Source organism: Mus musculus, chromosome 2, assembly GCF_000001635.26.
Source record: "Mus musculus strain C57BL/6J chromosome 2, GRCm38.p6 C57BL/6J".
In the NCBI taxonomy this organism is placed as follows: domain Eukaryota; kingdom Metazoa; phylum Chordata; class Mammalia; order Rodentia; family Muridae; genus Mus; species Mus musculus.
Genome location: NC_000068.7, coordinates 123,414,803 through 123,558,981, shown reverse-complemented (window position 1 = coordinate 123,558,981; position 144,179 = coordinate 123,414,803).

The window sequence follows — 144,179 nt, the reverse complement described above, 5'->3', positions numbered from 1 at the left end:
TCAAGGCTAAGCAGAGAGAAAGTAGATACCAGGAGGAGCTGCACTTCAACAGGAGCTTAATAGCATTACTAATTCATTCAAGCCAAAGTCTGAGGAATATGTATGAGCATGCATTGTAAGGATGTGAGATAATGGTAGAAGGACCATAAAGCATACAGAAGGCTAAGGGGAGGAAAGGGAAGGGTAAATGATATAGTTATATTATTCTGTCAAAAATAAAATAAATAATTAAGAAAAATACTTTATCAGGTTAAGTTTATCAATAAAAGCCCTCTGAGTTGAGACTAAGTTTAATATGAAAGCTTGCACGGTTTAAAGAAAAAGAAAAGGTGTCAATGTTTGATTGATTGACTGAAGCATTTGTTAAAAGACAGCCTTCTAAAAAGGAGCTGGAGATGCTGATATCCCTTGGCTTAGTGTTGATAAAGGGATTTTAAAGCTCAGGGAGATTTCAAAGCTGGAGCTGTCTTAAACCTATTTTTCACAATGAGAGGGCCCAGAAGACAGGCCCTTCAATGGTCCAAATGGTGAGAGGGATACCAGTCCATCTGAAGGACTTGGCTATTGAAATCTCCTTGCCTCAGACCTTAGGGTTGAAAGTGCTGCTGCACAATTGGATTAATTAAATGTGAGGGGTTTAATTGGGCCCTGGAGTGCCAGGGACCAGGTGGCAGCACTGAATCATTAAAGACAAAGTGAGCAGTCACCATAATGGTCAGTACAAGCCAAGTGATTTCTATAATGGCCTGACCTGTAATGGGAAGCACAGGCTACATGATTTTTATGGTGGTGTGATTCATGTGGATGTTTTTTGTATTGGCTAATCAATCATGCCATTTCCAGGAATGAAATAGATGAGGGACCTACTACATTGTGGTTTGATCTGTACAAACAGAAAGATTTTTAGAACAATAATAATAATAATAAAAAGACTACCTTAGATCACAGCAATGGGAAATCATGGCCCATGTACCAATTTCCAGACTTGAGACAGTTTTGCCGACCTAGAATCTTCTAAGAGCAGGAAAGCTGGGTTCGCCTGAGAGAATACTTTGCTAACATACTTAAGAGTTTTGTTGTTATCCTTTTTCTCTCCCTTCCCCAGCGGGACCTATGGCCTTTTTACTAGACTAAATATATATTGGAGAAAAGAGAATTTTTAAAAATCAGACTTTGTGGAGTCTGTTTGATAATGGCTGTGAACTGATACTGATTTCAGGAGATCCCTAAAAGGATTTAGACTCTCTAATTAAAGTAGGGAGGGGCATATTGAGTTCCGATGATCATTAGAGTTTTCAGTGAAGTCCAGTGGTCCATTGGACTTTTTCTGTACTCATTCTGTGGATATTATTTAGTTCCAGAATGTATAATTCGAATAGGTATAACTAGAAATTGGCAGATTCCCACATTTGTTCCCTGACCTACGGTATGAGGGCTATTATAACAGTAAAGGCCAAATAGAAGTTATTAGTTACCTCTGCAAAACAAAATAGTAATTACAAAACAATATCTCATCCCTAGAAGAATTACAAAAATCAGAGCCGCTATCAATGACTTCAAATACACAGGAATAGTAAATCTTACAACATCTCCCTTTAATTCTCCTCTTTGGCCTGTAAAGAAGACAAATGGATCATGGAGGATGACAGTTGACTTTTTGCAAACTTAATCAAATAGCAACTCTGATTGAAGTCCCTGTATAAGAGGTAGTATCCTTAATTGAGAAGATTAACACAACCCCTGGTACATGGTATAGAGCTATTGATTCAGAAAATACTTTTTTTTGATATCTGTAAATAAGTATCACCAGAAGCAATTTGCTTTCAGTTGGCAAAGCCATCAGTATACAGTTTCACCACAAGAGTATATTAACCCTCCAGTCTTGTGTTATAACTTTGTTTAAAGGGATCTGGATCATCTGTCTCTTCCACAAAAATATCACACTGGTTTACTATATTAATGATATGCAGAAAGAACTAAGTCAGCAGGAGGCAGAAATGACTTTAGATTTATTGGTAACACAGATCTCCATCTAGGAATTGGAAATAAATCCAAAGGAAATTGAAGAACATCATATCTTGGTGACATTTCAGAGCCCTGTGGTATCTATGGGGCATACAGAGATTTTTCTTTCTAAGGATAAGTTACTGCACCTGTCTTCCCTCACCAGCAAAAATGAAGCACAATACTTAATGGGCTTATTTGAATTTTGGAGGGAAACACAGTTCTCACTTGGGTATTTTATTTTAGCACATAAACCAAGTAACCCAGAAAGCTGCTAGCTTTGAGTAGGGTCTGGAAGAAAAGGCTCTTGAATGCATTCAGGTTTCTGTGAAGGTTGCTCTGCTATTTGGAAATGATTCAGCAGACCTGATTTTACTTCAGGTATTAGTTATCAGATAGAGCTGTTGCCTGGAACCTTGGGCAACCTCTTATAGGTGAATCACAAGAGAAGACCCATGAAATTTTAAAACAAGTTTCTAGCATCAACTATCTGGAGACAATGTTTTTAGAATTGTCTTGTGGGTTGAAACTGCAAAGGGTGATCTGAAAGTTAGCCTAGAAATATTATTGGGACAGAAGCTGAGATCTGGCAAAATGTGACATTGACAATCTTATAAAAATCTATTCTGCATTATAATGTCCAAGAAGTTATAATTACATTTCTTCCAAATTGGATAATTATTTCCCTCAATATCTTCTTAATATAAATGTGATTAGTGTCTACATTCCAAGCATTCAAATTCCAAAGATGGTTCAAGAGGTTTGCCTGAGATCAAAGTATAGGAAAAGGCAGAGTTGATACATAAATCCATTAATCATGACTTGTTAGAATGTTCTAGAATGACAGAATGAAGATGATGAAGAATGGGATTATAGCATGTGGACTTTACTCACTTGCCTTTGTGGAATTTTGGTTTGACTAGTTGGCATTTTCTGTTTATATTTTTGAAATCATTTAATTTTTAAAGTTATGTTACATATTATATTTTATTAAGTTGTATGTAACCGTCTATGCATCTCAAGAATAAAGCCAATACAACCAAAGAGAATGATCTTTACAGTGTGCTCTTAAATCTGACTTCTAAGTATTTTGTTATCAGTACTTTTTTATCTATGTTCATTGTGGGGACTAGTCTTTACTCACTCTTAATTTTCTTTGAGGATTTAATTTTATTTGGTTTTAGTATGAGATAATGATGGCTTTGATAACAGAATTTAGTGCCATTCCTTCACTTCCTATCTTACAGAAGAGTTTGAAAAGCATTGGTGCTAATTCTTTCCTTCTTCCTTTTCTCTTTTCTTTTCTTTTTCTTTCCTTTTCTTTTCTCTTCTTTTCTTTTCTTTTCTTTTCTTTTCTTTTCTTTTCTTTTCTTTTCTGAAATCCTCGGAGAATTGATCAGTGAAGTCAATGTTGTCACAAAATCATTTTTATTTGGGGATTCTTGTATGTTTTATAGTTACTACGTCAATATTTTTGTTTGCTATAGACATATTTAGATTATTTGTCTTGACTTGGTAGATCATATGTATGTAAAAATAATCTATCCTTTAAAAACATCAATTTCATAGACTATAAGTTTTTAACATATGTTTAATACTGTTCTTAATTTCACTGCTATGTGTTACAATGTCTTTTATTTTGCATCTTTAACTTTTAAAACGGGTGTTTGCTCTCTTTCTTTTGATGTTTGATAGGCTTTGTTGGCCTTGCTTTTTTTTTTTAAGAAACAAATCTTTGTTTCATTAATTTATTTTGGTAAGGGTTTTTATTTGTATGTATCCATTTCTTCCTCAATCTTGATTATATTTTCTAATTACTAACTTAGAGATTAGTTTCTTCTTGCTTTATTTCAAAGCCCTATTGTTACTGTTTACTTATTTTAGATTTCTGTAAATTTTTAGATGTTCATTTTTATACTCATAGACTTCATCCTTAATTCTGTTTTATTTTATTGTACTACATGGGATTTGCTGTATTTTCATTGACATCCCATTGTAATGACCCATTCCTCATCCCACAGTGTGTTTTGCATTTCCATTATTTTGTATATGTTAGGTATCTTCTGATTTGTAAATAAGTTTATTTTGATTATTTTAAACATCCAAGTTAAATTGAAACTGCTATATAAATTTATTAAATGCTTGAAATAATTTAATATCACCACTTTTACCAGTTTCAGAAATAAAAATTTAAAAAAAACATTCATTTTATAATCAAACTGCAAAGAAGCTGAACCTCTTTCTCCCTTTTCAATTTTGTTTGTTTGTCTGTTTTGCTTTGTTTTTATAGGCACTAAAGTCTAACTAATCTCTTCGCAAGGCTAACCTTCAGTTGCCTGCTAGAGCCTAAAGACTAGTGCCTTGATGCGACTATTTTCAAAACAAAGAAAGTAAAATTATTTTGAAAATTCATCTCTCATTCATCTTCTCATTCCAGGAATGTTTGCATTCAACAATTTCCCCACAAGGTTAATATTTAAATCCATCTACATTTACCCAACATCCAATATGAAATATCAACACTAACTGGGTATCCTATAGGAGATAGAATATCTTTAAAATAATTTGGAGAATCTTGAGGGTTTAGCTTGACATAGACTTGATGAAGAAAAGATGAAGGAGGAAAGGAAGTTTAAAAAATCATCTTATACAGGTTTTCCAGGAAGAATCTTAAGATAGTGCTCATATGATGACTTTCACAATCAGCTTCTTTCTATTGAAGGAGAAAAACTCACAGTGCCATGCATAAGCAGTGGCAGGGCCATTCACATGTTTCATACTCCAACAACATACTAGAGACCTCCAGGATTGCATATTATATGATAAAAAATTAATTTATGCTCTTGGACTATCAGGATTTTAAATGATAGGAATAAGTAATAGTATCTTCTCTAGTGTGATTCAAGATAAGAAACACAAGCCTGGACATTATAGCCACACCAATAACCTTGAATCCTCAATAGCATGATATCACTAATAGCATTGGCTCTACCTTCAGAGGCTGTTGAAACTGATGTGAATTTTGATTGCATTGAATGTTGAAAAAATTCAACTCACTTTCTGGAAGACAAGCTCATTAGCCTGATAGTAGTTACTTTTTAGTAACTCAGTCTCACTCCCAAAGATACCTTTAAAAAAAAAACTTATTTAGTTTACATCCCCCTCAGTGCCCCTGCTCTAGGTCACTAACTCCCACAATCTTTCCTCCATCTTTTTCCCCTTCTCCTGTGAGCAAGAATGCCCCTGGATATCCTCCACCCTGGGACTTCCTTTCCCACGAAGGCCAGACAAGGCAGCCCAGCTAGAACATATTCCACAGACAGTCAACAGGGTTTGGGACAGCCTCTGCTCCAGTTGTTTTGGACATGAAGACAGAGATGGACATCTGCTACAAATGTGTAGAGAGGCCTAGGTCCATCCTGTCCATTTTCTTTGGATAGTAGGTCAGTCTCTGCGAACCCAAGGGTCCAGATTAGTTGAATTTGTTGGTTTTCCTGTGGAATTCCTATCCCCATAGGGGCTGTAATCCTTCTTCCTGTTCTTCCATAAGAGTCCCAAAGCTTCTTCCACTGTTTGGATGTGGGTGTCTGCATCTGTCTGTGTTTCTGAGTCTTCTACTAGGTGAAACCTCCCAGAGAACAGCCATGCTAAACTCCTGTTTGCAATCACAACAGAAAATCTGTAATAGATTCAGGGATTGGTGCTTGCCCATGGGATGAGATTCAAGTTGGGCTGGTTAGTGGTTAGCCATTCCTTCAGTCTCTGCTCCATCTCTAATCCCTGAATTTCTTGGTGATAGGATGAGGGTTAGGTCAAAAGTTTTGTGGGTGGGATGGCCACAGGAGGCAAACAAAGACCCAGAAATAAACCTATGGACACTTGATTTTTGCTAAAGAAGCAAAAATCATCAATGGAAAAAAGAAAGCATCTTCAAAAAATGGTGCTGGTATAACTGGATGTCTACATGTAGAAGAATGAAAATAGATCCATATTTATCTCCCTGCACAAAACTCAAGTCCAAGTAGATCAAAGACTTCAACATAAAACAAGATACACTAAGTCTCATAGAAGAGAAAGTGGGGAAAACCCTTGAAAGCATTGGTACCAGAGATAACTTTAAACCATTTAGCAGACTCCACTACAATGGCTGCTGTCCCTTCTTCATATGTCTCTTGTTAGATGAGCATTCCATCATTGTGCCATGACAGCTGAGGAAGCACATCCCTGTAGATGGTGTAGTGTTGTATTTTCTCATATTACATTATTACACTGGATAAGACACAAACTTTTCCTCATAGCACATGAATCTGATGTAAAGGTACCTGCAGTTGGCGTATATAGAAATGATTCACAGGTTGATCTAGCCATTTCAACTAATTTTATCTGTGGTCTATAATATGGGTACCATTTACCCTTGCTAGAGAAGTTTTATGAGAGGAAAATCATTATCCATACTAGTACAATAAAGCTTCAGATACAAGAAAAGCCTAGGGTGGTAGAATTGTGCCTCTTGCCAGCTCTACCCAGCTTTTCTGCGTAAGAGTAAAAGCCAGACCCTTCTATGGATGGTTCAGCAAAAGTTTCAACAATCACCCTCCAACCTTATAATGGCAGCACATGAAACAAAAACAGCCAAGTTTATCATGCTCATATCCATAGCTAAGGAACTAGTCATCTTAATTTTTCAGAGTTATTAGAGACATATTAAACTTTGGACCAGGCTTTATTGCCATGATCACTGGGCTAGTCTCATTTTCTATAAAAACTGATATGACTAGTTTGTAAAATAGCAACCCTAAGCCCTTAATTTTCACAAGATTTAAGACAGAAATAGTATCATCAGAGTTGAACCCATTATTCAAATTGTTGAAATGGAATAAAGTAAGATATTGTAGTATTATGGATAATTAGTTGAGAGTTCATCAAAATTCTTAGGCTGTTGCTCAGCTAAGTCTCCTGCTGCTTTACAGGATTATTGGCCTAGCATTTCCTGGTGCTCCTATTACCAAAAACAACAACAAAAATCAGACAGATGAGAAATGTGGAGTTTTATGTAAAATGAGATCATTTTTCAAAACAAATTCTCTTCTCATACTAATTCTAATTCTTGGATTATTAGTTCATAACCTCTATTAACATATAGCTGGTAATTAAGTCACTAAGAACCTAAAGGAGGAGAATAAGCAAGAAAAATGTAGGTCACAAATTGTTTCTGGACTTCTGTGTCTTAAGGGAATTCTCAGTGAAGTGCTCTGTGAGTCTCTGTGAGTAGCCCTCATCCTAAGCCTAATCAGCATCACTAACCCTGTAAACCCATCTGTCCCTGGGAGCAATGGCTTTATATCTACTTGGAAGACTGAGCACATTTTATTGGTGCCAAGTTTCCCCTATGATATTTCAAAGATATCATTTACCACCTTCTTGTTGCTTTTGCAGGATTTTTATGCTACCATAAACATGAACTTGGGACAAAAGAACTTGTTTAGATAAAGTTCAGCCCTCTGGAGCTAAATCTGGAGTGCTATTACAAAACACCATAAATAATGTCATTTCATCCTTGAGCTGCAAGAAGGGGGTGTGGTGGTAGGCGTGCTTGAGTGGCAGCTCAATCTCTTCTCATCAGTGTATCAGTTTCCTGTGGGTGATCTCAGGGGCAAGGCAGAAAAATCATTGTAGAGAAGAAATAGGTCTCAAATCTAACTGGAGGTTTTGAAGTATAGATAGAACTCACCCAATCAACACTTTAAAAAAAATAATTATGGTAAATAGAAAGAGAACTCAGGACAGAAGTATATATAACAGAAAAAAAGAAGAACACGCTGTCTTAAAGAAAACCTAGTAGAAAAGTGATCAAATCTAAGGAAAATAGGAATGTAAGGCTCATTACCTTGAGGCAGAAGATGTAATAAATTTAGGGATCATTACCTTAAAGAGGAGAAATGAATAAAGAAAGATGTGATTGGTTGCACCGAGACAATGATAAACTGTTCAATGAAACTATGCCCCATACACCTGCCAGATTTTACTAACATTAATTACAGATATGTGTAGAGGCTCAGGTTGGGTAAGGGGTTATGTTGACATTAATTTTCTTCTCTTCTGAAGCTTTGAGTTGATCAATAGTAGCCAATTGAAGTTACAATATATATTTCAAACCATCAGCTAGAATTTCTTGAGATCTTTTTTAAGTTCTAACTCATTCAAAGTTTAAAGACATAACAAATATCAGAGAATAAAAATATTGGGTATCTCCAATTAGTTGAGTTTGTAATCTAATACGGTAATTGTTCAAAGCATGTAATATTTATCTTAAGGTATAAGATAAGTTATGTGTCTATGTATCCATTCACATATACAAATATTGATAAGTCCTATACTTTCCCACATCAGACATAAGAGGATGGTGATGTATAAGTTACATTATAAAGAGGGAAATTATTATCTACAGAGAAGTGAACCAATTAGTACTCTCTCTTGTCAGTAACAAATGCTCCACAGTGCTATATGCTAGAGTAAGTATATAACTAATCCTGGTGTTATTTGGAAATGGGATACTCTATAAAAGTAAATTAGCATCAGAGACTGTCAAACTTCCAGCTTAATTTCTCCTTTCTCAAGATTTCTAAAGCATTTTTATTTTTTGGTGGGGAGATTCTGTTTTGTTAGATTTGTGTTTGTATCTGCTACATACCATAAACTATGCCAGTAATCAAAATAGTATAATATTGGCATTATGAACAGTGGAACATAAAAGAGAACTCAGAAAGAAATTCATGCTTATATGTAAAATCAACTTCAACAAGGGATGCCAAGTGAGAAAATAAAAGAAAGAAAAATCTCTTCAATAAACAGTGTGGGGAAAACTGTATGAACATATGAAAAAGAATAAACTTGAACAATTTTTATACCACATACAAAACTATAATCAAAACAGATTAGTAGGTAGAATCTACTAAGGTGCATGATTTTGTTCTCTACCAGCCATGAAAGAAAACAGAGGACATAGAATTCTGACCAACTGAGGGCTAAGTAAGAATCACCTGCTCTGATCCACTGTAAGTTCCTAAAAACCCAAATGGGAAGTTAGAGAATAAGAACTGCAACCATCTCCACTCACACACCTCCAGATTACTGCTAAATCATGGGAATTCTAACCAGCCATTTAAGAAGTCAAAGTCCCACAACTCACAACCCCATCATAGCAACTAGCCCAATCACACACAGACCGTCTTACTCAACCTAGGTATGCCATAAAGGCTCAACCAAGGAACTAACTTCAAATACACAGGTCTGATTTTAAAAAACCCAAGTACTGGGGAAAAAACAAACAAACAAGTTTAAATATTTCTTTACTAAGCTATCAACCCAAGAGTAATGGTCCCTAACTAGAAACATGTAGGAGAAATTCAAAATAATTCAAAAGAAAAATTACAAACATTCTCACAGACTTCAAAGACAGTAATATTCACATGAATGAAGTTATGGAAAATAGGGATAAACTCCTGAATAAATTTGAAGAGCACATAAGCACACAATTGAGTAAGATGAAGTTAAGTCAGGATATGAAAATAAAATTAATAAAGAAATAGGACTGGTAAAAAATGCAAAAGAAGAAGGAAATGAATGAGCAAATTAATAAGTCAACTGAAAAGTCCAGTTGAAGGTCATACCAATAGCATTGATCATGTGAAGGTCAAAGTAACAGGATTTGAAAATAGTAAGAAGGATCATTTAGTCAAAGAAAATGATAATTCTCTTTTTAAAAGAATGGAATGGACTAAGAATAACCCGGAGACTCCACGGAAAGTAGTCTGCACAGGTGAGAGTGTGCACACAGAAGTGAACAGCTTCTGGGACAGGCAGGAGCCACAGAGCTTCTGAGGCAGTGCCCTTTTCAGGCTCCAGACATCCAACCACCTTCTCGGCCAGAGGACAGGTGTCCGCCCGGCCCTGGAGGTGTTTGCTTCAGGATTGGCGGGAGCCATCTTGGTTCCAGGACTCCAACAAAAGTAGTCTGCACAGGTGAGAGTGTGGACTACAGAAGCTAACAGCTTTTGTGACAGGACAAAGCAACACAGCTTCTGGGAAAGGTCCTATTTTTGGGCCTTCATCTTCAGCCAGGAGGGAGGTCCAAACACCAAATATCTGTGCACCGTCCCTATAAGAGGAGAGCTTGCCTGCAGAAAGTGCTCTGACCACTGAAACTCAGAGGAGAGATCTAGTCTCCCAGGTCTGCTGATAGAGGATAACAGAATCACCAGAGGAACAATCTCTAAAGAGAGACAACTATAACAACTAACTCCAGAGATTACCAGATGGCGAAAGGTAAACATAAGAATCTTACTAACAGAAACCAAGACCACTCACCATCATCAGAACCTAGCACTCCCACTTCACCCAGTCCAGGGCACCCCAACACAACCGAAAAGCTAGACCCGGATTTAAAAGCATATCTCATGATGATGGTAGAGGATATCAAGAAGGACTTTAATAACTCACTTAAAGAAATACAGGAGAACACTGCTAAAAAGGTAAAAGACATTAAAGAGGAAGCACAAAAATCCCTTAAAGAATTGCAAGAAAACACAACCAAACAGGTGATGGAATTGAATAAAACCATCCAAAACCTAAAAAGAGAAGTATAAACAATAAAGAAAACCCAAAGTGAGGCAACGCTGGAAATAGAAACCTGAGGAAAGAAATCTGGAACCATGAATGCGAGCATCAGCAACAGAATACAAGAGATGGAAGAGAGAATCTCAAGTGCAGAAGATTCCATAGAGAATATCGGCACAACAATCAAAGAAAATGGAAAATGCAAAAAGATCCTAACTCAAAACATCCAGGAAATCCAGAACACAAAGAGAAGACCAAACCTACAGATAATAGGAGTAGATGAGAATGAAGATTTTCAACTCAAAGGACCGGCAAATATCTTCAACAAAATTATTAAAGAAAACTTCCCAAACCTAAAGAAGGAGATGCCCATGGACATACATGAAGCCTACAGAACTCCAAATAGACTAGACTAGAAAAGAAATTCCTCCTGATACATAATAATCAGAACAAGAAATGCACTAAATAAAGATAGAATACTAAAAGCAGTAAGGGAAAAAAGTCAAGTAATATATAAAGGCATGCCTATCAGAATTACACCAGATTTTTAACCAGAGACTATGAAAGCCAGAAGAGCCTGGACAGATGTTATACAGACGCTGAGAGAACACAAATTCCAGCCCAGGCTACTATACCCAGCCAAACTCTCAATTACCATAGATTGAGATAACAAAGTATTCCAAAACAAAACCAAATTCACACATTATCTTTCCACGAATCCAGCCCTTCAAAGGATAATAACAGAAAAAAAAAACAATACAAGGACAGAAACCACGTCCTAGAAAAAGCAAAAAGGTAATCCCTCAACAAACCTAAAAGAATACAGCCACAAGAACAGAATTTCAACTTTAACAAAAAAAAATAGGAAGCAACAATTACTTTTCCTTAATATCTCTTAATATCAATGGACTCAATTCCCCAATAAAAAGACATAGACTTTTTAAAGACACAGACTGGCTACACAAACAGGACACAACATTTTGCTGCTTACAGGAAACTCATCTCAGAGAAAAAGATAGATACTACCTCAGAATGAAAGGCTGGAAAACAATTTTCCAAGCAAATGGTATGAAGAAACAAGCTGGAGTAGCCATTCTAATATCTAAAAAAAAAATCGACTTCCAACCCAAAGTCATCAAAAAATACAAGGAGGGGCACTTCATACTAATCAAAGGTAAAATCCTCCAAGAGGAACTATCAATTCTGAGTATCTATGCTCCAAATACAAGGGCAGCCACATTCATTAAAGAAACTTTAGTAAAGCTCAAAGCCCACATTGCACCTCACACAATAATAGTGGGAGACTTTAACACAAGACTTTTACCAATGGACAGATCATGGAAACAGAAAATAAACAGGGACACAGTGAAACTAACAGAAGTTATGAAACAAATGGATCTAACAGATATCTACAGAACATTTTATCCTAAAACAAAAGGATATACCTTCTTCTCAGCACCTCATGGTACCTTCTCCAAAATTGACCGCATAATTGTTCACAAAACAAGCCTCAACATATACAAAAATATTGAAATTGTCCCATGCATCCTATCAGATCACCATGGACTAAGGCTGATCTTCAATAACAAAATAAATAATTGAAAGCCAACATTCATGTGGAAACTGAACAACACTCTTCTCAATGATACCTTGGTCAAGGAAGGAATAAAGAAAGAAATTAAAGACTTTTTAGTGTTTAATGAAAATGAAGCCACAACATACCCAAACTTATGGAACACAATGAATGAATTTGTAAGAGGAAAACTCATAGCTCTGAGTGACTCCAAAAAGAAACTAGAAAGAGCACACATTAGCAGCTTGACAACACACCGAAAAGCTCTAGAACAAAAGGAAGCAAATTCACCCAAGAGGAATAGATGGCAGGAAATAATCAAACTCAAGGGTGAAATCAACCAAGTGGAAACAAGAAGAACTATTCAAAGAATCAACCAATCAAGGAGCTGGTTCTTTGAGAAAATCAAAGAACAGAAAACAACAGACCCTGAAGTAATCCAAAACACCCTCAGATCCTTCTACAAAAGGCTATACTCAACAAAACTGGAGAACCTGGATGAAATGTACAAGTTTCTAGACAGATACCAGGTACCAAAATTAAATCAAGATCAGGTTAATAATCTAAACAGTCCTATATCCCATAAAGAAATAGAAGCAGTCATTAATAGTCTCCCAACCAAAAAAAGCCCAGGACCAGATGGGTTTAGTGCAGAGTTATATCAGACCTTCAAAGAAGATCTAATCCCAGTACTTCACAAACTATTCCACAAAATAGAAACAGAAGGTATTCTACCCAACTCAAATCTTTCTATGAAGCCACAATTATTCTGATACCTAAACCACAAAAAGACCCAACAAAGATAGAGAACTTCAGACCAATTTCCCTTATGAATATCAATGCAAAAATCCTCAATAAAGTTCTCGCTAACCAAATCGAAGAACACATCAAAACAATCATCCATCCTGACCAAGTAGGTTTCATCCAGGGATGCAGGGATATTTCAATATACAGAAATCCATCAACGTAATCCAGTACATGAACAAACTCAAAGACAAAAACCACATGATCATCTCATTAGATGCAGAGAAAGCATTTGACAAAATCCAACACCCATTCATGATAAAAGTCTTGGAAAGATCAGGAATTCAAGGCCCATACCTAACCATGGTAAAAGCAATCTACAGCAAAACAGTAGCCAACATCAAAGTAAATGGTTAGAAGCTGGAAGCAATCCCACTAAAATCAGGGACTAGACAAGGCTGCCCACTTTCTCCCTACCTATTCAACATTGTACTTGAAATTGTAGCCAGAGCAATTAGACAGCAAAAGGAGATCAAGGGAATACAAATTGGAAAGGAAGAAGTCAAAATATTACTTTTTGCAGATGATATGATAGTATATATAAGTGACCCTAAAAATTCCACCAGAGAACTCCTAAGCCTGATAAATAGCTTAAATGAAGTAGCTGGATATAAAATTAACTCAAACGAGTCAATGGCCTTTCTGTACACAAAGGATAAACAGGCTGAGAAAGAAATTAGGGAAACAACACCCTTCTCAATACTCACAAATAATATAAAATACCTTGGTGTGACTCTAACTAAGGAAGTGAGAGATCTGTATGATAAGAACTTCAAGTCTCTGAAGAAAGAAATTAAAGAAAATCTCAGAAGAAGGAAAGATCTCCCATGCTCATGGATTGGCAGGATCACTATAGTAAAAATGGCTATCTTGCCAAAAGCAATCTACAGATTCAATGCAATCCCCATCAAAATTCCAACTCAATTCTTCAATGAGTAGAAAGGGCAATCATCAGATTCATCTGGAATAACAAAAAACCTAGGATAGCAAAAACTCTTCTCAAGGATAAAAGAACCTCTGGTGGAATCACCATGCCTGACCTAAAGCTGTACTACAGAGCAATTGTGATAAAAATTGCATGGTACTGGTAAAGTGACAGACAAGTAGACCAATGGAACAGAATTGAAGACCCAGAGATGAACCCACACACCTAAGGTCACTTGATCTTTGACAAGGGAGCTAAAACCATCCAGTGGAAAAAAGACAGCATTTTCAACAAATGGTGCTGGCACAGCTGGCGGTTATCATGTAGAAGAATGCAAATTGATCCATTCCTATCTCCTTGTACTAAGGTCAAATCTAAGTGGATTAAGGAACTCCACATAAAACCAGAGACACTGAAACTTATAGAGGAGAAAGTCTGGAAAAGCCTTGAAGATTTCGGTATAGGGGAAACGTTCCTGAATAGAACAGCAATGACTTGTGCTGTAAGATCGAGAATTGACAAATTTGACCTCATAAAGTTGCAAAGCTTCTCCAAGGCAAAAGACAAGACAAAAGACCACAAACAGATTAGGAAAGGATCTTTACCTATCCTAAATCAGATAGAGGACTAATACCCAATATATATAAAGAACTCAAGAAGGTAGACTCCAGAAAATCCAATAACCCCATTAAAAATGGGGCTCAGAGCTGAACAAAGAATTCTCACCTGAGGAATACCGAATGGCAGAGAAGCACCTGAAAAAATGTTCAACATCCTTAATCATCAGGGAAATGCAAATCAAAATAACCCTGAGATTCCACCTCACACCACTCAGAATGCCTAAGATCAAATATTCAGGTGACAGCAGATGCTGGCAAGGATGTGGAGAAAGAGGAACACTCCTCCATTGTTGGTGGGATTGCAAGCTTGTACAACCACTCTGGAAATCAGTCTGGCGGTTCCTATGAAAATTGGACATAGTACTACCAGAGGATCCCGCAATACCTCTCCTGGGCATATATCCAGAAGATGTCCCAACTGGTAAGAAGGACACATGTTCCACTATGTTCATAGCAGCCTTATTTATAATAACCAGAAGCTGGAAAGAACCCAGATGCCCCTCAACAGAGGAATGGATACAGAAAATGTGGTACATTTACACAATGGAGTACTACTCAGCTATCAAAAAGAATGAATTTATGAAATTCCTAGGCAAATGGATGGACCTGGGGGGCATCATCCTGAGTGAGGTAACCCAATCACAAAGGAACTCACACAATATGTACTCACTGATAAGTGGATATTAGCTCAGAAACTTAGGATACCCAAGATATAAGATACAATTTGCTAAATGCATGAAACTGAAGAACGAAGGCCAAAGTGTGGACACTTTGCCCCTACTTAGAATTGGGAACAAAAAACCCATTGAAGGAGTTATAGAGACAACGTTTGGAGCTGTGACAAAAGGATGGATCATCTAGAGACTGCCATATCCAGGGATCCATCCCATAATCAGCTTCCAAACGCTGACACCATTGCACACACTAGCAACATTTTGCTGAAATGACCCAGATATAGCTCTCTCGTGAGACTATGCCGGGTCCTTGCAAACACAGAAGTGGATGCTCACAGTCAGCTATTGGATGGATCACAGGGCCCCCAATGTAGGAGCTAGTGAAAGTACCCATGGAGCTAAAGGGATCTGCAACCCTATAGGTGGAACAACATTATGAACTAAGCAGTATCCAGGAGCTCTTGACTCTAGCTGCATATGTATCAAAAGATGGCCTAGTTGGCCATCACTGGAAAGAGAGGCCCATTAGACTTGCGAACTTTATATGCCCCAGTACTGGGGAATGCCAGGGCCAAAAAGTGGGAGTGGTTGGGTAGGGGAGTGGGGGGGTTATGGGGGACTTTTGGGATAGCATTGGAATTGTAAATGAGGAAAATACCTAAGAAAAATCTTTTTTAAAAAATGAATGAATGGAATATGCAAGCTCTTTGAGATACTATAAATAGAAAAAAAAAATCTATGAACTGTGAGCATTGTAAACAGGGAAGAATTTCCAGTGAAAGGCATGATATGTATCTTCAGTAAAATTATAGAAGAAAATTTACCAGTCTTTGAAACAAGAAGCTTTTTTATGTATGAGCTACAAAAAACAAAAATAAAACAAAAACAAAAAACAAACAAAAAAAAAACAGCAAAGAGACATGAACATATAGGATTGGGCTTGCCATATGATGGTCAAAACACTTCATATTTAACACAACAACAAAAAAGCATACTAAATTATGCAAAAGAAAAAGTTGGTTTTCCAATGGAAAGTTTGAAAGTCAGAAGGACTTAGATATATTTTCAGTTCTGAAAGACCATTACTGCCAATGCATACTACTCTACTCAGCAATATCTGTTGCAATTCAAGGATTATGAAAGCTTTCTTTAATTAAAATAAAACAAAAATAAAAACAAGCTAAAGGAATGTATGACCACTAAGCCATTTCTACAGAAAATATTAGAAGGAATAATTAGAAGGAATACTATAGACTGAAAGTTGTTGTAAGGTCAGCTGTTGAGGAAAAATCATGAGGTAAGAGCATTCATTAAAATATTAAAATATCTCAAATTAATACATATTATATATTGTTCAATAACAACTCTGAATATTAAAGATCTCGTGTCCCCAGTAAAAAGACACAAACTAATAGTTTAGACCAGAAACAGGGCCACTCTTTTTATTGCTTCCAAGATACACATTTTACCATCACAAATGAATACTGATGGGCAAAGGTATTCCAAAAAAATGGAACCAGGAAGCAAACAGATGCTTCTACCCCAATCCTAACCTAAAACAAAATATTTTTGAAACTAAAACTTATTGAAAGAGACAAAGAAAGCCTCTTCATACTGACAAAGACCACAACCCATCAAGAGGACATTGCAGTTCTAAACAAATATGCACCAAATCCAGGCTTCCTAATTCTTTTAAACAAAGAGTATACAATATATAGTCACAGATTTGTACCAATACAATATTAGTGACAGTTCCCCACTTTCACCAGTATGATGGACCATCTAGACTAAAACTAGAGAAAAATAAGTTAACACCATAGAACAAATCGACTTAGATACTTATTCAAGTTTTTTTTTTCATTTTACATTTTTTAAAATTATTTTTTAATTGATATAACAAATGTCCCTCTTCTCTGTTCCCCACCCGGAGTTCTTCATCTCATTTCCCTCCCCTTTTCCTCTGAGAGGGTGCTCCCCCACCCACCCATCCCCATCACACACACATACACACACATCCTTAACATCCCCATGTACTGCTCCCTGCTTCCTCTTTTCCTGGGGTATCAACTCTCTACAGGATTAGGTGAATCCTTTCCCACTGAGGACAGACAAGACAGTCCTCTACTACATATGTGCTGGGAGCCATGGACCAGACCATGTATGCTCTTTGGTTGAAACATGATAAAATAAGCATTCTTCTCAGAAGCCCGTGTGACCTACTCTAAAATGTGTCACAAACTCAAAGCAAGAATCAGTTAATACAGGAAAATTTAAGTAACATCTTGTATTATTATTGGATCATAGAAAAGTGAATTGGCAAATAACAGTAACACATAAAATGAAAATGCATAAACTCATTAAGATTAATCAATACACTACAGAACAATGACTAGGTCCCCGAAGAAATCAATAAGAACTCTGTAAGTTCCTATAATTGAGTGAAAATGAGACAGTCAGAATGCATCCTTTTGAATATTGTGAAAGTAGCCTTAGGAGAAAAGTTTATAGCTGTAAGTGACTGCTAGCAAAATTGGAGCTATCTTACATAAATAATTTATAATGTGCAGCAAGCCTTTAGACAATCATAAACAAACACAAAACATAGTAGACAAAAAAAGCAATAATACAAACAACCAATCAAATAGGAGCAATGAAAACAATTTTAAAAAGAACGGAAAGTAAAATTTGTTTTTTAAAGGGATATAAAATTAATCACTTCTTTGTCACGTTAGTCTAAAGAATGAGAGTAAAAAACTAAATTGGTATGATTAGAGTCAAAAAAAAGGAAATATCACAACAGATAAAAATGAAATCCGTAAAATTAGAGATATGCCTTAAAAACCTATATGTCACCAGATAAGAAAGAAATGAATGAATTTAGCCAATACATTCAACAAACCCAAGACAAATCAAAATGCAGTGAGAGATTTACACTGATTTACAACAGTTAGTTTGCAGCAGTAATTAAAGATATTCTGACTTAAAAAACAAATCAAAACAAAACGCCTAAGTCTAGATGGATTCACAGCAGAATACTACCATGGATTTAAAGAACAATGAAGATGAATATTTCTTAAATTAGTCCACCAAACAGAAAGAAACAGGGATGGGATTTCAAGGGTGGTTCAACAGTTAAAAGCATATCATAAAAGATTCTATTTGTTCATTTGATCATAGATGATCTTTCAGAGGACACCAATTCAATTCTCAGCATGCACATAGATCTCAGACCTATCTTTATCTATAGTTTCAGAGATTCGGATGTCTTCTCTGGCTTCTGTGAGTACCACACACATACATGAGTGACAGACACTCATGTAGGGATAACACACATACATATAAAGACATTTTAAGAAAGTACAAAAGAAGGGACTACTTCTAGTTTCCTCCTAAAATGTCAGCATTACACTAGTACCAAACACAAAGACATAAGGAGAAATCAAATGCAGCTCCCTGATGAACATAGATGCCAAAATTCATAGTAGAAATGAAACAAATTCAAAAACACATCAGCTACCAACATCAGGTTGGCCTCATTCCAGAGATGAAAGGATAGTTTAACAGACATAAATCATTAAATGTTATTCAGTACTAAATGCCCCTGAGTCCTGAAATCACAAATTTCAATAGACTCAGAAAACGCTTTTAACAAATAGAATCTTTTATGATAAAAATCCTGGAGAGATTAGAGACAGAGGGAATGTAGATCAATATAGTAAAGGCTATATTTGACAAAGCCACAACCAACATTATCTAAATAGAAAAAAATGTGAAGCCTTTTCTTTAACATGAGGAAAATGCAGGCATCCATTTCCTTTACTACTATTCAATATAGTACCTTGAGTCTTAGCTAGTTCAAAAAAGAAAAGCAAGGCTAATAATGGGATATAAATAGGAAAGGAAGAAGTCAAATTATTCTTATTTGCATACAATAAGATCATGTATAAATGACACGCTATTCATCACCATGAGATGTGGTTTGGAGATGAGCAAGCAAAACATACGTTTTTAAAATATGGAGGGCTGGGAAAGCTTTACAAGGGAATGAGGGTACAACAATCAGGAAAGGTAGAATTTAAAGAGATAGCTAACCAAATCTAAGAGTCTATGGGAAAATTCTATGTAAATCTACTACTGTATAATTATTTAAACAAGAATTTTAGCATCAGATGTGAGATAACTTCCTAGGAGCTGTTGGCCAGGGAGTCTTCAGAGGATCTCCAAACAATACAAGACATTACTACTGTGATCACTCAGCAGAACCGGATGCTAAGACCTTACTGCTCAAGACATCATACACAATGTATACAGGAAATGGAGAGATCCTCAAGCTGGAAATGAGTTGTGAACTTCTTACTGGCTAATAGTCATAGTCCTGGAAGGTGCTGTGAAAACTCCTAAGGTGGGAAAAAAAGAATTTTCCAAACTAAGTTCCCCTGTGTTAAGTTCTGCTCTGCCAGATAGAATGATGTCACACCTTGTTTTGTGGTACAATTTGAGGTAAAATAGTGGTATGGCCGTTACAAGAATAACCAACTACTTTCTGCTTCCTTTGAGGACCTGCCCCCATGGAAGTGAACACATAAAGTATCAGTACTTTAAAGCTGGCCAAAAGCCTAACTGGGAAAGTTACAGACACTAGGGAATAGTGTACTACTATTGTTTTTATAAATGGATTTGTCCGAATTCTATCCTAACCAGTGATCTTTATACTGGTGTTTGTATCAGACTAGGTCAGAAAAACTTCTTTTTATACAGGGTGACTGTTAAAAGAAGACTCCCAACAGGTCAATATCCTGAGAACAAGTGAATCTTTAGTGTTTCTCTCTAAATGAGACTTAGGCATTATACTCACTAAAGCCTGAGGGTATGTAGCAGAGTTGTGGAAAGACTGAAGAGCTGCAGGTTAAAAAAGAGTATAATGAAACACTATTTTCTAAATATGGCATAGCAATAATTAATACACAGATATGCCTACCTGCATAGAACATGCACACTCTCACATGCACACTCAAATGCACAAACACACACACACACACACACACACACAAACACATGCTCCCCCACCATCACACACACCCAAAGAACATAAGTGAAAGTAGAAGTCCAGTTGGGAAGAGGAGCATGAACAAGAATAGGAGAGAAATACAAAGTTGATAGGGTGAATATGACTACAACATACTCTATCTTAGTACAACAAACTAAGATGAAAAAAGAGGAGATAAATTTCTTGACATTGTTTTGACAATGATTTTGGATAAGATCGCCAAACCAAAGGCAACAGACATATGGGATGACATCAAACTAAAAACCCTCTTTACAGTAATCAATCAACAAACTATCAAGGAAGACCTTAAAATGGAAAAATATTTAAAATATGTATTATTTAATCGAGTGTTATACAAGATATATAAGGAAAGTAACATAAAAACAGCCAAGTAACCAATTAAAAAGAAATCTAGGGCCTTGCTAAACACTTTGGCAAAGAAGATACAGAAATGTCCAACAGGTACTTGAGTAGAAGTTTATCACAAAATGTCTGGGATGAGTATTACATCAGTCTTGGTGTTTCCTGCTTGGTATTTCAGCACTTAGGAGGTTTTGTTAGTTTGGTTTTTATTGCCACAATAAAACACTTAACAAAACCAACTTGTGAAGTGAAGTTTTCTATTTGACTTATTGTTTAGAGTCCATGACAGAAGCTGAAGTAGGAACCCAAGACAGAAGCCTAGAGGCAAGAAGGAAGCCTGGACCAGGGAATGACTAGCTTATTGGCTTGCTTGGCTACCATACTCATCATTCCTTCCCAGGGTTGGCACCACCTACCATGGTCTAGTTCCTCCCATATCAATTAGCAATTAAGAAAACACCTCTTGACATGCCCACAAGCTGTTCCAATGAATACAATTCCTCAACTGAGATTCTCTCTTCTCAGGTGTGTCTAGGTTTGTGTCAAATCAATAAAAACTGTGACAGAAGATGAAAATGGATGGTTCACACAATCCAAGAGGTTTGGTTATGTACTAAGTCTTAGACCAGTCACAAACTGAACACGCATAACTTTAGTATGAATGAAGAGAAGATACTGGGAGATGTGGGGAATCCAGCTTTGTTCCAGGGTATTGTCAAAAAGCAGACAGCAGAGAATCTCCTCTCACAGGCATACACATGAACCACTCTTTGTGATGTTTATAGGTCTCTTCACCTGCTTGAGTTCTTTCTTTCTTTCTTTCTTTCTTTCTTTCTTTCTTTCTTTCTTTCTTTCTTTCTTTCTTTCTTTCTCTCTTCCTTTCTTCCTTTCTTTCTTTCTTTATAAATAAACAGATATGATTCAAATTCAAACCAGACAGAAGAGATAAAGGTTACTCCATACTCATTAAGGAAGCAAATCCATCAAGAGTATATTACAATCCTAAACGTATATTCTCTGAACACACGTGCACTCAGTTTCATAAAACAAATATTATTATATATAAAGCCACAAATTAACACTAACATACTAATAACAGAATATTTTCAGACCTCAAAATAACCAATAGACATGTCATTTAAAAAGAAAGAAAGAAAGAAAGAAAGAAAAAAAGAGAGAGAGAAAGAAAGAAAGGAAGGAAGGAAGGAAGGAAGGAAGGAAGGAAGGAAGGAAGGAAGGAAGGAAGAAACATGGCATTAAATTAAACTATAGATCAAATAGACCCAACAGCCATCTGCAGAAATGTCACCTAAACAACCATGGAAAACATATTCCTCTCAATAGTGCTTGAAACTTTCTCCAAAGCTGATCACATACTATGAGACAATGCAAACTTCAACAGAAGTAGGAATTTTAAAATAATATCCCATATTCTATCAGGCCACAATAGGATAAAATCATATAAGAACTTCATTTCTCTATACCTTCAAGAAGACAAAGTTGGAAAGAGTTGGGGGGATCCTGTGGGAACTGGGTATATGCAGAGTTAGGTATTGACCATCAAAATCTTGGTTCTGGGAAGGCAGGTTTCAAACAATTTTAGCGTTGCTCTGTTTAGATTAGATCACAGCAGGGAAAACTCAAACTTAAACAAAGCAAAACAAATTATGTCCCTGGACAATTCTTATTTGAAGGAACCTGAAAATTTGAGTTAAAAGACGTTACATTTTTTTTGTTTGTGCATGTTTTAAATCTTTAATTGACATGTAACTGTAAATGGTTTTAGAGTTCTGAGTGATAATATGCATTTATATATATTCTGCATAGATTATATATAAACATAGTACATAATTAAATATGTGAATGAACATATCAAACATCAAACATGAGTCCTTCTTTCTCCTTTTTCATTACCATTTCTGTGTTTGGAGTCTTTGAACTCCTCTCTCTCTCTCTCTCTCTCTCTCTCTATCTATCTATCTATCTATCTCTCTCTCTTTCTTCCAAAATATTTGATAACCTTTTCAAAACTTTATCTATCTAATGAACATCAGAACTTATTCTCCCTGTCTAACTGGATTGTAGTAATCACTATCCACATTGTAATGATGTTAACTAAAATTTGCACGTCCTAGAAGGATTTTGTAAAAGTGTTTTTTTTCTATTTGGTTGTGAAAATTAATATCTAGGATATTAATTGTTTATCCCACAGTCGAGTCACACATGGGTAATAAACTGTAAATAGTAGTCATCAGGAAGTAAAGTGACAAGATGCAGGCAACTTGCTGAGACCCAAAATAGACCCTTGATAATTCTAGCACTAGACTAAAGATCAGATTTTGGTAGGAACAAAAGAAATCAATGATGAACCATCTTGAGCTGAAAGAAAGTTCAGATACAGAAACTGATTTTGTAGCAAACAGTGCAAAGCCCAGGACTCAGATGTTCAAGTTGAATTGCCCCTGGCCTTGCCTGTAGGAGCAGAAGAAAGGACCGTGGGACTCTTAATCTCTCCTTCTCTACATTTTTTTGCAGCTCCTCTGTATTATATAGGATCATAAAATTGATTTACCGCCCTTCTCTTTCACAAGAGCCCATTCACCAGCATCTCTCTCAAGGATCTCTATAATTCATATATTCAAGTTTCTGTGTTGTACTAGATTGTTAAATTCCACATCTTAGCAATCTTCTATTGATAATTTACTTACATGAGATTTAAGGTGGTTGGCCTGGTTCATTATCCCTGCCTCCATCCACACACCTACTCTCTCTATGCCTCTTCACACATCTTCTCAAAGAACATTTGAAAAGCAAATCCACAGATCACAAATATTTGGAAGAATTTTTAAGGAGAGCAAAAATGCCTTCAAATACTTCACTATAAATGTTAATACACTGCCCATCTCCGTAAATATCATCTCATCCCGTAGAGAAAATACATGAGGCACCAGGGAATCAGAGATTGGAGAATTCTCAAGGCAGTATGACTGGAGACTGAGGATTTATGTAGACCTGAATGATGCTCTTGGCCTACCCTCCTTCTATCAAAGAATTATCTTTTGTCGTCTCTTGGGCAGTGGCCAGCATTGACGTGAAAATGTGATGATTCAACTCTCCATATAACTCTTAAGTGAACGATTGCAAGCTTTGTTTCTCCACCATTCATTTCTCAGAGCTGAAGAGTAACTCATCCTCACACTTACAGTTAGTGAGATACTACCTGGCACCTGGCACTTCAGGCGCAAGCATGTGTTTTGAACATCCTCATGGCATCCTACACTACTGGCTAGCATGGCTTCTTCCTAGACCCTCACTAATTCATCAGTAGTAGCAGCCAACAGAAACACAGACCAATGAACACAAATGACAGAGCCATTGTATAGAAGGGCTCTGAGTTTAAATACTGGGTCCACTGCTTGTTGGGTTTGTTTTCTGGGATCTATTTCCTCTTTTGTGTTTCAGTTGTTATGGGAAGTGAATTATTTCACTTGGAACATTACTGAATGCTAATAAAGAAATGTGACTCAAGCACTTACCAATGAGGCAAAATTTAGATGGCCCTTCCAAAAACCTAATTCAGTGACTAATATATGTAGTGTTTCAGCTGGTCATGGTGGCATATGACTCACTGTTTTCTAATCATTATGCTTGGTTGTATTTTACAGGAATTTTCAAAGTTTTAAAATTTTATATTCCTTCCCTCTTCCAGGTTCTTCCAAATTCTTCCCTCATTCCAGCCAATTTTAAGTTCTTTCTCCAAAACCCAACAAAAACAATACAATAATAACCCCCTCAAACAAAGTGAACAAAATAAAACCATACCTAAAAAGAAACAGAAAAATAAGTTAACACCAAGGTATACCAAAATAAAATGTGTGTGTGTGTACATGGATGTGAGTGCACACATGTGTGCATGCGTGCTCGCGTGCGCGCACACGCGCGCACACACACACACACACACACACACGGAATAAAACTGTGGGATCTATTATATGTTGGACAAGGCAAACAAACAGAAGGAAAAAAGGCCATAAGAAGGCACACGAATCACACGTTTGCACAATCAGGAAGCCCATAAAAACACTAAGCAGGAAGCCAGAACATGTATGCAGAGGGCCTGGTGCAGACCCTTGCAGTACCTGTGCATACTGGGTCAGTCTCTGAATTCATACTAGCTTTACTTATGTTAATTTAGAGAGTCCTTTTTTCTTAGTTATTGTTTTAAAGACTCTACTAAATCACAGATAATTGCAGCCAGTGGTATTGTCATCCCAGGACAGGTACCCAGAATTCTGAAACCTGGATTGACAAGGGCATATCAGCTGGCTCTCTCAGTATCTTGGACTTTAGAATGTAGAGCTGTTTGGAAGATAACACCTCTCTCCCCAAGACAGACAGCCTTTTCCCCTCTCCCTCCTTCAAGGAAAATTAAATGAAGACAGCTAACGAGCAGTTTTATTTTCTTTCAGCAAAGGTCAGCAATCCCACAGCAGCAAATTAATCCCAATTAGTAATGATATTTTGTCTTGATAAATGATGACACATTTGATTTACTGTGTTTCTGGGATGCAGGCAGCAAATGTTAATGATTTGGTTTGCTGGGAATTTATACTCTTGCTCATTTCCCATTTGCTGATCAGATGTGGCTCCTGAAGACTTGGCTGCCTCAACTAATGAACTGAGAGTCTCTCAGGAATAATGGTGTGTTCTGCATGGTTCAATTTTTTTTTCCCTCGCCATCTGTAGAAATGCAGGTTCCTCTCAGAGAATATTTCTGGCAGCCAGAAAAGAGCGATTATGATCATATCAATGTCGCCTGTAATTTGTATTTCACTTGTTTAGTGGCATCCCAAATAAATGAAGCTTTCTCTACAGAACGTAATTAATTATAGCAAATTCAGCATAACGTGTGTGCATGTGCACATGCGCAGATGCGAATGCTGGAAGAGAATGAGTGCATGCACACACAGGCAAGATTGCTTGAATAGAAACAAACCTAGCCTTGCCTCATTTCTTTAAAATATTCTGACGCAGTTCACATAATGATTTGTCTTCCCAGCTGGTGTACTTTAAATTAGAACAATGAGGATGTTTTCATGAAGTCTTCCTAAATGAGTGTGCCGTCTTTTCATGTGTAATAAATACAGGCATCAGTCAAATGGTGTCTTTATTCCACCCTGAGTTTCCCACCTGCTGATCATATGTCCTTGGAGGATTGCTAGAGGCATATTTGGCTTTTCATAAAGGTTGTCACAGCAGTCCCCTGAGGCTGAGCTTGGCTATGTGTGGTTCTGGGACTAGGGATTGGCTTCCAAGAACTATCAAAGATTCAATCCAATAGGAAGCCTGAGGGGAAATCAGAGCTTCCACTTTTGAAAAGCTGATGTGCCTGATACACATTGAAAGAAACTTTGCAATAGAAAACAGTGCAGATTGACTTCAACTCCAGAAGGCAGGGCTCCTTGCTTACTTATCATTGAGAAGAAAATGTAGGGATCATTACCCATGGTCATCTAAGAGCCTGGAACGTTAGAAGCTTCATTTAGAGTCTCCTTCGTGGAACAGGATGCTTTTTTCTCGTTCTTAATCATTTTTCTTACTGTCGACTAATATAAAATCAGTAAATTTCCCTCTTCTTGCCTAAGGGGACATTCATTCTTACAGAAAATTACTGGATCAACATGATGTCACCTCCATTCTCTTCTCCCTTCCAGAGGCATCTTCTCTGCCTGTCTCTTTGACCCAGTTGCATTTCCACTCTGAAATATACTTGATATCCTCTCTTGTTGGTAGAAGGCAATTGTTCTTTACTCCATTAAAGGTTGTTGGTACTTTGGACTGGTACATGGAGAGACATGAGGGAATGGAGAGACATGAGGGAACCATTCTTTGCCATATGCCTGACTACTTCTCTTCTCAGAAATGTTGTTGATCCCTCATATTCTCACTCTGTGTCTAGTAGAGCTGTACCAGTCTATTTAATGAAGATCTCTGAAAAAAAGCAGACATTGGGACATGAGAGAAACAATGTTACCTAGCCATGGATGACAAGGGTTGTTAAATTCTTCCAATGCCAGTCTTTATCTCATGGAGGATATGAGATACATTAAACTGTGTCCTCAGGTTGCAAAGTACCTGGCTAAGTCATCATTATGATGCTTTGTACATATGTAATCAGCAAGTGGTGATAATTACACTCACATCTGGTTCATTCTGCCTTTGAAGTCCAGCTGCAATCTCGCAGACCTTCTCAGAGTTCCCTTGGTCATCTCAGCTCTTCCAGCATCTCCTGCTTAATACATCAATATGTTCCCATCAGTTCTCTGTGTTTGAGGATACATGAGATTGTAAGCATTCTTTCCCTAGTTCAGACTGACCCTTCATCCATCCTCTTGTGGACAATGCAGTTGTAGCTGAGGAGAGAATGCTGCTTCTGGCTTGCTATGTCATTTTTCCTATGTCCAGCTAATTCCTCTGAATTCATACTTCACAGAGCCTGATTAATGATGCTATAAAGTTTGTGTGACTGCTACTCATGAAACTTTGGTCTATTCAGTGTCATATAGAAAACATTTTGTATTGGACACTGTAATTTTGACCTCAGACTGGATGATTGACATAGAGTTTGTTTCCCACGGAGACATCAGAGTGCCTTGAGCTTAAGACATCCCCAGAGGGTATAAGTTGAAAAGAAAATTTTAAGCAACTTTATTAGGAACAAATAAGTATACTCAAACACTCAGAAGACAACTAAATCACATTTCCTTTCTCTAACTGCAATCTTGGATGTTTATGAAGACATGAAGTCATTAAAAACTGTGAGAAGGGGGTTTTGACTAGGATCATGGTGACAGTTCTCACCACACACAGTAGAGTCTGGGGAGGTCAGGATTATATTCAATTTTATTTTCAGTGCTTTGGACTTTATTGTGCATAATGCACCCTCTTATATTGACTGGTTATAAATCTGTAATTATATGGCTGTCTAGAAAATTCTCAAAAATTTAAAAAATTATAGAGTTTTTCAACTTGCAGGAATTTTTTTTCCAGCCTGTGCCTCATAGGTGATGCCACGTAAATGATATTGATCATGTCTACCAAGGTAGCGAAATCATGCCCCTTATTCAAGATTCAGTCAAATGCTGCTTATAAAGTGGAGTCTTTCAAGACAAGACATCGAAACTACAGTTTCACACAGTGTGAGATAACTTAGAATAAGGCATAGTTTGATCTCAGAATTACCTCAGACCTACTAAATTGAAATAATTTAAGTAAAGATGCCAATAGTTCATATATGAATTAAGTTCATTCAGTGCTCAACTTTACAAAGGAACATATGTATTCATACACATATGAATTCATACGTGAAATTCTAAAAATAACCTAAAGCCATGAATATATGTGTGTGTGTGTGTGTGTGTGTGTGTATGAGCTCACCTATTAGTCTAAACCAAATCAATATGTCCTAATAGCTTTCAGTACATCCAACATACCTGCTGTTCCCTGCCTCTGCATTCTCCTCCATATAGCATCCTGCCTGAATGAGAAGCATATTCTGTCAAGCTTGTGCCAGACAATGAACATATTCCATCATCCAGACAAAAATACTAACATCTAACATGTAACCAATTCTTAGTAAGGATCCAGAGTTGCTTAAAGAAATGGATGTGTGTGTTTTATTTAATCCTTATAAAAAAGTAAGAGGTTGGGTGACCTTCTTTACATCATCCTTTAGTGTAGAGATAAGAATAAATTGACTATACCAGGTCAGTATCAGAGCAAAGATAAGAAAATGGGACCCTTGGGACTACGACCTGTAAGACTGAGCCAAATTTCATTCCTTCTGCATATGACAGTGAGTGTCAGTTGCCAGCGTAACAGGATGTGGGAATTTCTGGAATATGAGAGATTGTCTGACTTAGACTGACCCCTGGACACTCCTGAGAGGGATGGTCTTAATTCCACTGAGAAGGGCAACATCACTCCTCAACGGAGTGCTGGACCAAGGTAAAAGGGGAGGAGTAGTAGCACCAGAGCTGTGCCTCTCTCTGCTTCTTGACCCCAAATGTGATACGACCTGATCCCTTGATTTCCTGCCATGTTACTTCCCACAAGGAGGGTCTATAACCCAAAACTATTAGAAAAAAATATTCATTTGGCTACAGCAGTAGAAAATGAAACTAAGATAAAGGGAAAATTTTAAATGCATCATCAGTCACCTAAACAAAATAAGAGAGCAAACTGGGTGTCAAAGCAGGATAGAGGGGAAAACAACCAAACTGGCCTGCCCTATGTCATCATGTATACTGGTTTACTTTAATGCCGTTATCCCATAGAGGAAGTTTTAATATTTCATTGAGCATTTGAATTCATAACTGAGCCTTGAGGAATCTTAACTATAAAGTTCAAAAGGGCAGGAGATCTTCCCAAGCCCTGGAAATAAAAATAAAGGATATCATATATGTTTTAGTATCTTTCTGTAGGAATGTGCCTGACATGATTATATGCCCAAATTCCTTAAGACACTTTTTGTTACTTCACAAAGCAATTCATCTTTCTACATTAGTCAAAAAGAGACAAGTGGTTGGACATAAGCTCTTGAAAATTAAGCTCAATTATGGACATGGGTATATGTGAAATGGAAATGTGAGGTTAAGTAAATTGTTTGTTTCTTTGTTTTGGTGAAAGGAGGATAATGTTTAGTGGGCACAGTATTTCCTTCCTTTCCTTCTCTATCTTCTATACTCATTTTTAGAATTACATTTTAACAAACAGTGCATAAAATAGTATATAGGTATCAGTGTGCCATATCAACAGGCCAGTAGAATAGACATATACACATCACAATCAACCCTGCAGGTCTGCACAGGCACAGAGACTCGCCCCACACAGTGGCACCTGTATTGGGTTCATTACCCATGGCATTTAGGGTCTTCAGAGGGACGCGATTTTCCTCTGAGGTTTCTGAATAATGATAACATTTTTTTCTGCTCCAAGCCCGCCATGTAAAGCAAGCATAAAAAAATTACTGAATGCGGATTTTAAAGTTGTTATGTGATTTCTATTATAAGTTATAAAGAAGATGAAAATAAATATCAATGAAAAATAAAAATACTCCACTACTTTTTGAAACACTAAAGAAATTTTTCTTGGCTCTTTTTATGCAGAAGAGAGAAACAGGGAGGGCAAAATGCCAAAAAGAGGGGGACATCTGTGTGGAAACTGAAGCCCAGAAATACGTGCATGAGAAGCATAGTTAGATAAGCAAAGGTGGCCTGACAATTCTGCTTCTAAATATAGCTGTAGCTGTACTGAGAAGGAGCAAATATGACAGAGAGAGTGATGCTATCAAAGCAAGGCAATTTATGTCATGAAGAAACTTAGCTATAGTGATTTCTGAAACAGATGTTATGAAGAAAAAAGTAGATAACTTCTTAAACTACACCGTTATATTTAAGAAAAAATGAAAATTATGAAATAAGCCAATGGCAGTTTGCAAAATACAAAGAACAGAGAGGTTGGCAAAGTAATTCTGTAATATCTCAGTGTTAGATTTTGGGGAAGGAAAGTACAGTTGAATGGTGGTGCAGGATGTTCAAAGCCATCATAACCTCTTGGTGCAAGAGTCTTGTGGGACTTAGGAAGCAGAGCATCAGGAAGCTATTGAGAAGCTGTTATTCCATGAAAATATTCATCATGGTAGTCAATGAGAAGATAAAGAGGTAAGATCAATAGCTTTCTATCATTCTCAGGACAAGAAGAAAAATCCTATGTGAGGTACCTGAACACAGGGGAAACTGAGAGTAGAGTAGAGTATAATTATGGGTGAGTCCCTCTTCAAATAAATGCCCATGTTAAACAAGTAATATGAAATTAAAATGCCTCAAACCCAAGCTGTGCTGGTTCACACTGTCACCTAAGCGACAAACCATGGAGCATGCCTGTGAGGGATTGTATTAATTACGTTAATAAAGGTGGAAAGGCCACCCTGTGTTATCAGGATTGCATGGTTAGGGTACTGGACTGTGTAAGCAGAAGAAAGCAAGTTCTGAAATAACATCTTGTTCTCTTTCTCTCTGCTTCTTGACTGGGGACTTAGTGTGCTCAACTGCTTCAAGCTCTTGCCACCATTAGTTCCCTGCCATGAAGTACTACATTGTCATCCTATGAACCTGAATCCCCATCCACCCTTCCTCCCTCCCTTCCTCCCTCCCTCCCTCCCTTCCTTCTTTCCTCCTTCCTTCCTCCCTCCCTCCCTCCCTCCCTTCCTTCCTTCCTTCCTTCCTTCCTTCGAGAATTTTCTTTTGTCAAGTATGTTGTAACAGCAATCAAACAAATAATACACTGGCCTAGTTCAAATCCTTACTATATTAGATCAATCTACAAATATAGCTTAACAGAAGAAAAGCTGTGACCCATTTCAGGCCAAAAAACCAAAACAAAACAAACAAAAAAACCCAAAAACAAAACAAAAAAAAATGACTTACCTCACTCTTGACCATGAAGCAAAACTATAAGAATCGTTAAATAAGTATGAGAACAAAGAAATCAATACCAACAGAGGAGCTAGTCAAGAGACTAAATCTCTGAGACCAGCCTGATATTGAAACTAATAAGAAAATTTAAATAATTATAATGTATATTAAAGATACATGCATGTGTGTGTGTGTGTGTGTGTGTGTGTGTGTGTGTGTGTGTGTGTGTGGTGTGATTAATTTGAGTTACTCCACATGCAGGGATAATGTTTTCCCCAGTGGCCATAGAATTTTAGCAAAATCATAATGCCAAGCAAGGGATATCTTTTTTCAAGTTATTGGTCAAGAGCGAGGATTTATCCAAAGACTCTCAAAACAGTACAAGCTATTCCCCTTGCTCTTCATTGCCTGACAGAAATTGAGGGTAAAACACTGATATTGAAGACACCATATGCTGCGGTCACAGGATTTGGAGAAATTGGGCTGGTAATGACCTGGAAGGCTCCTCGTGATGATTAGCTCTTATAATGCTGGAAGGTACTGAGAAAACTGTCAAAGGAGAAAATTATCAATAATTCTACCACGCTGCAAATCCCACAAACAGCAGTAATGACAGGCCTGACCAGATATGCCCTGCAGTACAATAGTGGGCCAATTACTTGGTAATAAATAGCTTCCTGAATGGGCTTAAGGTACCTATAATAGGAGGAACCTCATGCTTGGTACTATGAACATAGCCAAAAATCAATAGCTACAGCAGTTGTGGACCATAGAGGAGAACCTAGTGCTATCTTTCTTTAAGCTAGTATAAGTTCCAGAAACTTTCTAAATACTTATTATGATGCACATAATATAAATAAGGGCAGCTCTCATACCTGATCAAAGAAGGTCCTTTCTGCAGTAGACAGAAATTATGAAAGAGAGTTCACAATTGGTCAGATGTAGATAATAAAGGACTTTGCAGTGCCTAACTATAAACTGGGACTCTATAACATCCAAGGCTCAGAGAACATCATGGAAGACAGGGTAAAAAGGATTTAAGATCAAGAGAACCAGGAAAAACGCTGTAAGATAGTGTCTTCTGGACATTACAGGGATGTTGCACCAATAAACCCTTAAATATACAGTTGTACAATTGCCCAGAGTAGGCTATACAAGTTGGCATGCCAATATTGCTGAAGAAAGGTTCATAATGTCCCACCCACAGTTGAATACCTCAGGATAGTCAATAATTGCTGAGGAGTGAGAGTTAATTTTATTTAGGGGAAAACCACTAACGGATTGTTCAAGCCTAATAGGTCAGCTCTAAATTCACCTATATATTGATAACACCAAATGGACCAAGTATGATATAGAGAAGGGGTGGCATGGGTGTTGCAGGATTTGGAGAAAGAAAGAGAGAGAGAGAGAGAGAGAGAGAGAGAGAGAGAGAGAGAGAGAGAGAGAGAGAGAGAGAGAGAGAGAAGGAAGGAAGGAAGGAAGGAAGGAAGGAAGGAAGGAAGGAAGGAAGGAAGGAAGGAAGGAAGGAAGGAAGGAAGGGAGATGTAAGTATAGTATAATCATTATGAGTTTCTGAAAAATTAAAATAAAATGCCCAGTTGGAAATAGAATAGCTCAAAGTGAGCAATGAAGTATTTCAATGAAAAAAATGAAAGTATTTAAAAAGCTGAATAAAAGTGTTAAGGCAGATTCTAAAGTAGACATGAAGAAATCCTTCAATGCTCCAATCAACACATGCAGAGCCTTGTATGATGCTAATGCTCATAGTCTCAGTGCTCAGGAGTTAGGGGCAAGAGGATGTAGGTCAAGCCTCGGAGCTGAGAATAGAAGTCAGTTTGTATGAGGACTTGCAGCACAATCATGAGGTCTGGAGTGTGGATTTTAGCATCTATGTAACTAGTCAACAGTCATACAACTATAATTCCAGGTCCAAGGAATTATATCCTTACTCCTTCTATACTCCATGAATAAGAAGCACGCATACTTGAACCTATATGTGTTCTCTCTGTCACTTTCTCTGTCACTGTGCCTCTCTTCTTACACACCCACACACAGAGACACACATACACATTCACAGAGACAGACAGAGAAAAACAGAGACAGAAAGGGAGAGAGACAGAGAGAAACAGAGACAGAAAGGGAGAGAGACAGAGAGAAACAGAGACAGACAGGTAGATACAAGTTGGCCAGCCTTGGTTACATAGTGAATCTGAAGCTAGCCTGGACTATGTGAGACTCTGTCTCAGAAAATCAAATATAAATCAAATAAATATACACAGCTAAGAAAAGAGTTATCGGTGAGCTTGATTGATAGCTCCATTAAAATATTTATTTAAATATATTTTAAAAAGTAATGAGAAAGCGAAAGAGTTTCCAAAGTCGTGGGCTTTCTGTTTACAAACAGTCTAACATACAAGCATTCAGTATCATTGTTACTGAGGAAACCCCAAAGACAGACATGCCTGTGGTTTGGTAAATAAACCACTCCATAGATGGTTGCAGGAAGTCAGCATCTGCTTTATTGCATGTGAGTAACAACTTATATAGTAGAAACCTTTCAACTGTGATTAGTTAGCAGATTACCTTGAACTGGATAGTGAGAATCTTAAACGCGTTCTCACGACCGGCCAGGAAGAACACAACAAACCAGAATCTTCTGCGGCAAAACTTTATTGCTTACATCTTCCGGGGCAAGCGTGCAAGCCCCAAGCCCCCAGCCCCCTGCTTACATCTTTAGGAGCCAGAGCGCCAGAGCGCCAGAGCGCCAGAGCGCCAGAGCGCGAGCTCTATTGTTTACATCTTTAGGAGCCAGAAGCAAGAGCCAGAGCCAGAGAGCAAAAGCGCAAGAGCGCAAGCAAGAGAGAGAATGGCGGAAACCCCGTCCCCTTTAAGGAGAATTATCCTTCGCCCAGGACGCATCACTCCCTGATTGGCTGCAGCCCATGGCCGAGTTGTTGCCACGGGGAAGGCAGAGTACATGGGGTGAAGAAATACCCTTGGCACATGCGCAGATTATTTGTTTACCACTCAGAACACAGGATGTCAGCGCCATCTTGTGACGGCGAATGTGAGGGCGGCTCCCAACATCTCCCCCTTTCCTTTTAATAAGAGCAATAGGCCACCCATATTAATGAGAGTGGAGATAGAGGTCAAATCCCCAGTGTGCAGGTAAAGGAGCCATGTACAGGATTAGCTCTTAGGCTCACAGGCTTTTACCCAGAGCAACCCTGACCTGCTCCCGTGTCGTTTTACCTGGAGAGAAGGACACTTGGACACTCAACCTTCTTGAAAGATGACATGTCTCCCTAGAATAGGCTCATATATGCCGCAGAGCCCTTCTACTGCAGTGCTTAGCCGTGCAACTCTCTCGGGCTGCTGAAGCACACTCACTCTATCCCGTGCAATGAGACTAGCCTCGTGGGATGCAAGAGCTGAGTGGCCAGCGACCTATTGCTTAAGCATAGATATATAAGGGGAAGCACCATGTTCTAGAGCTGCAAGTGCCTGGGCAATAACCACCTTGTCTCTCCTAGTTTAGGCCTTAAGCTTACAGACCAACCAAAGAAGCAACACTAATCCACAGCAAAGTGTATCTCCAAATAATATCAATCCCACCCATTCTTTAAAGAAGGAAAATGCTGAGGAGATCCAATTGGGTAATCCTTTGGTCAGGGACAGGTCCAAGCGCGTGGAGTTGACCTGAAGTCTCAATTCCCGAAGGATCTGTTCAAATTCAGCCGTCCAATTCTGTAACATATACTGAAAAAGACTTTTTGACAAATTAGCTGCCCTAGTAAATTTTTCATACTGAATGGAAGTAACAAGGACATTTTTCCATTTAACCATCTCATTGGGCCTATCTGGCTCTGAACAATGACGTTCAGCCGCAGTATGGCCATGAGCATCAATATTTTAAAAATTGAGTGTAAAGAGTGCCATAGACACAGACACTCTTGGTACTCGGGGTAGAGTCTCCTCAATTCCCCTCTTCTGTTTTATAAGATAGGCTTTGAGGGTGCGATGCGCACGCTCAACAATACCCTGTCCTTGAGGGTTGTATGGAAGTCCAGTCAGGTGGGTCACGTCCATCTGACGGCAGAACTGCTGGAATTTTTGAGATGCATAAGCTGGTCCATTATCAGTCTTAAGGAGTTTGGGTTTCCCCCAAGCACTCCATGCCTCAAGACAATGTTGAATCACATGTGAGGCTTTTTTCTCCTGTTAAAGGTGTGGCAAACATTACACCAGAGCAGGTGTCAATAGAAACATGTAAATATTGATTTCTCCCAAAGGAGGAAATATGCGTGACATCCATTTGCCAGACCTGTAATGGCCTGACGCCACGAGGGTTTACCCCTACATGAGGAGTAGATAAATTTTGACAACAATCTAAAGGCATTATTAAGTAATCAGAATCATTTTCAGTAGAACCGATCCCTCTGGCGGCTCGAGGAATACCAGAGGAAGGAAAAACAGCCATGTAGGCCTGGCAAAATTATTAGTTGAGCTATTCTGTCCCCGTGTGATATAGAAAAGACAACTTGAGGACAAGAACAGAGAACCTGAAGTTCCCCTTTATAATCCTGATCTACAACTCCAGGGTGGACAATAAGACCTTGTAGGCTGCAAGAGCCTGCCTCTGTCATACTGGCCACAAAATCTGAGAAGGACTCCTAAGGTCCCTGGACGATCTTTGTTAATTGTCCAGTGGCTTCACCTGCTCGGGAGAGCGCCTTCCAGGCCCTAATAGCCTTTTCATCTGATTCAGAACTACTAAGAACTGGCTTCTCTAATTGATCTTTTTTCTTTTCTTTTTCCTTCTCCTTCCTTCCAATCTCTCCCCAGGTATTCTTACCTGACCTTAACTTTTCCTCGGGTTCAAGACCCTTGGAAAGGCCTGTATACTTATTTTGTGAACCATATTTCCTCTTTGCTCCTATTCTCTCTCCCCGCTTTACTTCTGATAGACTGTCCTGAATTTCATCCAGAATTTTCAGCCCTGCCTTAACCACTTGATAACATGTGAAAAGGAACAAAAGGGCTCCTAACACTAGAAAAAGTTCAAGGCCAAACATACCTTGTAAAGCTATTTTCCACTTTACTTCTGATAGACTGTCTTGACTTTCCTTAGAAAGTTCAAGACCAGACTTACCTTGTAAAGCTGTACTCACTGGTACTCCTGTTCCCCAGCTGAAGAGTTCTGAATTCATGCAGTTGAATCCTTCTCAACAGTCTGTTTTACGGGAACCTTTATTACCGTGACCCGCAGTTCTGGTTCCGGAATGAGGGATCTTCCTTGCGCCGGTGATGGTTAACTCCCGTCCCGAGTTTTCTTGTATTTTCTCGTCCCGGATTTTCTCGTTCCGGGTTTCAGCACCAACTCTTAAACGCGTTCTCACGACCGGCCAGGAAGAACACAACAAACCAGAATCTTCTGCGGCAAAACTTTATTGCTTACATCTTCCGGGGCAAGCGTGCAAGCCCCAAGCCCCCAGCCCCCTGCTTACATCTTTAGGAGCCAGAGCGCCAGAGCGCCAGAGCGCCAGAGCGCGAGCTCTATTGTTTACATCTTTAGGAGCCAGAAGCAAGAGCCAGAGCCAGAGAGCAAAAGCGCAAGAGCGCAAGCAAGAGAGAGAATGGCGGAAACCCCGTCCCCTTTAAGGAGAATTATCCTTCGCCCAGGACGCATCACTCCCTGATTGGCTGCAGCCCATGGCCGAGTTGTTGCCACGGGGAAGGCAGAGTACATGGGGTGAAGAAATACCCTTGGCACATGCGCAGATTATTTGTTTACCACTCAGAACACAGGATGTCAGCGCCATCTTGTGACGGCGAATGTGAGGGCGGCTCCCAACATCTCCCCCTTTCCTTTTAATAAGAGCAATAGGCCACCCATATTAATGAGAGTGGAGATAGAGGTCAAATCCCCAGTGTGCAGGTAAAGGAGCCATGTACAGGATTAGCTCTTAGGCTCACAGGCTTTTACCCAGAGCAACCCTGACCTGCTCCCGTGTCGTTTTACCTGGAGAGAAGGACACTTGGACACTCAACCTTCTTGAAAGATGACATGTCTCCCTAGAATAGGCTCATATATGCCGCAGAGCCCTTCTACTGCAGTGCTTAGCCGTGCAACTCTCTCGGGCTGCTGAAGCACACTCACTCTATCCCGTGCAATGAGACTAGCCTCGTGGGATGCAAGAGCTGAGTGGCCAGCGACCTATTGCTTAAGCATAGATATATAAGGGGAAGCACCATGTTCTAGAGCTGCAAGTGCCTGGGCAATAACCACCTTGTCTCTCCTAGTTTAGGCCTTAAGCTTACAGACCAACCAAAGAAGCAACACTAATCCACAGCAAAGTGTATCTCCAAATAATATCAATCCCACCCATTCTTTAAAGAAGGAAAATGCTGAGGAGATCCAATTGGGTAATCCTTTGGTCAGGGACAGGTCCAAGCGCGTGGAGTTGACCTGAAGTCTCAATTCCCGAAGGATCTGTTCAAATTCAGCCGTCCAATTCTGTAACATATACTGAAAAAGACTTTTTGACAAATTAGCTGCCCTAGTAAATTTTTCATACTGAATGGAAGTAACAAGGACATTTTTCCATTTAACCATCTCATTGGGCCTATCTGGCTCTGAACAATGACGTTCAGCCGCAGTATGGCCATGAGCATCAATATTTTAAAAATTGAGTGTAAAGAGTGCCATAGACACAGACACTCTTGGTACTCGGGGTAGAGTCTCCTCAATTCCCCTCTTCTGTTTTATAAGATAGGCTTTGAGGGTGCGATGCGCACGCTCAACAATACCCTGTCCTTGAGGGTTGTATGGAAGTCCAGTCAGGTGGGTCACGTCCATCTGACGGCAGAACTGCTGGAATTTTTGAGATGCATAAGCTGGTCCATTATCAGTCTTAAGGAGTTTGGGTTTCCCCCAAGCACTCCATGCCTCAAGACAATGTTGAATCACATGTGAGGCTTTTTTCTCCTGTTAAAGGTGTGGCAAACATTACACCAGAGCAGGTGTCAATAGAAACATGTAAATATTGATTTCTCCCAAAGGAGGAAATATGCGTGACATCCATTTGCCAGACCTGTAATGGCCTGACGCCACGAGGGTTTACCCCTACATGAGGAGTAGATAAATTTTGACAACAATCTAAAGGCATTATTAAGTAATCAGAATCATTTTCAGTAGAACCGATCCCTCTGGCGGCTCGAGGAATACCAGAGGAAGGAAAAACAGCCATGTAGGCCTGGCAAAATTATTAGTTGAGCTATTCTGTCCCCGTGTGATATAGAAAAGACAACTTGAGGACAAGAACAGAGAACCTGAAGTTCCCCTTTATAATCCTGATCTACAACTCCAGGGTGGACAATAAGACCTTGTAGGCTGCAAGAGCCTGCCTCTGTCATACTGGCCACAAAATCTGAGAAGGACTCCTAAGGTCCCTGGACGATCTTTGTTAATTGTCCAGTGGCTTCACCTGCTCGGGAGAGCGCCTTCCAGGCCCTAATAGCCTTTTCATCTGATTCAGAACTACTAAGAACTGGCTTCTCTAATTGATCTTTTTTCTTTTCTTTTTCCTTCTCCTTCCTTCCAATCTCTCCCCAGGTATTCTTACCTGACCTTAACTTTTCCTCGGGTTCAAGACCCTTGGAAAGGCCTGTATACTTATTTTGTGAACCATATTTCCTCTTTGCTCCTATTCTCTCTCCCCGCTTTACTTCTGATAGACTGTCCTGAATTTCATCCAGAATTTTCAGCCCTGCCTTAACCACTTGATAACATGTGAAAAGGAACAAAAGGGCTCCTAACACTAGAAAAAGTTCAAGGCCAAACATACCTTGTAAAGCTATTTTCCACTTTACTTCTGATAGACTGTCTTGACTTTCCTTAGAAAGTTCAAGACCAGACTTACCTTGTAAAGCTGTACTCACTGGTACTCCTGTTCCCCAGCTGAAGAGTTCTGAATTCATGCAGTTGAATCCTTCTCAACAGTCTGTTTTACGGGAACCTTTATTACCGTGACCCGCAGTTCTGGTTCCGGAATGAGGGATCTTCCTTGCGCCGGTGATGGTTAACTCCCGTCCCGAGTTTTCTTGTATTTTCTCGTCCCGGATTTTCTCGTTCCGGGTTTCAGCACCAACTCTTAAACGCGTTCTCACGACCGGCCAGGAAGAACACAACAAACCAGAATCTTCTGCGGCAAAACTTTATTGCTTACATCTTCCGGGGCAAGCGTGCAAGCCCCAAGCCCCCAGCCCCCTGCTTACATCTTTAGGAGCCAGAGCGCCAGAGCGCCAGAGCGCCAGAGCGCCAGAGCGCGAGCTCTATTGTTTACATCTTTAGGAGCCAGAAGCAAGAGCCAGAGCCAGAGAGCAAAAGCGCAAGAGCGCAAGCAAGAGAGAGAATGGCGGAAACCCCGTCCCCTTTAAGGAGAATTATCCTTCGCCCAGGACGCATCACTCCCTGATTGGCTGCAGCCCATGGCCGAGTTGTTGCCACGGGGAAGGCAGAGTACATGGGGTGAAGAAATACCCTTGGCACATGCGCAGATTATTTGTTTACCACTCAGAACACAGGATGTCAGCGCCATCTTGTGACGGCGAATGTGAGGGCGGCTCCCAACATCTCCCCCTTTCCTTTTAATAAGAGCAATAGGCCACCCATATTAATGAGAGTGGAGATAGAGGTCAAATCCCCAGTGTGCAGGTAAAGGAGCCATGTACAGGATTAGCTCTTAGGCTCACAGGCTTTTACCCAGAGCAACCCTGACCTGCTCCCGTGTCGTTTTACCTGGAGAGAAGGACACTTGGACACTCAACCTTCTTGAAAGATGACATGTCTCCCTAGAATAGGCTCATATATGCCGCAGAGCCCTTCTACTGCAGTGCTTAGCCGTGCAACTCTCTCGGGCTGCTGAAGCACACTCACTCTATCCCGTGCAATGAGACTAGCCTCGTGGGATGCAAGAGCTGAGTGGCCAGCGACCTATTGCTTAAGCATAGATATATAAGGGGAAGCACCATGTTCTAGAGCTGCAAGTGCCTGGGCAATAACCACCTTGTCTCTCCTAGTTTAGGCCTTAAGCTTACAGACCAACCAAAGAAGCAACACTAATCCACAGCAAAGTGTATCTCCAAATAATATCAATCCCACCCATTCTTTAAAGAAGGAAAATGCTGAGGAGATCCAATTGGGTAATCCTTTGGTCAGGGACAGGTCCAAGCGCGTGGAGTTGACCTGAAGTCTCAATTCCCGAAGGATCTGTTCAAATTCAGCCGTCCAATTCTGTAACATATACTGAAAAAGACTTTTTGACAAATTAGCTGCCCTAGTAAATTTTTCATACTGAATGGAAGTAACAAGGACATTTTTCCATTTAACCATCTCATTGGGCCTATCTGGCTCTGAACAATGACGTTCAGCCGCAGTATGGCCATGAGCATCAATATTTTAAAAATTGAGTGTAAAGAGTGCCATAGACACAGACACTCTTGGTACTCGGGGTAGAGTCTCCTCAATTCCCCTCTTCTGTTTTATAAGATAGGCTTTGAGGGTGCGATGCGCACGCTCAACAATACCCTGTCCTTGAGGGTTGTATGGAAGTCCAGTCAGGTGGGTCACGTCCATCTGACGGCAGAACTGCTGGAATTTTTGAGATGCATAAGCTGGTCCATTATCAGTCTTAAGGAGTTTGGGTTTCCCCCAAGCACTCCATGCCTCAAGACAATGTTGAATCACATGTGAGGCTTTTTTCTCCTGTTAAAGGTGTGGCAAACATTACACCAGAGCAGGTGTCAATAGAAACATGTAAATATTGATTTCTCCCAAAGGAGGAAATATGCGTGACATCCATTTGCCAGACCTGTAATGGCCTGACGCCACGAGGGTTTACCCCTACATGAGGAGTAGATAAATTTTGACAACAATCTAAAGGCATTATTAAGTAATCAGAATCATTTTCAGTAGAACCGATCCCTCTGGCGGCTCGAGGAATACCAGAGGAAGGAAAAACAGCCATGTAGGCCTGGCAAAATTATTAGTTGAGCTATTCTGTCCCCGTGTGATATAGAAAAGACAACTTGAGGACAAGAACAGAGAACCTGAAGTTCCCCTTTATAATCCTGATCTACAACTCCAGGGTGGACAATAAGACCTTGTAGGCTGCAAGAGCCTGCCTCTGTCATACTGGCCACAAAATCTGAGAAGGACTCCTAAGGTCCCTGGACGATCTTTGTTAATTGTCCAGTGGCTTCACCTGCTCGGGAGAGCGCCTTCCAGGCCCTAATAGCCTTTTCATCTGATTCAGAACTACTAAGAACTGGCTTCTCTAATTGATCTTTTTTCTTTTCTTTTTCCTTCTCCTTCCTTCCAATCTCTCCCCAGGTATTCTTACCTGACCTTAACTTTTCCTCGGGTTCAAGACCCTTGGAAAGGCCTGTATACTTATTTTGTGAACCATATTTCCTCTTTGCTCCTATTCTCTCTCCCCGCTTTACTTCTGATAGACTGTCCTGAATTTCATCCAGAATTTTCAGCCCTGCCTTAACCACTTGATAACATGTGAAAAGGAACAAAAGGGCTCCTAACACTAGAAAAAGTTCAAGGCCAAACATACCTTGTAAAGCTATTTTCCACTTTACTTCTGATAGACTGTCTTGACTTTCCTTAGAAAGTTCAAGACCAGACTTACCTTGTAAAGCTGTACTCACTGGTACTCCTGTTCCCCAGCTGAAGAGTTCTGAATTCATGCAGTTGAATCCTTCTCAACAGTCTGTTTTACGGGAACCTTTATTACCGTGACCCGCAGTTCTGGTTCCGGAATGAGGGATCTTCCTTGCGCCGGTGATGGTTAACTCCCGTCCCGAGTTTTCTTGTATTTTCTCGTCCCGGATTTTCTCGTTCCGGGTTTCAGCACCAACTCTTAAACGCGTTCTCACGACCGGCCAGGAAGAACACAACAAACCAGAATCTTCTGCGGCAAAACTTTATTGCTTACATCTTCCGGGGCAAGCGTGCAAGCCCCAAGCCCCCAGCCCCCTGCTTACATCTTTAGGAGCCAGAGCGCCAGAGCGCCAGAGCGCCAGAGCGCCAGAGCGCCAGAGCGCCAGAGCGCCAGAGCGCCAGAGCGCGAGCTCTATTGTTTACATCTTTAGGAGCCAGAAGCAAGAGCCAGAGCCAGAGAGCAAAAGCGCAAGAGCGCAAGCAAGAGAGAGAATGGCGGAAACCCCGTCCCCTTTAAGGAGAATTATCCTTCGCCCAGGACGCATCACTCCCTGATTGGCTGCAGCCCATGGCCGAGTTGTTGCCACGGGGAAGGCAGAGTACATGGGGTGAAGAAATACCCTTGGCACATGCGCAGATTATTTGTTTACCACTCAGAACACAGGATGTCAGCGCCATCTTGTGACGGCGAATGTGAGGGCGGCTCCCAACATCTCCCCCTTTCCTTTTAATAAGAGCAATAGGCCACCCATATTAATGAGAGTGGAGATAGAGGTCAAATCCCCAGTGTGCAGGTAAAGGAGCCATGTACAGGATTAGCTCTTAGGCTCACAGGCTTTTACCCAGAGCAACCCTGACCTGCTCCCGTGTCGTTTTACCTGGAGAGAAGGACACTTGGACACTCAACCTTCTTGAAAGATGACATGTCTCCCTAGAATAGGCTCATATATGCCGCAGAGCCCTTCTACTGCAGTGCTTAGCCGTGCAACTCTCTCGGGCTGCTGAAGCACACTCACTCTATCCCGTGCAATGAGACTAGCCTCGTGGGATGCAAGAGCTGAGTGGCCAGCGACCTATTGCTTAAGCATAGATATATAAGGGGAAGCACCATGTTCTAGAGCTGCAAGTGCCTGGGCAATAACCACCTTGTCTCTCCTAGTTTAGGCCTTAAGCTTACAGACCAACCAAAGAAGCAACACTAATCCACAGCAAAGTGTATCTCCAAATAATATCAATCCCACCCATTCTTTAAAGAAGGAAAATGCTGAGGAGATCCAATTGGGTAATCCTTTGGTCAGGGACAGGTCCAAGCGCGTGGAGTTGACCTGAAGTCTCAATTCCCGAAGGATCTGTTCAAATTCAGCCGTCCAATTCTGTAACATATACTGAAAAAGACTTTTTGACAAATTAGCTGCCCTAGTAAATTTTTCATACTGAATGGAAGTAACAAGGACATTTTTCCATTTAACCATCTCATTGGGCCTATCTGGCTCTGAACAATGACGTTCAGCCGCAGTATGGCCATGAGCATCAATATTTTAAAAATTGAGTGTAAAGAGTGCCATAGACACAGACACTCTTGGTACTCGGGGTAGAGTCTCCTCAATTCCCCTCTTCTGTTTTATAAGATAGGCTTTGAGGGTGCGATGCGCACGCTCAACAATACCCTGTCCTTGAGGGTTGTATGGAAGTCCAGTCAGGTGGGTCACGTCCATCTGACGGCAGAACTGCTGGAATTTTTGAGATGCATAAGCTGGTCCATTATCAGTCTTAAGGAGTTTGGGTTTCCCCCAAGCACTCCATGCCTCAAGACAATGTTGAATCACATGTGAGGCTTTTTTCTCCTGTTAAAGGTGTGGCAAACATTACACCAGAGCAGGTGTCAATAGAAACATGTAAATATTGATTTCTCCCAAAGGAGGAAATATGCGTGACATCCATTTGCCAGACCTGTAATGGCCTGACGCCACGAGGGTTTACCCCTACATGAGGAGTAGATAAATTTTGACAACAATCTAAAGGCATTATTAAGTAATCAGAATCATTTTCAGTAGAACCGATCCCTCTGGCGGCTCGAGGAATACCAGAGGAAGGAAAAACAGCCATGTAGGCTTGGCAAAATTATTAGTTGAGCTATTCTGTCCCCGTGTGATATAGAAAAGACAACTTGAGGACAAGAACAGAGAACCTGAAGTTCCCCTTTATAATCCTGATCTACAACTCCAGGGTGGACAATAAGACCTTGTAGGCTGCAAGAGCCTGCCTCTGTCATACTGGCCACAAAATCTGAGAAGGACTCCTAAGGTCCCTGGACGATCTTTGTTAATTGTCCAGTGGCTTCACCTGCTCGGGAGAGCGCCTTCCAGGCCCTAATAGCCTTTTCATCTGATTCAGAACTACTAAGAACTGGCTTCTCTAATTGATCTTTTTTCTTTTCTTTTTCCTTCTCCTTCCTTCCAATCTCTCCCCAGGTATTCTTACCTGACCTTAACTTTTCCTCGGGTTCAAGACCCTTGGAAAGGCCTGTATACTTATTTTGTGAACCATATTTCCTCTTTGCTCCTATTCTCTCTCCCCGCTTTACTTCTGATAGACTGTCCTGAATTTCATCCAGAATTTTCAGCCCTGCCTTAACCACTTGATAACATGTGAAAAGGAACAAAAGGGCTCCTAACACTAGAAAAAGTTCAAGGCCAAACATACCTTGTAAAGCTATTTTCCACTTTACTTCTGATAGACTGTCTTGACTTTCCTTAGAAAGTTCAAGACCAGACTTACCTTGTAAAGCTGTACTCACTGGTACTCCTGTTCCCCAGCTGAAGAGTTCTGAATTCATGCAGTTGAATCCTTCTCAACAGTCTGTTTTACGGGAACCTTTATTACCGTGACCCGCAGTTCTGGTTCCGGAATGAGGGATCTTCCTTGCGCCGGTGATGGTTAACTCCCGTCCCGAGTTTTCTTGTATTTTCTCGTCCCGGATTTTCTCGTTCCGGGTTTCAGCACCAACTCTTAAACGCGTTCTCACGACCGGCCAGGAAGAACACAACAAACCAGAATCTTCTGCGGCAAAACTTTATTGCTTACATCTTCCGGGGCAAGCGTGCAAGCCCCAAGCCCCCAGCCCCCTGCTTACATCTTTAGGAGCCAGAGCGCCAGAGCGCCAGAGCGCCAGAGCGCCAGAGCGCCAGAGCGCCAGAGCGCCAGAGCGCCAGAGCGCGAGCTCTATTGTTTACATCTTTAGGAGCCAGAAGCAAGAGCCAGAGCCAGAGAGCAAAAGCGCAAGAGCGCAAGCAAGAGAGAGAATGGCGGAAACCCCGTCCCCTTTAAGGAGAATTATCCTTCGCCCAGGACGCATCACTCCCTGATTGGCTGCAGCCCATGGCCGAGTTGTTGCCACGGGGAAGGCAGAGTACATGGGGTGAAGAAATACCCTTGGCACATGCGCAGATTATTTGTTTACCACTCAGAACACAGGATGTCAGCGCCATCTTGTGACGGCGAATGTGAGGGCGGCTCCCAACATGAGAACTTATGCCACCAGGTAGAAGACACACATTAAAGGGTATATGGAGATTCGAGAGTCATCTGTAGACCAGTTACTGCTCCTCACACTACTTTAGAATTCAGTGTTCTGGCTTCAGGAGATAGTACGCCATGCTTCTTATTTAGAAGGATTATGTGCCCCAAGGATGGTGGCCACCAGGTAATGCCTGAATTTTCTCCTTCAATTCAAAATACTAAAGAAAGAGAAGAGAAACTAGGGAGATGGCTCAGTTTGTAAAGTACGTGCTTAGCAAACATGAATTGGGTCCCCAGAACCCACAGAAAAATGTTGGGCAAGGTGGTGTATGCTGAGGACACAGGAAGATCACTGGGACTCACTTGCTAGCCATCCTAGCATCGTGGGTGTGCCTCAGGTTAATGAGATCCTGTCCATAGGCATTAGAAAGAATTCTCAAGGTGACTCCCAAAGTTGTTTTCTAGCTCTGCTCTCTTTCTCTCTCTTTCTCACACACAAACGTACACATATACACACCCACCCACACATATGCACATACATACAGATTTCACAAGAACAAAAGAGGAAAGGAAGAAATAGTAAGAATATTTGAAGATACAATTGTTAGTAACATTCCCACAAATCATCAAGGGTCTATCATCCAGGGAAGCAAAGCAAAGATTGCAGCAAGAGATCATTCAGCTAAGCAAACGTACAAAATTGACTTACACATCATATCCCAAGTGCTGTGGAGCAAAGGACCAGAGAGACCTTAGGAAAAGACAGGAAAGAAACCCATCTGGCACAAACAGTTGAAAAGCAACTCTACAAAACACATGACAGTTCTCATTAAAGACAGAGAGCTAAATGACAACAGAAAATGCTGAAAACACAAATTCTAGAATCCAGAAAGAATATCCAGAGGAAGCAATCTAGCAATGTTTAAAAAGAGAATAAACAAATATCACTTCAAAAAAGAGACAAAGCTGAAACAATTCACTCAAAGCACACCTGTACTTTGTAAAATATTAGCACAGTTTCATTATGCAGACTGAATATTATTCTCAGAAACTTGGGTCTATATGAAAACATGAAGACCAGTAGAAGGAGCTAAAATAGATAAACTTCCAATCTAAACTGAAATCGTAACAAAGTCATATACGTTTATAGCATTCATAAAGATAAAATTGATATCAAACATGACACAAAATATAGAAGATAGCAATTGGAAACATTCTTATAGGTACATATACACCAGTAAAATATTACCAGAAGCTAGAATGTGATTTAATAAAATAATTATTGTAAATACTTTTAAATTGATTATTAAAAATTAAAGCATTTAATAAACAAATCATGGTAAAAATGTCACAAAAAGATATTATGTGATGATAAAGAGCTTTTCAAATCGACACATTATAACATTACAAATATATCTACAGCCAACATCAATATACCTAAAGATAAAAACCTAATTCTAACAGGTCTGAAAGTAGAGATGGGCTGCAATGTAAAAGTGTCCAAGATTCCAGTGTCTCACTTTTAGCAGGGAGCAGATTGCATGAAAAATAAACATAACTGATACAGTGAATGAAGCCATGGTTGCAGAAGCCAAAGACCCCCAGTTGCTGGTAGGGTTCAGCATATATGTATCAGTGTGCTTGATATATCACATAAATGGGCTCAAGTACGTAAATCATGTGACCATTTCTCTAGCTGACATAAAAGCTTTTGAAAAATTACTCCACCCTTTCATGACAAAAACTTAGCTGAAGTGAAGAAGAATAAAAGATACTTATCTGAACATAATAAAAGCAATATATATAGCAAATCTATAGCCAACATCATGGTAAATGGGAAAAAGTTCAAACCACTTTCACCAAAACCAAAAGTAAGACAAAGGTATACACTGATCATCTAGTTCAACGGATTCTTAGTAGTAATAAAGATAAGTAATCAAAGGGGAAACGAATAGGAAAGGAAGATGTCAAAGCATCATATAACTGACAAATACTTCAAGGAGGTGGTAGGCATCAAGTTAACATACAAAAATCTTCCTTTGGGCTGGAAAGGTGGATCAATGGTTAAGAGCACCGACTGCTCTTCCAGAGGTCCTGAGTTCAAATCCTAGCAACCACATGGTGGCACACAACCATCTGTAATGGGATCCAATGCCCTCTTCTGATAAGTCTGAAGGCAGCTCAAGTGTATTCATGAAAAAACAAAAAAGAAAACAAAACAAAACAAAACTTCCTTCATGACAATTAAAAAGCATGCCGGAGGGGACATGGAAAGGAGACCTTTCATGGTTACTGAAATTGCATGAAGTATTTTGAGTAAAATTAAGCAAGCACACACAGTGCAGTCACTCTACATTGAAAACCTTCAAACCTTGAGCAAAGTGAAGAAAAGGTCCTGTGCTCAAGATTGGATGAGTTGATGCTATAAGTACAGGCATCTTTTTAAAACGTCACCACAGATTCAATGCAAGCCTTATTAGGCCCTTCCCATTTTTCACATAAGGTAGGACTTTTTTAAAATTATAAGTCAGCACAAAAACCTTAGATACCAAAACAAAAAGATTAATGCTGTAGGTCTCTCCATATCTGATTTCAAATTACTATAGGCCCACATGGTATTGCCGAAAGATAGGCTCACGAATCAGTGACATAGGATGGCAAATCCAGGTAAATACTCATGCATCTGTATTTATATCACTTCACCAAATCATACTGGAAACTATGAAAATCATCATATAGGACAATAAACTAAATAAACCCAACTATGACTGAACTCAAATCCAAAGGCATCAGGAACCTCAGTGAAAGATCTGAAATCTTTAAACCACTAGAGGGAAAAAAAAAATATCAAATGTGCGGGGAGTTTCTTTTGCTCTGACATCTTATTATTTGTGAGTTTCATGGATGTATCTTAATTTTATTCACACTCTTTTCCAAACCCCTCACAGATCCACCCTCCCAACTCCCATCTCCCTTTAAACTTCACCAAGTTGGAGTTCCATTATTTTTCCTACACAGTCTAGTATGTGTTACTCAAATACTTATTGGAGTGGGGTTTTTCTCTTGAGTGTGGCCCACCTAACGGGGGTCACCTCAACAAAGTTTTTCAGGAAATAAGGCCAACAAATGACAAATGACACAAAAATAAACGTTTCTCTGCACCAAAGGGAACATAATTAGATAATAACACCCCCTTTCCAAGAGAATTGACATCCATATAAATATATAAATATGAAGAACACACACACAAGCTAAACATGAACTCAAACAATCCAACCAATATATAGGTTAATGGGATAAATGGCCAGATTTCCAAAGGTGAAATACAAATGACAATTAAATCCATGGAAAACCTCAGGAGTATTAGAGAAATCTTCCCTTAGTCATCATTATAATCACTAAGAAAACAGCAAATAAATACCGATTCAGATGTAAACAATGAACATCTTTATTCTCTAAGCTGAAAAGACTGCAAGTCAGTCTAGCCAGTATAGAAGTTAGGATGGAAATTCTTCAGAAAATTAAGACTGGATCTTCTATGATATCTTGCCCTCCCTCTCTTGGCTCTACCTATCCTGAAGACACTAAGAGAAAACACCACAGAGACACTTGCACCTCAACATTTGCTGAACACTGTTTACAACAGTTAAGTTATAGAACTAGCCCTGGTATCCATGGCAGAGATGTGAGGTGAAACAAAATGTGTATACACAGTGGAATCTATAGCCATGAAGTAGCATGAAGATTGGGTGTTTGCAGAAAAATGGATATGACTGCAGGCAATTGTGTTGAGTGTTTTTAGGCAAGTTGGTGTCACAAAAATATCTCAAGTATGCATTTTCTCTAGTTCATGTATCTATTTTTTTTAATAAATAGTTAAGGTCATTTACAAACATAACACAATTGCTTAAGTAAACAGAGGCAACTAAAGAAGTGCCTTGGGGAGAGAAACAGAAGGTTAGGGTCATGGTGGGTAATGTGTTTAATATATATTTGTATAAATTTTTAAACGTGAAAGAGTAGAAGAAAGGTATGTTGAAAAGTTTAGGCCAAGAAGGTTTAAAGATGGGCAAGTGAGAATTAGTGAATCATATAAAGATATGTGCACCACAGCAAACTCCCATTAGGAAACATCTACTATAAAAGACTCATGCACGAAGATGGCCTAGTTGGCCATCACTGGGAAGAGAGGCCCCTTGGTATTGCAAACTTTATATGACCCAGTACAGGGGAATGCCAGGGCCAAGAAGCTGGAGTAGGTAAGTAGGGGAGCAGGGTGGAGGGAGTGTATAGGGAACTTTTGGGATAGCATTTGAAATGCATATAAAGAAAATATCTAATAAATAAATAAATAAATAAATAAATAAATAAATAAATAAATAAAAGACTCATGTACAAACTGAACAACACACTGAGTTTAAGTTGATTAGTAGGCATCAACAAATCTAGCCCTTGTTACTACATTGCTAGTAAACATATCTGAGCTCTGAGATAGTGTTATGAGGATGCCCATGTGTTGGTCAAACACCAGAGTCTACCATCCTCCCAGGATGATCTTAGCTACTGCCCAGGGTAGAATGCTAGAGAGTGACAGTAGACGTGACCCTATATCCCTATTATAGATATAGTATCTGTGGAATACACCAACACCATCTGATGACAAGTTGATTAGAATGGACAACATCTTCTCTGAAAGGAACAGGAAATCGAGCATATTCAGGACCATAGACCTGTTCTTCTGCTTTCAGGACCTAACCAGCACAGCTTCCAAAAGCTTAGAGAATATCTCATTTTACATATACATCACAGAACCTCTACCTCAATCAAAGAGTTATGTATTATAACATGAGAGGTATAAAGGTTGTAAAATGTCCATGGGATATTCAGTGAAGAAGTTCTTTCTTATATAGTGTAATTGAATACAAGTATCCTACTGGATAGTCATAGAAAGAGCCATTGTAAGGACACTAATCGTACATTAGTTGAGATGATAACTTTAAAGCATAGGATAATTTCTTCCAGACTCATTAACCATAAATTAAGTGTTCTGTTATTAGTAGGTTGAGGGAAGACTATGGGTATCATCAATATTGTGTTCCTAGAATTGGTCTAAGATGTCATTCACTTGATTAGGGGCAATTGTTCCTGGTCTTTAGTAGTAAATAAGAATGCAGTTAGATAAAGATGATATAGTGGAAAACTTCGAATTTTCATGCTTAGATTTAATGATAAATGAATAATTACAGCAACTGTAGTTTGAGAAGGATGTGCTATTCTATGTCCCATATCCAGCAGTGTAATGATCCGAGTGCACATACACATCAAGCCATTTGAACTGGGAGAAATACTGAGCAAGTGTGAGTGGAATCTAAAAAGGATGGTGGGGGAAATACATTGAAATACCTTTTGAACATCTCTGTGTCCCTCTGTCTTTGTTTCTCTCTCACTCTGTTTCTCTGTCTCTGTCTGCCTCTGTCTGTCTGTCTCTGTCTGTCTGTCTATTTGTTTCTCTCTGTCTCTGTCTCCCTCTGTCTGTTTATCTGTCTGTCTCTCCTCTGTCTCTCTCTGTCTCTGTCTCTGTCTCTGTCTCTCTCTCTCTCTGTGTGTGTGTGTGCTCATACACATACATGCTTAATAATATTTTTACTAACCGGGGCACCAAGAGTAAGCCAGAAACTGGAAGTCTAGTTCCCAGAAGTAGCACACTACTTCAGGAAACAAGAAGACTCTGTGCCTCTTCCACCTCTAGAGAAAGGCAGACTCACTCCCAGCCTGTGTGAATTTAAGTCCCTTCAGTTCTTGGGGACCACTCCCACCATTAAGGAAGTGCTTTTGATGAGATTGTATTCCCTCCTGGGAGTGGCTAGAAGCTACTGATTGACTTGTGGGGGCTACAAAGGACTGTTGTGCCTTCCGTGCCTTTAATTTAAGATGTTCTAAAGGGCTGCTGCAGAGATCCAGAGCTGACCTCTCTAATCTGTAGTCTGAATTTGGTCTCAGATTAAACCACCATATAGACAAACTTTTTATTGTTCCCAATTGTATTGTTTACAATAAACTATAAACAAATTATATTGTTTCCAATATATCATATATATATCACATATATTATATATGTATATATATACTGTATATATCACATATTTATGTACATGTACTGTGTATATGCATATGCATATGTATATATATATGTAAATATATGTGTGTGTATGTGTATTCTCCACAACATTGTTGCTTCTCTATTGCAAAGTCCACTTCAGAAATGCAGCCTAAACAGGTTTTATTAGTTACATGATTAATCTTTAAACTCAGTAAGAACTTAGTTTTGATGTGTCATGGATAAAGTTCATAGGGAGCTCTAAAGGTGAGAAAGATAACTGAGAGACTGTGACAAACAGGCTCTGGTAACTCTCCTCTTATCAAATGGTCCCACCTGGCACCAACACTCTGAAATATGTTGGTAACCAATGTATCAGAATAAACAGCCTGACAACCTTCACCAGGGGTTTATTTATTTGTCATTTTTCTTTATATTTCTAGACATGATTTTGAAAATAAAGCTATAGAACATTGTGGAAGCTGCTTTATTTTAAAATTTTAATGTCAAAATCTGTCTGCCTGAATTTCAAAATCAGACCCAGTAATTGATAGACTGAATGAATGGAAGAGTATTGGTAGTCCCCAAGAAACATATAAGATGCCTTCCCATCAATCTATATCAGATGCAATACACTTGAAGCCAAATAAAATTCAAAGCATTTACCTTGGCTTTGACCTTCAATATGAAATTGAGCATGGACAAAGCCCTGGAAAAAAACTAGGAACACATGAAGAAGTAGAACTCTGTCTCAGCAGAAGAATCAATATTTCTATGGCATTAATTACAGGTCTGTGGAACTTAAGAGAAAGTTTAAAGGAATATTTCCTAAAGTGGAGAATGAGTTTTATTTAGCACCTAATGTAGGAGGTGATTTTCCATAAGTTAAATACAAGAAAATTCTGACAGAAAAATTAAAGGCCACTTGGTGCATTTCTTGTCAAAGGACATAATGAATACAATAAAATTCCATAGGAGTTCTTACAGAACTTGTTGGGTTTATAGCAGTTAAGAGATTTTAAGACCCCTTCAGTATTAGAAATGGAAACAGATACAGATTTATTCATCCACAGGAGATGGTACCTGAAGGTAGCCTTCTTGGGATACGTGTCAATTGGCATGAGTCTTGATGGCTCCAGGGGGCAAAGGTAAAACCCAGGCCTGCACTGTTAATTTTATGACTCTGTACAGTACTAGGGATCAGAATGTTCTCCAAGCCATCTTGCCAGTGCTAACAGTGACATGTTACAATAGGGGGCAAGGCTGAAACAAAGATAAGACTTCAACAGCTGTAAGCAATTCACAGGCAGATTTTACCATCAACATTTTTACATTTCTGGAAAATAATTCAGGAGCCATGTTTTGTGTTCATTTACAGTGAAGTGACTGGGCTTTGTGGGGAGGGGCGGAAGAGGAGGTAATTATGGTTTAAAATAAGTATTCCAAAGTTAAGTCAACAATTGGTTGTTGTCAGAGCTATTTATAACTGTTGTAAGTTTCTTTTCTGCAATTCCCTTGGCTTTCAATCATTTTTTCCTACCTTCCTCAGAATATAGAAAACATTATCTCATTGGTTACATTTTCCTTTGTGTCTCATTGGCCAGTTATACTGCTTAAACCTGCCCAGAAGCAAGACTGGAATGGTAAGTACAATGATCATTCAAATCCCAAGTATTAGAAAGGGAAGGGAAATGCAGTCCAGCATCAACTGGGACCACACAGAACAGGATGCTGTAAACAGTGAAGTAGAATATATTTTTAAAGACATGTTAAGGTACAAAATAAAAGATTATCAGTCCTCAAATTAGTTGTTTTTATGGGATGAAATATCTCCTGTTTAAAATTATATGTTAAAATCTAGCCCTGCATTTGAAAACGCAATGCAGAGACCCACAGCCAGACCTGTGCAGAGTGTCAATGAATGTCTCTATCAAAAATCCCTCACTCGGGACTTAAAGACCCCTGCAGAAGAGGAAGAGAAAAAGTGTAAGAGCAGAGTGGAAGGAGGACACCAAGAAAACAAGGCTCTCTAAACACAGCAGAACCCTTGTGCACATGAACTTGGGCTGTGTTAGCATGCACAGTGCCTGCAGGGGTCTGCACCAGATGGGGTCCTGGAGCTGAAAAGAGAAGTGGATACCTGTCCCCATCTGTAACCCAGAAACTATATCCAATTGATATAAAAGTTCATAAAAGAAATTTTTTCTTAACAGAGTCTCACTAGGGATACATACCACACTTAAAGGCAAGTCCCACACCCAGAAGTAGATGGCCAACACAAAATGAACTCAGTGGAATCTTTGTAGGCTCTTTGTCTTGTAATTTTTCTCATGGTATTTTCTCTTTCCCATTAAAGGTCCTTTGCAGATGCACTATGGTTTCCAGTTTGCTGAATTTTAGGAACACTGTGTGAAGACGTGTGTGTCTTTGTGACTATATAATTTCCTTGTGCTTTTTTTGTTGGCAACTTTTCTTGTTTATTCGTTTGTTTTTTCCCTAATTGTATATCATCGTTTTCTCTTATTTTGTTTTATTATTACTCTCTAGATGCTTGTCTGGTTTTTAAGGAGAGACAGAAAGGGTGTGGATTTGAATAGAGAGGGAAGAATCTCAAAGTAGTTGGGGGAGAACAGTAATTAGAACATATTGCATGAAGAAATCTACTTTCAATGAAAAAAATGAAACTGTATTTTGAGGTATAGATACTGAAGGACATAAAATTAAGGTCATGAGAAGTCTTTGGCGTGTGCACCCTTCCAATCGGACTAGATGCAGCAGTGAAGATGCAAGTAGATACACAGAGATGGTTGCAGCAGCATTGCAGGGTGAGGACAGAAATCATCAAACCAAGAGGATGAAACTGGATTTCTCCAGAGATCCTCTATTCACACTTTGACCTTGGGTGGCTATCCTCCACTAGGCTATCCTCTGCTAGGCTATCCTCTGCTACTATTAGGAGTTTCCATGATGTGCATTACTCCTCTGTTGCTTGTGGCGAATCTAGTAAACTGATAAGAGTTGGTGCTTGCTTAAAATACAACTGTCCCTGGGTTTGCCTTGACCCCATAAAATCTAAATGTGGCCAAAACATCCACTGCAGAACAGTTAATCTTACTTATTTTCTTCATTTTTCATATGAGATGGTAAATAACATTCTCTTCCAATTAGACTCTGAGCCAGAACATTCAAAGTGATTTTATGAGAAAATATTCTAATGAGTTGTTCTAACTTTAAATAGCTTAAATTCTAACTTGATGATATGCCAGAATTTGTTGCTTTCATGCATAGAAGAGCAGAATGCAGGATTAGCACCTCTAAGTGTTACTGTAGCACATGGAGTAGGAACTTATTATTTAAGGGTTTGAGCTGAGCTGCCAGTGCTCAGAACAATGGGTTTTGATTTTGGTAGGGCTCTAGTTTCCCCTAATTTTTATTTTTATGCACTCGTAATCATAGTGCATCAAATCCACAGGGGAGTGGAAAACTCCTAAGTGTAGAGATTGGTTAATTTTCTCAATTGAACACATCCAGATATGACTGTTCACACATACATCTCCAAAATAATAGTCTCAAGAAAAATTCTCCCAAGCTACTTAACCTACATCCAAATAAAGCATCTCTCCAGCCCCAAAGATACATTAAAAAAAACATGCTTGTGACTTTGTGTTTATCTATATGAGTGTATATTAATGTGTATGGATACTCTGTAGGTCAAAATTGTGACATACTGTTGGAGTTGGATATATAAAATAGTGTAAACCTCCAAATATGAGTGCTGGGAACTGAAGTCAGTTCCCCTGGAGAAAAAAAAGTATATACTCTTATCCACTGAGCTATTTCTAAGACGTTTTGACTAATTTGTAATGGTTGTCTAACATTTAATGTCTTGTAAGTATGTTGGCATGTTATGTATAAGAACTCATCACTGGTTACACTACACTTTTTTTTCCATTTTTTATTAGGTATTTAGCTCATTTACATTTCCAATGGTATACCAAAAGCCCCCCATACCCACCCACCCCCACTCCCCTACCCACCCACTCCCCCTTTTTGGCCCTGGCGTTCCCCTGTACTGGGGCATATAAAGTTTGCAAGTCCAATGGGCCTCTCTTTCCAGTGATGGCCGACTAGGCCATCTTTTCATACATATGCAGCTAGAGTCAAGAGCTCCGGGGTACTGGTTAGTTCATAATGTTGTTCCACCTATAGGGTTGCAGATCCCTTTAGCTCCTTGGGTACTTTCTCTAGCTCCTCCATTGGGAGCCCTGTGATCCATCCATTAGCTGACTGTGAGCATCCACTTCTGTGTTTGCTAGGCCCCGGCATAGTCTCACAAGAGACAGCTACATCTGGGTCCTTTCGATAAAATCTTGCTAGTGTATAAAATGGTGTCAGCGTTTGGATGCTGATTATGAGGTGGATCCCTGGGTATGGCAGTCTCTACATGGTCCATCCTTCCATCTCAGCTCCAAACTTAGTCTCTGTAACTCCTTCCAAGGGTGTTTTGTTCCCACTTCTTTTTTTTTTAATTTTTTTTAATTAGGTATTTAGCTCATTTACATTTCCAATGCTATACCAAAAGTCCCCCATACCCACCCACCCCCACTCCCCTACCCGCCCACTCCCCCTTTTTGGCCCTGGCGTTCCCCTGTTCTGGGGCATATAAAGTTTGCAAGTCCAATGGGCCTCTCTTTCCAGTGATGGCCGACTAGGCCATCTTTTCATACATATGCAGCTAGAGTCAAGAGCTCCGGGGTACTGGTTAGTTCATAACGTTGATCCACCTATAGGGTTGCAGATCCCTTTAGCTCCTTGGGTACTTTCTCTAGCTCCTCCATTGGGAGCCCTGTGATCCATCCATTAGCTGACTGTGAGCATCCACTTCTGTGTTTGCTAGGCCCTGGCATAGTCTCACAAGAGACAGCTACATCTGGGTCCTTTCGATAAAATCTTGCTATTGTATGCAATGGTGTCAGGATTTGGATGCTGATTATGGGGTGGATCCCTGGATATGGCAGTCTCTACATGGTCCATCCTTTCATCTCAGCTCCAAACTTTGTCTCTGTAACTCCTTCCAAGGGTGTTTTGTTCCCACTTCTAAGGAGGGGCATAGTGTCCACACTTCAGTCTTAATTTTTCTTGAGTTTCATGTGTTTAGGAAATTGTATCTTACTTCTAAGGAGGGGCATAGTGTCCAAGCTTCAGTCTTCATTTTTCTTGAGTTTCATGTGTTTAGGAAATGGTATCTTATATCTTGGGTATCCTAGGTTTTGGGCTAATATCCACTTATCAGTGAGTACATATTGTGTGAGTTCCTTTGTGAATGTGTTACCTCACTCAGGATGATGCCCTCCAGGTCCATCCATTTGGCTAGGAATTTCATAAATTCATTCTTTTTAATAGCTGAGTAGTACTCCATTGTGTAGATGTACCACATTTTCTGTATCCATTCCTCTGTTGAGGGGCAACTGGGTTCTTTCCAGCTTCTGGCTATTATAAATAAGGCTGCTATGAACATAGTGGAGCATGTGTCCTTCTTACCAGTTGGGGCATCTTCTGGATATATGCCCAGGAGAGGTATTGCGGGATCCTCCGGTAGTACTATGTCCAATTTTCTGAGGAACCGCCAGACTGATTTCCAGAGTGGTTGTACAAGCCTGCAATCGCACCAACAATGGAGGAGTGTTCCTCTTTCTCCACATCCACGCCAGCATCTGCTGTCACCTGAATTTTTGATCTTAGCCATTCTGACTGGTGTGATGTGGAATCTCAGGGTTGTTTTGATTAGCATTTCCCTGATGATTAAGGATGTTGAACATTTTTTCAGGTGCTTCTCTGCCATTCGGTATTCCTCAGGTGAGAATTCTTTGTTCAGTTCTGAGCCCCATTTTTTAATGGGGTTATTTGATTTTCTGAAGTCCACCTTCTTGAGTTCTTTATATATGTTGGATACTAGTCCCCTATCTGATTTAGGATAGGTAAAGATCCTTTCCCAATCTGTTGGTGGTCTTTTTGTCTTATTGACGGTGTCTTTTGCCTTGCAGAAACTTTGGAGTTTCATGAGGTCCCATTTGTCAATTCTCGATCTTACAGCACAAGCCATTGCTGTTCTGTTCAGGAATTTTTCCCCTGTGCCAATATCTTCAAGGCTTTCCCCCACTTTCTCCTCTATAAGTTTCAGTGTCTCTGGTTTTATGTGACGTTCCTTGATCCACTTAGATTTGACCTTAGTACAAGGAGATAAGTATGGATCGATTCGCATTCTTCTACATGATAACAACCAGTTGTGCCAGCACCAATTGTTGAAAATGCTGTCTTTCTTCCACTGGATGGTTTTAGCTCCCTTGTCGAAGATCAAGTGACCATAGGTGTGTGGGTTCATTTCTGGGTCTTCAATTCTATTCCATTGGTCTACTTGTCTGTCTCTATACCAGTACCATGCAGATTTTATCACAATTGCTCTGTAGTAAAGCTTTAGGTCAGGCATGGTGATTCCACCAGAGGTTCTTTTATCCTTGAGAAGAGTTTTTGCTATCCTAGGTTTTTTGTTATTCCAGATGAATTTGCAAATTGCTCCTTCTAATTCGTTGAAGAATTGAGTTGGAATTTTGATGGGGATTGCATTGAATCTGTAGATTGCTTTTGGCAAGATAGCCACTTTTACAATGTTGATCCTGCCAATCCATGAGCATGGGAGATCTTTCCATCTTCTGAGATCTTCTTTAATTTCTTTCTTCAGAGACTTGAAGTTTTTATCATACAGATCTTTCACTTCCTTAGTTAGAGTCACGCCAAGGTATTTTATATTATTTGTGACTATTGAGAAGGGTGTTGTTTCCCTAATTTCTTTCTCAGCCTGTTTATTCTTTGTGTAGAGAAAGGCCATTGACTTGTTTGAGTTAATTTTATATCCAGGTACTTCACCGAAGCTGTTTATGAGGTTTAGGAGTTCTCTGGTGGAATTTTTAGGGTCACTTATATATACTATCATATCATCTGCAAAAAGCGATATTTTGACTTCCTTTTTTCCAATTTGTATCCCCTTGATCTCCTTTTGTTGTCAAATTGCTCTGGCTAATACTTCAAGTACTATGTTGAAAAGGTAGGGAGAAAGTGGGCAGCCTTGTCTAGTCCCTGATTTTAGTGGGATTGCTTCCAGCTTCTCTCCATTTACTTTGATGTTGGCTACTGGTTTGCTGTAGATTGCTTTTATCATGTTTAGGTGTGGGCCTTGAATTCCTGATCTTTCCAAAACTTTTATCATGAATGGGTGTTGGATCTTGTCAAATGCTTTCTCTGCATCTAACGAGATGATCATGTGGTTTTGTCTTTGAGTTTGTTTATATAATGGATTACATTGATGGATTTTCATATATTAAACCATCCCTGCATCCCTGGAATGAAACCTACTTGGTCAGGATGGATGATTGCTTTAATGTGTTCTTGGATTCGGTTAGCGAGAATTTTATTGAGGATTTTTGCATCGATATTCATAAGAGAAATTGGTCTGAAGTGCTCTATCTTTGTTGGATCTTTCTGTGGTTTAGGTATCAGAGTAATAGTGGCTTCATAAAATGAGTTGGGTAGAGTACCTTCTACTTCTATCTTGTGAAAAAGTTTGTGCACAACTGGAATTAGATCTTCTTTGAAGGTCTGTTAGAACTCTGCACTAAACCTGTCTGGTCCTGGGCTTTTTTTGGCTGGGAGACTATTAATAACTGCTTCTATTTCTTTAGGGGATATGGGACTGTTTAGAAGGTCAACTTGATCCTGATTCAACTTTGGTACCTGGTATCTGTCCAGAAATTTGTCCATTTAGTCCAGGTTTTCCAGTTTTGTTGAGTATAGCCTTTTGTAGAAGGATCTGATGGTGTTTTGGATTTCTTCAGGATCTGTTGTTATGTCTCCCTTTTCATTTCTAATTTTGTTAATTAGGATTTTGTCCCTGTGCCCTCTGGTGAGTCTAGCTAAGGGTTTATCTATCTTGTTGATTTTCTCAAAGAACCAACTCCTCCTTTGGTTAATTCTTTGAATAGTTCTTCTTGTTTCCACTTGGTTGATTTCACCCCTGAGTTTGATTATTTCCTGGTGTCTACTTTTCTTGGGTGAATTTGCTTACTTTTTTTCTAGAGCTTTTAGATGTGTTGTCAAGCTGCTAGTATGTGCTGTCTCTCATCTCTTCTTGGAGGCACTCAGAGCTATGAGTTTCCCTCTTAGAAATGCTTTCATTGTGTCCCAAAGGTTTGGGTACGTTGTGGCTTCATTTTCATTAAACTTTAAAAAGTCTTTAATTTCTTTCTTTATTCCTTCCTTTACCTAGGTATCATTGAAAAGAGTGTTGTTCAGTTTTCACGTGAATGTTGGCTTTCTGTTATTTATTTTGTTATTGAAGATCACCCTTAGTCCATGGTGATCTGATAGGATACATGGGACAATTTCAATATTTTTGAATCTTTTGAGGCCTGTTTTGTGACCTATTATGTGGTCAATTTTGGAGAAGGTACCATGAGGTGCTGAGAAGAAGGTATATCCTTTTGTTTTAGGATAAAATGTTCTGTAGATATCTGTCAGATCCATTTGTTTCATCACTTCTGTTAGTTTCAGTGTTTCCCTGTTTAGTTTCTGTTTCCATGATCTGTCCATTGGTGAAAGTGGTGTGTTGAAGTCTCCCACTATTATTGTGTGAGGTGCAATGTGTGCTTTGAGCTTTACTAAAGTTTCTTTAATGAATGTGGCTGCCCTTGTATTTGGAGCATAGATATTCAGAATTGAGAGTTCCTCTTGGAGGATTTTACCTTTGATGAGAATGAAGTGCCCCTCCTTGTCTTTTTTGATGACTTTGGGTTGGAAGTCAATCTTATCAGATATTAGGATGGCTACTCCAGCTTGTTTCTTCATACCATTTGCTTGGAAAATTGTTTTCAAGCCTTTCATTCTGAGGTAGTGTCTATCTTTTTCTCTGAGATGTGTTTCCTGTAAGCAGCAAAATGTTGGGTCTTGTTTGTGTAGCCAGTTTGTTAATCTATGTCTTTTTATTGGGGAGTTGAGACCATTGATGTTAAGAGATATTAAGGAAAAGTAATTGTTGCTTCCTGTTATTTTTGTTGTTAAAGTTGGCATTCTGTTCTTGTGGCTGTCTTCTTTTAGGTTTGTTGAGGGATTACCTTCTTGTTTTTTCTAGGGCCTTGTTCCCGTTCTTGTATTGGTTTTTTTCTGTTATTATCCTTTGAAGGGCTGGATTCATGGAGAGATAATGTGTGAATTTGGTTTTGTCGTGGAATACTTTGGTTTCTCCATCTATGGTAATTGAGAGTTTGGCTGGGTATAGTAGCCTGGGCTGGAATTTGTGTTCTCTTCGTGTCTGTATAACATCTGTCCAGGCTCTTCTGGCTTTCATAGTCTCTGGTGAAAAATCTGGTGTAATTCTGATAGGCTTGCCTTTATATGTTACTTGACCTTTTTCCCTTACTGCTTTTAGTATTCTATCTTTATTTAGTGCATTTGTTGTTCTGATTATTATGTGTTGGGAGGAATTTCTTTTCTGGTCCAGTCTATTTGGAGTTCTGTAGGCTTCTTGTATGTTCATAGGCATCTCTTTCTTTAGATTTGGGAAGTTTTCTTCAATAATTTTGTTGAAGATATTTGCTGGTCCTTTGAGTTGAAAATCTTCATTCTCATCCACTCCTATTATCCGTAGGTTTGGTCTTCTCATTGTGTCCTGGATTTCCTGGATATTTTGAGTTAGGATCTTTTTGCATTTTCCATTTTCTTTGATTGTTGTGCCGATGTTCTCTATGGAATCTTCTGCACCTGAGATTCTCTCTTCCATCTCTTGTATTCTGTTGCTGATGCTCAAATCTATGGTTCCAGATGTCTTTCCTAGGGTTTCTATCTCCAGTGTTGCCTCACTTTGAGTTTTCTTTATTGTGTCTACTTTCCTTTTTAGGTCTAGTATGGTTTTGTTCATTTCCATCACCCGTTTGTATGTTTTTTCCTCTTTTTCTGTAAGGACTTCTACCTGTTTGATTGTGTTTTCCTGTTTTTCTTTAAGGCCTTTAACTCTTTAGCAGTGTTCTCCTGTATTTCTTTAAGTGAGTTATTAAAGTCCTTCTTGATGTCCTCTACCATCATCATGAGATACGCTTTTAAATCTAGGTCTAGGTTTTCGGGTGTGTTGGGGTGCCCTGGACTGGGCGAAGTGGGAGTGCTGGGTTCTGATGATGGTGAGTGGTCTTGGTTCCTGTTAGTAAGATTCCTACGTTTACCTTTCGCCATCTGGTAATCTCTGGAGTTAGTAGTTATAGTTGACTCTGTTTAGAGATTGTTCTTCTGGTGATTCTGTTACCGTCTATCAGCAGACCTGGGAGACAGATTCTCTCCTCTGAGTTTCAGTGCTCAGAGCACTCTCTGCTGGCAAGCTCTCTTACAGGGAAGGTGCGCAGATATCTTGTGTTTGGACCTCCTCCTGGCCGAAGAAGAAGGCCCAAAACAGGACCTTTCTCAGAAGCTGTGTTGCTTTGGCAGTTCCCAGAAGCTGTCAGCTTCTGTGGTGCAGACTCTCACCTGTGCAGACTAAATTCCTAAGTTCCGAGGAGTTCCGGAACCAAGATGGCGACCTCTTTTCCTGAGGCTGAGGCTGCCTCCCGAGCCAGGCGGACACCTGTCCTCTGGTCTGGATGGTGGCCGGCTGTCTGTGGCCCGCAAAGGGTGCTGCCTCAGCGGCTCTGTGCTTCCGCCTGTCCCAGAAGCTGTCCGGTTCTCTGGCGCACCCTCTCACCTGTTCAGACTAATTTCCTAAGTTCCGTGGAGTCCCGGAACCAGGATGGCGACCACTGCTCCTGAGGCTGAGGCAGCCTCCAGAGCCAGGCGGACACCTGTCCTCTGGTCCGGATGGTGGCCGGCTGTCTGTGGCCCGCCAAGGGTGCTGCCTCAGCGGCTCTGTGCTTCCGCCTGTCCCAGAAGCTGTCCGGTTCTCTGGCGCCTATACTATACTTTTTAATATTTACTTTATATTATCACTCTTTTGCTAGTACCTTTTGAAAAAGAAAAGTTACTTTAACTTCTTTAAGTTTATTTTAATATGCTCCAACTCTTCTGTTTCTCATTAGACATTTTATCTTCACCTAATTCAAAATTTTAATGCTGTACAATTGTGAATATTTTATTCTTCCATTTATAGCTGCAATTACACATGTGCATCCTTTGGGTAGATAGTACTTTGTTCATATATGACTATAATAATATCAAAATAATTATTGCACAAATAGTGTCTGTTCTTAACAACACTGGTTTTGACATTTGTGATACGCAAGAGTTTGTGCTGTTCCTCATTCTCTGTAGCATGGGCATGCGCAGTCATTTGAGAACTAGTTACACTGAAGCATGTGCCCCACACAGTCTCTAATAGCTAACACAGGTGAGAAACAATTAATGTCACTACTAATCATTCCTGTAACTTCATTGCCATTCCGTCTGAAAGTTTTTCCAGTTTTGTAGAAAGGTTTTTATTCAGTGATGTGACTTTATAAATTCTTATGGAATCCTTCTGTGTATTTTCTTTGAATCTTATACTTGATCTTTTGTGAAGACAACAATTGTAAAAAGTTGATAAAATCAAATTTTTAAAACTTTATGGTTGCACCAAATCTTAGTCTCACCCTGATCTTTTTGTATATGCATGGTTTGCATTTGTACAGCATCTGTATATATTTCCACCCAACTTAACATATTACAAATTAACTGTAGATGTTCGTTTATTTTACATAATTGCCCATTTTTAAGTTCCTTTGGTTGTAATTACTTACTATTTCTATCAAATGACCTTTGAAATTTGTTGACCGTGTTTTCCAAATTGGTTCTTTCCACTTTATTTGTTTGCATTTCCACTTTAATTTCAGAATCACCCTGTCAATTTTTTACCAAGGTCAACTGTGATTTTCATTGATGTTACTCTGAATCTAGAGCTCTCTTCAGGCAGGAAACTGGCATCTTTAATGTCATTTGTCTTTTAATTCATAAACATTGCAAAGGTCTTCACTTGTTCAGGTCCTCTTTATTTCTTGCCAAGTAATATTTGTATCATTTTAAATGTATGTTACAGGTGGCTTGGATATGGTTTAAAAATGTCCCCAGGGATTTTATGTGTTGAAATTAAATGCCCATTGTGAGAAACTAAGAAGATTGAATATTTTCATTTTTTATAAATCAATTGTATATAAAAATGGGTTCTGCTATGACATTTTCTCATATATATGTATGTATATATGATATATATATATATATACATATGCCCATAAATATGTATGATACATATACATATATATGAACAATACCCAACACATTTATAATATATTGTCATTGTATCTCAAAATATCTCTTATTTGCTTCCTGTTCCTGTTGTTTCCTTTTCTTTTTCCATCTATTTTTTTCTTCTACCTTTATCTTCATTATTTTGATAACCTAATGTTTTCTTAGGATTATTTAGAGGGTTCTGAGTAAAGATTATTTACAATAGCATAAGCACCATATGAATGGCTACAACACTAATGCAAATGTCTCTCCTTCCCGCCCCACCCCCATGACCATTAACTGACTGAAAATCCTCGGAGAGGGATGGGGCTTCATGAATTCTTCCCAAGTAGCCATCATTATCTACCTATATGTCCTTTGGAAAATGACTCACACTTCCCTCCTATGATATAATGTTTATGGTTATGAAATTAAATCTTTCACATCTTATCATGTAAGCCTATCTTTCATGAGATCAAGGATGTATCAGTAATGCCATGATCCACAGCCAGTAGTCTATTTCTCTCCAATCCTTTTTCCGGATCATACAATCTCTTGAGCCATTCTTCTGTGATATTTCCTGTTCCCAAGGAAGGAGGTGATCATAGATCAGGAGTTAACTATGACAATTTCTTACTTTTGAGTACTCTGCCCAGTTAGGAGACCAATACAAAAAGAAAAAAGAAAAAAAAAACTTCTATAATTAAAGCTGATGGTAGCATTGATCTCTGAATATGAACACATTAATTAAAGGATAAGTTGGTGGAGCTATCATGTTCATTTAGCAAAGTAAAAGAGGAAAAGTGAAGAAAAGAATCGATAAGAGCATCTTCTTTGTTAGTGCCTCTGATCTCCCCTACTCATGAAATTTTCACCAAGTTTAGAGTAGCAGGTATAGATTCCCCCTTGTGAGGTGAATCTCAAATCTAAACTAAGACCAGTTGTTTTTTCCCATTACTGATATGTCACTATTGTACTGGCAGGCACATCTTACCTTGCCAAGTCTCATCATGGACTTATGAATCCACAGCTGTGTAAGACTTCTGACAATTATCCCACAGCATAGCACCCTCTATCTTGATGAGCTAGTCAGTAGGAAAGAGGCCCCTGTTTCAGTTGTAGATTGATTTCTCTGTGTCCAAAATGAAAATATATGGTATCTTTAGCACTAGGGAGGTAGCGTCTGGAAAAGTGTTCATGGCAAATGCCTTTATTATTTGAGGATTGTCAAAGACTTCCTTAGCTGATCACTTTCGAAACATGTAGCTTGCCCACTGTACTGTGATTAAACAGCTTTATCTGTCCATGTATGCTATATCTACTCATGTCATTTTATAATTTATTTTAATTTATGATTAGCATATCTATTATTGAGATTTTCTGATATTTCCTAAAGCTTTAGTTTTCATTAGTATTTATCCTGATCTCCATTCCTCATCCTCACGTTGACATTACCACGAGTATTTCCCCTTACATTTTCTGTATAACATAGTTTTAAACCTAACTCTCTCCCCTTACACGAGATCTTTCTAGGTTCTTCATTTTCCAATGATACCCATTTAAATGCACATACATAAAAATTAGCTGCTAGGATCTGTGATCCTATGAGCATGAGAGCAGACATGTGGTACATTTCTTTTGAAATGTAAGTTTCTTCACTAAATTTTCAAGCTCTTTCACTTTCCTTCAGACTTAATAGTTTCAATTACTTTTCAGCTCCATAAAGTGTTTGCTGACAGAGAATTAATGTTTAGAGCATATCAAGACCTCACAAAACTAAGCAAGGAAAAACAAAAAGCCAATTTAAAAATTGAACCGTAGACTTTGGAAGCTCTAGAACCTAGGGGAGTGCTACTACTATTATTTTGCGAAGTGGTCATAGTGCCAAACTGCTTTATCTTCTACTCACAGGTTAGTGCTGCTCAATCATTAGAGAAGTTTCTTGTTTGCAATGAATGAAGGTTAAATATAACCTCAGTACTGCTCAAAGTATGCAAAGTAAATATCTTTGAAGTGCTGAGATATAACTGGGACCTCTATACCATCCTGGACATAATGGGACTATAGCACCCATGAATACCCCACAGCTATAGATCACTCCACAAGTCCTACACGGATAAAACCACTCAAGTTTCCAGTATGGATGCTGAAGATCTCAAAAGGGCCTACCCATATCAAAGTCATCCTTGGCAGTTGATGGTTGCTGGAGGAAGGACACTAATTTTTCTTCAGGGGAATGGTTTCTGGTAGAGTGAGCATGTTCTAGGGGATAACCCTCTACCCATGCACACAGGGGCAGTGATTGATAGACATAGTGGGTATTTAAAAGTAAAAGGAAGAATACATCCAGCTGGGGGTGTGTGTGAGAGGAGTGGAGAGGTAACTTTAAAGATATTTTATATAAATGTATGAAAATCTCAACAAAATCAAGAGCATTTTAAAGTTTATATGTAGTTATATAAATTATCTTTAATAATATGGGATGATGTTTATCTTAAGATAATTTAACAATTTTTTAAGTCACACTCATCCTGCATTGGGAAGCTGATAAACTCTCAGACGAGGTTATATTTACTTCCGTCTTTTATTCACATTGGGAAAACAAGTAGAGGGTGGTTCAGGGGTGATGTGAATATTTTTTCCCATTTTTATTAGGTATTTAGCTCATTTACATTTCCAATGCTATACCAAAAGTCCCCCATACCTGCCCCCACCCACTCCCCTACCCACCCACTCCCCCTCTTTGGCCCTGGCGTTCCCCTGTACTGGGGCATATAAAGTTTGCAAGTCCAATGGGCCTCTCTTTGCAGTGATGGCCGACTAGGCCATCTTTTGATACATATGCAGCTAGAGACAAGAGCTCTGGGGTATTAAGAGCTAATCTGTGTGCTGAGAACTCTTGCCTGTTGCGACTTGTGTCTCCCCTCTCTTACAGTGGTTAGTAAATAGCATCACAGATCTGTTTCCTCTGTGCCTTGTGTCCTTTGACACAGAGTCACCCTTCTTTTCCACATCTGCCTTCTCTTCTATTTCCTCACTGAATCCTAAACTCCTAGTTCTTTGTGTCCAGTTGAATCTTCAGGGTGTTTTGTTTTGTTTTTCTTTCCTTTTGGTTGGGCTTGAATATGTTTCGACTAGTTTCAGATATTTATTACCCCATTTTCCTGTAAATTAAAGTTTATAGTATTTGATCTTTCCTTGGCATGCTATAGGCATGAGTAATAGGTTTTATTTTCTCACCTTATTGATTTGTTTGTGTTATTAAAGGATGTATGGAGTGATTAAAACATATGTGTCTGTTTATTTATCTCCTTATTTTATACTAGTTAACCATAGAATTATAAATAGAGAATACTTGGGTATCTGAAAGTGAATGGAAAACAGAATCCATTATCTTCCATTGTTATTATCCAGGGAATAAGCAAAGGATTTCTGATTGATGGCAATGTTGGCAAGAATATCCACATCCTGTTTAGTCTTTGTATTCAATCAATGTAATAAAGTAGTTACAGATGCATGGCATGTTTTCATTGTTGAGCAAGAAGCTGTTGGAAATGAGCAGCATAAAACATGACTCTTACTTGAAGAAAATTAGAGATAAATTAAAATAAGTTGTTCATACAAATTAAGCACTAATGCGAGTTAATCACAGAAAATTTTAAGAGGTAATATGACTATTAGTCAAATAGGAAACTCACACACCTTAAAAAGAATCTTTAAACTGACCCAATTGAGTAATATGGGAAAAAGTACGGTGTTTTCTATGATTGTAGCTGTAATTGGGTCTCTGTCATTTCATAGGTGTTTCAAAACTATATATCAATGTACTAAATGCTTGTTACTTCAGTTCATGACATTGCCCGGTTCCCCTGCGTGAGTTTACCCCCTCTGGGTCTAGTACCTGTTCCAAATCCACTTTTTAGCAGCTTTTCACAGAAAATAGCCTTTATATCTCTTCTCCCCAGTACACTTGCCTCTTTGCTTAAGTATTTCTCAGTCTCTCAGTACAGGAAATAAGATGTGCCTCTTCTTCAAGATAAAGTGAGTATGTATGCATTAGTTCATAGCTACTTGACGTTACTGAATACTCAAACTGCTGTCCTTAGAAAGAGACTTTTCCCCAAATAGCTTTTGGTATCTATATGATTCAAGCATTCCTGTCTCCTCATAGGTATAAAGTTCATTTTATTTTAGCCAGGAATAGATGGCATAGGGAACAGATAGATATAAGTATAACCACCTTATTTCAGCAGTTAGCCAATCTAGGTGGCTGTTGCTAAGGGTTATATTTTCTTAAGACAAATTGTTTCCTTTTTGTTCCTCCAACTCTTGCTTACCATAAGGTGATTGGACCAATGGTGGAGGTTCCAGTAAAGTGAGGAGAATTTGGCAGCTGGTTTGGAGCTTCCATCCCCCTTTTGGCCATCCCGAACCCCCCATTTGACTGTCACTTACTGGGGTTCATATCTGCTCTTCTCCTTGTGGATCCCTTACCAGGGTGAATCCTGCCCTCTCTGTTGCAGCATTGTCTTGCTCTGGTTTCACTTATCTATTCTCTGGCCACTTTTTAAATCCCAGATTGAATCTCCAGTCTGTCAGGCTGGGGAAGGCATCATACTTCCTTCTTCCTTTCTGTATAAGAGAAACAATATTCATCTTAGACCACAGATCTGAGTGCCCCAAATGATGATTCCCCCAGTTGTCACCTTTATAAGGAAGACAAAATGATGGTCTCACTATGAACCTATCCACTCCCCTTTCTCTGAGGGCCTCACCTCCCTTCTACATTCAGATGGGTAGTCAGACGTCTTACACGGATGCTCAGGGTATGAAAATAAATGTGTTGAGAGGTACAGACAGAAGCGTAAAGGCTCATTATGGCATCCTCTGAATTCCATTCTCCTTTGCTTTGATCCCTTCCCTTACTAAATGTCTAAAGCCAGTCCCGTCAAGGAGAGATGGTTAGATCTTGCTTCTTAGAATAATAGCGAAGAATTTTCAGTAGCTGTTAATCCATCAACTGTTTCATTTCAAGGAAGTCTGAAAAAGGTGAAGTTGAGGTTTGCAACATAGAAACAGAGAAAAACTATCTACAAAAAGGCTCTAGCCCTAGCTGCCAGGGGCTCAGTTGTAAATAAAGAAAGAAAAGCAGGAAAGCTGTAGTACCTGCCTCTGTGCCAGCTTTTACTGCTCTGGAGGTACAGGCTTACAAGGGAAGAGTCACGGTTTCAAACTACCAACATACCAACAGAGGCCTAGGGGGCATTTGTGTTTGTGATACATGAGTGTGTGTGTGTGTGTGTGTCTGTGTGTGTCTGTGTGTGTCTGTGTGTGTGTGTGTGTGTGTGTGTGTGTGTGTGTGTGTGTGTGTGTGTGTGTGTGTGTGTTACACATAAGTACATTTACGTGTATGTGCAGTCTGCCCTCATCTGTGCATGTGGAGGTCAGAGGTCAACATGAACTTCAGGTATTCTCCTCTGTCACACTCCACCTTTCTTTGTAGGGCAGGATCTCTCACTGAACCCGGAGTTCACTGTTTCAGTTAGAATGGCTTCCTGTATTTCCCTGATATCTGCTCATGGCTACTTTCCATTACCTGCCTTTGTGCCAGCTTTTACGTGGATATTCAGATACATCTGAGGTCATGTTTTCCTGCTTAAACAGCAAACACTGTACCCCCTGAACCACCTTTGCAGCCCCTCCTGTCCTTTAGGAATCTTAAAGGTAACTATTTAAACTAACACTGATGCAATCAGTCACAGATCACACAAGTGTCTGAAGAAGAGCTCTTGGGTCTATCACAATATGGCTGGCAGCGATTGTCCCATCTCTGTCCACACACATAAATTCCATTGGTTCTAGGAATCCCAACCCTGATCCTGAAGTGCATAATGGTATCCCTACATGGAACTCACTTTCAAACTTTAATGTTTTCTACTCAGGAACTCGATGTGATGGATCACCTACTCTCTCAACTCCTCTTTGTTTTATTTCATGTTGTTTATTATCTTCTTTATAAGCACCTTAATAAAAATTTTAAAAACCTAGAATATAAAAAAGATCTTGCTTGTTAGGTTTCCATTGTCTTTTCTCACTGCTGCTAAATATGCTGTCTACATATATAAAAATACCTGTCTACCACCTGAGAAACTCTTTCCAAAGCGGCAGTGACAGTGACTCTCATGCCTTCTCTCCAGTCTGCCTGTGAGGATGCCAAATATCTATGAGACTGTAATTGACACAACATAAGGTTGTAGAATATTAACTTAAAATAAGCACAACAATCTCCTCAGAAGGAAAACAATGCCCTGAACTTCAATGATATTGTTGTCTGATCTAATATGTAAAACAAACTAATTTAATCACTTTAATAAAAGGATTGCAGGGCCCATTCCTTCATTAGATTTTAAAATATTCTCTGTAATAATAGATTTTACTCTGCCCCAGGAATCAAACACTAATTACTCTTTTCCCAATAGTAAATAAATAATTTTTTTAAATCAAAGCTCAAAATATTTTAAAAAGTAATTATATTGATCTTTTATAATGTTTTCATTACAAATATATTCTTTTAATTTCCATTATTCCTTCAAGGCATTGGCGTTAATAGATCTTGTTTTAATGGTTTCTCGTGTGATGCATGTCACTGCCTTATATTAACATTCTGTCATCAGCTAAATAAATAGGTACTTCTTTGTGTAGTTCAGTTTTCTCTTGTTAAAGTCACATTCATAAACACATGTTTTAGGGTTTAAAATTAGCCACGTTTCAATATGCCTAAAAAAAAAAAAACAAAAAAAAAACAAATGGAAATTTGCAAAGCATCAACAGTCCATAATTTCACACAAAAATCCATCATGAGAGATCTCATTGTCCCCTTTGGTGATTGTCTGTCCTTTGCTAACCTGAACACAATTCCAAAATTGTGCTCTCCACTGCCCTTCATGCCTTTTCCTTTCAAGGGATAATTATTACTGGTCATCATTGGAAAGAAGTCATAGCCTCCTATTTTCCCTAACAGTGGAGAGGACACTATATTAGACAATGACAAAGCAAAAATTGAGAAATGATACTTTATAGTCAAAACATCACTCAAACTTAAAAAAAAATGGTATGCATTCCATGGTGCTGGAGAGATAGTTCAGTGCTTAGCATTGCAGGCTGCTCTTGTAGAGGACTTAAGTTCAGTTCCCAGCACCTACTTGGTAGCTCATAGTTTACTCTAACTCCAGTCTGAGGTGGGGTTGAGAGTGGGAGTGGAATCTGATGCCCTCTTCTGGCCTCTGTGAACACCAAGCATATATGCGGTGCACAGACATGTATGTAAGCAAACATCCATCAATGTAAAATATAAATAAAATTTTCAAAAATAAAAAAGATGAAAAGTAAGAATTCTTATATCTCTGACATCTCCACTCTAGTATTAAGCAGTGATATCTTTTCTGTCTCTTCACCCAAAAGGAGAAGGCAAACAAACAGCTCCACCCCAGTCCTAGGCAGCGATTGATGCCTTCTCTGTCTCTCTTCCCCAATGGGGCAAGCATCACACTTATTTAGCTGACCAGAGCTGCATCCATGAGGATAGTGAGAGATTTCAGTTGGTAAGACTTCAGTTAGTATGAAGAAAGTATTCCTTTCAGCTTCACCTCTCTCAGTTACACACTGGCTATATGATTCAATTATATAATACATGAAAGCAAGGTGTTATTTTGAAAATATTTCCTACATGACTTATGTCATGGAAGTCAACTAGTCAGGGTCTAAATCCTGATGGAGTCTGGGCAATACATGTTCTAAAGAGAAGAAAGCATTGACTAGGAGCCCCTGATGATGTGTCTTTACTGCCGAGCTTCAGGTTCCATCTTTTGAATCCACTGAACTCCCATTCGAGACTTCTACTGCTCTAGACTTCTATTTCTAATTGCTCACTTTTATCTTAGTTCTTTCATTCTCCTCATGTTTTACTGGACATGCGTACCGTTCTCAGCATGGCGCCTCCTTTTCCATTCTGTGCTTCATAACTTCTGATGCCAAAGGATTAGTAAAGTCAGTGTTTTGCATTTGGTACTTATACTACTCAAGATTAAATTAAAATGTAGTTTCTTTTCTCACTTTCCCACCTAGAATAAGGATCCTTCAAAACTTTACTGCCATAGAAGGAAGATCACAGTGTGGCCAGCTAAAGGTTCCCCAAAAGTCATTGTGAGTGCTCACAGGACACCCTGGGTCTCCCACCTCCACTTTGCAAAAACAGAACACAATTATTTTAAAACTCCTAGAGACTAAAGCCAAGGCCTCCTGCCAGTTACACAAATGTTTCATGACATCTAACTATTTTTAAATTCATTGGCATATTGGGAGCTGGGCTGCATACCATTTGGTGTGGCTTAGAAAGCAGTTCCAGAGATGATTCATTGAAAGAGAAGGATCTTATTCTGAACGTGGGTAGCACCATGCACAAGCTGATAGCCCAGATAGAATGAGGCAGGAAAACAAAACAAAGACACTAGCATAGTGCCTGTTTTCCTTTTCCTTGTCCTGCATATTATGAATTGATGTATTCTGACACACCAACCTCACCATGATGAACAGATACATCCTTCCTATTTTGGTATGCCTTTTGAAAGAGTTTTAGTCCCAACAACAGAAAGCTGACTACTTCATACACTTGTATTCTGAGATTACCTATGCCTTCCCTAGTAAAATAGCATTTTAGCGTATGAAAAAAATATGATGGTAGGATACATATAAACAAGACAGAATTATCTTCTGGTGCCATCTTAAAATAATGGATCTTGTGACTGGCCAGTCACATAACTGACAACACAGTAACAGGGTAGCACTGGTAAGTTACTCTGTGTGTGCAAGCCAAGAGCTTGGTAAGTAACATCCATATACTCTTCCTCTTCACCGTCACTAAGAGTGCAATGAAATAATTTCTGGCTACTGAGAAATAATAATTTACAAGGTTTTTGTTCAAAATGGAGGGGCTAAAGAAACATGAAGAGAAGTGTAAAGTAGAAATGTGTTTCAACAACTAACCTGGCTAATTATAAGCTTATACTCCTCCCCGACCCATGCTGAGACAGTCACTGCTTAATCATTCCCAAGTATTTCTAGAAGAAAGGTGATTAATTACAACTCATGATGACAGACTCAGTGGTGGCCTTCCCACTGCTAGACATTTCTGAGTTGCCTTGTGTCTAGGAGTCTTCCTGATATCTGTCAGCCATGTAGGGACGTTAGGTGATAGAAGACAGTTTCTACATAAAATGCATAGTCTTTTAAAACTGGAAAAACAAAACCATTAAAAAATGTTTTGACCATGTCATAAGAAGTTTATTGTAAAAGTTCATCAGTCAATTTATCTGAATTTTTCCCCAAAAACCCAAAGTAATGGCAACATCCTAAAAATTTTAAAAAAATTAAAAATCAGAAAATATTTTCAACTGCAAATATTCTAACAAATGTTGAGTACATTTTTGAGGTACAAACAGAAGGAAAATCCTCTTGAAAACAGATGCATTACAAATTCATATTATTAAAAATGGACTTTACAGTATGAATATCTATATGTGCACCTATGTTCGTACACACATACATACATACACACAATGTTTTTAGATTAAAAGTATCATTCAATAATCAGAAACATTTTTTCGAAGTAAATTATATGACTCTTTGTACAAAATTCTTAAAAGTTCTAAGCCAGTGTCAACTGACCTCTAAGCCAAGGCTAGGGAGTGCGTGACTCCATAGGTTGCATAAGCTGATACAGAGTTCTATACAGTTCTATGGTACACATACAAACTGTAGGCACAGTTACTTACATATTCATACAGAGACTCTGCAGCACAGAAATGATGGTGCTTCTTGCTAAAACTTCCCAGGAACCAGTGTGAGCATGCAGGCAATAATGCTGGTCTTGTAACTCCAGTTCAGCCTGCTGTTTACTTTATCAGATTTTATCTCCAAATCGAACTCCAATTTCAACAAATGGCAAAGACATTTATGGCCAATATATCCAGTTTCCCCTCAAAATATCACCTCTGGAGTCAATTCCAAGAATTTAATTGTATGAGACAAACAGCAACTGTTGCTTTGGTGAAATACTTTTTTTTTCTCCCTTATTCAGAGGAAAACATCACATCACTGGCAAAATGAGAAATTTCATAAAGTAGCAATTCCTTTCCATCATACTGTAGCTGAGAGATGAAATTAATAAAAATGGAAAGGCACAACAGCTGAGCAGCACCCATAGTAATAACTACCTTTATGAATATGAGACATGGTTCTTGGAGCCTCAAGGGACCAGTTCTCACCCCGTTGATCCAGTTGTCAGACAACATATTTCATATCATTGAACATGTCCTATTCCAGGCATGCAGGAAAGGGATATTGGAGGAAACAGAAAAGTCAGACAAAATCAGAATGCTTGCAAGCCCAGTTTTCTTACAGCAAGAAAACTGATCTAGCTTGGAGAGTCGGCCAAGAATGAGAGAAAATTAAAAAGGGATTCACATCCAGAGAAGAATTAGAACATATGCTAAATCTAGAAAATGTTGCCTGAAACCCTGAGTCATTTAGAGGTCCTGAATTTCCTGAGAACCACTGAAAATCTGTCCATTTCTCATTATTTTATACTTTGCCAAAATTTGTGTCATCTGCTTAGGCATACACTTATAATAAAAGTATCATTTACAGACAGTTCATCAGCCATCCTGCCCACTAGGATGCCCTAAAATGGCTTCTCATCCTACTTCCTTGACCCCAGGTAAAGAATGCAACCTAGCCCTGCCTGCAGTGAACATCATCTACTTTATAGGTGACCACGGGCCCTACCACACAAGGACCTCCTACAGAAAACAGTGAGCTCTTCACAGTCTTCTGAAAATTGACAGTGTGAATATTGTGAGGACACAGAAAGTTACACCTGAACTCAAAAGTAACACCTATGCCTAGCTGAGCTGGAATCATGTCTGACACCTCATTTGTACATCAAGGCAGTTTTCCCCCAAACTCAACCCCAAGTACAGTTCACTTGATTCACAACTCAAATAGTTAGGGTAACAAACAAAGATCGAAATGCCCACAAAAAAAGGTGACAGGTGGTATCTATATAACAAGATACTACCAACAGCTTAATGCCAGATGTCTATGCCCCATCAAAAAGCTTAAAGAGTATGATTAACCAAGACAATATGTCTCCTGCAACAATTAGTACTGCCATCATAATGTTCCCTGAGAAAGGCAACTTGGCTGAGATAGAAGATAATTACTTCAAAATTATAAATAGATTATAAAATTAGAATGTATATTCAAGAACTCAAAGAGGATATGAATAAATGCCAAAATGAAAAGTTCAAAAATATGAACAGTTGAAGGAAATTATGAAAACAATTTAAGACATGTAAAATCAGTTTCAGGAAGATAGATGCTCTGAACAAATGACCAACTGAAATAAAAATCAAGATGAAAAATTCAGCAAGTCAAATAAAAAGCTCAGAGGAAAATGTTATCAATAGACTAGATTAAGTGGAATAGTCTTTAAGACAAGGTAGAGAAATTGGATTACTCAGACAAACAAAATATTAGATGGAAAAACTAACCCAGGAATGGAACATGCTGGACCTTTGGACCCTATAAGAAGTTCAAACCTATTACCAAGGGAAGAATAAAGAATCCCTGTAAAGAATAATTACCAAAGAAATTCATGTGAAAGGCACAGAAAATATTTCTACACATCATCAAATATATATCCTTCATCTAAGAAAAGTGATGCTTACGAGGTGCAAAGGCATACACAGTACCAAATAAACAAGACCAGGAAGTAAATTCACCTAATACTCAAAACATTAAAAATTTACTCCATAACAAAGGAATGATACTGGAATCTAGAAAAGAGGACAAAGTCACAGATAAGGACAATCTTCTCAGAATAATACTTGACTTTTCAATGGAGACTTTGAAAGCCTAAAATGTCTAGAATAAATGTTATCCAATTTCTGAAATACCTCAGATGCCAACCTAGAAAAAGAGAAAGGAAAACTTTATGTGGTAAAAAAACAAGCTAGGTAACCAATTGAAGCCAGAATTTCAGAGTGCACTAGAAGGAATACTTACATATGAAGAAAAGGTTAAACATACCTAAGAAGCCACACACAGGGAATGAGAAATTCCAGAACACTGTATCCAAAGAGGTCTAAACCTACATCACAAAATTAATAAAATGACAGGAATGAATGCACATTGTTCAATAAGTGACTATTAATTATCTCAGGTTGCCAATAAAGACATACACATTAATAGATTGAACCAGAAAACAGGATCTACCTTTTTTTTCTGCAAAAACCAGCAAACAAACAAAGCACCTTACAAATAACAATAGGGACCACTTTAGTGTAAAATAACACCAAAGAAAAGTCTATCAAGCCAATACATGAAGGAACAAGTGGATATAGAGATTCTACCATATGGCAAAATAGACTTCAAACCAAAGCTAATCAGAGGAGGTAAGGAGGTTACTAATCAAAGGAAAAATCTAACAAAATATATTTTAGTCCTAAACATATATTTACTAAACATAGGAACACCTAATTTCATAAAAGAAACATTATTACTCAAACAAAACATGAATAATGGATAATTGCAATACCCAACTCGCACCAATAAACTCTCAGAAAAAAAAGTTTAAAAACAAATTCTAGAGTTAAATATTATCATAAATGACATGGACTTAACATAGCTATATAACATCCCACCTTAATATTAAAAGATGTAATCTCTTCTCAGCAGCTCATAGACTTCCTTGAAAATAGACCACTTGATAGGATGCACAGGAAAATCTCAATACATATGGGAAATTTTAAGGCAGATAAGAAATTGTGTCAGAACACAAAGGAATAAAGCCAGATATCAACAGCAATAGAAACTAAAAATTAAACAACTGAAAGAACTCCTGAAATTTGCAATACCAAGGGACCTCTCTTCCCAGTGATGGCCAACTAGGCCATCTTCTGCTACATATGCAGCTAGAGATATGAGCTCTGGGAGTACTGGTTAGTTCATATTGTTGTTCCACCTATAGGGTTGCAGACCCCTTTAGCTCCTTGGGTGCTTTCTCTAGCTTCTCCATTGGGGGTCCTGTGTTCCATCTTATAGATGACTGTGAGCATCCACTTCTGTATTTGCCAGGCACTGGCATAGCCTCATACAAGACAGCTATGACAGGTTCCCTTCATCAAAATCTTTCTGGCATATAAAACAGGGGAATGCCAGTCCAAGAAGCAGGAGTGGGTGGGTACGGGAGCAGGACAGGGGGAGGGTATAGGGAACTTTCAGGATAACATTTGAAATGTATACAAAGAAAGTATCTAATAAAAAAATTAAGTTTAAAAAAAAGAAAGAACTCCTGAAAAATAAATTTGGTTGAGAGAAATCAAGCAAGAAATTTAAAATTCCCTACAATTGAATGAAAATTAGACACAAAAATCTAAAGAATCCAATGAGTGCAAGCCTTAGAACAATTTATAGCTCTAAGTGCATTTTTAAAAAATATAGCATTGGAAATGTAAATGAGGAAAATACCTAATTTTAAAAAATTAATTCTAAAAAAAAAAAAATTTACCTTGAGCCAGGCAACAGTGGCTCACTCCTTTCATCTCAGCACTCAGAAAGCAGAGTCAGGTGGATCTCTGTGAGTCCAAGGCCAGCCTGGTGTACAGAAACTTCCAAGACAGTCAGAGCTACACAGTAACCCGGTATCCGCAAAGAAAGAAAGAAACAAACCTGAACAACATAAAACAACAATAAAAGCTTGAGATATTTCATATTAATAACTTATTATGTTGTACCTGAAGGCCTTGCAAAAACACAAACAAACAACAGGCCAAAACAGTAGATGGGAAAATAATATCAGGGCTGAAATCAATGACATAGAAATGGAAAAAATAGCTCACCTTTCTTATTCTTATCTCTAGCCCTCTCTCTCTCCACGTGGCCATGGTTGGCCCTCTCCCTCTTTCTACCTTCTATCTTTATCCCTGCCTTTCTACAATAAAGCTCTAAAACCATAAAAATAAAATAGAAAAAATGAACAATAAAAATACTTTTTTTAAAAAAGTCATCCTATCCATCATATACAGGTATATGCCCAGCATGCTCATCATGTTATCTTGTGTCTTAGCTCTACAAAACTTCCCTCTCATATCAGTTACTTTTCTTATTGTTATGTCCAAACACTTGACAAAAGCAACTCACCACAGGAAGGGATTGCTTTGTCTCACAGTGTTCAATTTAATATATAGTCCATCATGCAGGACACACAGTGTATCACAGTTATGAGCTGCGGGTCACATGCACACACAGGCAGGGAGCCAGGAAAAGAAGGTGCTGGTGCTCAGCTGGAACTTCAGGCCATGTGATGAAGGTGCCACTCACATTGAGAGTAGACCTTCCATCCACAACTAAATGTTTCTGGTTAACCAGAGAAGTATGTGTCCTTGGTGAGCCTAAATTCAGTAAAGTTGATATTGAAGACTAACCCTCACAATCATTATTTGTAGCAGCAAATTGAAACTCCTGGTCAAGATATTTTTATCAGATATTTATGAAGAAGAAATGGCTCACATATGAATAGCATCCTTTATAGTACTAAATGACAGCAATTTTACTTTGTTTTATTTTATTTATGTTGTGCAAAGGGTAGAACAACAGAGCACACGTGCTAGTGAAGTACTCTGTCACTGAGGTAAAACCCAAGTCCTGATTGCCATTTCAAATTGATAAACAGAAAGCTCAAATATCCTTTTCCCTCTTTGAAGCTGCCTAACAAAGCCCTCAAGCATTTTATCTTCTAATTCCTCCCACCAACTTAGCCCAAAGGTATAAGAGATAGACTCTTGACCTTAGACATTTTTACTTTTATTTAAAAAGTATTGCATATTTAATTTTACCTATTTTGGGTGTATAGTGTAAGAATTCAATATGCACACACACCGTGTAATTAAAAACAAACAAACTATCACCTCTATCTCTTTAAACATTTCTTTGTGTTGGGAAAAATTAAACTCGTGACCTCCATTAATTAAAAAGTATAAAACAAATCATCTATAGCTACAATAATGATATTATGTTATAGAACAGTAGAACCCTATCTGTCTTCCCTTCCCTTCCCATCCTGTCTTCTACTGGGCACAACTCCCCTGCCTCCTCCCCTTTTTACCATATCTCCTGTCTAAGAGCAAGAGCATATATTATTTGCCTTGAAGCCCAGACATTTCTAACCAAGATTTTTTTCAGGTAGAGATGCTGTGTGTGTGTGTGCGCGCGCACGCGCACATGCGCATGTGCGCGCGCATATGTGTGTGTGTGTGTGTGTGTGTGTGTGTGTGTGTGTGTGTGTGTGTGTGTGTGTATGTGGTGTGTCATTCAGAGGTACTATCTATTGAGCTAACATTCAGTAGAACAAGAAATGTATTGAATGACAGCTAGCAGGTTGACCAGTATTATATTTAGTTGCATATAAATAACATTCATTAAGGTGTGGTTTATATTTTAAAAGCCCATTGAGGATAGAGATAGACTTGGAACATAAATGTGAATCAAGAGATACTAAGACTCAGTACCCACTAGCATGGGTGAAGACCAGTTTTCTGAGTTGGATAAAATTGAAGGTGATATTTCATTAATGAAGATTTAGAAACTAAAGTAAAGTTTCAAATGTTTTTGTACTAATTATGTGTTTAAATTGGGAAAATTTATAGCCTCCTCTACAAAGACTCTTAAACAACAAATTTTGCAAAGATGACTACATCTTTAAGTTAGAGTAAACACTGTTCCATTGTCTTATTTGCAATTCTGAAGAAATAGAGCAAAGAGGACAGAATGAAGAGCCATCATGGAGTTAAAAATTAAAGTCCTCAAGTCAATGAATGGACCCCATTCTCCTTCTAGTCAGCTGAGTCCATGATAGTCTACTCAGTTGCCACTTCCCATCATCCTTGTGGCAGAGTGACTAAGTCCTGAACAGTGATGTGGGTACCCATCCTGAGCTTGCTCTATACTGAAGCAAAGCTGCTGTATTCCTCTCACTGTTCATTACCCATCTGCTGGTAGAGAGCTGTGCAACTGGGTAACTAGAATCAGAGTAGAAGATACCTTGAGATGCTGATTCCCCCAGAGGTTAGGTAATTGTTGAGAATAGTTTTCCCTATCCTGGGTTTTTTGTTATTCCAGATGAATATGAGAATTGCTCTTTCTAACTCTGTGAAGAATTGAGTTGGAATTTTGATGGGGATTGCATTGAATCTGTAAATTGCTTTCGGCAAGATGACCATTTTTATTACTGTCACCTCTGATTCCGACCAGCAGAAAGGAACAACACAGCATTCTTCTCAAAGCAGTTTATTCGGGAACCTTTCAACATGCAAGCAGGAATCTCTCTGTAGGAATTTCTCTGCAGGAATCTCTCTCTAGCCCCCAATCGAAATCCCTTATATAACTCCTCTACCACACCCCATCAGCCCAGTCCATGTAACAGCAGTCCATTGGCCAGAATCATCACTCGTCATATTGTCCGATCTTGCGTCACGGTGCACCTGCGCAGTTCACCCAGTGGAGGTGGCTTAATCAGGGTATATGAGGAAGTCAGGTGCAAGTCATGAGACTTGGCTGCAGTTCCGGACGCCATCTTGGGACTGCTGCCACACCCACTCCTCACATATTACATTGATCCTGCCTATCCATGAGCATGGGAGATCATTCCATTTTCTGAGGTCTTCTTTGATTTATTTCTTCAGAGACTTGAAGTTCTTGTCATACAGATCTTTCACTTGTTTGGTTAGAGTAACACTGAGGTATTTTATATTGTTTGTGACTATTGTGAAGGGTGTTATTTCCCTAATTTCTTTCTCAGCCTGTTTATCCTTTGAGTATAGGAAGGCTACTGCTTTGTTTGAGTTAATTTTATATTCAGCCACTTTGCTGAAGTTATTTATTAGCTGTAGGAGTTCTCTGGTGGTTCTGGGGGTCACTTAAGTATACAATCATATCATCTGCAAATAGAGATAGTTTGATTTCTTCTTTTCTAATTTGTATCCCTTTGACCTCCTTTTGTTTTCTAATGGCTCTGGCTAGGACTTTAAGTACTATATGGAATAGATAGGGAGAGGAATAGAGAGAGGACAGACTTGTCTAGTCCCTGATTTTAGTGGGATTACTTCAAGTTTCTCCCCCATTTTGTTTGAATTTGGCTACTTGTTTGCTGCATATTGCTTTTATTATGTTTAGGTATGTGCCTTGAATTCCTGATCTTTCAAAGTCTTTTAACATGAAGAGATGTTGAATTTTGTCAAATGCTTTTTTTCACATCTAATGAAGTGATCATGTAATTTTTTTTCTTTCAGTTTGTTTATATAGTGGATACATTGATATATTTCCTTATATTGAACCATCCTTGGGATGAAGTCTTCTTGATCATGGTGAATGATTGTTTTAATGTGTTCTTGGATTCAGTTGGCAAGAATTTTATTGAGTATCTTTGCATCAATATTCATAAGGGAAATTGGTTTGAAGTTCTCTTTCTTTGCTGGGTTTTGTGTGGTTTTGGTATCAGTGTAATTGTGGCTTCATAGAACAAATTGGGTAGTGTTCAGGCTGTAGTACAGAATAATAGTGATTAAAACTGCATGCTGTTGGTAAGTGACAGGCAAGCAGATCAATGCAATAGAACTGAAGACCCAGAAATGAATCTACACACCTATGGTCACTTGATCTTTGACAAAGGAGCTAATACCATCCAGTGGAAAAATGACAGTATTTTCAACAAATGCTGCTAGTTCAACTGACAGTTAGCATGCAGAAGAAAGCAAATTGACCCATTCTTATCTTCTTGAACAAAGCTCAAGTCCAAGTGGATCAAGGCTCCAAATAAAACCAGATACACTGAAACTAATGGAAAAGAAAGTGAGGAAGAGCCTCTAGCACATGGGCATAGGGGAAATTTTCCTGAACAGAACACCAATAGCTTATGCTCTAAGATCAAGAATTGACAAATGGGACCTCATAAAATTACAAAACTTCTGTAAGGCAGAAGACACTGTCAATAGAACAAAATGGCAGCCAACAGATTGGGAAAAGATCTTTACCAATCCTACATTCAATAGAGGGCTAATAACCAATATATAAAAAAATCTCAAGAAGTTAGACTCCAAAGAACCAAATAACCCTATCTAAAAATGGGGTATAGAGCTAAACAAAGAATTCTCAACTGAAGAATACCAAATGGCTGAGAAGCACCTAGATAAATATTCAACATCTTTAGTCATCAGGGAAATGCAAATCAAAACAATCCTGAGATTCTTTACCTCACACCAGTCAGAATGGCTAAGATCAAAAACTCAGGTGACAGCAGATGCTGGCAAGGATGTAGAGGAAGAGGAACACTCCTCCATTGCTGGTGGGACTATAGGCTGGTACAACCACTGTGGAAATCAGTATGGCATTTCCTCAGGTAGACATAGTACTACCTGAGGACCGAGCTACACTACTCCTGGGCATATACCCAGAAGATGCTCCAACATGTAATAAGGACACATGTTCCACTAATTTCATAACAGCCTTATTTATGATAGCCAGAAGCTTGAAAAAACCCAGATGTCCCTCAACAGAGGAATGGATACAGAAATGTGGTACATTTACACAATGGAATACTACTCAGCTATTAAAAACAATGAATTTATGAAATTCTTAGGCAAATGGATGGAACTAGAATATATCATCCTGAGTGGGGTAACCCAATCACAAAAGAACACACATGGCATACACTCACTGATAAGTGGATATTAGCTCAAAAGCTGGGAATAGCCAAGATACAGCTCATAGACCAAATTAAGCTCAAGAAGAAGGAAGATCAAAGTATGGATACTTTGGGGAACAAAATAACTATGGAAGAAGATACAGAGACAAAGTATGGAGCAGAGACTGAAGGAAAGACCATCCAGAGACTGCTCCACCTAGGGATCCATCCCATATACAGTCACCAAACCCAGACACTATTGTGGATGCCAACAAGTGCTTGCTGACTGGAACTAAAGCTGTCTCTTGAAATGCTTGGCCAGTGCCTGACAAACAGAGGTGGATACTCTCAGCCAACCAATGGACTGAGTACAAGCTCCCCAATGGAGGAGCTAGAGAAAGGACCAAAGGAACTGAAGGAACTTGCAACCCCATAGGAGGAGCAACAATATAAACCAACCAGTACTCCCAAAGCTCCCAGGGACTAAACCACCAACCCAAGAGATATGTAGCAGAGGATAACCTTGTCAGACATCAATGGGAAGAGAGACCCTTGGTCCTGAGAAGGCTTGATGCCCCAGTGTAGGGGAATGCAAGGAAAGGAAGCAGGAGTGGGTGGGTTGGGGAGCTGGTCGAGGGAAGATGAGATAAGGGTTTTTCTGAGGGGAAACCAGAACAGGGGACAACATTTAACATGTAAATAAAGAAAATATCTAAAAAAAAAAAAAAGATAGAGAGAGAGATACCTTGAGGAGAGAAAGCTTCTCTAGCAATGCAAAGTTCTTATTTTTACCACTATGCTGAAGCAAAAGAAATGCCTTTAACAATGAAGCAGTTGTACCTGGCTCTCCCTGTTACATCCTTTTAAATGATGGCTGACACCAAAGGTGTGCTTCAGAATCCTGGCCTACTTTCCAGCCGTTTCTCTCTGCTAAGGCATAGATCTTAGTGCTATCTAGGTTTTAAAGACACCTTTGGCACTGATGCAGTACCAGGGCTGGAATCTCATTTGCTTCCTAATGCAGAGGTCTGTGTGCCTACCTTTGCAAACATTATTCCAAGCACAGGGATAGTAGAATGTTTGCATTCTCCCCATTTCTTATCATTTTACAATCTGGGGTATTCCTATTGCATTTCAATCCCTGTGTTTTTAATCATAGCCAAAAGCAAATGAAAACTTTGGGATATTTATGAGTTCACCTTTGCAAATGCAAACACAGAGTGATGGATGGTGCCTGACTCTCATCCATTAATAATATCTCATATCAACATGTGCTGCCTTTGGTAGTGCCTGCCTTCCCCTGTCTCTTCATAGTGGATACATGTGTTTCATTGAAGTCATAGAAATGTCACCCCAAAAACAACCACAAAAGAAAAAAAATCACTATGATGCTTCCATACACTGTGGGAAATAGGACAAAAAGAATGGCAAAATTAAGAAAACTAAGATTTCTTCATTACTTTATTTATTATTCATTTTTACAGTTTTTACATCCTGATCATAGCCTCCTTCCTCCTCCTGCTCCCCCCCCCCACACACACACAGCTCCTTCCCTCATCTTCCTTCCCCTTCTCCTCTGAGAAGTGGGAGGCATTCCCTGAGAATCATGCCACTCTGGCACATCAAGTCTCCTCAGGACTAGGCACATCCTTTCCCAATGAGATCAAAAAGGCAGCTCAATTAGGGGAACAGCATCCACAGACCGGCAACAGATTCAAGAACAGCCCCCACTTCAATTGTTGGGGAGCCACATGAAGATCAAGCTGCACATCTGCTACATATGTGGGGAGGGGCTAAGTCTAGCCCGTGTATGCTCTTTGGTCAATGGTTCAATGTCTGGAAGTCCAGGTTAGTTGACTCTGTTGGTCTTCCTGTGGAGTTCCTATTCCCTCTGGGTCCCTCAGTCCTAAGCCCAACTTTTCCACAACACTTGCTGAGCTCTGAACAATGTTTGGCTGTGGATCTCTGTATCATTTTCAGTAGGCTGCTTGGATGGAGCCTCTCAGAGGTCAGTTTAATGATGCAAACCCAAGTTCAAATAGAACATGCAGTCTACAGCCACTAGTCAAGTTCCCTCCCCAAGCCTCAGTTTCTCCTTTATGAAAAAGAGTACTAGTAGCTCTCCTATGCAAATGAAATGAGATGTGTACTTTGAGTGAGTGGTATCTCTCAGCACCTGGTAGGACTCTATTCTAGGAAATGCCTTTCCTTAGAGCTAATGCATTAATTCTTTTTAACGTTTGTCTTTAGAAGTAATTGACAGTCAGAGCATTTGGCAGCAGTTTCTGAAGCCAAAGAAAGTTTGCCTGATTTAGGGACAGTGACTGTTTTGTTGAGCCATTGGGGCATACTCCAAATTCAAAAAAAAAAAACCACAAAATGCTCACTGAACTGTACAGCATTAATTATACAGCCTATTTATAATAATCTTACAGAGTCTCATTACCTACAGCAGTCACAATGTGGCCGTGTCATTTTGGTTTAGGCTGAGGGACTCACAGGAAGGGCTTGTCATTCCTTCTGGAGATTTCTGTATTTGGTGACATTTCCCCAGCTTGCTGCAAAACAGTAGCTGCAATTAATTACTTTTTTGAATTGGCCACAGGACAGCTTGTAAGTTTTCTCCTGCCCTCTGTCAATTTTGGCACAATGAATTCTCTTTTAAAGTGTCTATACAACTTGCATTTTAAGCATTCCATAGATGACTAGCCACAGACACATAGTAAGAGGTTGGGGATCACTTTGTATTTGATATTTTCTTCCCAACGCAGCATTACAATCATAACCAACTCAAGATTCTAATGCTTACAGTTAAAAGCAAAGTTTAAACTGCAAAAACGTCGTTTCTTTATGCATCTAATTGCTGTATTTCATCCATCTTTTTGCTTATTTGTTTCTCATTTAGCACCAGCTCTGCACAGAAGCAGAACTATTTATAAATGCTGATTAAGCAAACTTAACAACTTCCAAGGGGGGCCTTCCATGCTCGGTGCATTTCAGTACTGGGAGTTTCATGCTTTGGAAATGGTCAGGTCAGCATAGACATGCCCAAGGTGGTTAAGATCTCAGGACCCTTTTTGTATCAAAAGCCCACCTTCAAAACTAATAATAAAGAAGGGCATTGCACTGAAATACACACAGGCCCAATCGAGCGATGATCTCCTAGTTGATTATTCATAAAACATCCCAGGGAGTAATTTTAAATATTGGTTTTAATGTAGAAAGTATGGTGTGCTTAAAATTTATCTTAAACAAAGCTTCTGTGTTATATATGTTATTATAAAATTACCAATATATTGCTTGTAAGAGGACAGTCTTCTTACAGAATTAAGCTACTTTTTATAATCTTCACCATTGGCTCCCCTGTGCCTCTTACCTGCTCGACATTAGCATCAAACCACTTTTAGCCTCACAGATAATAGCATCCAGGCCGATCTATATTGACCTCTTTCAGAAGTTCCTGGGTGTAACTGCTGTGAAATTATGAACTTCAAAGAATACCGCTGGTGCATGCTCGCTGAGAGCAGAACGCGAGCGATAATAGGAAAACACAGTAAATGTGAAAATGTGATTTCCTACAAGAAAGTCAAAGATCAAAGGTGGCCATGTCTGCTTTGTTCCCTCAGTCAATTTGTTCTTTTATTTTCATACCGGTAAAAGGGAATGCTAGAGAGTAACTTATTTTATCTCTGGCTGACGTATCAAAGCAATATGGGGAGTCAAATCTGAGAGAAAGGTGAGCTTTGCATATGCTGAGTATCTAAGGAAATGATCTATCATGTCCTCCAGAAATCCTGGCCCTTTCCCCACCACATGAATACAATTACAGGACAAAGTGAAAAGACTGGATGAGAAGTCAAGGGGATGCTAGAGGGGTAACGCAGGAGTGGGTGAATGGGGAGAAGCACCCTCATAGAGGCAAAGGGGAGGGGGAGAAGAAGGGAATGGGGAGCTGGTGGAGGGGTAGTGGGGGGATAACATTTGAAATGTAAATGAATAAAATGATAAATAAAAATAAAAATAAATAAATAAAGAAAGAAAGAAAAACATACCATGTGTCTTTTAATGAGTATGGTCGCCTAATAATAAAGTAGGTCTGGAGTATTCTTATACTCTCTCCTTCTTTCCCTCTCTCTTGCTCTCTCTCTCTTTCTCTCTCTCTCTCAAATGCATGCACACACACATACACACACACACACATAGATACACATACAGATACAGATACACTTGCACACACACACACAATACACACACACACAAGAATGTGCGAATGTGTGCCTGAAAGACTTCAAGTTAGAGAGAAAATTAGGTTGTATTGCACATCACTGTTTGAACCTTAATTACTAATGAAAAATGATACTATTTACTAATTTTAGTAATAAATAGTAGTAAATCATAAATAAAAGACTTTCTCTGAGTGACAGACAAGCTTTGCACATACTTATCAGCTAATACCCAGATAAGAATCTGCAAGGGCAAACAGTAAGCTTGGTTCCTGATGGAAACTGGGTAGCATCCAGTGAAAGATGGCTCAGAGAGTGTTGTGCTGTATTTCCTGCAGGCACAAGGCCCTTTAACCACTGGCTGATGCTTACTTGACAACTAGAGTGGGGTTTTTATTTGATCCCAAATATGGAGTCTAGAAGGCAAAATTTTTGTAGACTGCTACCAGGGTAGGAAAATCTGGTTGTTGTTGCTCTGAGACCATCATAAGCACCTCAGCATTGTAAGAAAATCCAGGAACCAGGAATGGTGGATATAAATGTCAACAAAAGAAAGGACTATGGACCATCCTGCATCATATCATATATATCACTGATGAATGAGACTGACTTCACTCACCTATCTAACAGAAAAGGAGAGAACATTAATGTGAAGACTGGGGGGTTGGGGGGTGAGAAAAATGACCACAACCCTGCTTTTAAAGATGTTAGTAAATGTATTCAAAACAGCAACCTAACATGAAGTCATTTAAAATGTACCTCCTTTGTGGGACTGTAGACATTTCCTCTTTAGTTTGTGTGTTATGACATGTTATGGCTAAGAGGCAATCAATCTTTTGTTTTATTCATTTGTTTGTTTAATTTATATCAGAACAAAAACACCAGAGGCCCAAGATTTCATTTACAAGTAAATAAAAATTTAAAAGGATGTTAGGAACTAAAAACCAAAATCCTTTGTAGTTATTTTCTCCAGGTCCCTTCTTCTCATTAGTAATGGAAACTTTCCCCCTCTAGGAAGACAGGGAGAACAGAGCATTTTAAATTCCGCAGAACCATATCTCCCCACCCCACCATACTCCTACCATGACCATTTTTGAGTTTACGAAATGAAACTAAAGTCACCATGAAGTTGATATCCAAGAATTGCATCTACAGACATAAACCCTTCTGTGTCTTTGAAAAAACTTTTAGGTTTATAGTAAACATGAACACATGCAGGATCATTGTCTACAGAAACATGGATATCTGTATTTTAATTTGCAAACGTCTAGTTGATAACTGGGTCCTACAAATATAGGTCCTGACATGTGGGAGATCAAGGGAAAATGGAGCAAGATAATCACTGCTGTGAGATGCAGAAATAATGGAAAAACTTTGGTGCCCAAGGACACCACAGCTAACACTTTAACGGGAGAGAATGATTAGACAAGATAAAGTTAAAACCATTGATTCTAGAACAAAATTAAAGAGAAAAATGGACAAGTTCTTTGGAAAAGAAACTAAGAAAAAGTGAGACCCATATTTGAAAGGAGTCAGAAAAACAACTCTACTCAGAAACTCCCCGATACTTTGAGACCAAATAGTTCTGACAGAAAAACACATAAAGATCTTCTGTTCCAGAGCCCATTCACTGAAACAAGAAACAGAAAGGTAAAAGCTGAGTCTACAATGACAGAGATGAACGTGAGATGTCTGTAAACCATGTCCAGGAGAACTGGATGAAGACCTTGAATCAGACTGGCCTCTTCTGTGCCTGGCACAGGGTTATTATTCCATTCTCTTAATCCTGCATGTTCCTACGGCCAATTGTGCTGCAGTTAATTAATAGAACCCTATGCATAGAACTCTGGCTTCCTGTACTTCTTTTTCTATTCCTGAGATAAGAAAGACATAACAGATTATCCTAGTTCACAACAAAAGACCATTCAATATCTTCTCAGAGCCCTCAAATTCCTTCTACTTCTTTCCAGAAAAAAAAAAAGCTAGAAAAGAGAACACTTACCCTCAGTATTTATACTAACTTCAATCCATTTTTCATAATTCTGATTCTGAAAGGATTTAATATATATTTTTCCAAAGCAATTTTTCCTATTACTTGAAATGTGCTTTTATTTATTATCAGTTACAGATGTTGCTTAATGAGAGTTATTTGGTATCCAAGCCAAACTCTGAAGACTGTTAAATGTCCTTTTCAAAATGGTTTCAAGAGGAAGCTGAGTTCTCATAGGAGAAAAGGAACTCGATCTGGAACAGTGTAGGTTTGTCCCTGCAGCTCTCAGGTACAGAGTTCAGAGAGGTTATGGGAAAGGAACTAGGTGTCCCTGATTAGACACTGGTTGGGGGCTGTAGAGACTGGAAAGGACCCTTAAAATCCAAATAATTAGAAACGATCTTCAACGAACAAAAGAAGACACTGATTGAAGGAAAACCAACAGCTTGGCTTTAGATGCACATGCTAGAGACCGACTCATTTAGATTTTAGTTTTCAGAAAAACAGGTGAAAGACTGAAGTTCTGGCCAACTGGCTCCCTTCTCGTGCCCTTGAGGATGAGCAGATGGAGGGGGCAGTTGGAAGGTCCTCCACTGGCTGAGGAGAAAATAGACCTTGAAATAGATGCCTCAGTCAGATCTCTCATTATTTATCTACTCCTCAGTGCCGAGTGATGCATTACTCATAATGAACTACAATGTTCCCAAAGGTGGCTTCCTGAAAGGCAAGGTTGGCAGCTGTTCTTCTCACCTGGAACTTCAATCCAACATTTGAACAAATGGAGTCTGGCGTGGAGCTGAGGGAACTCCCTGCATTATTAACAAGATGCAAGTTTTAAAGGGAAGTTGAGTTGTCTTATCAACTCATAATATTTCACTAAAGGCCAAAATCATTTATAGCCTTTCCCCAGAGTGATTCCGATTACACAGTAAACCCAGTTCCTCATGTGGATATGAGGAGGCAAAGGGATGTCTCAGGACAGGACGATCACAAAACTGTGAGGCATTTTTGCTTGCATGGTCACTATGCCTGAGGTCCCACTCTAACTGGTTCCCATTATCAGAGATGGACATTCATTAATAAAAACATGTGTACCCTGAAGTTGTATTGTCAGAGGTGGTTGTTAGTATCAATTGTTCAGAATTTATGATATCTCACCATTAATATTTACCAATAATAACCTCTTAAAAGGTTTACTTATTTATTCTTTGAATAGAGTGTATTTAGATACTGTGATGGTTTGTATATTCTTGGACCAAGGATTGGCACCACTTGGAGATGTGGCCTTGTGTTGGAATAGGTGTGACCTGGTTGTAGTAGGTGTGCCAATGTGGGTGTGGGCTTAAGATCCTCACCCTAGTTTCCTGGAAGTCAGTCTTCCACTAGCAGCCTTTGGATAAAGATGTAAAACTCTCAGCTCTGCCTGCTCCATGCCTGCCTGGATACTGCCATGCTCCCACCTTGATGATAATGGACTGAACCTCTGAACCTGTAATCCAGCCCCAATTAAATGTTGTTTTTATAAGACTTGCCTTGGTTATGGTGTCTGTTCACAGCAGTAAAACCCTAAATAATAAAGATAACTAACCCATCTTCCTCATTCCATGCTTCCTACCTCCCTTGGATCCTTCTATCACACATGTTCCCCAAAAACTTTATGCCTTATTATTTTTAGATTTCCCACTGTATCCACTCAATGCTGTTTCCATGAGTATGAGAGTAGGGTCATGGCAACCAACCTCAGGCTATACCTCTGAAGGAAACAGGCTCTATCTCATCCAGCAACTATTTAACTGCCAACAATTCCTGAGCTGTGACAGGACATCATGAGCCATCCCAAATCTGTGCTGAAATGCTGACTGTCTTGAGCTTGTATAGTTCTTGTGTGTGTAGGCACTCAGAGCTGAATTTATTGCCCTGGTTTGACATATTCAGAAGACACTGTCCTAGCCAGGGTTTGTATTCCTGCACAAAACATCATAGCCAAGAAGCATGTTGGGGAGGAAAGGGTTTATTCAACTTCCACTTCCAAATTGCTATTCATCACCAAAGAAAGTCAGGACAGGGATTCATACAGGGTAGGAACTTGGAAGTAGGAGCTGATTCAAAGACCATGGGTGCGGGCTGCTTACTGACTTGTTTCCCTGGCTTGCTCAGCTTGCTTTATTGTAGAACCCAAGACTACCAGTCCAAGGACAGCACCACCCACAACAAGCCCTCCCAACCTTGATCACTAATTGAGAAAGTGCCTTATAACTGGATCTCATGGAGGCATTTCTTCAAGTGAGGCTCCTTTCTATATTTCACAAGAGCCACTGTCTGGCTCTTGTAATTTTCTGCCCTGTCTTCCATGACATTTCAGGAGTCATGGGTGGAAAGAATATAAGGTAGATGTTCCATTCAAGATCAAATACTCCATACTCATTAACTCTCTGTATTTTGTCCTGCTGTGGGTCTCTGCATTAACCATCATTATTTACAAAATAAAAATAAATGCATCTCTGATGAGGGGTGAAAGCTGAACTAATGTATAGGATAAGGACTAGTTAGAATGCAGTTTGATACTATGTCCATTTAGCAAATTGATAGTAGAAGGGTCTACAGCAGGCCTAAAGCTTCCTGAGACACTATTTCTTGACCAGGTTTATGAGGTCCATCCTGTAAAAAAGGCCTTAAATTCAATCAGAAATTCTTTGAATGCTGTAGGGAGTAGAAGCCCTGTTAGAGTGAATTCCTAGGTGACTGTATTGGTCACACACACACACACACACACACACACACACACACACACAAACACACACCTATGAGATGAACCAAGGCCTCAGACTCATATGAAAATTGCAAAGCCCTTCCCCGTGTGATCAGACTGGCAAACTCTTCTTCCTTTCATCCAATTTCAAGTGTTTATCAAAGATTGATCTATGCATGCAAAAACTATCAAATGCTGTTTCCTCTTGTCTGATGTTTACAACTTGGGACTACCTACAGAGAGCTCTAACTAAGACTAACTCCTTCTGTGCTATTTATAACAAACCAGTTGAGGTCTTCTATTGAAGTGGTGTGGGTGATGACTCCATTGCAATCTTCTCAGCCCACCTGTCCCCATCTTTTTTGTACTATGTCTATCCTTTCTTCATTCCATGGCTGTTCCTAGTCAGGGTTGGAGACTCAAGATGCTATGGTGGTGCAGTTTATACCCACAACCCTCTTGCCATTGTAACACTGGGTATATCTTGTTATCCCAGTCATTAATGTAGCTCACAGGGGTCATAGCTGAATAAAACTGTTAATGGACTTTCTCTCTGGGTATTCTGCACAGTACCTTCTAGCACTACTTAAACTAACTAGCAGGGTAAAGTCTTCCATGTCATTACCAGCTTGATCTCACATATTGTGATCAAACACTGTAATGTTTTTAATAATAGAGCTTGAAATGTTCTGTTGATAAACTAAGAGAAATGGTGATAACCTAGATCATTGTATAATTTCTGGGATCCTTCAAGTAAAACCTTGTAAGACTGGCACGAGACTTGTTTTTTGATAATGTATGACTCTGGAAGGAACATTATACTTCCATGTATGGTAACTCTAATTATTATTATTTAGAAAACAAACACACACACATACACACACACAAACCCAGCATATAAGATGATAGGTACCCATGTGGCTTTTAAAAACACAATTTTAATTTTCCTTTCCCCCAACCCATCCACTGATTTATCCTCCCATCCTCCTCTCTACATTATTCTGTCTCCTCCTCATCTATTACTATTCCTCTCCCTTAATTTATTTCTTCTCCTCACTTTTCATAGGCACTTGCTACCTTCTTGGCTTCTGCAAGTACTTCGAGTTAAACACAAAATATAAGTTTTAAAGCAAAGAAATACAGATATGAGAGAACGTGTAGTATTTTGGTTCAGATTTTATGTTTAAATTTTTAAACACATGTAAACATACAGACAAGAAAAAGAGAAGATCAAGTAAACAAGTCTTAATTTGGGATAGATTTACTGGCTTTAAGTATAGTGGAATTGAAAAGCACAGTGCTCTGCAGATTGCACGCATTGAGATTACTGCTGTCACACTGCTGAGTCAGGATCTAGTGACAGAATAAGCAGTGTTTGACAACAGCAGTATTTCTATGAGGCTTAAATTGAGGCAATGCATCCACAAAGGGATCTTTTTCTGGATTTTCAAGGATGCCCTGGGCTGCAGGTGGGTAAAATGCAGTGCCCTGACTCCTGACTTTTCTACCAACCTCCCCTATTCCTCAAGTCTATTGTGTTTTTATTTTCTTGCTCACATTATGTCAATGATAGCCTTAGCTCCAGTATACATTTGTTTGATCTCCCAGCTTTTCTCCACACCTCATCATATTTCATGATTCAAAATTTCATTCTTCATGCAGCACATACTCTGCTTTGTCTCTGTGTCTACCCAAGAGGTCAAATGGCCTGTTGGGATTATCTAGGTATGAGTTCACCAGCATCAAAGGAGTCTTAAAGATTCTACTCATTTCTCTTCTCTCAATTCTTTACTAAATTGTCTTAGCCTGCCACACTTGTGTGTGTGTGCATGCACACACACATACACACACACACACACACACACACACACACACACACACACACAGTGAGTTCTTTTGATATTTGCTATAATGAGCACTTATAAATACTATTTAATTCAATTTAGCTATTTGCTCTATATTTTCACTTAACAACAGATTAAACTCAATATATCAGGGTAATGCACTCCAATGAATCCCCCACAGAATCCTAGTTCAATTAATTATTGACACATCACTCACCCAATTTTACAAGCAAAAGCAAAATTATTCTTGACTCTTGTTTCTCAACTGTGTTTATCCCTATATCCATTCTGCTATGAAGCCAAAAGTTTGACAGGTGCAGTGTGGAATGGCGAGCACTAAAAGATCTTCTTAGCATGTCTTCATTTACCTATATTCCAGCTACATCTTCCCCACTTCAGTTCCTTATACAAGAAAACCACTTACTGACACTTTCCTGAGGCCCCTTGTCCACTTTCAAAGACCAGCTCTTGATTGATCCTTAGTTCTTTATTTCCACCCCCTTAAATCTTTTTCTCACTCTATGTCAAGAAATAATTGTTTATATATTATTTTAGAATTGGAGTGCTTAAAATATACTGAATTTTAAGTAAACATGTCTGATAATGTCACTGCTTTCTATTCAAATAACAAGATGGACTGTCTGAGACTTGTGTCTGGTTTTGCTCACTATGATATACCACAGAGGTTAACACAATCCCTACTGCCCCATCGTACCTGAAAATACATAGAAATGTTTGGAAGAAGAAAATGGAAAACCTTGTGGGTGTCAAGAGAAGCCAGCAAATATATAAAATACAGAATAGAAAAATGAAAAAGTCAATGAAGCCACAAGTTGGTTCTTTGAAATGAGCAGCAAAATTGAAGACTCTTTAGCTAGACTAACAGAGAAAATAATGAAATACTACAATGAGAAATGAAATTGAGAGTAATGCTGCCAAGTTTGGGGAAGTAAAAAGGATTATCAGAATTACCTACATTGTATGCCAACAAATTAGGTTATATAAATGAAACTCAAAATTCTTAGAGAGACAAAGACTACTGAATTTGACTCAAGTAAAACAAGAAATTGGAATACATATAACAAGTAAAAGTGATTGAATTAGTAATTTAGACTACTTCTCACTAGAATATTCCAGGCCCAGGTGGGCTTCGCTGATGAATTCCAGCTAACCGTGAAAGAAAAATTAATACAAATCTTTCAGAAGCCCTTGAAAAATATAGAAGACAAGGGAATACTTCTCAGCTCATTATGTTGGGTTATTATTTCCATAATATCAAACAGTTAAAGACATTTCAAGAAGAAAAGAAAACTGAAGGACATTGTATCTCCTATGAATACAGGTGTAACAATCTTCAACAAATAGCAGCAAACTGATTCCAGAAACACTTTAAAAGAATTGTTGAGGGAATACTGCATAGCTGTTAGTGGGAGAATGAATTCAGACCGTTCACAGCACACTCAGCAAAAATATAACCCAACGAACTGGACCTAAATATGAGATGTGGAAGCATGAATTTCTAAAAGAAAACATAAGTTTAAATCTCTTCAAGATCATAGGAATAAGCAATCATTTCTTAGTTATGGTACGCACACTTGTTCATTTGTACTGCTTTGCCAAAGAAGTGAACTCTGAATAATCTTATCGAAACCATAAACTTACCAATAGTTCTGCAGCCATAGAAGTCCAAGATCAATACACCACCATTTGGAGAGAGCCTTCCTGTAATCTAATAGCATCAAGTGCAGAAGGGATCACAAGGACAGTCAAATCAGAGCCACAGCATGGACTTAACTCCAACTTCTAAGAAGGCACAAGCCCCAGTCATGATGGCATATCCTTCTTGGACCTAAACCTCTAAACAAGCAACAAACTAAACTCATAATAGTTTAAGCACTTAAATAAGACTTACATTTCATGTGCTTGTATTGGTCTTCATTATGTGTGTGTATGTGTGTGTGTGCATATATATACATATATATATAATTCATTAATATATAAATATATGTAATCTACTATATTTATTATAAATAAATATATACTCCAAAATGAGACACCAAGAAATGAGGGTGAAAAGAGAAAAGTAGGAGTATATCAATAAAAAATATACCATATACACCAAAGCAACAACACAATAAGACATTTATGATTAGGAAAAATATTTACAAACCATGTATTATTAAATGGAGCTAATATTCAAAATACATTATCAACTCATACAACCCAATAGCAAAAGCATGAATGATTTTATTTTAGATAGACACAGGACCTTAAGAGATATATACCTAAGAAGATACACAAATGTAGAGCAGATATATCAAGATGTATTAAATATTACTAATCACAGAAATTCAAATCAAAATCACAAAGTGATGTGACCTCACATCAGTTAGAATAGCTATTGCTAAATAGATATAAGACAATGAGTATGGAGTGAAAAGTACATTTGTGTGTTGTTGGTAGGGTAGATGCAGCAACTATGGGAATGAAAGGAAAATCCTTTGGAAGTCAAGGAAGAAACTATGAAGTCCTGTGTATGCATCTGAGGGAAATGCAGCCGGTATCTCAAAGCAGTATAAATAATCCAATGGCCATTGCAGTGTGTTCATAATAATCAACATATGAAAAGCACTTAAATGTCTACATATGAAGGATGGATAAGGAAATTCATTAGCAGAGACATAAAGGGCTGTTGTTCAACCTTTAAAAAAAAAATCCCATTATTTGTGCCAAAATAAGTGAACTTCAAAGACACAGACTGAAAAACACAGCACGATCTTACTTATACATAGAGTATTAAAGAATGAAGCATATATAAATAGAACATGGTTAACAAAGATAAATGCAAAGAGTCCTGCATGGTCATGGTAGGGATGTTGTGACATGATTCCTACTTCTGGAACAGAGCCATCAAGGCTTTCAAGCTTTGATGGCTGCTGTAGGAGTAAGACTTGTTTGTATAATAGTGTATATATTTTAAAGTTCCTCCTTTGAGGAATGTCTTATCTGCTAAGGTTACTGCAATAATCAGAGACAACAGAAGTCCAGGAATCCAGAGTGTGTCTAATGTCTCAGCAAAATAATAGAAGGCTATGACCTTCTGGACAGACCTTAAGGCCATGGGAAATAAATCTGAAAACATGAATTCATATATATATATAAACTAAAACATGTTTCATGTTTTGCAGTGTTTAGAAATATATATATATATATTTCTAAACTCTGCAAAATACAAAGATACAATATGAATTATATAAGGAGCTTTACAGATGTAAAGAAATCAAACTTGTCACACATAATAAGCTATAAACTTCAAGACATCCCCGAAAACATGTACCTCAATCTAGATAAATCATTTCTACCTTGAATTTGGAACTCATTTGTTTTGATGGCTGCAATTTTTATTAATATATAATCCTCACGTCCTAAACCCTGCAACATCCAAAATCTAAAGCTTTTTGGACATTGATATTTAACAGGTAGAAAATTCTATGCCTAGCCTACTTTGAAGGTTTGTAGTAAAAACCCTGATGTACAATTCACAGCAGAGTTCGCGTCCTTAAGGAGAGAAGTGTCCTGCTATTTCTGTTCTGCTTCTGCATGTATTTCCTATCCATGCCTAGATTCCTTGATGTGCACACACCCAAAAAGAGTAATAAAATGGCATAGGATGATACTAAACCCCAATATGGGCTCTCTACAATGCCCTGTGTATGGCTAAAATTTGTATGCATTACCTTGGTGGTTTTGGATTTTTTTTTCTGTTTTATGATGTGAGAATGTTGTGGAAAATATTATACACCTGGCAGCTCTTCCTACAAAAAATAATGATAAGAAAAGTAGCAAAGAATTACATTTGTCAGTAGCAAATGATGGTGAACATCTTCTATGGGACTATGTTTCTACTATGGCAATGACCTATGAATTGAGGAAGAAGAAAAGTAACCCACCCATGGTCTTTTTAAAAAGTGATGAAATGCTAAATTTTTAATAAAAACTGGGAGTAAAAATGAAGCTCTAGGCAATACATTGGAAGAGGTATCCATAGGGCATAGAAGCCACCAAGTGCTACCGAAAAGTGAAGGTAACTATAAATATCCAATAGGCTGCTCAGATAAATATAATAAAAACCATGGTGTTAAAATGTTAGACATTTGTTGTGTTAAAAAATGGATGCATGATGAAGTAACAGAGGAGCCACAGACAAGCTTTCCCAGGTCATTGCTGTCAGAATTTAGATGACAGATGTCTACAATGCTGAGAAAGTATCACTATTTGCACCCCAGATAGCTATTTAGCAAGTTGAGGAGAAACCCTTCTCTGAGGCAATAGTACTGTCTTGCTGGGCTGTATCACAAGCAACTATGAGTTTGAATAGGCTGTGACAGGCAAAGCCTGTGTCCTTACTCTTTGAAAGACCAGAATTTCCCATTAATCCTTTATTATGCAATCAAAAAGTCCTGACAAACAGGCTTGGAAAGCCAGGAGCCTTTTTCTGATTGGTGTAATAAGCCAGCAATTTGGGATCACTGTGGGGAATCAGATCTGTATGACAACTATATGAATTTGTTATTCTTGGTGATTGTTCTACTCTTCCTTCAGAAATTCTTATCAAAAGTAACATTAGAGTAGGTACTATTCCTCACGTGTGATTTTAGTAATTCATTCATATGATCAGGTTACATATGGCTGAAGAGTAAATACAAAAGACTTTCATAAACAGCAAACTGATGCAAACACAGCTACACTTATCGCAGACGAAGGCTCCCTTCATGTACCTGAGAATTGGTGTCATTGATCAGTAATGGTAAATAGGTAGGCTTGTTTTTGTTTGGGACATTACAAAAAATTACAATTTCAGTTTTAGATTTATTAAAACATTTTTAAATTTTCCTTTCTTCAGTCAATGTGAGTGAAACACACACACACACACACACACACACATCCTCATTTATTTTTATAACCACAAACTCAATAATTGAAGTTTTTCACAGTCAATTGAAGACCCACACAAAAGAAAAAAAAAACATTTCAACAAAGCTGTCATTCGCATTACAATTGAGAATAAAAGCAGCAGTGCTGCTGTGTTGTGTTAACTTTCATACTGCAGACAAGTACCCTTCCCCATCCTCCATAACTTGTGCATGTTGGTAGTGTTTGTAGATCTGTTCATTCTGACTGCCACAGAGCTGACATGTTGTTTAGCAGTCCTAAGCACAGGAAGAAGGCAACAAGTCGTGCAGAGAAGATGATGCATAGGCCTAACCCCCAATCCAACCCTGAATGACTCTACAGCTAACTGTGAGCTCAAAAATCAATGAATCCACGACATGTGCAGAATAAAATGTCCTTAAACAGAAACACATATAAAACAAGGCTATGTATTCATCAACTGGCAAGTACACTGTGACAAAGGGGCTCAATGGAACCTCACCCTGTAGTTTCTCAGAGAGTAGGAGTCCCTTGTGATTTTTTTCCATAGAGAAAAGCTAATATGAAAAGTCAAAACCAACTTTATTCATTTACAAATATGTCTATGTGTTTACAGCTTACTTAAGATATAATATACAAAGATATATATATATGCATATGTATACATGAGTGCATACATGACATGAAATACACATACATATATACATATACACAGTCACAGACACAGTCACAGACAGACACATACACATGTACATATACATCATAAACATGAATGACCTTGTTCTCTTAGTAACTCAATAAGTTCCATGCTATAAAATGCTTGTGAATATATTTGAAAGATGTAGGAGAATGTCTCCAACATTGGGAGAGTTCCAGGAGATCTAGCCCTTTTACAAATGATCCCAATTGGGGGAATGGTGAGTGAATAGTAGAGAGTTTGAGACTTTGGGAGCTCCGCCTGTTCCATTTAATTGGGGCATTCTGTCCAGAGAACATCAGTCAGTGCTAATGGGATGGAATTAGAAGAAAAGTAAAGTAAGGGAAAAAAAAAAAGGAAAGAAAAGAGGAATGATTATCACTAAACAAGCAAACAGATAAACCTAATAAATAATAAACAAACAAATAAGAAATTAGAGGGTGGAGAAATGGCTTGGTTGTTAAGAACACTGGCTGTCCTTCAGAGAACCCAAATCCTATTTCCGTCACTCACAGAAACAACCATATGTAACTCCAGGACTAAGGGATAGAAAATCCTCTTCTGGCCAACATGGGCGCCAGGCCCAAAAGTGGCACACACAAACACACGTAATCAAAATATCCATACACATAAAATAAATATAAAATATTTTTAATTAATTAAAGTTTTTAGTACCAACAGAATATTTTCAGTCTTAGTGATAGTTTGTCACAAAATGTGTCAGCTTTTCTTCCCTCTGATGGTTTTAATTAAATTCTCTGAACTAAAACCTCAAAACCCAAGTAAAATTTCACATGAGGAGACATGCATTTTTGAAAAAGGGAAGTCATAGGAAAGACTGATCATAAAATAGAATTAAGAAATACATTACTCAAAGTTCTATTAGATAAACCTGAAAATAAAGAACGGTTTTAATAGCTGAAGTTATGCAGTCTCTTCTATTCAAAAGAGATTCTATTTAAATTGGCCTGTAGCATTTTCATAGTGTGCTTCCTGAACAGCAATATCACTGTGAATTGATATGCTGGTGAATACACTAAATGTTCATTTCATAGAGTAAGGAATGAGGTGTGGAAGGCACATGCATACTTTTTTCCAGATTGGAATTTTTATCCAATTCCCAGGTGAGAATTCCATAATCTACCATTGCTATTCTATGGTTCTTTTGTGAGATTTTATAGGTAATCAATGTCTATCCAAAAAAAGCCCTGTAAACCAAACCCCCACCACTTGGGCACATGGAACAACCATATATCTTTATAGACATATATAGCTTGGTATTTGATTTTAATTTCAACTGTCAAAAGCAGAAGCAAAAATTGCGACCCTCCAGTACATCTGTTCTCGGCTACATTAACTGACAAGAACAAAGTGCACTGAGTGTGCACAGAGACCACTGGTCCCATAACAAGCTCTGCATACTAAGAGAGGTGTCCCTGTCTGTGAAGATGTAAAAGGACTCATGACAAATGATGTGCACCAGGAGACTGACAGCTCATCTTCTTCTGTGCTTGTCTGCTGCATTATGGGAGAAATGGGTCTCCAGCTGCTAGCACACACACAGCTTTCTGTCTCCATAACATGTTCTCTTTCACCCCGCACGTTCTGTCTTGTGCAGCAATTGACCTTGTCCAACAGTTGAAGCTCTTTTAAAGTTAATGATCTTAGACTCTGGAAATAGTTTTCAAATGTATGAAAGATTATGATATAGAAAATAATAGGCAGCTGTTCCCATTTCTCCTGAGGACAGAATTTGGACTGCTGCCATGCACATCATAACGACTCAGTCAATGTTTCCTGGCTATGAAAGGAGGAGATGGCAGTGAAATCACAGGGGATCTGGAGAACTAGAGAAGAGAAGGACTGTGGTCTAAGAAACCTTCCTTTCATGAAAGAAGTGATCCTACGTGGAAAGGTGAATTTAGAAGCTAAGCCAAATGTGTTCTACATCCATACAAGGATTTGCTAGGATTAGCTGTGAGAATCAATGAGCACTGTAATAAAAACAAAAGTAGGGTCACAAAAAATATAGTAATATATGACTCGGTGAGATGGTTTATAACTCATTTTAAGACAAGGGTTCCCATATTTGAAATTGTTAAGTGGTATTTAAAGGCAAGGTATAGTTATTATATTGCACACAACATAAGTGGATCACAGATACTTCATAAAGAATTAAAGGTTCTACAAGTACTGTATAGTCTCACTTGTATATAATGTAAAAAAATAAAAGCTGATCTTATTGAGCCTAGAACATACAGGATTGATAGTAACTTAAAGTTTGTATATCTATTTTATAAATGTTGTATGTGTATGAAGCTCTAGCACTTGCAGAATCAGAGGGGAAAGTATATCTGAGATTAAAGTGCCCTCGTTATGCAAATGAGTACATCATGCCTGACCCTTTCACTCTGTGGGTGATCACTTGTCATAAATTAGTACTGAACACCAGGAGCAGAATTAGTTTCTGCTTTGGCTCAATATTTTTATTAAAAAATATAAACTATACCCCTGCCTTCATTTTGCAATTAGGAAATAAAAGCCTACAGTACAAATGACCTGAGAAGAATAAGCAAATACCAAATGAGCTTCAGTATAATAAAAGGAGAAAACAAAAAGTCCTTGCACACAAAGAGAACCATTATCAATGCAAAAATTAAACAAGGATTGTTTACATGGTTAAGAAGTGAATGCAAAATCTTTCAAGAAATGGTTCTGAGATATTTGGTGTCCATGGGCAGAATAAGACAACTGGACTCCTCTAATTCTCACCATTTGTAAAAAGGGTAAACATAACATGAATTAAAATCTAAAGTAAAGCTATGTAATATTAGACGAAATCATAGGGATGATATGCCAATACACTTTAATATGAAAGGACTTGATTTTTGTAAAAGACATGAAAACTCAAAAAATTACACACACACACACACACACATACACACACATACACACACACACACACACACACACACACATACACACACACACATAAGTGGTATTTAGTTAGAATTTCCCATGTAACAAAGGAAATATAATCACTGCAGAGAAGAGACAGCACTCAGAATGGAAGAAAGGGTTTCCAAATTATGCATCTAATAAGGGTACTTATACTAATAATATATAATGAAAAAACTTAATAGCAAAACCAAAAATGAAACTGTGCACTCCCTCCAGCCTTCAATAGGCTAAGCAAACCTCTGAAGGTTTTACAACCTAGCTGGAGTCAGCTCCTGGCCTTGCCACAAGCTGACCACCTACTGAGGTTACTTTGCAACTCAATCCAGCAAATCTGAAACAAATCAGAAGAACCCAGCCTAAGCAAGAGATGGTCTGTGAGGATTGCCTATATAAACCCAGAGCTGAAAATTAAACTTTGAGCTATGATCAGAAATCTTTGTCAGCCGGGCATGGTGATACACACCTTTAATCCCAGCACTCAGGAGAAAGAGGCAGCGGATTTCTGAGTTCAAGGCCAGCCTGGTCTACAGAGTGAGTTCCAGGACAGCCAGGGCTACACAGAAAAACCCTGTCTGTAAAACCAAAAGAAAGAAAGAAAGAAAGAAAGAAAGAAAGAAAGAAAGAAAGAAAGAAAGAAAGAAAGAAAGAAAGAAAGAAAGAAAGAAAGAAAGAAAGAAAGAAAGAAAGAAAGAAAGAGAGAAAGAAAGAAAGAAATCTTTGTCTTGGCTTCATTCTTCTTGCCTGCTCATCTTATTTCATTCCCAACCTCCTCTTCAGGTGTACCCAGTTCTCTGTGTCTACTGGACAGCTACATAAAACAACTTAAAAACAGTCATTTCTCAAAAATAAAGCTAAAGAAAAACAAAACAACAGAATCCCTAGAAATTTCTGTATTAAACAAAATAAGGTTAAATGAAAAATGAAGGATCTCAGGATCTCACTCGTGTAGACCAGCACGAAACCTAGAAAGGCCATTGAGAACAGACAAGCAAGGAAACTTTCAGATCTACATTTGTTCTCTTCAAACTAGAACGCACTTAAATGTAAAATTCACCATCTGTCCTACACCAGGGCTAACAAAACTGTTATGACAACTTTGGACCCTTGTAGACCTGTGGGAGGAGCCAGCAACTTGTACTGTACAGGGTTTTTGCCACTTGATTCCTTCTTGCAAGTTGTCATCCCTAGAGATTTATAGCTATTCCCCATCTGTCTCACCAACTTTGTTTTATTCTTCTTTTTGAAGATTCTATACAGGAATGAACTAAGTATGCCCTCTCTGAGAACCATTCTTACTATGGTATCTACATAAGTACCTGAAATATACTTCTCAGCAAACTGGATTTCTCTTACTGCTCTTTGGACACAGGAGTTTATTATAAATGTAAGAAATTATTTTTCCTTCTTTACAACAACTTTAATATGCCAGAGCAATAAGAGAGAAGCAGAATGAGTGATGAAGGCATTTCTCTGCCAATCATGAGGAATGTCTCCAATTCACAGAATGCCCACTTACTCACTGTTAACATCACCTTAAAGGGGAAGTCCCATCAGCTGCATCCTGGGAGAGTTCTAATAGTTCCTTGGTGTTTCATCCAAACTTATTGTTCTTATCATTCCCTTGCCCATCCATTAAAAAATCCATAGACACTTTATGTCATTTGAATAGATAATCTACTTCCTCACACAGTGGAACAGTATATTGTTAAAACAGAGTGTGCTTATAGCTAAGTAGTGAATACTGTGTGATTTATTTCCCATCTCTGATGAAAGACTTCTGTGCAACAAGCCACACTACAGCCTTTTGTTGCCTCCCACAAGTTACCACTGCAAAGCTGCCCGTGTTGTTCATGGTGGGTTGTGGGTCCTGTCAGCCTTCCAAGTAATAATGCCAGGGATTTTGCTGCTGTTGTTCTTGTTGATGTTGTTGTTGGTTGTTATTTGTTTGGTTTGGCTCAACAATTTATTTAAAATTTTAATTTTCCTTAGAGGATTGGTTCTTTACTTTTTCTTTTGTTTATCTTTAAATATCTGCCCATTTTATTCACTGTTACAATCAATAGTTATTTTGATATATCACTATATGCAGTAATTTTCTAGTTCAGTATTTCTTCAGATGCATGTGGCCATGTGAATATAGTAAATTACCAAAATCTTTAAAATATTAGTATATCTTTTCAGTTATCTTAACTTAAAGAATATCCAAGCAGGCAGAAAATATGGCAGAAAGTAGTTTATTATCAGTCAAATATTGGAAATTTCATACCTATTGTGCTTAAAATATTAAGCTAGTTAATTCAGTGCAGTAACAAGAAAAATATTTATCTGGCCAGGAGATCTATTTCATATCAATATTTTAAGTGCCTTCCATACTCAACATTTTACCCTCACTAAGTCTCTCCCACAACTTTGCTTCCAGGAAATCAATCAATTCCAAATCAAAGGGAACATCTAACAAGATCTGTGAAATGAAATGCATAGTGGCAGGCAAGCGGTGCAAAGCTTACCCAAGAACTCAATAAGCAAAATCTCTCCTAATCTTTACAAATGAATAAATTATGCCACCATCTTAAAATCTATATTTATTATTCCCCCAAAGAGAGACAATAACTATCTAATTTACCATCTAGCCTGCAGAGAACTGTACTCTTCTTAAGAAAAATATAAGCACATCAGTAAGCATGAATGGAAAGCCCAGACTAACACACACACACACACACACACACACACACACACACACTACATTAATGGAATTATTTGAAATGAAACAGTGAATATATATTTTTAAAATATTTTTGTAAGTAGTCTTAGTGTCCCCAATTGGAACATTATATAATATTTTTACAGCTGCATTCTTTGAGGGTATATACTGTATAGAGGTCAAGTCACAACTTCACTGTTAACTATATGATTTTGGATAATGAAGTTGTTTGATCCAGATTTTACATACAGTGGAGATGCAGTCATTGCTGTGGTTCTCTCTCTCTCTCTCTCTCTCTCTCTCTCTCTCTCTCTCTCTCTCTCTGTGTGTGTGTGTGTGTGTGTGTGTGTGTGTGTGCATGAGTTCTTCTTCCCTATGAAAAGACTCTCAAACAACAGTCCTTAATGGAGAAGCCTACATTTATTGATGACTGCTTCTGAAATGAATCAATAAGGGCATTTTTCTAAGGGTTAGCACCTGTATGTTTTACATATATACAAAAACAGCACACATTGATGCTGTAGTCAAGATTTTCAGATTACACCATCAGACTCTCCACTCTTCCTTTCTCCTTGTCAAGCAAATACCTAAAACACAGCAGCAGCTTCCTAATCCTATGCCTTTCTGTTGAATTTGGACAATAGGGAGAGGCAGTAGTCCTCAGGGAGAGAATGACAAGGTTATTCCCTTCCATGGAGGATGCTTAAGCGAGCTGGACCTAAAGTTGTCTGAAGGTCAGAAGTCCTAGTATTGCCTCTCTGTGATCAACTGTCCTGTCTTCCAATGTACTAATGGTTCCATTCTCTGGATTCTTCAAACTAATAGATAGGAAGAAATCTATGCTGTTAATGGTGTTAACGTTTTTTGTTTCTATTCAGCATACCTTAAAACTTGACTAAGATATCTTATTTTGGTAAGTGTTCTTTTTTTTTTTCTGTCCAGGTTCTAGCTGATCTTTAAATAGGCATGGAAATGCATAGGTGATTAGACAAGTAGAAATCAATGGGATATTTAGTAGACACAAAAACATAAAAGGGAAAATCCTGATAGGCTCTCTAGTCCGGGATCTATCATATCAGTCATGTGAGTCTAATCTATTCTGAGGAGTGAGCTTGCAAATTCTTGACAGCAATGAACTCTTCAGAAGAATCATAAAGCCCTGGTTTTTATCAGAATTCCCAATCTATGATATAAATATCCCTACCATGGAGGTCTGGGTCAATGAAAATCTCATTTCTAAGGGGGCTAAGAAGAATGCTCAATCAGCAAAGTGCTTGTTGCACAAATATGAGGATCATGTTTGTAATGCCAGCACTGGAGATATGGAGACAGAAAAATACCTGGGGCTCATTAACAAGCCAGTCTCATTATAATAGCAAGTTCTGGAATTATTGAGAGACCTTGACTCATTTAAAGAGGTGTAGAACAATAAAGCAGATATTTGGCTTTGATTTCTAGCCTCAATATTCACAGATGTGTGAGCACACATGTACATGTGCATGCACAAGCAACACACACACATACAGATATACCCATCTGATTCCTAACATTTATTTGAGATCCAGTTTTCAGTACTGTTTACAATCTGATGAGCCAGTTACAAGTTCTAGGACTCTAGGTCTTGTTCCAAATGTCAGATAGTACAATGTTGGAGTATAATCAATCAGTCCTATCCCTTTGTCCCTGTTTAATCTCCTTCCTTCTTTTTTTCTCATCTAAGACAGGTTTATTCATTGCAATCAAGTCAAAGTACGTGTGTACTATGTACATCTGCTAAGATATTCTCTACCTTCTTCCCTTGCCCTTTCTCCCCACTGCTCATTGCTATATTTATCTGTTTTATCTCTTGCAAGTACTAGGAATCACACTAGAGCAATCAAAATGGTGAAAATATAGCAATTAGCCAAAACATTTGGCATTCCTTTGGCACTTGAGGGAGAGAATGAGGCAGATGCAATTGAATGAACATGGCTCCAACTCAGTAATGCTTCCCTAAGAAGCAAATGCCAAAGGGGGAAAAAAAAGAAAAGAAAAGAAAAGAAAAGAAAAGAAAAGAAAAGAAAAGAAAAGAGAAGAGAAGAAAAGAAAAGCCAAAGCAGCTTTCCTTCATTTTGCTGACATGAATTTGTCACTCTCCTCAGGGCAAAAAAAATGATAAAGATATATTATGTGGTTCATATCCAAAGGACATGCATAAAAAGACTGGCTTCCAGAGTCTACATTGAGATTCTTTTCTTGCCTTCCTAGTGTAGTATCAATAACAGTCCTGAAGCCTGCAATACAGGTTAGTGTCTCTGAAAGATTGGGGAAGTAGAACCACAAGAGCCTAGGAGACATTCATTGTACCCCACTGAGTAAAAAATTATATGGCATTTAATCCACACTGGAAATAACAATTGTATGTGCTAAAGAAGCTACGTTTATTTTTCCCAGAATCCTTTCAAAATAGTCATATCACAGTCCCATCACACAGGCACTTGCTATTTTTATAGGTAATTCTTTCTTCAACTGCATCAATTCTTAAAATCCTCATAGTTGTATTATATTGTGACAAATACCCTGACTCAGACCACCATTGAAAACCTGGTGGCTCCATATGATTCCAGTGATCATAACTCTACAAAGGCAAGCTATCTTGAGTAGAAGAAACACCATCTAAATCCTTTCAGCCCCAACTTCTAAATGCCAAGGAGAGATAATAAAAGCAACACCCACTCTCCAAAGACTAGAAGTATAATGAAACAAATTATAGCCCAGTGAGATCACCCTACCAGCCAATTCACTTGGAAAAGCCTAATGACATAGAGAAAGGAAAGGAACAAATTTCTAGAAGAAAAGACTTCTTACCTAAGTTTTCAAAAGAAGTTCCCAGGTCTAACCACTTCTCTATTGCAGTGATAAGTCACAATAACCAAGGAAATTTATTTTTTAAGTATTTAATTTGGTCTTACAGTTTTAAAGAGATAGTATGTATCCAGGACAGCCGAGCAAAGGCAGAAAGGAAGAAACACCTGAGAGCTTATAGCTTGAACCATGAGTAGGAGGTAGAAAGAGAAGAAGCACTGGGAATGAGCTTTTTCAATCTCAAAGTGGACCCCAGTGTCATACCTCCTCCAACCCTTCTAACCCTTCCCAAATAGTTATGCCAACCTGAGGACCAAGTATTCAACATACAAGCCTATGAGGGACCATTTTCATCCAAACCCCACATAAAGTCAAAAAGAGAAGCCAAAGAACTTATTAGATAAGGATGGAAATATATTTATAATAGAAAGAGCTACATAACATCAGGGTGGGTGTCATGAGCCAGAGTCATTGGGAATGGCAGGCTATCTAGGAAACAGCAGAAATATATTTTTTTTCTTAGTGTACTTCATAACCATCAATGAGTACATAAGAGTTCATTCAAGTCAAGTTTGTGAAAAAAATATCTATTTATAAGTAATATCCTATGAAACACAGAGGGACATTCTTGACTTAAGAATCCTCAGAATACAAAAAAAAAGTTGGAAAGTGGCTTTGAATACTCTTTTATCATGGGAAATTTATGTGGCCTACATGTTTCTAACTTGGTAGGCTTACTACATAATAGTTTTAATGAACTATTCAATAAGAAGTGACTCAGGAGATGAGTTGTATAGGAAAGCAATATTGAATATAACAACAATGATATGTACACTTGTATAAAAAATTTGTACAAAATATATTTTTCTAAATTCTGGAAGGTTGCTACCACATGCAACAAAATTAAAGGTTGTTTAATAGGATAGTATACAGAAATCATCCCACTATTTAAGCATAGTAATGTGCAGCTATGAACTCAGCTTGGTAGAAAAAGTGTGTGCTGATGATATGCTCAGCTATAGAGCACAGATCCTGTCAACACTAAAGCTAGAAACCCAGGGGAGATTAAATCATCTAAAAAACTGAACAAATGTGGTGTGATGCATTTAATTATTATAAGTAAATAATTTTGTACTTTTGTACTACATATATACATATCCTTCACACACATACACACACATATATATATGTACATGCAAGTGTGCCTGTGCATGTCTTTGTGTGTATGTATGTGTGTGTGTATGTGTGTGTGTGTATGTGTGTATGTGTGTGTGTGTGTGTGTGTGTGTGTGTGTGTGTGTGTGTATGTATGGAAACAAAGATGTTTACAATCTTACCTCTCCCAAAATAATTATGGAAAATACCCTGTTTTAACTCTTTCAGAAAATAAAATCAAATAACTAATAAAGCTATTCACAGAGGGAAGAGACATCTACAAGGAAAACTTTAAGACATCAAAAATGCAGGAAGGTAGAAAGACCTCCTATGTTCCTGTGAAATTGTCTCTAACACCAAAATAGACATACAGTCAATGCAATAGTGACATTACAGAGCGAGAAAACAAGTCCTAAAACTCATATGCAAACACAAAAGACCCTGTATACCAAAGCAAACCTAAGCAGAAAAACACATGCTAAGTCATCATACCTGACTAAACAATAGAGATAGAAGCAGCAGGTTCCCACTACAAAAGTAAACACAAAGGCCAGTGGAATAGAATAGAAAACAGAAGGGAATTCACACAGCAGTAGCCATGTATCAAGAACATACAATGCTCAGGCTGAAGGATCTGAATTCAAAGCCAGTCTATATTACAAAAAATAAGGCCTTGTCTCAAAACCAACAAAAACAAAAACAAACAAGCAAAAAGCAAGACAAACAAAAGGCATGATAACATTATGCAATTGGCAAACCTTTAATAACCATCTACCTGAAAGCTAGCTATTGCTTTGAATGGAATCATTTTGAAGTTCAGAGGTGATTTCCAAATTAAAAATCATCAATCCCATAATCCTGACATCTGAGTGTTCTACAAATTTAAAAAGCACATGGAAGGTGTATAGGCACACCTAAATTAACAAGGATCTGAGTGAGATAAGTTCACAGGAAATGCAAGTTCCAGGCACAGCTGTAAAGTTATAGAAAGTATTAAAGTCTGAAAAGATGCATCTGGTACCCTACAACTTGTGCCTGCAGATGTATAAGAGTTGCTAATATTCTTGTGTCTCCTGGGGATAGTAATGCATTTGTCATACTTCCCATGAGATACCTGTCCTTTTGTTAACTTGGGAAAAGAAGCAACAAATAGAAATGTACAAGGTTATCAATATGAGTGGACACATAAAATTTAGCGGGAGAGAGAGGAAAGAATACTAGCTTGTGGTCCCACTGAAGAGCAGAATGGATAATAGGAACTCATGTGACTTGACCTATGACAGCCTTTACCAAGAGTTGCTCTGTATTCAGAAGTTTGACTTTATAGATGTCCCATTGAGAAAAGAAAAACTAACGGGTAATAGATAACAGCTCAGTCACTGGGAGCGGGAGTGGGCAACAACTCTGGGAAAGAAATATTTAATAAAGTTCCAAATGAATCAGAAACCCTGGTACTTTTCCCTGTGGCATCACACAGTGTGAGCTCATGGATTGCTCCCAGAAATCAAGAAGAAAATCCCCTTATCCAAGCATGGGTCACCTTCTCTTAAGTCAGAGCTGCTCATTGTGTTCATGTAAAGTCTGTCCCCCAAAAAGTCAGGCCAGAATGATAATAGCTAAAACCACTGACTTTCCTATAACATATTTCCGGATCCTACATGTTCTCCAGTCATGGTAAGCCTGCTTCAGCTTCTGGCTTTGGTAGATAGATGCTGTGATAGAAAAAGTACATAAATTAATCGGATCTTGAAGAGACTTTTACGTAGACTCTGTAGGACCTATCCCCATCAGTGAAACATGTAAATATGTCATCACCTATGTGACACTACCACAAGCTCTTACAAAAATAATAATGTAAGTGACATGTGAAGCCACCATCTAGAGTCTCACCCAACTCAGTATATATGGCACACACAGACAATTGTTAGCCACGGGAGCAGTTATTTTATGGCACTATTTTGCAGAACAAAATAAAGTCAACCAGGTTTAATGTTATATTTGACGACCTTACAATTTACCTGGAGGTGAGTTAACTGAATGGAAGAATGGGTTAACTTTGTAGTAGCTAAAGAATTTAAATATACATGGCATAGGTAAGAAGGGGCACTCCCATTAGCCACAAAGTGGTTGAATGAAAATCTTAGTACCAGAGGTGGTATACCTCCCTGAGTTGTTAACCAATGAGGACTCTGAAGCCTCATAAGATCTAAAATTGCCACTACTGTTGATTTTAGACTCTAATAATAAGGCCCCATTGCTGGAGACACTATGCTTTGGTTCCAGAGCATAGAGAAACAAAGCTCTGACTAAGCTAGAAGCACCTTCTTCTCTGGCTTGCTTTCATAGTGACTGGATGTGCTACTCAGACTACTAAAAGAGAATTATCATCAACTGTCATACCTGGCTTTATATCTTACATTATACAATACTAACATGCAATCTAAAATGCACATACTTGTACAATAGTGGCATGTGGGATGGTGGGCTATGCACAGACAGCCTGGTCCCTGGTCAAGCAAAGGTTTAGAACCCTGGAGCCCCAGTGGGTGGTGATTTCCACCTGCATGGAATGGAAGGAGTTCAGCCATGCCTCCTGGACACCTGGCTCCTGTCACAGCCCCCCTGCAGAGAGGTATGGGGGGCATCAATTACAAGAAGTAGTAGTTGCACCAAGCCCTCACACATACAAATAAGGTTTCCCCAAGCTCTCAGTCCAATCCAATGAGAAGTACCTGCTGTCAAACCCTGAATCACCCCAAAACAGTGTATAAATCCTATCCAGGGAATAAAAAGTGTGTGAGAACTACTCCTTCATCTGAGCCGTCTGTCCATATCTGTAACATTTGGGGAGAGGTCTGATCTCCCGATATGCCCCCTGAAGCCCAATTGTACTCCTCACTGAGTACAGTTCTCTGGTGGTCCATTCCAACCTGTCTCAGTGCAGGGCTGCACAGAGTTACTAAGTAACCTGAAGGCATGGCATAGAAGGAGGTGGAGCCAACCACAGCAGCAGAAGTGACCTCCCCTCCAAGCCAGTACTTATTTCCCTTCACTGGAACTCTCTCACCTGGCCCGGCCTGAGATTTCCGTGGAGAGCTTCTGGTACCCAGGCCCACAGTGACATGGCTATTGTACTTTAAAAAACCAACACTTTCCAAAGGTCTGCTCCACAGGAAAGAACTTAGACCTGATACCCTCTACAAGCCAGAACAAAAACCTATGGATGGAGAAGTCATGAGCCCCAGTGGGGAAGCAACTGCTATTGTTTGGTTCAATAGATATGCCTGTCAAAGTGCCTTCTAAACATATGTTTGTACCCACTGATTACTCTAGCTGTCAGCTACAAAGAAAACTTGCTTTTTGCATAGATGGTATATCCACAGAGACTCATAAACACAGATGAAACTCATGAAAGCATGTGACTTGTTGCTATGGCAGTATTTCAATGCTCTACCAAAGTTGAAAACTTGACCTGCTTCAAAACACAGAGAACCTTGCAGAAGGGGAGGAAGACAGAGTGTAAAAGCCAGAAGAAGAGATGGAGTACTGTATAGTAACTTCTGAATTTAAATAGCTCCTCCTGAAGAGAGACTGGAAGTCTATGAGACTCAGGCAGTAAATATACCCCCAAACATTGGCAAACTGACACAGTATTCAAATGGCCTCTCCTTGTAGTTATTCAGGTAGAAATTATGGGGACACTCACAGACCTGTTGAGCTGCCTATCAGTTGTGAAAGCAACACTAGGGTTGTAGGTTTCCTTGGTCATCATCCATCTGTGCTTCATGGGTTTTTAATCCAATGATTCAGCTACCATTGAGTCATCTGCTCTTGTATGCAACAATAATCTTACTAGTTTGCCAAGTTGGACTTTGGGAGAATCATTACTTTAGTTTATTGTTGATTCCCTATTTAGAATGAGTAGATATTTGTTCATGTCTCTCCCGGACAAGTCAATGAGACATATACCAGTTTGTGTTGGCTATAGCCCTGTATGATAGTTAGAAGCAGGTAGAGTTTATGTTCATAAATACTGACACCAATATACAAATAATATCAGTTATTATGTAAGATCCAAAGGTGGGGGTGTTTTTTCTTAATCCTCTTGGAGTGGACCATATGTTACCCAAATACTTTAAGAAACACAATCCATTATCTCTTTGTGGAAAACAGACCTTATGAAATCTCCAAAGCCACAACTGGTTTTGTTGAGCTAACAGAACAGATAAAATATCAAATGAAATGGAAGAGGCAGCTAAAGATGTGGCAAGGGAGGGTATTGGGATCCTCAATAAAAGCACAAGCAGCTTAACTAATTGCACACATTTGCCTGCTCCAATGCTGAAGATGAAGGTATTGCTGCTTTTCAGGTTTATAGATACACAAAGGCAGACATGACAAATCATCTGTCACATGGTTAAGTGAAACTCCAACATGGGACTGCCTTTCCAAGTAAGTCATCAGTGGTCTATATTAAGAATTCTTAATAAAGACATAGGGTGGTCTCACCATGAATTAAATCAGATGGATGCTTCCAGAAATCAAGGCTGTCAGCACCTATGACACCAACTGCAAAATGTTGTGTGTCTGGCTTCAATCCGTGTCTAAGTTAGGATGATGGTTATTGTATAAGATAAGCTATTGTGAAGCTAAATTATAACCTTAGAAAAAGAATTTCTTCCTCTCTGATTCGACCCTCAAACCAGAATAGTACTCAAATCTTATTAATGTATCACTAATGCATTTTTATTTATTTACATAAATGTGTGGCAACAAGCATTATCTGATCTCAGAGAAGTTCTTTTTATGTGATCTCCTTTGTAAAATTCTTATACACACTTAGCTTCCTTAGTACTCTGAAAAGTCTCTCCTTCCCAGGTTCTATAAACTCCCACTATTTCAATGCCTGATGTAGCTCCTTTCTAAATAGCAACCTCACCAACTCTCCTTGGTGCCTATCTGCCCTGCAATGGCTGGCATATTGGTGGTAGATGGTGCAAAAAGCCTGTCATCAATCTCCTGGATTGATGAAAATCATTCAGAACCTGACTGCTTTGGCCTGTTTTCTTACGACAAGAAAAAAAAAAAAAGTAGATCTGTGAAAGTGACAGTAACTGAAATGTTTATGAAAACATACTGGAGTTTGCTGATTATCAAATGTTGACTGGCTTTTTGGTTTGGCTTGGTTTTTGTATTTACAAAATTTCAGATAATGGCCTTGATAATATATTATAAATAGGATATGTGAGCCTCTTAAACCTTAAATAAAATCTTTTTTCTCTGGGTAAGCATTTTGCCTGCAGTAGACACATTTCATGCCTTACCACAAGCTCTTACCTGACCACATCTGGATGTGGATTTGAACAGCCCTCCAAACAGCTGGATGACTGTGGACTTGCTCCCTGGATATTAAGAATGGAAACAAAGCCAGAGCTCTAGTCTTACAGTCAAGATTTTAAAAAAAGTGGAAACTTAAAAGAAAGGGTCTGATTTATAACCTGAAAATTTTGCCAATATAAAATTAATTGATTGAGTCATTAGAACCAAAGAAAATACCTGTGAAACCTCTCTGTGCATATTCTTTCAGTCAATAAACACTTTAAAAAGTTACAGCTAAATGCCAAGTAACATTGATTAAGTCTGGCTATTACTGTCCCTGGGACTTTTGGTTACATCCATCCCAGGACCCTGGGGAATCCTCTCATTTTATCTGATTCTGAAACAGATACTGAAAAAAGAAAAGGAAGGTGCTACGAATAAACTAAACTACATCCTTCCTGTGGTAGATCATAATTAAGACCTTACACATTTTGGATGCATGATATAAAGTTATCAAGCTGTAACTGAGCTAGGAGCTTTCTCTTGATAGCTACCTTTTGTAGTCCTGAAGGTGCTACACAGGCTGCTGGAATAACGAGAAAAATAGCATTAATGATCTTGACCATATAAATCTAAGTAGCTATGAGAATTAAATGTCAAGCAACATGTGTCCACTGAATAGTGGCACTATTGATATAGGTTTAACCATCTACTCTCTGATTGCATTAGAGGCCATATTCAATGGCCATATTCAATATTCAAGCAAGACAGGATCCATATTCAATATTGTAAGACTGATCTAAAACACATGTCTATTTCCAATTTTCTGAGGAACCTCCAAATTGGTTTCCAGAGTGATTGTACCAGTTTGCAATCCCACCAACAAGGAAGAGTGTTCCTCTTTCTCCACATCCTCTCTTAGCTATTCTGATTGGTGTAAGGTGGAATCTCAGGGTCATTTTGATTTGCATTTCTCTGATCACAAAGGTCATTGAACACTTCTTTAGGTGTTTCTCAGCCATTTGAGATTTCTCAGTTGTGAATTCTCAGTCTAGTTCTATACCCCATTTTTTGATTGGGTTGTTTGGTTTTTTTGGTGATAAACTTCTAGAGCTTTTATATATTTTGGATATTAACCCTCTATCAGATGTGGGGTTATTGAAGATTTTTTTCCCAATCAGTAAGTTGTCGATTTGTCTTATCAACTATGTCCTTTGCTATACAGAAACTTTCCAGTTTTATGAGGTCCCATTTAGCATTTCTTGATCTTAGAGCATAAGCCATTGAAGTTCTCTTTAGGAAATTTGCCCCTGTGCCAATGAGTTCAAGACTTTCCCACTTTCTCTTTTATTAGACTCAGTGTATCTGGTTTTATGTTGAGGTACTTGATCTACTTAGACTTGAGCTTTGTGCAAGGTGACAAATATGGGTCTATTTTCATTTTTCTCCATACAGACAGCCAGTTAGACCAGTACCATTTATTGAAGATGCTTTCTTTTCTCTATTGTATATTTTTGGCATCTTTGTCAAAGATCAAGTGACAGTAAGTGTGTGGTTTTACTTTTGGATCTTCAATTCTATTCCATTGATCAACATGTCTGTCTCTGTACCAATATCATGCAGTTTTTATCACTATTGCTCTGTAGTAAAGCTTGAGGTCAGGGATGGTGATTTCCCCTAGCTGTTCTTTTATTGTTAAGAATTGTTTCACTATTTTGGTTTTTTTGCCTTTCCAGATGAATTTGAGAATTGCTCTTTCCATGTCTTTTAAGAATTGCTTTGGGATTTTGATGGGGATTGCACTGAATCTATAGATTGCCTTTGGTAGTATGGCCATCTTTACTATGTTAATTCTGCCAATCCATGAGCATGGGAGATCTCTCCATTTTCTGAGATCTTCGATTTCTTTCTTGAGAGATTTGAAATTATCGTCATACAGACAATAATAATTTCACTTGTTTGGTTAGACTTACCCAAGAAATTTAATACTATTTGTGGCTATTGTGAAGGGAATTGTTTCCCTAATTTCTTTCTCATTCTCTTTATCCTTTGTATAAAGGAAGGCTACTGATTTATTTGAGTTAATTTTATATATGGCCACTTTACTGAAGTTGTTTATCAGCTGGAGAAGTTCCCTGGTAGAATTTTTGGGGTCTCTTATATATATTATCATATCATCTACAAATAGTGAATACCTTTATTTCTTCTTTATCAATTTGTATCTCCTTGATCTCTTTTTGTTGTATTATTGTTCTAGCTAGCACTATATTCAATAGATATGGGGAGAGTGGGCATTCTTGTCTTGCCCCCAGTTTCAGTAGGATTGCCACAAGTATGTCTTCATTTAATTTGATGTTGGCTGTTGATTTGCAGTAAATTGCTTTTATTATGCTTACACATGGGCCTTGAATTCATGATCTCTCCAATACTTTTAACATGAAGGGGTGTTGTATTTTCTCAAATGCTTTTTTAGCATCTGAGAAGATGATCATTTTTCCCCTTTGAGTTTGTTTACATAGTGGATTATGTGAATGGATTTTCATATATTAAACCAACCTTGCATACATGCAATGAAGCCTACTTGATCGTGGTGGATGATGGTTTTGATGTGTTCTTGGATTCAGTTTGCAAGAATCTTATTGAGTATTTTTGCATCGATATTCATAAGCAAGATTGGTCTGAAGATCTCTTTTTTGGTTGGGTCCTTGTGTGGTTTAGGTATCAGAGTACTTGTGGCTTCATATAATGAGTTAGGTAGTATTCCTGCTGTTTCTATTTTATGAATAGTTTCTATTTTATTAACAGAATTCTGCACTAAATCCATCTAGCCCCGAGCTTTTTTGGTTGGGAGGTTTTTAATGACTTCTCTTATTTCCTTGTGTGATATGAGCCTGTTTAGATAGTTTTCCTGCTCTTGATTTAACTTTGGTATGTGGCATCTGTCTAGAAAACCATCCGTTTCATCTAGATTTTCCCATTTTTGTTGAGTATAGGCTTTTAGAATAGGATCTGATGATTTTTTGAATTTCCTCCGTTTCTGTTGTTATTTCTCCCTTTTCATTTCTGATTTTATTAATTTGGATACTGCCTCTTGGCCCTTAGTTAGTTTGGTTAGGGGTTTATCAGTCTTGTTGATTCTTTCAAAAAAACAGATTTGGTTTTGCTAATTCTTTATATTGTTTTCTTTGTTTCTATTTGGCTGATATCAGCCCTGAGTTTTACTATTTCCTGCTGTCTACTCCTCTTGGGTGAGTTTGCTTCTTTTTGTTCTATAGCTCTCAGCTGTGTTGTTAAGTTGTTAGTGTAAGATCTTTCCAGTTTTTTTTTCCCAGGGCCCTTAGTACTATGAACTTTCCTCTTAGCACTGCTTTCATTGTGTCCCATAAGTTTGGGTATGAAATGTCAACATCTTAATTAAATTCCAGGAAGTCTTTAATTTCTTTCTTTATTTCTTCCCTGACCAAGTTATCATTGAATAAAGAGTTGTTCAGTTTCCACCTGTATGTGGACTTTTTGCAGTTTTTGCTGTTATTGAAGAGCAGCCTTAGGCCATGGTGATCTGATAGGATCTGATAGGATGATCTGATAGGATGCATGGTATTATTTCAGTCTTCTTGTATCTGTTAAGGGTTGTTTTGTGACAAATTATATGGTCAATATTGGAGAAGGTACCATGAGGTACTGAGAAGAAGGTGTATTCTTTTGTTTTAGGGTGAAATCTTCTGTAGGTATCTGTTAAATCCATTTGGTCCATAACTTCTCTTTGTTTTACTGTGTCTCTGTTTAGTTTCTGTTTCAATGACCTGTCTATTCGTAAGAGTGGGGTGTTGAAATTTCCCACTATTATTGTGTGGGTTTCAATGTGTGTTTTGAGTTTTAGTAAAGTTTCTTTTATGAATTTGGGCGTTCTTAAATTTGGGGCATAGATAATCAGAACTGAGACTTTCTCTTGGTGGATTTTCCCCTAGATGAATATGAAGTGTCCTTCTTCGTCATGTTTCATAACTCTCAGAAAATTGGAAATATCTGAAGACTCAGCTATACCACTCTTGGAAATATACTCAAAAGATGCCCCACCATGCCACAGGAGCACTTGTTCTACTATGTTCATAGTGGCCTTATTTGTGATAGCCAGAAGCTGTTAACAACATAGATGTCCCACAACAAAAGAATGGATACAGGTTCATTTACACAATGGAACACTACTCAACTATTAAGAATGAGGACATCTTGAGTTTCACAGGCAAATGGATGGAACTAGAAAATATCATCCTGAATGAGGTAACTCAGACCCAAAAGGACATGCATGGTATGTACTCACTAATAAGTGGATATTAGCCATTATATATATATATAAAACCCAAGATACAGAACTTAAAAAAGCTCAACAAGATGAAGTGCCCAAGTGAGGACACCTCAGTCCTACTTGAGAGAGAGAAGAAAGCAATCACAAGTGAGGAGGGAGGGAGGGAACTGGGAGGAAAAGTGGGCAGGGAGGGGAAGTGGTGGTGGGGAACCTGATCTGGTATTGTTCAGGGAAAAGGACTGAAGCCCTGAGGGCCAGCAGAAAAATTGTAAACAAGCAACCTCAGGAAATAGGAGGATGGGGGACCCCCAGAATGCACCAGAGACCTGGGAGTTCAGAGACTCTTGGGACTCAAAGGGAGGGACCTTAGATGAAATGCCTGACAGTAGGGAGAGGGAACTTATAGATCCGACCTCCAGCAGGAAGGCAGGGCATCAAGTGGGGGATGGGGTTCCAATTCCACAGTCATCTCTGAATCATAATTGTTCCTGTCTGAAAGAATTACAAGGATGGAAATGGAGAGAAGCCTGAGGAAAAGAAGGTTCAGTGAAAGACCCAAAGTGGGATCCATCTCAAGGGGAGGTCCTAAGGCCCAACACTATTACTGAGGCTATGGAGTGCTCACAAAAAGGGAGCTATCATGACTGCCCCCTGAAAAACTCAACAAGCAGCTGAAAGAGTCAGATGTAGATATTTGCACCCAACCAATGGACAGAAGCAGCTGACTCCTGTTGTTGAATTAGGGAAGGCTGAAAGAAGCTGAGGAAAACCAGCAGTCTCAATTAATCTGGACCTCTGAGATTTTTTTTTAAACACTGGACTACCAACCAGGCAGCATACACCAGCTGATATGAGGTCCCCAACACACATACAGTAGAGGACTTCTGGGTCTGTGTTCATTCAGAGATGAAGCACCTAAGCCTCAAGAGACTGGAGTCCCCAGTTTACAGGTCAGGTGGGGTGGGGGGTGGGGTGGGAGCATCTACTTGGATATGGGGTGGGGTGGGGAGGAGGTGTGGGATGTGGAGCAGTCTGAGGGTAGATGGGGACAGATGGGGAATGGAATATGGAGTGTAAAAATATAAATTAAAAATTAAAAATGAAAAAAAAACAACAATAATTATGAAAAACACATGTCAGAGAGATTCCAGGTCCTAGGGGGATCTTAATACTTGTGTTCAAGAAATTAGCATATGTTCTTTGCTTTCTGTTGCTGTGATAAGCATCATGACCCAAACCACCTTGTAAAAAAGAAAGTTTGTTTAGATCTGGCAGCAGCCTGTTTTTCTCTCCTACTTAGTATTGGGGGTTGGAAGGGATAAGGGTGGAGAAGTGTGGTAGAAATAGCCAAAAATCCAGTTGTAAGTCGCACCCAACATGGGGGCACAACAGAATGGGGAATCTGATTTCCAATGCTACAGAGGAAACAGCAAGGAATGGAGGGAATAGATATTCTGTTTCAGGAAATGAGCAAAAGGTTTATCATGGCAGTTGCTGCTAGGCTATCTGTCTGCTTTGCTCCAAAAGGTAATTTTTTTGTTTTTGTTGTCATCATGGTCATTGTCGTTCCACCCTCTCCTCCTCCTCCTCCTCCTCCTCCTCCTCCTCCTCCTCCTCCTCCTCCTCCTCCTCCTCCTCCTCCTCCTCCTCCTCCTCCTCCTCCTTCTTCTTCTTCTTCTTCTTCTTCTTCTTCTTCTTCTTCTTCTTCTTCTGCCATTCTGTCTCAGAAAGGTTGGGAGAATGGTTAAGCAGTTAGAAAAGTTGAGATTTCAAAGGGAGTGACCTGAGGGGGGAAAAATGGATGAAATGAAAAAGATCAAAAGGATCACTCTACTCTACCATTTATGAAAGGGCTGCAGAGTTGTCTGTACAATTGGAAAAATTACAGGTAGAAATGAAAGTTCTGGGAAGTGAGGAGGAAGTCATACAAGGTGACAGGGTTAAAGAAAACCTGAAACAGACTGTTTTGAAAGAATGGGTTAATCTCAAACAAACTGCATTACCAGAGATAGAGAAGGGGAAGCCTTGTGTAAAGAGATCACCATCAGCTTTCCCAATAGTTGTACAAGGTTTTCAATAACAAAATGCCCAGTGCTTCAATTTTGGAAAATTCAATCATTTGCAGAGAAACTGTGACCAAGCCACTACAGATCTCAGATCTCAAAATACATGGTAAATTAACTGTGATAAATACAGTAATTTCTTCCAGAGAAGTGAACAGCCAATTCTAGAAGCAATGGATCCTGAGGTATACCCAAAAAGAATGCTTAGGCTTACAGGAGTATACAGCCATTGTGGCAAGGAATACCATTAGACCAATGAGTGTAGGTCCAAGAGAGAAATCCAAGGCATTCCCTTACTGTTGGAAAATGGATTTCAAGACCTGCAGAAATTTTCCATTGGGGACATGGGTTTGTTTATGTTTCAAGAGGAAATGAAAAGCTATGAATACCATCAAAACTTATAAATGTTATAACTGTTGAGGAAAGGTCTCTTAAAAATCCTTGGCCACTGATCTGTAAAGCATTTGGCTAACTGAAAATGTCTCTATTTATTTCTCACTAAAACAGCAAAATTAATAGCTTAAAACAGAAAAGGGAAATGTAATAAGAATTTTGGTTTCTTTAAAAACAGAAATGTTATGGGAAATAGGTTTTTGTTTTAATCCCATGTGTAGGACATGGGGCTGCTTCAGATTTTCCACAGCAGCTGACTATGATCTGTCTCATGCTTTGGCAGGGGCATGATTTTGGGAGCTGCGGATAATTGTTGCAACTGTATAGTGTTCAGAATTCTGGAAACTCTTGAGGGGGTTTAAAAAGGCAAGAACCCTAAGATGGCACTGCTGCTGCTTCTGTCTCCTCCTCCTCCTCCTCCTATTCCCCTTTTCCTTCTTCCTCTTCTTCTTCTCCTCCTCCACCTTCTCTTCTTTTGCTGCCACTGCCACCCTTGCAGTTGTTGTTGTTGATGATGATGATGATGATGAAGTCGCTGGTTGCCAATTACTGGTAGGAGATATCCTGTGGACAAAGATCAAATTTGCCTCAAGGAACTCAATGTACCTAATCAGCAGGAGATAGCCTAATGCTATTGACACTCCCTTCCCACTCTAGCATTCTTTTTTTTTTTTTTTTTTTAATGTTTTCAAAACTGGTCACCCAGGGGCTGTGGAGATGGCTCAGTGGGTAACATGAGCTCCCATTTCTTTTTTTTTTTTAAATATTTTTATTAGGTATTTTCCTCATTTACATTTCCAATGCTATCCCAAAAGTCCCCCATACCATCCCCCTCACTCCCCTACCCACCCACTCCCACTTTTTGGCCCTGGCATTCCCCTGTACTGAGGCATATAAAGTTTGCATGACCAATGAGCCTCTCTTTCCACTGATGGCCATTTATGAAACACATGAAACTCAAGAAGAATGAAGACCAAAGTGTGGACACTTTGCCCCTTCTTAGAATTGGGAACAAAACACCCATGGAAGGAGTTATAGAGACAAAGTTTGGGGCAGAGACAAAAGGATGGACCATCTAGAGACTGCCATATTCAGGGATCCATCCCATAATCAGCCTCCAAACGCTGACACCATTGCATACACTAGCAAGATTTTGCTGAAAGGACCCTGATATAGCTGTCTCTTGTGAGACTATGCCAGGGCCTAGCAAACACAGAAGTGGATGCTCTAGCATTCTTTCTCTCCTACCTAGTGTTGCAGTGTTGGAAGGAGAAGGGTGGTAGAAGTAGGAACCCAAAAAGTAGTGGAAAGTCTGGCTACATATGTTTCTCTATTATATATATGCAAACATGCATATATACAAATAAATGAGTCATGAAACAACCACAAAACTTATGAAACTGGGAAATAAAATAAAAATTAATACACAAAAGAGAGCATAACTAACACTAAAATTAAATTGTATAATCAGCATCATATTTCCTTTGATGAGCAGGATACAGCTTTTATGGTTTAGATATGAGATGTCCAAACTGATAGCAAGCACGTAAATTGAAGATTGTTGTTCCCACCTGATGGATCGAATTATTGAAAGATAGCTGTTTCATGAAGACTCTTATTTAACAGTGAATTCATCCACCAATGACTTTATAATCTGATAGCCTTAGTAAGAGTTAATGGAAATATTACAGAATAGGGCCTCATTGGAGGAGCTAAATTATTGGGGACATGACTGAAAAATGGTTTATTTCTTCTCCACCACCCACCCACCTACTTGCTGGCTTTATTATATCCTTCTTTACCATAATCATATAGTAATGGGGCAAGCTCAGAATGGACTGAAACCTATGAACCTATGAGATACAATAACTCTAGAAGCCCTCTTCTGTGTTAGTCAGACTAGCACATGAGTGTGTGCCATAGGCAGACTTTTTCAGTTCTCTAGAGGGATGTGTAGCATGTCGAAACATGTTTACTACTCAAGTGATTTAAACATTTATCAAATTTTAAGGCCAGTAATAAGGGACAGATTCATTTCTTCATTTGTTATGTCTATAATATGTACCCCACAGAATATGATTAAATACAGTATATGGCACAACTTGGTCAATGCCCTATCTCTAACATGAAAGCTATTACTATATGATCTTCTGTAGTTTCTAAATATATCTATGGTTAAGTTGATGTGTAAAGCATTTAGTAGATCTCATACAGAAAAGGACTAATTCATGTTAAAAATATTTTAAGTATGTTTTAAAATCATAAGATAAATACACCCCCACTCAAGTACTAATAATCGAAGGAAACAGAAGAGTGTGGAGGGAATTATCAGTATTGTTGGCCATGGTTCACGCCTGAGCTCTCCATGAAGCTTGCTATGCTCACTGGTGCTGCAGAGGCTTCTGGCTCAGGTGCTGGAAAACTCACTGGCTGGCTGACTACGATATGAAGGATGCACACTCATGTAAGTCACTTAAAGAGGAGAGCTACGCTTCTGATAATTTCAGGTGAGCTCTCAGATATCAAACATACATCTGTTCAGGTTATGTGTTACCATAAGAGCATGTAATTATAAAAGAATTTCTTTGAAGCATGGATTTATATCCATTATTACTAATGGAGAATACTGTTCCTACATAGAACTTCACTTGATGACCCTGAGTGCACCAGGTTACACATCAGAGAACTGAAAACCTAAGCAACCATAGCAAACATATATACCTTGTTATATTTTCAGTGATTTTGAGAGAATTTTTTTTCTTTTGCTCAAGACAGCTTTTACAAAGTTTCACTAAAATATTATAATGAAAAAGTAAGGAGGAGGTTAATATTGGAGAAGGAAGGACAGAGGCAAAAAAACACCAAAGTTGTTTGAGAATGCTTCAAAGAATATTATTTTATTATATTTACCTAAACTTATATACACAATATGTGTAAGTACATATGCAATCAAATACCTTAAAGAAAGTTAGTCCCCTTGGACTTACAGTGCTCTCCACAAGAGTCATAAATTAAAAAAATCTCCAGCATCAATCATGGAAAATCTTCTTTTCAATGGGTGGTCCATGTGACTTCCAAAACACCATAGATTATCTATGTAGCATATGATTGCCTCTCAGAGGTGGGGAATGAGCCTTGTTGCTGAAATCGTCACACACTTAGGACACAGGACTTTGATGATTTGACTAGTTATGGTCTGATAGCCTTCTTCCTCCACTGCAGCTTCTGTGATTCCAGAAAATACTATTCAAGCTACTAAGGGAAGAAAGCAAACAGTCTTTTGCAGCTGCAGCATCTATTAACTATGTCAATAAACAGTGTAATAAGATATGAAGAAAGGTGTAGTAACTCATACTCACATGTTGGCAACAACCATCAGCTGCTTAATTGGACTTAAGGCTCAATCATGCCAGGTACTTGAAAAATAGCTAGCTTTCCAGTGATAGTGAGATTCTTAGAAATGAGTCTACAACTACCACTTTTCTAGACCAGCATAATTACTTACTACATTCTTAAATCTTATCCTTATACCCACAGATGTGTGTAGTTTCTACCCCTCACCATGAAGCTTCTCTTTACAAAAAAATGGAGACCAGAACAGAAAACCACACCTGGAGTCAATGCAGAGATAACAGATCAAGTAGAGCCTAGCCCCAGTGTATACATCTATACCACAGGTCTTGCATCTGTGCCTCAGGGAACATTGTGGGAAAGAGGTCAGAGAAATTAAGAATCAGGATACCTGAAATTTTACTGTGGAAAGGTTTTTCTTAGAAATGACTACATAACCACGACAGGGATAATGAAAATATTAGTCGCTAACTTTTTCAAGGTCTATTTCTCAGACAAATGAGTACAGGCGACCAATTTCAGCTAGGAAAAGGAGACTTAGCTTCTCCCAGGAATGAGTCCCCTTACTGATTGGCTAATGCAGCATGGTTAGCTTAGAAACTTTACATGTGCAAGCACTAAAACTGAGATACATATATGTAATAATCATATGATAAATCGAGGCTATCAAGTTGAGAGTAGAGGGACATAGAAGGAGATTGGAGGAGAGTAGCTAGGTGGGGCAGGAGGGAGGAAAGGGAAGGGGAAAGTGATAAAATTCTATTTCAATTAAAGACATATTTATAAGAAAAGAACACACATATATTCTACAGATGCCAATTCCTGTTGTTGAAACGTGGTGTTGTACAAGAACTTTATGCACACAGTTACTTTTCATAGGATAGGTAAGCACATAATACATACTGTGTCAGTTGAACAAATTCCTATCTATCTGTAATTGTTTTAACCTAAGAAATTAAAAAAATACTTTTTTGTATTTATATTTCCCTTTTGTGTTTTATTTAAATTTAATTTAAAATACAATTACATCATTTCTCACCTCTCTCCCTACCCTTAATATCTAAAATCTCCCATGCTCCCATATTTCCTCTCAAATTCATGGCCCCCTTTTACTTAAATGGCACTGTTGTATACACATAGACTCACATGTACACACATGAATAAATACATATATACATACATACAACATACTGTGTCCATGTTACTCACATGTATATAGGGCTGACCATTGGTTTTGAATAAGCAATTTGGAGTTTCAATAACATTCCAATTGAAAGAGATTTATAATCAAATAAGAAACCCAGTTTACACAACGGTGTCCACAAAAAGCATCTTTTATCCATCAGCAATACCATTCTGTGGGAGCCACATGTTACTGAGTGGCTATTTGATTACAGCTAAGCTATGCTGAGCAGTTCAAGTCAATGTTCAGTATGACACGTAAACTGATCAATATGTCTATTTTCAGATATTATATTTTAGGACAATACAGTTGTTTACAAATTTAATGTTGAAAACTTTTCTTAAGTCTTTGGCATTGATATTAAAAATTTAGCCTAATATCCTATTGAACTCTTCTCCACAATAACACTGTATTTGGACAGAAAAGTGAGCTTTTCAAAAGTGTCCCCGGTGGCCTCCTTTCCAGGTTCTGTATGTTCCTGTGCTTGAGCATTTTCTATTGCAACAGGAATAGAAAGTCATTTGGCCAGCTATGCATTTAATGACAAAACCTGGGACTTCAATGGCTAGATTGCTGTTGTATGGCATTTTCTATAGAGGCATGAAAAATGGATTTCTACTCCAGATGACTGACCAAGAACAACCAAAGAATAATTCTACCACATCTAGCTTAGTGAACCAATGAGTTGCTTATAGACGCATGGATGAGAAGTTTTAGGAGCATGTTTACTCAAAGGCAGCTGTATAAAACGAAGCCTTTTGGCAAGAACTCACTGAAGCTGCACCCGTGAATCTCCCTTAGCTGGTGGAAGAGTTCTTCAAATCCCCAGAAAGCATTCATCAATTTTATAATCTTGGGAAGAGGGCCTGAGAATCATCTAAGTTTTGTTTACTTCATGAGTCTTATGAGCCTCCTTCTTTATACCCACGAGGGAATATCTGTGTTCAATTTGAAGGAAACAGCTACACAACCATGTCAGAACCTCCTCACAATGATGGCAATTCAGCACATGGCAGCAAGCAGCAACTGTTGTATCTCCTGTCAGTGGTGTTCCTTGTATAGCTGCCATGCTCAAAGTGCAAGGTTGGACATGAATCCAGAGACTATCGTGTTTTTGACAATTGCTGTAAATCAAGACACTGTAACCTGACAGCAAGAATTAGCCTGCAAGGATGTCAGTTCTGCACCATGCTTTCTGCTCTGTGTTCCCTTAAGAAGCTCACAGAACATTTTCCACATGGCATCCTTCTGTGTGGCTCCTTCTCCTTCTGTATCTATGGCTGGTTGATACAGCTCATGCCTTTCAATTCATGATTGCTCCATGCTTTATAATAAAGATTGTTACTTTCTGCTTGGTTAGGCTCCTGATCTTGTGCTATTCCCACCGGCTTTGAGCCTCCCTCAGCTAAAGTCCGTGTTCATGCATTCTCCCTGGTTGTGTCTACCCCAGATTCATAGCTTTGTATGTACTGAAGACTATCCTGCAAAGATAGCTTGTTCCTTTATTAGCAGGGGAAAGCACACTGGAAGGACAGGGTCATTTTGCTGTGATATAGTAAATATTATTTTGTGCACTGCAGCCTTAGATCTCAGAAATTACTTCTCTACGATGGATGGCTTGTTAGGGTTTAGAACTATATCTCTGCAGACACATTCTCAGTTCAATGTTTTCCAAATAGACTTCTCCTAACGTTCCAATGAGGTGTGCAAGGACAGCAATGCCTGCCAGGACTCTGCTGGATGATTACAAATAAACATGCTGTCATTACATTAGCTGGTACCTCCCTCCTACAATACCCACTTTTCTGTCTTATCTTTTTTCTTTTTTACATCATTTTGTATGCTGGTTGATGCTGGTACAATAGATCCTTTTATTCTATAAGATGTTTTTTATAATCTGTCCAATAAAAAGATTTGTTATACATTAGTGTGATGGTTTGTATATCCTTGGACCAGGGAGTGGCACCATCTGAAGGTGTGGTCTTGTTGGAATAGGTGTGACCTGGTTGGAATGGGTGTGTCACTGTGGGTGTGGGTATAAGATCCTCACCCTAGTTGCCTGGAAGTCAGTCTTCCACTAGCAGCCTTTGGATGAAGACATAGAACTCTCAGCTCCTGCTGCGCCATACCTGCCTGAATACCTCCATGCTCCCACCTTGATGATAATGGACTGAACCTCTGAACCTGTAAGCCAGCCCCAAGTAAATGTTATTTTTTATAAGACTTGCCTTGGTCATGGTGTCTGTTCACAGCAGTAAAACCCTAACTAAGACAATTAGTATAGTCTTTTCCTACACAAGTCTATAGGTGTGTGACTAGAAGGACTCACTTCAGGGCAGAAAAGGCACAGCCATGGGTTTTCATCTCATCAATCTCATGTATAAAGCTTACATTCCTGGAAGATAAAGAAGGCAACACATACAGTGAAATGGTCCCAGCATCTAACTCTTCACAGGTAAAGAACTCTAATGGAAGGGGGTTGACACACAAGGCTAGATTTCCACAATATATTTTGCCAGAGTGTTTTATTACCTCAGAGTTCCTGCCAGGGTCACCAAGCTGCAGTGGCACCATGTACACAACAAACTGTGTGCACGATGGCAATTGAGCATGTGCCATAGTAGATGTGAAAATGCTGTTTTATTGTTCACTAATGCCCTTTATCCTCTTGGAATAAAGAGGTCACTCTACCTAAGAGAAGAAAGTAAACATTACATAGAAAGGGATGTCTCTTTTATGACACTTCTGTCTTTTTAGACAACTATGAAGGTATCAAGATCATTTTGAAAGCATGGGACAAGGTAATGTAAACTCAATGCAAAAATATTTCTGAATACACCAGAGCACTCGGTAGTCTTATATTCTAGAAAATGTATTTCCTCAAAGAAAGAAAAATATTCTCATGTATGCATACTGATCATGGGGTTTTGTTGTGCATACCATTGTATCTGCCAAATTCTCTGGTAATTATATATTCAGTACTTATTTGTTTGATTTCTATTACTACAGATATTCTGGATAATTATATTTTTCTCTGTCTCTTTTCTGCTCAGACATATTGAGGGCTATTTGATGAACATTTTCTAGGAAACCTTCATAAAGGCAGAACAGCCCTTCAAGATGACTGGACACATCCTTGAAGTCTATAATGGAAAGGATGGTGTCAGTTCAGACAGAGCTTTTGCTTGATTTATTTGAGAGAAATATCCAGTCACTTTATACACATGGTCTTCCCAGTGTGGGAAGAGTCTCATAAATCAAATATCTTTTCTTTTCTAGCTTCTATTATAGACATCTATAGGATCAATTCCTATCTAATAACCTATGTTCTGTGGCAATGGTTAAGTGCTAGACAAGGTAAGGTTGCTTGAAAGTAGTTGGTTGGTTGGTTGGGTTTTTTTTTAAATAACTCCCCCTCTCTCCAAGTGTCTCTCTGTCTCTCTGCCTCTATCTGTCTCTGTCTCTTTTTCTGTCTCTCTCTCTGTCTCTCTCTCTCTGTCTCTCTCTCTCTGTCTCTCTCTCTCTGTCTCTCTCTCTCTGTCTCTCTCTCTCTCTCTCTCTCTCTCACACACACACACACACACACACAGAACCTATTTTCTATCCACATCTTTTTTATCTTGAATTTGCTTGAATGCAGAATTAAAGCTCAGACAGCAATAGCCATCTTGTGGTCATGATGCGAAAATATTAAGCAATGATCAGATCAATTACAGACATGCCAGCTCTGCTCTCCCAATCTCCCAAAACAATATGATCAGCCTCATCTCCTGAGAAATTTATCCCATAATAGAAACCTTCAGTATGTGTGTTAGTAGCTTACTGGTTCCCAAATGATACAGCCTGCATCCTTTAGAAGAGTTAAATTTTTGAGTGATTAATTCATACAATTCAGTAATATATACCTACTAGCAAACACTGAGCTAGATAGAAACAAAGTTGATCATAACTTAATAAGCAACTTAAGACTCTCTCAAGAAATTTAAAGAATTTAAAGAAAGATTTTGTTGCTTCTGGGATTTTCTACTTCGCATATAATCTGTTTTACGGTTGATATTTGAGGCAATTATTGTTTGAATTGGAAAAATAAATATTTGATTATCTTAAAATTATTCTAGAATTCTCTTTCAGTTATCTAGTAATAAGGGCAGAGGACCTTCCTTGTTATTCCAAGGATCCAGAATCACCTGAATCTTCATGATCCTAGAAAGAAGAGAATGGATTGTAGTGGGGACGTTTATTCCTTGGTTTCCTCTGTATATTGCCAACACATGAATATGTGTTTGTGTTTCTCACCACAATTTCAGTGAAGATTCGTCCCTACCCTTTTGTAAGCACCATCATCTAAGGAGAACAGTTGCAGACAGGGAGGCAGCCATTGACTCCTCACTGCCCTTCAGCCTTTTCCAAGGACTGTTTGGAAGTTGAGGATGGAAGACAAGAAAAGTCTGGGAATAGAAGACAAGTTTTACTTCCCAGGGGGCTGAGAAGGATAATCAGAATCTCTGAAACCATGAAATAGATCAAATGAAAAGGTGGAAGGAATGGAGCCAATGAGAGGCTAAATGTCTTCTACCCTGGGGAGGGGGCATTTCCATAGTTTAACAAGACAGGAATGAAAGGAACAGAGGTGTTCAGAAGCATTGCTGTAGGCGTCTTGGAGCCAACACTATCATTATCTCTAGATTGCATCCTTCTTAATGTGACAATGGTCTGAAATTGGATTGCTTAGGCTCACAACTATACATACTTATCTAAATTCCTAACGCATACATAAACAAAGTGGTAATTAATGTACCAAAGCAGCTTAAGTATATATGTAAGGAAAATCTCTAATTCACGAATAAATTCAGTAGCTGATTATTAATGGAAACATCAATACGTACAAGAATCCTAGAGTGTCACAGTCAAGGGATGATATGAGTTAACATGTGCATTGTGCCGATAAAGAAGCTGAGGTCTAATAGGTTAATAGACTTGTCTAAGGTTATTCTCAAGGTTAACCTTGAGTTCCACAGCATGCTCATATGAGTCTGCTGCTCACAATATCCACAGATCAGTCTGTAGTTGAATACTCAGGGTTATATTTTACGCACCTCAGACCTATGGGAGCTATATGAAAACTGTGAATGACATTTACTTCAAGACGAACGGGAGAAGTAAATTACAAGGAAAACACAGTTGAACCTAGGTAGTGACACCTGCCAACGGCAGAAGGAACATGCAGCCATCTGCCCTGACATTAGGAAATGAAGCTACAATGGAAAAGAAAGTTGTTCCTCAGGTGATGTCATCCAACCTGGTTCTTTCAGGGCCTGTAAACACTGACAGCATCAATCTATGAGTACAAGCCAGGTAGAGAGGGTCAATCAGTCTAGGTTCCAAATTTAATATATATGCAAAGTATTGAAATAAATGGGTGAAAATTTGACATAGCCCTTCTGAAAAAAGACACTGGCAGGTATGAGATTGGATCCTAGGTACCTGCAGCTAGCAGTACAGATCACCAAGCTTCATGTGCCTTGCCCTCCAAGGAAAGGGCAAAGTGAATGGAAAGATGAAGACTCGGAGGCCTTAACTCCACCTGACACCGTGGGATACCAGCAAAACAAATAACACAAAGCCTTCTGATTCAAAATAATGATGTCATAGAACGTCAAACTTGAAAGGAGAGCAGATCCCTATATTTCTGAGAACCTCAATTTCATAAGGTGAAGGATGTATCCATCTGCTTTACCAGAAATTCTCATGGCCAACAAGAGCATTCTTTCATTGGGTTCTGCAATTCAGTGCCTGTGGGACCTTGCATAAGGGTTCAGGCAGAATTTGATACCCTGTGCCTGAAACTCTATGCAAACACAGCCTACTCATGAGATACAAAATCATCCAAGTTGATTTAACAAAAGTGAAAACCTGGAGCAATAGCCCCTAGTTGGAAGATCTCTTTGAAGGTTGACTCTGATAGAGACAACTGCTTCATGGTAGTTTTTAAATCTCTTTCCAGAAGGACTATACTGGTGAGAAAGATTGTTAAGGCCTGGCCTCCTGATCAAGTGCAGAACTGGTCTGAAATGTCACTGCACATCCTTGTGCCAATGGGACTAAAGGAAACTTGGCATGGAGCCTCAGTGAAGTTCACTTGTCTGTTCAAACATGGGTTGACTTTTGTCTTTTCCAGAAAATGATGAGAAGCATCACTGAACCCACATCTTGTGGGTTCAACTACATCTCTGAGTGGCTTGTTTGGAAACAAATCTCTATAGATATTAGACAAAACATATGTAAGAATCTAAAAAATATGTATACATTTGTTCCTAGACATTGAAGAAGAGGTAACATTGAACAGGCTTCCCAGTAACAGAGAAGCACATGAGAGAATATCAGCTTTCTGAATTTCCACCTAGAACAGTTTCACGAGTACAGTGCAGGTAAATAAAAGGCATCAACCAGAACATGGCAATATTTTCCACTCCTGAATGTCAGATTGGAGGAGTGGAGACCAGGAAGGCTTAATATATGGTAAGCAGAGAAAATGGTTCCATGGAAGGTAGGCAGAAGCTGCAGAAACAAGCCTGCATTCCATCTCTGAATGTATATGATATACTTACATGGTGGAGTGAAAACCAACTGAGTTCTTATGAAGGACTGGAGAAACTCATCTAACAACTCAACAGTTTCAGAATTCTCATGCCCATGGTAGCAGGCCATGTTCAAACAACCCAGCAGGAAATGATTCACAGTGTAAGAGGCTTTGCGAAGTCTTCAGGAAAACCTCATCCCAGCAGTAAGGCTAATTAAGCTACAAAGAAGGCCTGTTCTTCAGTTTCCTGAACAGAAGAGCTTCGAAGAGCTCCAAAGAGCCCAGGAAACAGTGTTTCAGGACGTACCAGAAAAGCCTGAAAGAAAAGAGCAAAATCTACTACCCCACCATGGAAAATTCAAACTGTGATCTAATACATAAAATGCTACAAGGCAGGCACAAAAGCATAATGTTTGCACCAAAAGCATGAAAACTAATCAATCAAAAGATCAAGACAGCAAGCAGCAGCAAGGCAGGAGCAGTGAAATTAGAACAGAACCCTGAGCCAGTGGTGCTGAGTCTGGTCCACATCTTCAACACTGATGATGATGCCTGGAATTAATGCATAACTGTAGAATAAAATATGCACTTTTAGAGGAAAAAAATACTGCTATCTTAACAGAAAGACAACTGAGTTCAAAAGATAAACAATAAACATGTTATTATAGGTATAGCCAAAAGTGCAGAGTCTAGGTAAAGGAGGAAATGTTTCGACAAGGTTAGTCCTTGCAGTTGAACTCTACAGTATATGGCCATCTAAGAGACTTACATTTTAGCATAAGAGCAGTTACTTCAGTCGAGCTATCCCATGCTTCTGTTTCCCTGTGACAATCCAAGTCTCATTCATCAGCTTAAATTTTCATCGCTGTAGTGGTTATAAAGGAGAGACACCCAGACTATTTTGAATAGCTTTACCTCTGCAATCTCAAGATAATCAAAATGTCTTTTGAAATAGTAAATGAAAATGAGTAGGAGTCAATACATCCCCGTGTTAATACATGTGGTAGCTTCAATGAGAAGGATTCCATTGCTCATGGTATTTGACCACCTTCTCAAAGGTTGAACAGTTATTAGCTGCTGCCAGTGTCAAGTGCTTAACAGCATCTCAGTTAAGAGCTTTATGTGGATAGACACATTTAAGACACATGCATACCTGCTGACATAGACTAACAACATCACCCTCTCCTAGGAAATGTAAATCCAAATTGCAAAATCATTTTCTCATGTCCTCTTTTCTCAGTAACACCTTCTCTGGTCAAGGAGTAGTTCTGTGGCCACTGCTCTGTGCCCTGCCCCTCTTCAGTGCAGAGCTGTCCAAAGCCATTCACTGTGTATCTTCACCTCCTTGACTCCAGATGATGGCATGGAAGTAAGGTCAGTGAGTAGTTGAGCAATGCAGATTGTCCACAGAGAATGAGAATAAATAAGGAAACTGTAGAGAAAAGAAGAAAATCTAACCTTTCCTGATTCCTTCCTCAAGAGCCAGAAACTACTAGAAAAGTGAACTGTAATATCAAAACTTCCATGTAGTCCTTGCTACATGAAGAGGAAGGCCATAAACTTAAATTCTGGGACTTGCCTTATTTTTACATTAAGGTTTATTTTTTTCTCAATCAGAAAATAAATTATATGAAAATATTCTAACCCGACAGTAGTGGTGCATGACTTTAATTCCAGCACTTGGGATGCAGAGGCAGGTAGATTTCTTAGTTTGAGGCCAGCCTGGTCTACAGAGTGAGTTCCAGGAGAACCAGGGCTACACAGAGGAACCCTGTCTTGAAAAACCAAAAAGAAAAAAGAATAAAAAGAAAATATTCTGAATCTGGAATTAATTTTATTGTCCATTCTCTACAACATAAAACAAGATAGACATTACAGAGAAGTTACATAAAAAGTAAGTTATAAATTCTTTTTGTGAGCTAGTCAGAGCATTATTACAAAGACAAAAATGCTGTACAACTAAAACTTTAGAAAATTACAGACCAGTGAAGTAGGCTATAATTGTGATTATAACCTGAGGTAGATTCAAGATATAATATCTCTATTTTATAAGTGAGGAAACTAAGACCCAAATGGATTCGGTGCCTTGAACAAAGTCATAAACTGGCAAAAAGTTTTGTGGCTGAGAACCAAGTCCAAACTTCTTAAATCCATATCTGGCTGTCACTGCCAACACTGTTCGTCTTCCTCCGTGATAAGGTGACATCACTTTATGAGCTGGCACAGCCTTCATTATATTCCCACTGGCTAGACACTCTTCCACTTGAAACTCTGTTAAATGAACTTCTCACTATTGGCAATGTTTACATTCTCATAAACTTTCCCAGGACACCCAGACTATTTTGAATAGCTTTACCTCTGCAATCTCAAGATAATCAAAATGTCTTTTGAAATAGTAAATGAAAATGAGTAGGAGTCAATACATCCCCGTGTTAATACATGTGGTAGCTTCAATGAGAAGGATTCCATTGCTCATGGTATTTGACCACATTGTCCCTAGATGGTGCAATTCTTTGCTGGAGGAAGTAAGTCACATGGGGCAGGCTTTGGTATTCATACCCTGGCCCATCCTCAGTTTGTTCTCTCTGCTTTGTGTTCATGATGGAAGATGTGATCTTTCAGTTTCCTTTTCCCTACAGAAACATAAACCGAAATAAGTGCTTCCTTCCTCAGGTTGCTTTTGTTATGATATTTTATTACAGCAACAGGAACTAGACTATGACAGTAGATTTTTGGATCAGCCCATTTAACCTGGGTGGTAGGTGCCTTCATTCCATCTCACAGCAGAGGGCTTGGTGGTCCAAGGGCCCTTCCATAGCCTCCCAGAAAAAAAAAATCATATATGTCAATAATGAAGATATTTACAAAGAGAATGTTAAGAATAAATTCCTAATGGTAGATATAATATCCATGGCTATGGAGTTCATTTTTCAAATATGCATATTCTTTGCTTCTTTAATTATCTGAGAAATTTAGTATGTCTCTACTATATAAATAAGATACTATGTACATAAATATGTGTATACCTGTGCATGTATGTGTGCAATGTATGTAAATATACATTCATACACACATGCACACACATAAATGTATGTGCATATATAATCAGATTGTATGAGTCATATGTCAGAATGTTATAATATTTTGATGTAACAAATATTAATTTTTATCTGAACTATTTTGAATCAAATAAATTTGCAAGAAAAGTACCATGTTAATGGTATAAAATCTCATTACTTGTTGTTGAGAGTTCATTGACACTTTATGAATACTTTTAGTTGCCATGGTGACTTTGAGGTTTCCAACTCATAGCATGATCTCATGTTATAGGAAAAGGATAGTAAAGATTCATAGCATGCCTGCTTCTAGTTTTCACATCACAAAGTCTATTCAGATTTTGAAACCAGCCATAGATTAAACCGTTGATTATTAGAGTTGGAGCCATGACAGTCATAAACTAATCATTTCTGGAAATAACTCCCAGACATACATAGAGATGGGCTTGCCAATCTCTGAAGATCTCCACTGGATCATTCTATGCAGTCAAGCTGAAATGACTAAGATGCCACCATCTTGTACTGACTCTGTCTTGTGACTGCTTAATACCTCTCAGTCCTCTACTCCAATGACAGCCAGGTATATCTTGGCAATACATTTGACATTGTCTGTGACCCTGGCATGGTCAATGTATTAAGTGAAATAATAAATGTTTATACAAGCTAAACATAAACTAAAATAACTGGCAATGGTATAAATCAACATCATGTTGTGTCTAATATGACCACTATGTAATGCTAAAACTGATAGACCTCTGACCCTCCTCTAAGACAAATCTACCTATGATCTGTCTGGTCTTTTGCCTACACAAATGCTATACCCTCAAGCTTCAAGACCAAAAGTCTTTCCGAGGAACTAACTCATTCATTTTTACCGGCCAAAAACATGGGACTCTAATTTGATCTTACATGCATGCATAGTGGTCCATAAGTTTCTCATAATTAATATTAACCATGTGCAAAAGGGAGAGGAGTTCTTTGAATGGAAATAGAACCTTTGGCACACCTATTTGACCAAATTTGTCTGTCTTATGTGTGTTGATATTTAAGGTATTGCATTGTATTTTTTTTTGCTTTACTTCTCTCTCTCTCTCTCTTTCTCTTTCTCTCTCTCTCTCTCTCTGTGTGTGTGTGTGTGTGTGTGTGTGTATGTGTGTGTGTGAGTGAGTGTATGTGTGTTTGTGTGTATATATACTTATGTATCTCTTTACATTATCTGTTTAAAAAGTCTTATTTCTTCCAATCTCTACACATCTTATTGTTTTTCATTATAAATTAGCCAGACTATCTATGCTGTATCTATGCTGTGTTAGAAAGCTGCAGTGATAACCGATATGCATGACATGTTTCAACATTAGACAGAAGGCATCTACATTTTTCCATTATGTTTTCTGTTCCAAGGGCCTTTATTAGACAGGCAGCCTCATCATCTTCTTTTATTCCCAATGGTTCCTCTCATTTTAATCCCTCATTATCTCTCCCCAGAAATATTACAGCAACTTCCTAACTAATTTATCTGCCTCCTGCCTCATACCCTGAAATTCATCTTTTGCATTATGATCAAGGTAATATTTATGAAATGCAAACTTTATCATGCTTAAAATTATTCATTAATTTAGAAAACATAGACAGTGCACAAATGTAGATCCTTCATGTAAAAAGTTATCAGGCCTGCTAACTCAATATGATTCTCATGTTATAGTTGGAGACCCCAGGGCTAAATGAAATCAACTTATTCAATGAAGGTTATAGATGTAATAATGTTCTAGGCTGAACTTTTCCTCACATAACTTTCTATTATACAAAGAAGTATATGGTCCTTGCAAAATGAAATTTCCTTAATGTTACCAGGCAAAATCTGTGGCCCTTTCAAGTCTGGGTTCAATGTCTTCACAAATATCCTTCAGAGGACAACTTTTAATAAGACTTTGTCTTCCTATTTCATGTCAAACTCTGCTCCTTTCCATATCAGAGAAGCTACACTGTCATATGCCTCAAACCCATCACTCTTACCCTGTCAAGACCTCACCCCCAAATGGGTTTTTAAGTTATATCCTTTCACAAGAGAAGCCCATCGCTTTATACACAAATGAATTCAAGTATGTTAGCCTGGATACTAGAGGCAAGAATCTCTGCTTATGGTCTTAGTAGGTGATATAGGTAGGAAATTCTAAGAGCTTGTTCTTCCTGATAAGCTTTTTAAACAATGCCCTTTTATGGTACACTTCTGTAATAGCAACCTATGGATATTTTCATGGGAAGTCATGTCTTCTCAGGCCAGGCCATTTTCACCTGCATGCTCTTCACAGTTCAACTATTTATTCCATCTAGAAATCAATTTTCTCACTCATGTGTTGAATCTTCCTGGAAGTTTTCTAGTCTAAACCCAATAAGTAGGTATTCCTCTGTTTAGTCACTCATGTAATGAATTTACACACCATACTATACTTGTTACATCTTAGTGTAACTTCTTCACTAATACTGTCAAATATGACTTAGACTACAGGTGTCATAAATTTAAATAAATATACTGAATGAACCACTGGATACATGCATATATCTTTTTGCTTTTCATTCCTTTTAATTGTTTTTTTTTTTGACATAGTGTTTCATGTACCTCAGGCTAGTCTCAGACCTACTATGCAGTAGGTGGTGCTCTTGAACTCCTGACCCTCCTGCCTCTATATCCAGAGTTCAGGGATTATTTGTATGTGCTACCAGCTTATTATACTAGGTAAGTACTCTGTCAACTGAGCTACATTCCCAGCCAACCACATGGATGATCAAATGAGGCATTTGTTGTTAAAGTTTACCCAAACTCAGAAAATATTTTACCATCTGATTAGTATCTTGTGTTTTTCTTTTTGAATGATTCTCTGCACAATAGTGGCAGGCCTGTCTTATGTAAAACTCACCACTACCATTAGAAGAAAGCATCCTTGCCACTTGGTGGTACAGTGATCTGAGCTTTGGAAGTATTCTACTCCTCATGAGCACCTGTATTATTCTGAAGAACAACAATAAAAGGATTCAGCTCTCAGAAGATGAGAGATTTAACACTTCTGAGATGCTGTTGGTTTCTAAAAATCCATCAGGAGGAAAATGCTTCAGGCCACACGTGGGGCTCCAGAGTATCCTGAGTAATGACTGTATGGGAGGAAGCAAGAGCTGGCATAGGTCACTGAGGGCTCAAAGGGAACTCCTAACTGCCAAAAGCAGAAGACACCATAGCTGGGTATTATTTTATATGAAGTCAGGTGAAGTAACTCATTCTGCTAGCTCCCCAAGCCTGGAAACTCAGTATTCTTCCTGTTGTAGATGAAGACCTTAGGGTTGAATGAAGCCACCTCAGCTAACTATGGTTATATTCATAGCAACATTCTAGGGTGGGCTAAAAAATACGGCTGTTATTATTCTAAATAATTCCTTATTTATTGTCCTTCCTTCCTTCCTTCCTTCCTTCCTTCCTTCCTTCCTTCCTTCTTTCCTTCCTTTTTTCTATCAAAAATTTTGCCCTCCACCCAGTCACTCCCTCATGGATTCCCTTCCCTTATGCCCCCTTCCCTTCTTCATTGAGATGGTGAGGCTTCCCCTGGGTATCCTCGTAGCCCGGCACATCAAGTGTCTATACTATTAGGAGCATCCTCTCCAACTGAGACTAGAAAAGGCAGCCCTGTTGGGGAACTGATACCACAGTCACACACAGTTTTTGGCAAAGCCTCTGCTCCAGTTGTTGGGGGACCCACATGGAGACTGAACTGCATATCTACTATATATGTTGGGAGTAGGGGGCTCAGTCCAGCCTATGTATGCTCTTTGGTTGGTGGCTTAGTCTCTGAGAGCTCCCAGGGTCCATGTTAGTTGACTCTGTTTGTCTTATCCCCCCAGGGCCTGTAATCTTTGCCCCTACTCTTTCATAAGAGTCCCTGACCTCTGTTCAATGTTTGGCTGTGGGTGTCTGCCTCTGTTCCAATCATCTGCTGGGTCAATTGCTTTCAGAGGACAGTTATGCTAGGTTCCTGTCTGCAAGGATAACAGAGTATCATTAATTAGTGGCTGCCCAGGGGATGGGTCTCAAGTTGGGTTGGCATATGAGGCAGTAAGGAGGGAGGGAACTTGGTGGGAGAAGGGAAGAGGACAGAATACAAGGGTAGGGTCATATGTGGGAAGAAGCAGGAGGGAGGTCAAGAGAGACAGGAGAATGAATTGAAATCTGCAGCTTCAAGGGCTTGCAGAGTTAGGGGAGGGGGATTCTCTAGGAAGTCCCAGAAACCTGAGATAGGGCTGGCTCCCAGGAATCAAGGCAGGTGACCTTAGCTGTGATGCCTAATAGTAGGGACATGGAATCTGAAGAGGCCACCCCCTGTAGCAAGGAGGAACTCCCAGTGGAAGAATAAGAACATCAACCCATCATCAAAACTTTTGAGCAAAAATTTGTCCTGTGTATAAAAGATATGTAGGGACAAAATGGAGCAGAGACTGAAGGAATGGCCAACCAATAACCCATCCAACTTGAGACTTGTCCCATGTTATTTTTTAACACTAAACTAAAAGATACTTTTTTCAACAAGTTGAAGGAAAGAAGGGAAGGAGGAAGGGAAAGAGGAAGGCAGGAAGGCAGGAAGGCAGGAAGGCAGGAAGGCAGGAAGGCAGGAAGGCAGGAAGGCAGGAAGGCAGGAAGGCAGGAAGGCAGGAAGGCAGGAAGGCAGGAAGGCAGGAAGGCAGGAAGGCAGGAAGGCAGGAAGGCAGGAAGGAAGGAAGGAAGGAAGGAAGGAAGGAAGGAAGGAAGGAAGGAAGGAAGGAAGGAAGGAAGGAAGGAAGGCAAGCTCATGAAAGAAGAGTGTTGATTTCTAGAGATGGGAAGGCTGTGAGGGAGGGTGAAAAGGTTGGTTTGGTGCCATCAGTGTTAAGCTGTATGAATGTATGGACAAGTTAAAGTCAACAGAAATGACTACAGCCCTTACTCTCTGTGCAGCTCCTCCCATTCCCCAGCACAAGCCTAAACTGGCAGCCTACTGCAGTGTAACCTATCAATACTTCTTTGAAAGGAAAAATGCAGCAAGCATTTAATATCATATATTATCAAAGTGACCACCCACTTTCATGTTCCAAGACGCAAGAACAAAGGCAGTTAAATTGTAGTGACCGGTGTCAGACAAAAGAGTCAAGAAATGATTTGATAGTTTTAAAAGAGGGCAACTCTAGTTTCAAAACAACATATGCCTGGGTAAGCTAAACTGTAATTTCTGTAATTTGGTGAATAAAAAGAAATTAAACTTCTATTCACATCTAGTTCAAAAGGTTTTGATTGTCATCTTATATTTTCTGTTTCAGAGAAATACACAATTGGAAATTCATTCTAGATTTGCAATAGAAACTCAGGGCTGTCAAGGGAGGAGTGCTTATGTTTTGGCTTGATCGGCATGACAATCTTAAAACTAACTCATGGGTGCTCCAGACGGTATAATAACAGAAAATCTTCTCTTATTCTGAGTGGCATTGTCCAATGGGGAACAGATTGTTTCCAGGGAGGCTGTGTCCACAGACATATTCACAAGTAAGAGAAACACTTAACTGGGCTGTTTCAAGAAATGAAAGTCTCCGGCGAGGTTGGATCAAATGAACTCTAATAGCCTTTCTCAATTTATAGTACTGTGGCTCCAGGCAGGGGAGAGAACTTGCACCTTCTCTGCTGGTGGTTAACCAGCAGCTACTCAGAAAGGGTTTTTATGGCCTCAGTAATGTGTCTTTGTATATACTCAAGTACTTGATTTGTGTAGAGAGGTCCCATGTTCCCCCTCTCTGCAAGTCTCCACCTGCACATGTCTGCTGCTGCCCTGGATTTATTCTGAATTATGGTGGGTTTTAAATATCTAGTATTATTGGTGAGTTAGGCTCAAACTTAAATAACCCATGTGTAAAAATGTTCTAGTGCCCAAAGATCTAGGTGTGATGGTACAGATCTATTAATCCTGTACACTAGCTGGTGGCAGGGTAGGAGCACCAGGAATTTAAAGTTGTCCTTGGGCACATAGTGAGTTGCATGCCAACTTAGGTTACATAAGACACTATCTTTAAAAACTCATAATTTTCCAATTTGGTAGGCAAATGAACTCCATTTGTGCACATATGTTATTAAACATTACCCTAATCCTTACTTTGATTTGAAAATATTATGTTTGAATTTAGCAACAGGTAAACCTGACATCACTTTTGATTTTCTATCCCTATAGATTCACATAATATTAAATGTGAAAGAGGCAAAAAGATTTTATTGTGTCTCTTATTCATCCTGGTGAATACAGTTCAACCCCAAGATATGTATGTATGTATGTACATATGCATATATTGTGGTTTTCTGAGAGAGGGTTTCTCTGTAGAGCCCTAGAACTTGCTTTGTAGATCATTATGGCTTGGAACTCAGAGATCTGACTGTTCTTGCCTTTTGAGTGCTGGAACTCAAGGCATCCAGCATCATGTTCAACTAAGCCTAGGCTATTTAAAGGCTGTATAGAAAATATACTTTTTTTCTTTCCAGCACAAGGTGCCATTTTTATTGCCATTCCCTAATTCTTAGGGATTCTTTGAGTTCTCTTCTCCTATACATGTATATATTTCTGTATATATAGAGACTTTACCTATCTATTCACCATGGATGGAAATACACAGTTATCTATCCATATTTGTATTTCTCACATAGTGTAGAGAGTTTCATATATTATATATTATAATTTATATACAGGAAGATATGCATAGCAATATAAACTATGAAGATTAGAAGTATCTTTGCATGGTTGATTTTATTTTGAGCTTCATAGAAAATCTTTAAAATATTCAGTTCTATTATTATTTAATTTTTATTGTCAACAGTTTAATTCTAATAGTGTTGATAAAGAAGGCAGAAGTACACTAGAGAATTAGCTGCCTAAGTCCCTGAGAGGTGGAAGTGGAGAGGGTTGTAAGTACAGTTTCCAGGGGAAGAGGTGGCAACTGGAAGCCTGGAGCATGAAGAGCAGTGAGCCAACAGGAGAGAACACAGGAAAGAGGGTCCATACTGAGAGGTGACAGACTGAGGACCAAATAAAGTCAGGTATAAAGACAGTCACTAGTTGAGGATGTGAATCATGTAGGTGACTATCGGAAGAACTGAAGATGTAGTCATATAGATGATGAAATACAATCAACAGGAGCATGAAGTTCCCAGAACAGTTGAAGCCTCCTGATGGATTTGCACATTGCAAGTCTGTACTTCTTTAAGTACCTAATCTGGCCAGCAGACTTCTCAGATTTTACAGACCCATAAGTGGAGCTGACTTCCAACCAATTGCTCACTGGTTTAATTTCCACACTATGCAAGGCATTAAGACCTTTACATGTTGACTTCTAAAATTCTCTTGAATGTACATCCACCTAACCAGCAAACAATCAGCTTGTTCAGAAGCCTTCTTGTCTTTGGTGCATCCTTCCTCTTACAAATTCACACCAATCACAGTAACCAGCTTCACTGGACATAGAATGGTGGGATTTGAGACAGGATGAACGACTTCCCTCTGAGGCTCCTGTGTGTGGCTACTGTTCAGCCTTCAGAACCATGGTTGATGAACCCAGACGAGGAGCTCCTTGAATACATGAAGACAGTGCCTCTCCAGTTTCATGTCATTTAACTTCCCTTCAGCGACTCCCAGCCACACAGACACGTCGCTATACATGCTGGATTCTATAAATATCTGTTGCCAGGACATAGCTCTGTGCAAGATCCCAGGACAGCAACCTTTGGTATTGAGTTTAGTTAGAGGTTCAATGTACACCAGTGGTTCTCAACCAGTGGGTTGTGATCTCTTGGAGGATTAAAATACCCTTTCACAAAAGTTACCTAAGACCACTGGAAAACACAGATATTTACATTATGATTTATAATAGTAGCAAAATTACAGATATGATGTAGCAATGAAAATAATCTTTACCACAACATGAGGAACTGGCTTAAAGTTTGCATCAGTAAGAAGGTTGAGAGCCACTGCTCTGGGCACTCAGCCCTTTCTGAGCTGCTTGCCAAGGGATCCTAACTGGATCTAGAGCTAGAAGTGCCAGGCAATGATCAGCACCCTGGGAACTGGAAGTCTCTTTGCAAATAGGTCTGGACTTGACCTAAAAGCCAACAAATGTTCCTTAGCTTGTTTGCTTCTTAGTACTGTATTAAAGAAAAGAAATGGTGGTAAATGATGCAAAATTTCAGCTTGACATGAGGAACAAATTTGATCAGTTGCATAGTATGGTGATAGCTGTACATGATAGATGCCTCACAGACTTGGCTATTACTGAGAGTAAACCTTTAAGTACCCTCAGCACAAACAAATGACAAGTGTGTGAGGTAGGACAAGCTAGTTTGCTTGACTTTGGTTTTCAAAATGGATACATACATTGAAACACCATGCTGTGAGCCATAAGTAAACACAATTTTACCAATCAAAAATAAACTTTAAAAGGAGATACAAAGAAAAGAATGAGGAAAGTTATGCCTGTCACATTTCTAGGAGTATTACTAAAGTCTATTTTGAGTTTTTCATCTTTAAGAACAATTGAAAACCAATGAAATGAAATGAAAGCCTGAGGAATAGATAAATACCAGCACTAAACAAGTGAGTTGCCCTTTAGCTCCATTTGTCTCTCAAAACAGTGAAAGGCTTCCTGTGCTTGGTTCATGTGTGTTCACACACTGACAACTGCTTTAGAAGAACAGAAGAAGGAAATGGCATTGCGACACAGTCTCTTGGAGAAGGACTTTGTGTACTTGGGGAAGAGTCTGAAGAAAGAGTGCTGTATAGAAAGCTGCCTTAGACCTAATCTGGGTGCCACGTCTCTCTGACAGTTTCACTGGGAAGGCTTCAAATGATGTCTGAATCACAAGACGGAGTCAAAGCTCATCATGGCACGCATCTGCCTGTCCAAAGCACATGCCTGGGTACATTCTGCATCTTCACGTTTAATAATTGTGAACTTTGTTATTTTGTGGGCACACCTTCCATCTTATCAGAAACAGTCCCAGAAATAAAATTAAACTTCCCACTGAAGACAGATTCTGAGCATGTGAAAGCACACTCCCAAATCCCCTTCAATGCACAATTGCAGACTGTCTTTCAAGTACATCTGATTTCAAGCGAATAGTCTTTTCATATGTATAAATCTGTCACCCTAGCACAGTCATGAGCCAAATATTTCTGTCATCCCAACAAATTATCACATGCCCTTTGCTGTCAGTCGCTTCCTTTGACTCAGTAAAGCGTGGCAGCCACCGATCT